Source organism: Camarhynchus parvulus, chromosome 9 (genome assembly GCF_901933205.1).
Source record: "Camarhynchus parvulus chromosome 9, STF_HiC, whole genome shotgun sequence".
Lineage (NCBI taxonomy): Eukaryota > Metazoa > Chordata > Aves > Passeriformes > Thraupidae > Camarhynchus > Camarhynchus parvulus.
Window position 1 is genome coordinate 12850024 of NC_044579.1, and position 144179 is coordinate 12994202.

The 144179-nt window shown below is 44.9% G+C and overlaps 2 protein-coding genes and 1 long non-coding RNA gene across 4 annotated transcripts; 1 reads left to right on the forward strand and 2 right to left on the reverse strand.

The window, feature by feature from the left end:
* Positions 1 to 17381: 17381 nt before the first annotated feature.
* Positions 17382 to 82703, reverse strand: LOC115906982. Its single transcript, XR_004060967.1, has 5 exons — positions 82457 to 82703; positions 26147 to 26290; positions 22604 to 22756; positions 21455 to 21662; positions 17382 to 20960 (listed from the first exon to the last, which is right to left on the reverse strand). It is a non-coding gene; the product is annotated as an uncharacterized LOC115906982 (long non-coding RNA).
* Positions 82704 to 90938: 8235 nt separating this feature from the next.
* LOC115906794 (zinc finger protein ZIC 1) lies at positions 90939 to 95634 on the reverse strand. Its single transcript, XM_030954276.1, has 3 exons — positions 93976 to 95634; positions 92652 to 92815; positions 90939 to 92287 (listed from the first exon to the last, which is right to left on the reverse strand). Exons 1-3 carry the CDS (start codon positions 94949 to 94951, stop codon positions 92090 to 92092), a joined length of 1338 nt encoding a protein of 445 aa, XP_030810136.1. The 5' UTR covers positions 94952 to 95634; the 3' UTR covers positions 90939 to 92089.
* A 10029-nt stretch (positions 95635 to 105663) lies between these two features.
* On the forward strand, positions 105664 to 116212 carry ZIC4 (Zic family member 4). 2 transcript variants are annotated; one of them, XM_030954274.1, is made up of 3 exons: positions 105664 to 106909; positions 111290 to 111614; positions 113487 to 116212. In XM_030954274.1, coding segments are annotated over exons 1-3 (1536 nt in total). In that variant the 5' UTR covers positions 105664 to 105699; the 3' UTR covers positions 113488 to 116212. The 2 variants fall into 2 exon arrangements, with proteins under 2 accessions (XP_030810134.1, XP_030810135.1); XM_030954275.1 differs by lacking the exon at positions 111290 to 111614.
* The last annotated feature ends 27967 nt before the right edge of the window (positions 116213 to 144179 follow it).

Here is a 144179-nt window from a genome sequence, read left to right on the forward strand (position 1 = left end):
TTCAGCATCTATCACTCCTCAGACTTGCTGCACATTTAGCCACAGAGCCAAGAAACAATAATTTTCAATTAAGAAACCTGGAGAAGACTTGGGGACTTGATTTATGGTGCATGACTAATTATCAAATAGCTAGCCTAATGAAAATTAAGCTGCTGGTTACTACAAAGATTTAACTTCATTTTCTTGAGAAGAAGCTGATATGACCCAGAATATAATTTATTGAAGTTTTATTATATATTTTAAAACAGGCAAAACAGCAGAAATTATCTAATTAAATTTTTTAATATGATTTAAAATTTTCTCATTTTTTACATTGTACACTGTAATGAAGATAGCTCATATAAACTTATGTCTAAATTAAAAGCTTTTTATTGCCTGAAGTTAAAGTGTTTCCTTTTGCATGGTGATGAAAGAGATAGGAATATGAAGGGCGATATGACAGAAATTGCTTTTAGGCTCACTGTGTTTACAAGCAAAGGATTCTATTCAGTACAGGGTTGGTGCACAAAAATTAGTTTCAATACCCAGAGAATTTTATATGTAAAATCCTGGTTAGATATTCAGTTTTAGAATTAGTTCTGGCAATCTTTAGAAAATAAGTAGGATAATACTCTATGATTCTTATTTATTTTTAACTCTTTGTGGGCAGGATTCACGGCTTAAAGAAATCAGTGGACTTCTCTCAAGTCTTTTCTTCCTGCTTATGACAGTGTGTTTAGAGCTGCAAAGGTCCAGCCCTGTGGCTGTGAGTAGCATACACTCATCTGAGCAGTCCCACTAGAAACCTCCATGGGGGAAGAGGAAGGTTTACAATTAGGCACTAGGAGTGAAGGTAGAGGCCTCTTAATTACTATTTCTGAAGTGAACTGTTGGATAGAAATTCACAACACTATACTTTTAGGGTCTCCAATCATGTAAATATTACATTATTAAGCAGGAGGAATTAGCAACCTTCTAAGTACCCAATGCAAACAACTCTGTATAAGTCAATAGTCACTACTATTTTTACCCCACACATTCACACTGAATTTCTCTGGTGTCCCTGGATCCATATAGAAAAGGGGAAAGGAAATAATAAATTCTTCAAATAACACTCTTTTGCAGAAGTTAAAAACCAACAGTATTTTTTCCAAGGGAAAAACAAATCCATTCCTATGGAAGAAGCCAGCCTTAGTTTGATGTGTGTCACTGCAAACAATTCTCCCTCTGCTCTGAGCCCTGCATGCAGCACTCATAGGCTTTGTTTTGTGCACTTAGGCAAAACAATGGGGAAAGAAATATCAAGGTGAAATGACATAACCCCCTAGATTAGAGCAGCTGGTAACAAGACTGCTCAGGATCGTCACTAGAGATACTCTTCACTGAAAGGGAGAAAAAAGGGTAGGAGGAAAGGATAACTTGATTTATTCAGGAAATTGCTTGTTTCTTCAGAAGGCCTTTATGGGGACCATCACTTTATGTTAGAAGACAGCTGGTAACCAGAAAGGGAGTGGGAATTAAATTAATTTCCTATCTAACTCTTTAAAGACCTGGGTTCTGTTCAAGTAGATGTACAGATACGTACAGAGAGCAACTGATGCTTTTCCTTCAGATTCCCAGCCTAAACAGCCTAAACCAAGAGTGCATATTTTTAGTATGTTCCATACTGAGGCAGCAGTAAATCCTGATTAGCTCCAGTCTGGCTGGGAAAACTCTACCTACACAAATGTCCTTGATGCCTTCAAGACCCTACGTGCTCACATGTGTGTTTACAGACTTTATAGCTCTGATGGGGAACTTTCTCACAACAGGTTTGGTGCAAGATGAGAGACACAACCCCAGATACTAAAGTCAAGTAACAATGCCTAGCACTAGTCCGCAAGGGAGAAATCCCTCCCTTTCTCTCCCAAGGTGTTCTCCACTGTCCCTCTGAATTATTTGGACTGGCGCTGGGAGAGCATGTTGTCTCTGCTCTCCTAAACCCATTGTGTTGAACTGCTGTGTGCTGTTAAACAGCTGCCACAATTCATCCCTGGCCTGGCCATACTTCAATAGTGGGTGAAGTGATTCATGCATCTATGGACTGTAAAGTTTGTAAAGCACTTCAGGATCTTTTGACAAAAAGCTGCTACATCACTGTAATTTATTAGCTGAACGCGTTAAGTCTTAATGACAATACCCTCCGAGGTAATGCAACTCAGACTATTAGGCTGAAATGGTCTTGAAAAGTTTACACACAAAACTAAATGTATACGGTAAAAGCTTCCTCTGTTTGCAGTCTGGGGCCACTGTCTGTCCACAAAAAGACTTCCTTGTCACGGTTGTTTCTGTAGGTTGCACGGCATTTAAGAGCTGGAAATAAACATATATCCAGATCCTTCCTTACACGGTTTTGCAGTGCAATGGAAGTGGTTGCTGCACCCACTATAAGAATATTATCTGATTTAAAATGAGGAGAAGGTCTGTGCACTCATGCATAGTTCAAACAATAACAAAAATGCTAAGCACCTTTGTTCAAAACTTCCTTTTGCGTCCTTATTTATCACTGTCATCAAATTTTCAAATAAGGCCACCATATAAAAAAATACTCTGCTTCAAGTAAACCACTTCCTGTGGGGGAGTAAAAATACAGGAAAACAGGGAATAAGAAAAAACTATTGTAGTCTATTTCAGGTCTAGGATGCAACATTCATGTCTCTATGTTGCCATTGTGGAGCTTCATGTAATCTTACCCACCCGATCAATGGTAGATAAAATAAAACTGTACCCAGAGAGACAATCCTTACACATATACAGTATGAGTTTTCTGTTTCTGTAAGATGTTGGAAACTTATTGGAAGAAGAGAAGGAAGTTGATCTGTACGTTAAAAAATACATGGTCCTTCATCATAGAGACCTCTCAACTAAAATTTGGAAAAAGTTTTTTTTCCTTTCCCACAAAAATTTCACAGTTCTGGCCCCTCTCTCTATTCATTGCTGCTAACATGCAATGTCCTCTGATTCCAATAACAGATTCACATTCTAAGTAGAAAGTTAACAGAACCTGAAACAAAGAGAAGAATTGCAGTCATTTAGTTTGACCTACATAGCTCAGGCCATGGCTGAGGTACATGGCACTGAACGTCATGGGGACATGGTTATCTGGGGCTCAGGTCTCTCACTGTCACTGCCTTCCAAGGCACATTTTGCCACCCTGGAAATCTTTGGTCCTAGCTATGAGAACTGGCATCCAGTCACTCTAAAATTCATGCCGTTGAGTTGCCATTTTCTCCAGAACAAGTCAAGGACTGGTATGTACATACATTGCCTGTGTCACCACCTCTGCTCAGACTGGAGGTTTGAATCAAGCGCAGGTTTACATTTCCCAGGTTTACACAGCAGTGTGGTTTTCTCTGCAAACCAGCAGGGTAATTAGTTAGATGCATCATAGAGTATTAGATTTACAAACTACCAGTAGATTTTTAAACTCCTGAAAAAGATCACATGGAGTTTGACTCTTTTGTTATTCTTTTGTCCCATTGACCTTTTCCTATTGGCTGCTGGTGCAGGAATCTAATCCAAGCTCTGTGCCTTTTGGAGTTACTACACCCTAACAAGCAGAGATGCTGGGGCAATGTCTGATGTTTTCTAGGAAATGTCCTGTGTGTTCCTTCCTTAAAGCAGTGGGACCCAACCTCTGCTTCTCACTGGGCACTGAAAGAGCAGCATCTTCCAGTTTTCTCAATTGTTAGTGCAGTGCTTGGTAATAATCAGTGCAGGAATGAGAGGAGATGGAAACAATGGAAGAGAAAATACAAGCAAAACAAGGCTTACTTGAGATTTGAATAAATTAGCTACTGATGGAGGGAGATGGAGCAGATGGTCAGTCAGAGCAACCTAAGCCCAGGCAGTCCTATGAAAAGCAGCACAAAGCCAAGCAGGCAGCTCACAGAGGGCCAGCTCAGGCATCCAGGGCTGGAGAGACTGGCATCATCCAGTGCTGGGATGGGCAGGTATCCCAAAGCCCACCAAAAAGAAAACACTGAGCCTACAGTAAACCCTCAGGCAAACTGCTAAAAAAAACAACTAGAAAGTCAGCTAAGTATCCACAGCTGTTCAGGCAAAACAAGCTCTTAACTAAGCACCCACCACAATATTCACCTCAAAAAAAAAAAACCAAGAAATGGAGCATCTTATTTGTCCTTTAATCCCTGTTGGACTGAGAGGCCAGACAAGTTAAGAATCTTTGCTTTGATATGGCTGTGTAGGTTGGAACAGCCAAAAGAAAACCAGTTCAGTGGTCTCAGATCATTTCCCAAAGGGCCTCTCATGCCACTGCTGGCAAGAGCTGCCTTTCTCCTTGGCAGCCACAGCCAAGACAAGGACAGAGTGGGTCTGGAGGTTGCCCACATTTTGCTGGATAATATTTTGTTAGCTCAGAGGACACTGTGGGGATAATGAAGTGGGATTTGTACTTACTGTTGCCCAGCCTCAGTTAAGGCAGGACTACAACATGCAGGCAATTGCTTTAGCAGCCCCTTTTAAAAGCACAAACCCCAAACAGATTTTGTATTTTATTTTATTTTTAAACAGGACATGGCTGCATGAAGCACTAAATATGTTTTGAGGGGAGTTTTTATGCTTCGCATAAAAAATTCAGTGAATGTCAGCTTTACAGAGTTCATATTCAAAGAAATTTCATGAGAAGTGTGAAGGCAGATGCTTTTTTTTAAGGTCACTTACTAAATTTTAGATCAAAATGCAGCAGATAATAAGTATTTCCCACTAAATAAAACAGGTCATGGGATAAGGAAAACAAGTTTAAGTGTGGTTGGGAAAACATAGTGTTTATAGAGAAACTGGTTTAACTTTCTAAAATGCTTACATTTTTAAAAGAAATGTGATTACTCTCAATTTTCTCTAGATACTAGACTATGGACCTGGAGGTATTCCTGATTCCAGGTAATTCAAACTTAATAGCTGCTGCTTCTTGATATGAGCAGCATGTTTTCCCACTCCTCAGACTACTGTACTATACAGAGTTTATGCTTTAGACAGAAAGGCCATAATAAGCTGACCTAGGATAAAATCCAAATGCAACTCCTAACATGGATCAATGGAGAATTCTCAGCAGATTCTGATAGACAAGGTCTTATCAGGGTGTTCCTATAGTGGAGTATCCAACAAAGGAAACCAGCAATTTCAGGACTTTTTCTCCTTGCTTGTTGCTGTTTCCTGTTAGGAGATATATCAGATCTTAGATAAAAGTGTTAGTAAGCCTAAATAACCTTTACAGGAAATGTAAAGTCATCTGGGCCTCCAGCTCTGGACCACATAAGGCAGAAGGGATTTATCTGCTAAACAGCCATTTATACCTACATCCTTGTATATGTGGCTTTTATTCCATATTTGATTTAAAGCACAAGTTAATTCTGGAGAGCCTGTATTTTCTCTGCAGTTAAAGCAAAACTTGCTGAAAACAAAACAATGCAAACAAAGTAGAAAAATATCATAATAGTATAGCTATGGAGAGCTGAATCATCAATAGTGTCCTCATATTTTATTGTGATTTTTCAAAGTGCTAAGTTTGTCTATTAGAAAGACATGGAGATCTAGTTTTACAGCATATTTGAAACACAGAGAAAAATGTTACATGCTGGGCAATGAAATTGAATTTTTTTTATTCTTGAAAGAGACCTATCCATTTCGTTCAGTTCTGCCATATTTTTAAGTAAAAAAACAATAGGAATCTACAAAAATATTTTGGTAAAATTTGTGAATGTCTGCAGGGGTTCTGGAACTAAAAGTGATATTTCTTCCAACCTTCACATGAATAACTCATCTCCTAGCCCCATTCTATTTAGCACAAATGAAATAATAAGGCAGACACACAGAAAACTGTTTCTCTGCTCACAATACTTCTTACTTGTTATAGGTCCATTAATACAAACCAGGCACTTTTGGTGTTAAAGATTGAACTGATGGAGCAGCTATGTGTGCTTGTGGCTAAACATTTTCAAAAGACAGTCTCTGATGAGATTTTACTGTGGCATTAGAAGAAGCTGCACGCTGAAGAGTACATTTGGGCAAGGCAGGTGAGCCTTAGGGAGGTAAAGGCGGGGCTGAGCAAACCAGAGCAGGACAGAGGCTTTGACCCTGGGATGGCTCCCAGGAATGCAGCCAGGTGCCAGGACTACAGCTGGCAAGGTAATTCTCCCAAACCCACAAAGCTCAACAAACAACACTGCTCACCTACTGCAGCTGGGTATTTTCTTAATGAAAAAATGAAGGGCAGTGCTGCTTTTTCACAAGGCAGATATTAAACAGCCTGTATAGAAGCTCCACTAATGATTTCAAGAGAAATGTGGCAGCAAATCAGAGAAGCCCTTAGGCCACCTTTTGCAAACAGTGTGGTTCAGGTCTTGAGAAGATAGAAATTGTGGGTTTTTCTCTTGCATCTTGATTATTCAAAATAAAAGCTGACTTTATCAACATTTCAGTTTAAAACAGGTATCATCCTAACAAAACCCAAAGTCATTCCAAATACATTTGTTAAAGCAATCTTGAATATGTTACATAATTTTAATTTTGAGTATTTGTTTCCCCTTTTCTTCAAATTTCTCCAAATTAGCCTTCTGCCTTATTCTGTCTCCTTCACACAACCCAGGCAAACATCTCTTGAAGAAACCACATGATTGGCATGACATACAATGGATGGGATGAAGCTTTACAGCTATTAAGAAGATAAATTTGGGTAACGACACTAAGAAAATATCACTACACCTAAAGTAGATTAGGAAATAGAAAGCCAAAGGTCAAATATCCTTCAGTATGGTTACAGTAATGATATTATGCTTTTTTCAGTATGTTTTAGGTTGGATTAATGGATGAAAAAATAAAGAGAAATTTACTGTCCCCACCTCAGCTCCATGTACAATGTAGTGCAAATTAAACAATGTAGTATAAATTTTAAAAAATACATTTTTTTCTCTGGTTTCTCAAGCTTCCAGTTTCTAGCAAAAACTAATATTAACATAGCATCATCCATAAAGACTGCACCATGCTGTGCTAGGTTTGTTTTTGTCACATCCCACCTTAAATTGTAAAACCACCTTTGAGGGCAGCCTTGCTAATTCATTTTCAACAGGTCATTTTAGGGCCAAAGCGGGATTTGGCTTTTGCTTCTGAAAATTACATGTGAACATAACGCCATACAAATAATGAAAAATGTAAATATTCACCATTTGCTGGAATATCCTCAGGTCAACCAAACTCTTGCTGCTTTGTGATTAGTGGTCTATTAATGTGCACTGTGGCTATATCATCTTGCTTTCCCATGGTGACATTATAAGCCTATTAAATGACTAAGGATATATATAAACATTGGGGGTGGAGGAGGAAAGCATTAAAACATAAAGAGTAATAAACTTCTTTGCTTTTTTGGTTTTTGCTGCTGTTCTTAGTAAAGATGCTTTTTTAGTTCTCAGTGTAGCTCATGTCCCTCACTCTTCCGCAACTTCTCAGGGCAGTGAGAACAAACATCCATTGCAACAGACCTTGTCTGATGGTCTGACTATACTCTTTGGCCAGAGGACCAAGTTCTGTCATGAACTGGGGAAACAGAGGTCTGCTCTATGCCTCAGAGTGCCCAAGTCTTCTTTCCTTCCCATGTATCATCACACAGATCTCCTGGGCTAGTGGAAAATGTTGGATTCTGGTCAGCGCTTGAGCATTTACCAAGCCTGGTCAGTCTGCAATGCACTACCACCATGATGACACGTCACTGACTCCCTTCTCCCCTGACCCTCCAGCTCTCACCCAGTGTGTTGCCCATTCCACAGAGGATATCCTCTCATCTGACACATTGCTCCTCATCAAGGCAACCCCTGGCCCACTGCTCCTCCTGGAGAGTTTTTATGCAATCATCACATCACTCCACCTGCAAAACCTCCCCTCATGCCACAGCTATTCCAGCAACAGTGAGGTTCTGTGATCTGGTTCCTCCTGTTTGACCAATGCACTCTGGGCACTCAATTTCTTCCTAAAAACACTCTTCAGGGGTCCACTTATGATTTTTCCATAGGGTTTCACTGTAACTCACTCATTAAGGCCTTGGGACTTTCTGCTGCACAGTGCAGCAGGGGGAGATATCATTGAGACTGTTCTTCTTAGTGCTCCTCCAGGACAAGCCAAGTCCAAAGCTCCCATTCCAAGAAAGAACCCTGGCAGGGTGGCAATATCAAAGTATCTGTGCATGTCTTTGCCATTTTGGCTGGTATCTGAGCAGCAGTTTTCCCTGTGTCCCTGGGAGGCATCAAAAACTAAGCGTGCAAATGGAAACCAGAATATGATCACTGCTAATTTATGAAATCTGAGTTATTATAAACAATGCACATTTCCCATTAATCTCATAGAAAATATGTTTTGTGTTAGAAAAGCAGAGTAATTCACAGTTTCCGGGGCAGCAAATTTATGAAATTGAAATATAATTTGAATTCCTGTAGGGTTAACTGATATAATTTTCACAATTCATTTAGCTAAAGTCACATTTTCTTATTTTTACTCTTATTGGATGACTAAATTAACATGTATATTAAGTTAACCTTTAATCACTAAAAGCTGTGTTTGGACACTTTGCTACTCTGCAAATGTTAGCCAGGAGCAAGAGCTTTGTTCTTGTTAGGTGCGTCCTTCCTGTAGGAAGAAGCTTCTTCCATAAAGTATCTTGCCATGCATTTTAGGCAAGCAAGGGTTTGCCCTTATACAGCCTTGGAAATACCTAAATACAGCACTGTGCTATGAATCTGCTTGAAAAGGAAACCTCAAACTCCCAACTTGGAAATCCTGGCTCCCATCTGTCATAGCCTAGTAAAGGCGAGCATCTTTTCAGGCCCTCCCTCCTATAATGTGGAAGGTATTTATTAGATTTTTGCAAATTAATCCAGCCCAGAGCTGGTTTAATAGTGTCATATTCTGCTAATTACACAGTCTTAACATTCAATGTTGCTGGCTGTGAAATGTACCCAGCCTCAACATCTCCATTTGATGGACTTACTTGATGTTTTGGCTGCTGCTGTTCAGACCCATCTGCTTGAATGGCATTATGCCCACTCATCAATTGGTTGGACCTTTTCATTACAATATAGATGCCTATCATTTATGACTTTATGCTGGTTTTCCAGCTAGCATTAGACTGAACAGTGTGTGCTTCATGGAAAGCAAAAGGCACGCATAGACACAAAACCCTGAAATCCGGTTTCATTAACAATGAAGATAATACAGTTGAGGTAGGTGTATATTTACATCATTCATTGGGAACAATTTATCTGCTGCATTTATCCCTTATTCTTTCTGTTTTGAAAGAAAATTTATGCACAGGCAATTTTTGCCCCAGTCTATTCTTCTCTGAGTCAGCGGTAAATCTGTAAACAAGTGCAGAGCTCTCAAAGTTCAACCGCTGGGTATTTGTATCTGTTTCATCAGGGGCTTTTTAAATTCACATTCAGCTGTTTGCACAGACAGACTGCAAGAGGGGAACTTGTAAAAATGAATAAATAATTAATGCCTAATAATGAGTAATTTGTTACGAGGAATGATCTTCAGGCCAGTATGTGAGAATTTGGGCCTTTGGCTAAAGAATATTTGTTCCTGATGTTATACTACCTTCAGGAAAATCCCTCCTGAATAAGAATTCACAGGCAAAAAGAGAGATGACTGTAGACAAACTACATAGCCACTTGGGACTTTAATTCAAGATTATGAACTTCATTAAAAACAATTTACAACATCTGTGGATATTTTCAGTGTTTTTGCAGAATTCATTTTACTTTATTTAAAATTAGACACCATTCTTCTAAATGAAGGATCAAAATTTTCTATCAACATCATGTGTTATGTTAAGTGTTAAAGAAATATAAATCTGAAGATAAAATGGTGATATGGAATAAACTAATAAAAGAAAAGCAACCAGACAGATGTTATTACCAAGATTATTTTAGATACTCTTGCACTATTTTCAGTGGTGATATCATTCAAGAGCCTTCAAACAGCTATCTTCTCCCCTTTCTGTTACCTGACAAAATAGCCACACCAGGAAAGGAATTTCAGACAAGCAGTGTCTGCTTTGTATCACTAACTTAACAAAATCATTTCAAGCACTTTTTAAGATAGACAGTCCCACTAATTTTTTTTTTTATGAAATGTCACTATGTAGATAAGGGAAGACTAAAAGAAAAATCAAAATATGGGGCAGGAAAAATGACTTCTGAATAGTGATCCAGTTCCTTGCAGGTTTGTCAGCCTGGAAGGAATGTATGCTAGCATTTTGTTCCCTCCGTTTTTAGAGCCTGTTAGCACTGACGTTCAGGAGAAATCCAGCTTTAACAGCGTTCATGTCACCAGATAGGTCTGCTCAGTAACCAAGCCTCTACTCTTATCCTCTTCTTGCTCTTTTTTTTTCTCCACGCAGACACATGTAACATATTTTAAGCACTGAGCACTTCCTTGGCAGTATTTTTTGTGAAAGGCCCAGTGTCCATGGTGCCAGGGCAGCTCACTGCCAGGGGTGACACCAGGTGCACCCAGCTCGGGACACACACGGAGCTGTGGTGCCCGTCCTCCCGTGGCAAAGTCACCCAGGAGCCAATCGATGTGCTGGGGGGTACTTGTGACTGCAGATGTCAGATACTGTCAGCTGTTATCTCATGATGCCTGGGGAGGAGGAATGCACACGTTCCCTTTGCTCTCTCTGCCCCTGGCGCAGGCATGGGCAGGACAGGGGTTATTGTTTGCTGCTGCTCCCCAGGAGCTGGGGCAGTGTGCCCTGAAACCATTTCATAGGCATTTATAGACTGATATTCAGGCTGGGGGATTCTTCACCAAGGCTAGGTTTTGTGGGCTGCAGCCAGGGAGTTATCCTTACCCCAGTCTGAAAGCCAGTCTTGAGCTGTCGCAGAATTCCAGAAGTGCTGGTTTTGGGGAAGAGTCTGTCTAAAAGTGATGACACTGTCTCCTCTGGAAAGGCCTCTTTGCGCTGAGATACTACTGAAGAAGGAACACTGATTTCTTGCTTACACTTAATCAGACTTGTTGACATTTAGATGGAGAAAAAAAGTGGCTCCCCTGAATACATTAATGGTGTAGAAAAGAAAGATATAGATTACACAGGCCCTCTATAGAAGCAAATCTTGCATGAAATTCTTGTCATTTGATTAATATCTCAAATCAAAAGTCTTACCACATTGCAATCTGGGAATCAAGCCAGCTAAGAAACTAAAACATATATTTTCAGTATAACTGTGTTCATAATGACAGGACCACATGGTCACAGCTTCAAATTAAACAAAATCTGTCTATTGCTGTCCTTTTCCTAGGACACCAGGCAGTACATTTAAAAACAAGGCAAACCACATCTGCTTGCAGAAAGAAAGATACTCTTTTAGAGAGCTGGTGATAGAGACCAGTGCAGCGCTGGAAGTTGGAGTACAGTGGGGTCCCTTTGGGATTTCCACCTGGTTGGCCAGGGAAAGAATGGCTTACAATAATTTTTCTCTTCTTAAAACTTTGAATCACCTTTTTTTAACAACTGATTTTTAAATGAGTGTGTGCTAGACTGTATTACTGGCAAAACCAGGTCTCATCAACTTATCACATACCTGTGCAACTCTGCAATAAACCTGTACAACACCTTCCTAATGAACACCCCACCTCTAAGTATTCAGCTGCTGCTAGGCCTGCAGTCACTATAGCCTTCTTTTGCTGTTGCCCAGAGCGCTCCTATTTTAGTAAACATTTCTTTCTATATCAAGCCTCATGTAGTTTGGCACCACTAATGATGATGTTATTTAAGCACTGCCCCAGGAAAAAAAGAAAGAGAGAAGATGCAAACCTCTGCTCCCTCTCCCTCTGCACTCTCAGTCCAGCAACAGCCCCTGCCCAGCAGCAGCAATTCTGGGCAGCCCAAGATCACATCTTGAGGTTTGTGCTGAGGCTGGGCAAACACAGAGGGATGCTCCTTTCTGCAAAGCAGTCATCCTGCTTATAATCACAGCAAACTTGGAATTTCTTTCATGTTCCCCTAGTGGTGTTTTATTCTAGCAGGAATTAGTTCAGTAACTCAGAGAGCTGCATGGAGAACAACAAGGGGTGCATTTGAGATACCAAAACCTTAGAATTTAAATTATTGTGCAAATCTAGGCCTCCATAGAGAAAAAACACTGCTTTAAGTAAACATTGCAAAAGGAGACAAACCTGGACATTATAGGATTTTTTTGCTTATTTAACTTTCTATAAAGTATGAAAATTAATGTGACATGTGGATAACTTGTTCCCTCCAGAAGGTGCTTTACAAGTCATAGATTCTATATGATGTTGCTGTTGCTATAGTAACTCTTTTTTACAGCATAGCAAATACTCCTACAAAACCTTTTGACTTTTAGCAAGAAAATTTGCATTCTCAAAATGTTTTCAAGTAAACTTTATGACCTAAAAATAATAGATTCATTGTCTTTCCCTTCTCCCATCTCTCTCAGCTAGATATAAGCAATTAAAATTATGCTTCTTGGTCAAAGATTTACTCTGTGATCTAAAAAGTGATTTCATCTCACAGCTGTATTTTATGCAATCCGGTAACTTTGAGTAAATTCTAGTGAGGCTTCATATGTTAACTACTGTAGTAGATTTCCCTCTTTTTTCCCTTTCCCTTTTTTTTTGTTTTTTTGCTTTGTTTAAAGGTGATTAATTACCCAAATGCAGTGTGAACCATTCACTTAATACACAGTGTGTAAGCTCAGTCCTTTTTATCTGCCCTGTTTTGAACACCCAACCGGCCAGTTTTACCCCACTGAACTAATGCAAGACGGGGGAAAAAAAAACCCTCAATGGCACACACTTTGGATAAATACCTCTACACTGTACATTTGCCAAGAGAGCTTCTAAGATCAGCTCTGTAAATGTCATGATCCTTAATGCTATTGTGGTATAACTGAAGAGCGTTCCTTGAGCCCATTTGGCTGGGCTGACTAGCGCACTTTGTTTTCCCAGGAGAAGAAAGCAGAGTAGTAAACCATTTTTGCAGAATGTCATTCTCCCACAACAGTTTATGAAAGAAACATCTGTGACAAGAATCTTTAATGCTTTTCTCAAAGCCAAGCTGACAGTAAAAGAGCATTGCTAAAAGTGGCAAATCAATCCCATTCCACTCCTTCTAGAGCAGGACACCTAATTTGCTATGTATCACATGTATTTCCTTCGCATGTGCTGAGAGGCTGTGACATTGATGTGGTGGCTGTCGTCCAAGCTTCTGTTGAATAAACACTTTGGCCATATAGCAGGCACACTGGTGTGTTTAGCAATGTCTGCTGTCCAGTGCGAGCTTACTTCATCTCAGGGAAAAGTTTGTTTAACTTTTAGATTGCAATTTGGGGATAAAAATGGTATCTTTGAAGGCTGATTGGAAAACCTTGGGGGATTTTTAAACTTGGCTTGCTTAGTGAGGGGTTTTGCACTACCTGGGAACACAAACATATGAGACAGAAGTAACAACAAGTACAGTTCAGCAGCTAAAAATTATTTCATTACTGGGCTTGTGTTGATTGTGGTATAAAATAAGATGGTCCAGCCAAAGCCAGCCTCAAAAAAGGTATCTAGATCTGAAAGAAGAATTTTTATATTTAGTTAGTTAAAACATCTGAAAGCTTTTACTGACATTGGACAATGAATCAAAGATCTGGTGAGTGTGCACTGAGGAAACTGAGAGTTCAGCTGTGAATCAGAAGGATCTCTCTTAAGTTACTGTTGTTTTTTTAAAAGATGTAATGCCACTGAAAATTTTTATTATTCCCAAATTAAAATAAATCCTTAAATAAACTTCTGATGTCTGTTACATTTAAATTATTCTATTTTGAAGTTTTCTGCAAAAGAAAGTAAGGTAGAAAGGGGACCATGACTTTCAGGATGGCTCATATACACTACAGAATTCCTCTTTCATGTGCGGATGTTGAATGTAATGCCTCTCTTGTCACCCTTTCAGCATGAACACGTGGGCCAAGCCATGCAGTTATTCAGCACTATCAGATCTCCCCCTGAATCCCGTGGGAGTTCTGGCTGAGGCTGGAGTTCCCAATGTAATGAGATGGATCTAGATAGTGAATGACAGCTCCAAGAACCTTTCCTGCCAAGAACCTTCCCTGTGGTATCCCCACATCTGAAAGCTGAGTGAGGTTAAAGGCTGGAGTGACAGGGCTGGAGTGAGAACACCCACAGTACATAACAATGGCTGATGGTTTGTCCCCCCCCCCCCAATCATTGCCAGGTGAACAGTGGTAAAACTGCTGGTACACAAACTTAAAACCCAAATTTTGCCTTTAAAATAAGAGAGCCCTACAGAGGGCAGCCATAAAAATATCTTATGGTCGGGGAGTTTTCTGAATTCAGGCTCTGGCATTGGAGCTGTTGTATGTTATGAAGCTGAGAAAGCTCCAAGTTCCAAAATAAAGTCTATTTATTCCATCAGTTGCCATGGATAACACTTGTTTGTATACATCTTTAAAGCCAAACGAGTGGAATTGCATAAATAGAGGGAGTGGAATTTAGAATACATTCCAAAGAGATATAATTGGCATCTCCATAGTTGTTGAATTAGTGGCACTTGATCAGATAACCAAGGCAATCTAAGTTCTCCTGAATGTCCCTGTGAAAGTCAGCTCAGTGACTGGTGGGCAGAGCAAAAAGGTGTGGAAGAAATTCGAACATTAATGATATTTAGAATGATAATTCACAGCATCACAGAGAAACAGAAGACAGACTCACCCTGAGGCCATGTGAATGGAAAGCAAGGGTAGTTTCCAAAGCAAAAGGCAGACCTGAAAGATTTAATCCCAGTGAGAACAAGCCACCTGTTCTGCTAAATGCATTTCCTCCCCATTCTTCATACCACCTGCCTTATGCAGGGGAGAAGGATTTCATGGCTTCAGGAGGCACAGTTCTGCTCTCTTTTTTTTCAGCAAAAAGTGCCTCCACAGTGAGAAATGTCCCTTGCAATTTTCAAGCTCATTTGAACTTGAAAATACTCTCATCTGACTTCAATGGGACAAATCTTCAGTAGGGCACGCTTGGCTGGGCTGGATGCTTGTTGAGAAAACCAGTCTGCAACCACCTGTCGGCTGCTGGGTCCTTTTGTGAGCATTCAGCTCTTTGAGAATAGGACCCTATTTCTGCATCTGTACAGCTCCCAGCACATTCTGTCCTTGTGGAAGTGAGGAGCTTCAGACACTATCCAAAAGAGATGATTTTTTTAAACATTGCAATAGATGCAGTAATACACAGGCAAGTGAACAAATCCCAGCCAGATTAACCCTGAGCCCTGAATTTGCCCAGAGTACAATATAAGCAGGTAGTTTGAACACTACTGGGATTTTTAAAACAAATGCAAATGGCGCAGTAGATAACAAACTGCTTTTTTTTTAACTTGCTCCTCATTTCCTTTTGTGTGTTCTCCTCCCATATAGTCGATATCCAAAACATCAAAACACAATTCCGTTTTATTTTTCAGAGTTCATTTACTTACGCTCAAAGGCTTTTGTTACAAAGAACAAAGCACATGTGTCTAACAGTTTGACCCTTCCTCCATCCTTCCCTAGGGGCTGCAATTAAACTTTCATTTAAGTAGTTATTTGGTGTGTGGGATACTGTGCTAAAATACTTTGAATCAGTGGTTTTTGTAAGGCCCCCAGCTGCTCTGTCTACAGCACCCAGTAACTCTTCTGATCACATTGGAAAGACTTTGCTAATGTTGGGTATGCTTGGGAGGAGTGATTATTTAGATAGAAGAAATGAAAATAGAGAAAGGATTCTTTTTAGGGAAAGGCACTGACTGCAAAGGACAACTGGAGTGTGTATTATGTGTCTGTCCATTTCTTGCCCATCATTTTGTTTCTGCCATGGGAATACATCAAAATATTGGCTTCCTGTGAATAAGGCACTTATTCATGACTTAGGACCTTGTAAATTCCTTATGTGATTGTGTTAAAATGTCCTTAATTTCCCATGCTCATACTAGAGTTTTATGTGTGCTGGCACATTCTCCCTGCCCCTCCTCCAGTGCCACTTTAGATGCACAAAAATGGGAAATTTGTTTTCCTAAAAAAATTGCATTCTGAAAAAAAATGGTTGGTTGATTTACAGCAAAAGAAGGAAGAAGTCTCTTTTTTCCACCTATACTACTTCTTGTCTTTGTCATTATTTTCCACATTTTGTAAGAAACAATAGTCGTATTTATTGCTGATTATTTTGGAGCTGTTCCCCTTCCCTCACTGTACCCTGCCCCAGTTTGGTTTTCTTTTTCTTTTTCATCTTATTAATTTCCTTGAAAGCATTCACACCAGAGCAGCTTCATCCACTAGTCTGTGGTTCCAAACCAGATTCCTTTGGAGTAAACTAAGCCTAAAGCCATATGCCAGCACCAAAGTGGTACTGGAGTCACAACCAGGAGGGCTGCACCACCAGCCAGTCTTCCAGTGCACGGCTAATACATTCCTTACAGAAAATTTTATGTCACATGTGCAGTGGAGGCATTCAAGTCAGAGGTCCAAACTCTATTTAATTAAAAATAAGTCCTGTGAGCCACATGAAATGGAGTTGTAAGGAGCCTAAGCACGTATCAATCCAGTTTACAAGATCTGTTTCTATTGCAGTAAATTGCAGGCTAATTTAATGTCTATAGTACACGCAATGTCTGCCAAGTCTGCAGCCTCCCTTTCAGTGGGATCACTAAGAATCTCTGCGCCCTTTAAGATTATTTTCACAAAGATTGGGACTTCATCTCTACAGGTTCGCAGTTTCTGGAGGATGAAATACCAATATTTTCATACAAGCTGCATTCCTTCAGAAATCTAGCTAGAACTCGTGCCACTCATGTTGAGATATAAAATCCCTGTCTGCACAGCAATACCAATAACAGTTCTTCCCAGTTATGCCAAAATGTTTTTGCATTGACATTGTAGTTGTCAGCTCATATGTTTCCACCAAATGTGCACTCTAGGACTAAACTGAAACTGAATTTAGAATATTCTAAACTTTTGGGGGCGGGGCAGCCATTTGAATCTTGTATGTGCATTTCATGAAGGGCTTAATCAAAACTCAATGAATTCCCACCTCACCAAGTTTAGAAAGGGATTAAAATCCAGTACCAGATTTGGATCTGAATTTTGTGCCTGGAGGCTCATTTCTGTTATCAATTAGCTGTTGCTCTTGTGATGTATCAAAAGGCAGTAGCATATAGGCTGTTGTTTAGAGATGTACATAATGTAGCTTTAAATTTCATTGGGAAACTAAACAAAACCTCTGGCCTTAGGGCTGCATGTTCAAATGCTACAGTCCCATAGTGCATTACACCAGTCAACACTTCTTTTCAAATACCACCCGCATAACAATTAACCTCACTTCAACCTTGAGGTCTCTGATTAGTGATGGCCTATTGTTTAAGTTCCATTAACATAGCCCCTGTGTTGCCCTATTCTCACTCAAATGGACTAATCAAATCAGTCACCAAGGACTTAAGCTCAGGGTCCAACTTCTTTAGTAAGCAGCAATTTTCAATTTAAGTAGAATGGTGGATGTCATCAACACAGTCACAATTAGTATAGCTCTGACATGGAAAACATTCTTAATGATCCCAAATTTGTGAAATATCAAGGCCCCCAGCAACTTGCAATATGAGAATTTCTATGTATAATAGAAAAATTACAATATCAATAGGGTAGTCAATGCATTACCTTGTACCAGACAAGGCTCAGAAAGGACAAAACTCAATCAGATTCCATTTAATTTCAAGAAGCAAATGCTGTTTTGAACCAGTAGAAATAAAAACACGTTACAGCATTCATAAAATGTTATTTTTTGCTACCCACACCATATTTATTATGCAAAGAAAGGAAAGAATTGTTTGTTTTTCCAAATCCAGTTACAAAGTTGTTATTCTTGACGTTCTTCTTACTTGGAATACACAACTATGTTTTCATTCACATTAGCTGATACTTGCTCTTTCAATCATTTGGAATTAAAAGTGGTCTCATATTATTTCTTTGGATTATTTTTAACACTTTCTTCTATTTCTGTCAAGGTATTGGATGATTGGAGCACAAACCTCTAAGAAGATACAGTGGAAAAGTCATGGAAAATACTTCACCAGTAGAATTCAGGGCCAAGTCTTCAAATATGCATGTAATGAGAGTTACTGCCTCCTTATCAGCACAGATACCCATGGTGCATAGGCAAGGAATTCTTTTCTTTTCATGCACATGCAGTTACTGCATGAGCAGCACATATATTTTCCAACCATTCAGACCTTGCCTTTCTTTGAATAAGCAGCAAGAAGGCAAAGTGGGAAGCCTCTGGCCATTGAGCAGGACACTGAGGACATCAAGGACTTTCAAAATGGAGCCTTTGTGGCAGATACGGTTTTGCTGTGATTATAACTGGTAATTCCTACCTAATCGAAAAGAATCTATTTTTTTTCTTTTTCTCTTGCCATCTTGTTTTCCTGCCAAATTGTTTCCACTTTCTCAGTCTAATACTTTTTCAGGCCATGGTAGAATCATACTCTCTCATCTCCTCAGAATATGATGAAGTTGCCAGATAATGTTCACATGTAGCTTTTCTTTTATGATCAGCTAAAACCCTGTGCACAGAATAAACATTGCCAGACACATTAAGTGTTTTATTTTTCTGCTTCAGAGAACGAAATTTGGCAGAAATATTCCCTAATTTAAATCCAGCTTTTGTCTGCCTCATTGCTTTACACACCATGTAGTGAAAGAACTGGCTTCACACTGCTCCCACACCACCAGTCCATCTGACTGACAATGGATCCAATCTGCATTACATGGGAGGCCATGTGAGTGGTCTATTCTGCTCCTCCATCTCCACCGACAGCTGGAACTGGACTTGGAGCAAATACCAGGAGAATTTGCATGATAGTCCATTTGCAGCACATATGCTATAAATTCACCATTGCTGCAAAATGGCAATCCATAGGCCTCGTCCACACAGAAGTTACATGAATTGAAATTAAAACCAATTTAGTCTAAACCAGTATGAACTTCTGCATGAACACTCATAACAGTTTAAAATCATCTCGTTTCAGTTTATCCAGCGCCGCTGGCTTTCCCCAACAGGCAATTAACCAAGTGCAAGAGAAGCACAGACACTGCCGAGCAGTCTCTATCTTTAATTGAAGTCACTTTAAACCCCACCTTTAGCCCCATTGCTGGTAGGGGCTCTGCCTTATTGGCTGGGGCTGTTCAATCACACTGTCATTCAGAACTGGGGGATTCCCTCACAATTCTTCAATTCCTGCTTGCGTTACCCACAGTCAGTCATTGCCTCCTCTTTGGAGGACTCCAGAAGTGGCACCACACTTGCCCAGCATCGGATCAGGTTTGATCCTTGCAGTCCCTCAGCGAAGGCACTGGGGCAGCAGCTTCTGGAGTGGCAAAAGCTACACACATTCTCCAGCCATTGTTTTGGTCACGTTACCCCTGGGCACTGACCCCCTGCCTGCACTGCCTCCTGTTGCTCTTTTGTTCAAGAGAAAACTTGTCATTTAGAGGCTGATTATTAGTTTTCTTTTCTCTTCCCTACCCGGAGTCCCCCTTTAACTGGATCATCACCAGTTTTAGAAGAGTTGCCCCTTTCTAAAGAAAACAAAACAGAATAAACAACCCCTTTCCAGTCCCTGCCAGAGCTCTCTTCTTTTCACCAACATCCATTTTCTCCCAAGCAGAATGAAAGGACAGGGAGAAAAAAGACAGCTTCTTCCCTCCCTCCACAATGAAACAACAAAGAGCACAAACAAAATTAAAATTAGGCATTTAAGCTGATTTTCGCCACTTAACTTTTGACATGTTTTTGCAAATTTCATTCAAGTCCCTTCTGAAGATTCAGCCAGTGAAACCCACTGTATCAAGTGGTGTTTCCAAGCCTTTTTTCATAACTTCCATGAGACAGCCCACGTGTTGTTTGGACTGGCAAGGGCACCTTTCTGCTAACATGAAAATCGGAGTCTATGACACGACAAAGTATCTGTCCCTTTGGGGAAAAACAAAGGTTTAAATGCCTAATTTTTCAGCTTTATATACCTCTGAAAATATTTGGGGTCTGATACATCCAAGCTCACTCTGCAAAAGTATCTCCAGGTGGGTGATTTATTAGAAGCTAAAGCCATTGCCCAAAAGTTCTGTTCTATTTTATGCCCACGTAGCGTCGGTTCAGCTTCATTGTCTTGCTTTGAGAAGTAATTGTTTTTCTCTTCAGAAATATATTTTTCTTCCAGTAAGCCTGCATCATATTCATCATCTGGAATGTATTGGGAGCGCTGCACTGGGCTCAGCTTGCAGCTGCTCCCAATCATCTCCGATGCGCTCAGAGCCGACCTGCGAGAGCCTCAGCAGGCGAGGGTGGGACCGCCGGCCCTGCCACCGCTCCTCCTTCCCATCCCTGCACCCGTGCTCCGGGGACTTGGCTGCTCCCTGCTTCATTTCCAGGTGTAATTCAAAATGCCTTCTTTGATCCACAGAGCCATTCACGCTTTGAGAGCTTGTGTTTCTTTGAGACGGTTTCTCTGTTTCAACATCGCGTTTCACCTGGCAGGCAAGATTGGCTGCAGTCGCATGAGATGAATAGCAATGTTGACTCTGTAAAATACATGAGAGTTTGCAGAATGACAGGCCATTCTCAGTGGATGTACAGCACAGGAGCAATAGAAACATGGGGAGTGTCTTGTTTCACAGAGGAGAAAAGAAAGGATTTATTTCCATTGGAAAAAAATTAATATTCTTCATATTTTTGTAAGAATGTCATGAAGTGCAACCACTCCCCTGAAAATATTCTGCAGTAGAATTGCTAAGAACTGTGCTCATATTTGGATTGTGGGTTACACCAGCAGTAGTATCTTTTCCTCAGAAGATGTTAGGTTTTTTATTGATCTCACTTGGATCTGAAAAATCCTGAAGGAAAAAAAATCACATATACATGAAACTCATGAGATGTTACCATCATAGGAAGTCATGCAAATAGAATATTGACTACTGGAAACAGAAAATTAGAATTTAATTTACTAAAGGAATTAATTTAATGCAACAGGAAAAAAAAATACAATCTGTGCTGGTAAGGGGCTGCCCATTTCTTCACTAAGACCTGTTCCCTAGGTCCAGAAGAACCTTTCTGCACTGGTCCATGCAGACGCCATAAGGACATTCCTCCATGGCTTTGCAATCATCCAGCTTTTCTTGGGATTTATCTCTGGTTCACAGCCTACCTGACTGAGGCAAGGCACAGATGTTGCTGTGGTACACCCAAGAGATTCCTCCTTCTGCACAGCCCCAGTGCCTTCTACCTCCATCCCCTTTGCCTTTCCAAGGAGCACCCAGGTCTCTCCGCATGCCTGTGTCCCCTTCTCCCCCATTCCCACCTTCCCACTGCTCACCTTGAGGTCTCTCACCTTTTTTGTTGATGTGGCAGCCAGCTAAGGATCCTACTTAACTAAGAGAAATGTACTTTTCTCTGGCTTAAGCAAACTAAATGTGTTGAGATTAAATTTACCAGCTAAGTTACGTAATATTGTCAATGGTTGTGATTTTACAGCAGGTCAAGAAATTTTCTGTTGTTTCCCTATAGATGGAAGATCTTCATTATTCTGTCTTCTTGACCTAGAAGAAAAACTCATGGCTAGAAGTAAAAGATTGAAGGACTTAAGAGCATTTCAGAAACAGAGGACAAATGGAAAACTATAAGCTTTCTCTAATTCTTTTTTTTTTTTTTAACAAAACCCTTTTAAAATAAAATGTTATACTTTTTATGATGGCAACAAGCTGTCACATCCACTTGGAGTCATGTTTGGAACTGACCGAGTTGCTCATAGCCCTGTGTAGGATACTGTTCAGGCCCCTGAGTTGTATAATAAGCTGTGCTCATTGCAACAGTTCCAGCAGCATTGTCAGCTCAGTAAAGATAACTGAACACAGCAAAACACCATTTTTTCCTCACTTAGACAAGACTTGAGTGTATAGGGATAGTGATCCCTTAGCACTACATACAGCAAGTGGATAGGAAACCATCTGCTCCACTGCTGCTGGCTTTCCTGAGCCTGGGGATCTGAGAGATGCCCCAGGCTCCTCAGCAGCAGTTGCTAAGGAAACATTTTAGGGAACCTTTTTCATAAATTCATAGTAATCTCCATTTCTCAAATGTCAAGGCTAATGACTCACCCTTTGATTGCAAATGGGATTTACTACCATAGAATTGCTGGCAGCCTTCAAAGCTAAATTGTATTTGTCAGCATTTGAAGACTTTTAGTACATTGGTTACCACTGCTCCCCTTGAGTGAGTAGAAAATGTAGATACATGAATATCTGGCAGAATTCCCTCAGATATATTTCAAACCTTTCCTAAGTTTCCACATAGGAAAGAAGACAGATATTGGTGTCTGAAGGGCTCCCACAGCAGGGAATCCCCACAGCAAAGCCTGTGCCTTTGGGCTTTTTCTTGCCTGAGGTGCAACCAGCCTTCTCCTGGGAAGCACAGACCCCAACAGAGAGGAGCTGGGACCACCTTAAAGCTGTCTCTAGGGATGACCAGTAGAGACACGCACCCTGCCTTTCCCCCCAGGGGTTACTTCTGCTTGAAGGCAGCTGGGTACATCCATGGATTTTCTGCAAGTCACACATGAATCTGTGTCCTTGGCTTCCACTGATTAATCGCTCTGGCAGTCTGGGTTTTAGACCTCGTGCATTTTGGATATCACCTGAAAGAGACCAAGAACATGACACTGCAATATTTTGTGCCTTCACGATTCCTCTTCTGCCAAGTGCCAAGTTTGCAAATGCACCCCAAGACTTCTTTCTTCAAAGTATTTGAGAAGTTATCAATAAACCAAACTAAGGATGATATCTATTGTTTTGAAGACAATACATATTTAGAACAAGATTTTCCTCAATTGATATAGATTTCACTCCAGATGGATCCACTTCCAAGTTAGTCTTATAGCCCAGAATTCAATTTCAAAAGTGGAAATTTTAACTCCTAGTACTTTAAAGACACATAAAAGAACCTCAAATAAATGCAGACCCAAGCTTAAAGTTTCTGTTAATTAATTTTTGGGAACAATTCACATTTATATAAATGCATATTATAAATCCACTTGAACAATTGGTTCATACTGCATTTAACACATTTCCACTTAACATAAAAACTACAGAAATAATGTACTTTGAATGGATTCATATTATAAACCACTGCTACTCAAGGAAATTCCTTCTCCCTGGAATTGTCAGTGACTGTTGTGTGGAAGATACTGATGAGACCTGTTGTCAGTAGCACCACATTGTTAGGAGACACATTCCTTGATATAAAATCAGTATCCACCCCTTTAGGAACTTAATACACTTAAAACTTACAGAAATTCCTCCAGAGGAACACTTGTATGTTATTTTGAAGTGCTTCCTAGTCACCTTGAACACCACTGTCCAAAACAGGCAGATGGAGTAAACACTCATCCAAATTTGGCTTTCCCTGTCTAGGGAAAAGATATCCCTCAACTGCATTTTGTACCAATCTGCCTAGAGACAGACAAATTTGCTTTCCTGTTGCATCTGGCTACAGGCTTTTACAGTGTAGATTTTCTCATTTTTCAGCTTACTTATTTAGCCAAATTGCCAGAATACACATCCTATCCCAGGCCAGGTGCTGGGAGAAGGCTCCACTCTAGAACTCTTTATGCCTAGAATACAAAAAGGGGAATTCCTGCCTCTGAGATGCTGACACTGGTGTTTCTAAGGCCATTTTTTCCCTCCATTGATTGGCTTTTAATTCTATACTCTGATAGAATTTTGCTTTTACTCATACAATAAAATTAACTACTGTGAGTATAGAGATGGTCTTAGGCAGGTCCCCTCAGTTTCCAGCTGGCTCTGTCTAAAATAATAATCTAAAGAATACAGTTAGAAGAAAACAGATAACTCAGAAAATGTCTCCAAATCTTGACTGAAAACATGTGGCCCCAAAATGTAGATGAAAAATGAACAAACATCTGCATTATCATACTGTTTACCAAATGCTGAAATCAAAGTGCAGTCTATGCACTGTTTCCTTTTTCTGTAGCCAAAAAGTCTGCTTAGTTATTACACAATATAGCAAGAACCTGACAGCATATTATTTTAGTAACACTGAGTGTTCTCAGTCAGCTAACCATTATTTACATCATTTCTGACCAGAAAAACAATCCTAAGCTGACTAGGAGGATACGTCTTTTAGTTTCAGATTCATCAATATCTGCAACTTCTGCACTTGTGTGCCTCTTTTTCATGTGAAGTAAAAACTGCCATGATGCTGCACCATGTACCACAGAGGCTCTGAAACACTCTGCCTGATCCTTTACTTGTAAACGCCAAGATAGTACCTGCACACTTAGAAACAATCACATAGTTGCATGGAGCCACAATATATGTGATTGTGGTTTAACCTTTTAAAATAATTGTTTTCTTGGTTCTATTAAAAAACAAAGATAGAGACTCTGTGAGGTTATGACCAATTTTATTCTCACACAGTAAATGTGAAATCCTGAGGACTCTGAAGCATTCTGTTATTCAAACAAAGTTTTATTATCTCCTGAAATGCAGCAACCATCAGAACATCATCTAGGTAGATTAACATGTTGTTGTCCTGCTTCTTAGAGCACTAACAGCCTGATCTACCAGCACAATACACATTCCTAATGCTCCCTGTTCAGCTGAAGTAGGGAATTTCCTCTAATTTTGGCAAATGATATGCTGAGAGAAATGTTACTTAACTCACCACACAGCCATAAATCTCCTTTGTAAATCTTACTTTTTGGAAGGCTTACTGCTAAAACTTTTGCTTCAGAAGCACATTTAAGGGGTTTAGATTTAATAAGGTTAAAAACCATCTGAGCATTTTGAGACTACAAAGAAATAATATATCTGTAGTGTCCCCTGCGATAGATTAGAGGCAGGACTTGGTTGCAGTAATGAATATAAATGGAAATCTTTATTAAGGCCACTGGACAGAAGCAGGACTGTAGCTCTGCTCTCCAGCTCCCTGGCTAACTGCACACAACCTATGCTTTCTAATAGCTCCATGCAAGTCAAGCCTAAATCCTGGCCTAGATTCAGCACTTTTGGAAGGGATTGCCAAACCCTATGAAATCTAGCTCCTTAAATTGTTCAGCAGTGGATGCAACTTCCAGAGCATGCCCTGCCGAGGCTTGCATAATCCCTACATTTGCATGCACGTGAATTAAACAATGAAAAGGCTGGAGATTCTGCAAATGAGAATAGAAATCTCCTCCATTCAATTTTTTTTCCCTGCACGTTTAAGTATAAAAATGGGTCTGTGATTTGAAAGCCTAGATATTTCATTTCTTTCATGCCATTTTAATTACAAAAACTAACTTGAACAATAAATGTATATGTACAGTGGAGAGACAGCAACCTCTCTGTATGCCATAGCCAACATTATAGGCTCACTCCAGGTGCTGGGAATCTTTTCATGGAGGCTGGACAGGGAAGTTAATGAACGTTTATGGTCTTTGTACTGAATCCAGAGCATGCTCAAGGCACAGACAAAGTAGGTAATGGTTACAATCTGCTCTGCTTTGGGCAGAGGACAGTGGAACTGGATCCTTGACCCTGACAAGCCCATCCTGTGGATGCAGCCCTGTGCTCTTCCTGTTCCTGCCAGGCCAAGGGAAGCTTGCAGCCACTGACTGGCAGACAGAGCAGAAATGTCCCCTCCATCCCACAGCCTGGCTGCCCTCATCCTCCCAGCCCAATGTGCACAGAGCACGTGCAGTGCTGCAGTGCGCAGCTGGGACAGCCCCACAATGGAGGGAATGGAGGGAGGGAGGCTGTAAGGTCTCTTCTCCCTCCTCAAGCCTCACTGGCTCCTCTGATCTCCCTGTTCCCACTCTGCAGTCCCAAATCTGCCTTCACTCTGCCCTTTGCCCCTGCTGCCCTCCTGCCCCAGCCCAGGGCCACCCTCATGCTCTCGCAGTGGGTGACAGACACAGCCCAGGACCCCTTCCCTGCAGGGGCTGGGCTGCTGTGGGTACATCAAACCCACACGTGTGAATCTCCTTTGAAGCAGGTCCATCATGCTATTTTCAGACCACACTCACCATTAGGGATGCTTTTATCCTAGGAGCAGCAAATACAGTGTCTTTTCCCAATATTTTGAGGAGTGAAGGAGAGTGTTTTCTCTGTGCTCAGACAAGCTGTCTGGATTCCAGCCTGAGGAATATCTGCCAGAAACTCCAAGATCCCTGCATGGAAAATAGACTGCTAGAGTCAAACACTAGCACACAAACACATCATTCAGTTCAGCTTCAGAAACTTCTTCAAAAAAGGCTATGGCAGACATTCAGGTTGTGGCAAAACTTCTGTCAAAGGGGTTGTGGCCTCCCCTGTGCCTGCACAGCCACACACCTTCCTGGGACAAACCTCCAGAGCCTTCCCTAAGCGTGGGTGGAGAGGCTGTAGGAATGCTTGAGGGGTTTAATATCACAAAATAGGGACATGACTTTTTATTTAACTGACAAGGAGAGAAAGGCAATGGGCTTTGGAGGAAGGTACATGGTGGAAGACATTCAAAGGCCTTTTACTTGTTGGTAGTAGGGTTATCCTACAAAAAGAAAAAACTAAAACAAAAACAAAACTCAAGACTCCAAAATTAGAGAATACACATAAAAGTGTTGCTGTGGGGCTTCTAATATATTTCCATCACCCCCAGCCTCTTTCTCCTTTCCAGTACCAGTGCTCTAGTGCTACACTGAGCAGGGGATCAGAATAGGCAGGAGTAGTGTAGGTGTGGGATCTCAGGATATCCAGAGGTGAAAGGGTGACACTACCTTCTGATTTGAAGAGCTAACTTGAAGAAAGCCTATGATCACATCAGTGGGCCACATGTACCAAGTGAGTGCTGCACATGTCAGTATATTAAACATATGTGGTTCTTATTTCCTATGTTAAAGGAATACAGTTTGCAAGCACTGGGGGGGGGGAGGTGTTATTTCAAATAAAAGGTAAATGTGGATTAAAGGTATTTCAAGATTCCCATGGTCTGATGACAATGAATACCTGCAAAATCCAACTTTGATTTTAAAGTTTTCCCAACATTTAAGATGTCCGCCTCACAAATTGGTGTGGGACCTGGTTTCATTTTAAAGGCTCATGGAAACAACCAGAGCAGCAGGAACAATAACAGCACCCTTTTAGAAAAATACAGGAAATCTTTTCAGCCAGATGCACTGCAGCACTGGGGCCACCATGAAAGTCTTGCAGTTAAAGAAACCTCACAACATCTTCTAGGCAAAAAGGGGATCATCACGTCTCCTAACACTTCATCTTGCATTAGAAATAATTCTTGCTCGAGGAAGCAAAAAAGAGCCAATAAAATGTTCCAACTTCATTTTTTTATTGACTTTTTGTTGCCTTATGTTATTAATAAGAATTTACAACCTAATTTGCAGTGTAAGGTTTTAGCATGGACTATGCTTGTAGGTAATTTGAATTCTTAAAAACTTTGGGGCATCACAAATTTGACAAAATCTTTTAGGAATTAATAGAGTTTTGTCTGGGGCCAGATTTTGTAAAAAGGTCTCTAAACTCAACCTTTATATTTCTGTGTGAGAGGAAGTAGGATCTCCTGGGCATCTTATGACTGGGGGTTTGGGATATGAAAATGAGGGATTTGCATGTTGCAAACATGGCTCATGGCAGGGTGCAGGTAAAGAGCAAGGGGCCAGCCACTTTGAAACAGAATTTCTGATTTGCAGGCCCCATGAATGTACTTTTAAATGCCAATTTGATAGGTGGGAAGGCTGTAGGGACGCTTGGGGGGATGAATATCAGAGAACAGTAACATTATCACTTTTTTACTTATTTGACGGGAAAATGGAGACAATGATCTTTGAAGCAGTGAATGTGGTGTGAGACATTCAGAAGCCTTTTTTACTTGTACACTGTTGACTATTGGTAGGGTTATTCTGGGGGGAAAAAAATCAAAAAAATCCAACCCAGCAGCCAAAACCTGAGGCTCCTAAATTAGAGAATGCACATTAAAATGTTGGCCAGAGGCTTCTGATTTGTATATTCCTATCTCCCTCTCCCTCACTCTTTCCTCTCCAGTACTAGTGCTGTATTGAGTTGGAAACATATAAATGTTACATGTAAGATGCAGCCTTACTGTTGCATCTTTATTCAACATCAACTTCCAGATGGGAACTATTTTTCATGGTTCATAAAGCCAAATCCAGCTGCTACATTTGGACCTACATAAGGAATCCACATTTTATTGCCTTAGCAGTGCATATAAAACAATTGCTGTTGTTTCTTTAGTACTGGTGCACCTCACATTTCTCAACACATTTTAAATATTTAAATTTTTAAAACTGTATTTTGTAGTTCCTCACTTAGCTGTGCACCGTAACAAGATCCCGCTTTTACGACATTTTCTGGATATCTAAGATAACTGACAGAAAAAAGGACCGTGGACAAACGGCATTCAATATAGCAGCCATATATTCAGTTACTTACTAAGAGTGTTCAGACAATTTCCTATGTAAACCACAATGATATTAAATACTTCTGGAATCTCAGCTTTATTAAGAGACAGGAAGTGCAAACTCAGGAGTCTTTCCCCTCCCCCTCGGCTAATCTGACTCTTTGATAGTCATGTGTTAGGAATAACCATCGAGTTGCTCCTAACGAAAAATATTCCCACAGCTAGGAGAGAATTAACCCTTGAGAAACCTCAAAAGAGAGAGCGGAGTCCATGTGTTCACACAGAGAAAGAAAATAATCCCCATCAGGAGGAAGTTTATGCCAGCAGCAGGTCTGCACAGCCCTCGCCGCCAGCTCTTCCACGCAGGCATAATTCATTTGCATTTTAGATGGTATTGTCAGAGCAACTAGAGCACATGCATTGCGGAGGAGAACCATGCAGCCTGGCAAAATTAGCCATCTTTGTGCCTCCCTCCTTCCCTCCCTCCTTCCCTCTTCCCCGCCCGTGCGCGGGCAGAGCGCTCCGAGCCCGAGCGCCGCTGCCTCCCCGGGCAAACGAACCCCACAGAAAGCGCCGAGGTGGGACAGAGAGAGTTAATGCACGGCTATGACAGAGAAGCAAGTTTGCTGTGAATTGGGAAGCACAAACTATAGTAATCCCCACCCTGCTGAGTGGCTTCCCCAGAGGTCTGATACAGTGCCAAAGCCTCTTACGCATACTGAGACAAAGCTTATTTCAAGCCGAATTCAGCTCCTGAAGCCACCATACTGCTTCCTGACAGCCTCCAATTGCACTGCCTCTGTATTTGTGTTTCCTGCTGTTTATATTTACTTGTTCCCAGAGCCACAACAGCTACAAAAACAAATAGTTGCTGTTTGCAGGGCTCTGTATCAACACAGGTAAAGTGCTTCGCTTCCCTTTTAGTTTTACAAAGATTGTGCAAATAGGCTTTTAATACCTCAGAGAGATTAATTTGGTAATTATAAACCAGTTTAGGAACACATGCCAAACAATTGGTCATATAATCAGCATCCTTGTTTCACAGTATTAGCGCGGCTGAGGCAAAAGGTTTTTAAACCATAAGGGCTACACAAACACTCCCTTGATTATATTGCTATTATTTCCCCATTCCACTGAGACACAAGCTTGAAATATCACTTTTTTGTTTGTCAAGTCCCTGTGGATGCTCTCTGGATCTGCGCTCCTGTCCCTTTGGCCCCTGTACAGCTATTGTGACGGAGTCTGATTTGGGTAATGGAGATCTTGTTTGATATATTTATTTAAAGAATCAGCTTAAGGAAGCCTGAGAGCCATCAATTCTCTTAATTAACTGCAGAGAAATGATTAATGCTATAAATATGGAATTGATCAGGAAAAAAATTATAGTACATAGGATTTAATACGAGTTGTTCCACCAATATTTAAGACATTAAATATGATAAATCTGGTTCTGGGTAAAGTGTTCATAACTACCCAAGTTATTTATGCACCTCAGAAAATTCCCACCACAAACCACCAGCGCTGTTAGGCTTCGAACTGGAAGGGGGCAATGCTTTTCAGGTAGAAAAAGCTGCTTTTTCAAAATAAAAAACTCCTGGAAGAATAGGTCCATTTCAGACCTACTGCACTCCCTAAACCAAACCAAGCAGAAAGGTTTCAAAGCATTTTATTCTGACTTTATCTAAAAACAACATTTTAATTTCAAAACAGTTCAATTTAAAATTATTTTTTTTCATGCACATTGATGTCACCTTTAGTAATGCAGAAGTTTCATTTATCCAGAAATTTTTAAAAATACCAACTATTTTGTTGGAGGTCAGAAGATGGGCCTCCAAGCCTTTCCTTTCAGAAGCACCCACACCAAATGTTTCTCCTGGTGAATAAGAAGCAAATAAATGCAAATAAAAATATCAAGCAGGGGGGCAGTTCAATCTGTTGCCATCCCACCATTGTTCCTCTCTTGAAAACTGAACTGCAGTCCAGAAAAGCCCCTGAACCTTAGGTCTGCTGCCACTACTTCCTTTGCACCTCCGAAAATATGTTTGCTTTTTGTTTCTTCTGTCAATCAAAACCCAGCAGAGGGGTGAGCAGAGAGAATCCATCCTGCACATGCAGCTTCTGTGCTTCCCTCCTGTCACCCGGAGCTGCATCTGAGAGCTCTGTGGTGTGGCAGCCCTCCCTGGCCCTGCAGCCACCCTGGCACTGTGCAAGCCCCTTTGCAGTGCCCGTGCTGGCTGGCGGGGCACAGGGGCTGACAGGGAGGGAGGGGTGAGCCAGGCCTGAGGACTGCTGGTGGCAGTTGTTGGAGTTGTCCCCCCTCCCTTCAGTGTCTTTCTCACCACGAAAAGAATTAAAAGCTGAGCCAACAAATTCAGTGACTTTTATAGAGATTAAAAGACAGTACATTTAGAGCTCAAGCATGCAGCATCAGAGAAAATCTTTTGGGTTTGTTTTTTTTTTTTTTTTTTATAATAGCTACTCTCACAATTCTTCCTGTCCCCACTTCCCCCAGTCCCTGGAGAATGACAGTTATGGAAATAACAACTCCTGAGACCATTTCCCAAGAACTCTGTGCCTTGGTGCACAAGAAATGCAATGCCAGATCCACCCACATCCGACAAGCAAGACATCCTGGAGCAGTTTTAGGAGGAGACATTAGAGAGATAGAAATGTCACTGTATTCATGTACAGAGCATGGATCCACACATGGAAGGCTAAGCTCCCTCCCCAGGGAAGCTGTGTGAACTCTGCCCAGTCTTTTCCCTGCCCTTGCTTTCCCCACAGGATTAGTCACCACCCAACACAGGGTGGAAGGGTCTGTCAGAGGTCATTCTCCCTCTGGACAGCAGTGGGGAGTTCTGTGGCTCTCAGAGCCTGGCCATGACCCACTCACCCACCCAAACTCAGCAGGGACAGAGAGGCCACCAGGAAAGACTTGGCTGCCTCAGGGATGGATGCACAAAAGGCTGAGTCTCTGACCAGGGCTGCTACCCACCTACAGCACAGGTAGAAGGGATCAGTGGTGACCAAAAGTTTCAGGGACACTGGCAGCCCCCTTAAATGGCATGAAGAAAAGAAAATCTGAGAAATTTTTCAGACTCATATAGATCTCATGACAGATCCCCTGAGAGCCTGGGGAGGCAAATGTGTTGTCTGGTGGTGTGAGAGACACAGGTGGGGTGGAAGGAGAAGACTCAAAAAGGGAAATGACTGAGCACACAAGGGAAACCAGCAGCTCACCTGAGCTCCCAGCTGGGGCCCTGGATGATGGTGAATGCATGGTGACTTACAGTGTGCCACAAGCTGAGTATTGTGGAGAGGACAGTTGTACAGTTAAACTCAAAATCATCTAAACTGCACATTTAAATAGTCTGAATACAGGCACTTAAGAGAGAAAGCCTGTCTTCAGAAAAATGCAGAGCTAAGGCTCCCAGGGCTCCCTGACATCTCAGCAGCTAACCCACCCCAAGCAGAAAGCCATCTGTTAGGGACTGCTCTCCATCCCTGCTTCCCTGCCTCTGTGACCCACACTGTGGGCGAGGGGACATCAGAGAGGACAAGCAACAGCAGTGGGGTGCCACAGAAACAGTGGCACAACTCCTTCCAGTGGCCCCTGAAATCGAAGTGCTCAAGATTTCATTCTTCCATTGGATCCTCAGGCTTTTTATAATTTCAGAGATGAGACCAATTTAATTTTTATAGAGATGTGTAATCCGCCATTTCAACACGCTAATTGAAATAGGCTGACATGCAGCTATGTGCCCTAGGAGCCTTCCAAAGCACATATCTTGGCACTTCCCACCAGAGGCTGAATGACATGGCTAGAAACCATACCAGATCCTCTGTGTTTACAGGCCTCTGCTTCTACATTATTATTTTGATTGCTGGCTTTACCAACAAACATCCAAGAGGCAGAATCCACTTGGAGAAAATAATAGAAAGCGGAGCAGAAACAGATTTTAAGAGGTCAAAAATCAACTGTACCTATGCTCTTTTTGACAGCTGTTTATTTAACCACTTTGTAAAGTCCTTCAGCAGTGGAAATGCACATATTTTCCCAATGCCATCTGACCTGTTCTTTAATTATGACTTTTATAACACCTAGCCTAAATTGTTCTTTGAGTAATCTAAGTTTATATTTTCATATCAGTTCAGGGGGGAAAAAAACATCCTCTCTTCAGCACCTTTTTTCGGTTTTGGTTTTTTTGGTGTTTTTTTTTTTTTTTTTTTTTTTTTTTTTTTGAAGGTTTTTGGGGGTTTTTTGTTTTGTTTTTTTTTTTTTAAGGTTTTTAAGCTCCCTTCTGTATGCTGTAAACAGCCCCTCTTTTTTCCTTCATGTCCTTTTAGGAAAGTAAAGCCCAAAGCTTGCCTGTGCTGAGGAAGGCAGAAGGACCTATACACCTGTTACAGGTGTATGAAGGAATGTAACATTTTTTTAAAATGAATGTCGCCTTCCAGGTTACATTCATTTAAAAAAAATTCTCAGTAGTACATTTTTCTTTTTCACAACATTGTATCATTGAAGACTTAAATGCAGGTTGAACCCCTCATAACTTCTGTATTGTTTTCTTTAGAATCAACTATTTTACCCTCCATTCTGCAGCGAACTTTTCCTCTGTATATACAGTAAGTACCTTTTATTTTCTCTCCACGATGAATAACATTTTTCTAATCACTTCTCCAATCTGATTTCCAGTTCCACTATCCAACATACCTGCAGTTTTCCCAGGCTGCTGTTCCTTGTGGTTGTAGTGATTACAATTGGTTCTTGCACCCAGGGCACTATTGACACCAATCAGTGAGCACAGATCACAGCACAGGATCCTGCTTGGTACAGATTTCCATTTGAACAGTGTCTCGTTGATAACTGATCTCCAAATATATTTTTCCAACTGGGAAAATACACATCTTTGGGAAGGTTTCATCAAAACTGTGTTTTCTTAGATTTTTTTATGAATTTGTTAAGAGTTGTCAAGAGAGGGAGGGGTTAAACAGGGTTTGAGGTATTTGCAATTTTTCCTATGAGACATTTAATAATTCTTGATGAGGCCTGTGTGCATAGTGGAACAGTTTCAAAAGTCTTGCTTAAAGCCAAGTTCCCCCATCATGTCACTGGACCAATAGAGCTGGTAAGGATGTCCCCATGACTCCAAGTGGCATGAAAGTGTCATTAACTCATGAAAACTGACTTGTACTCTGAACTTGCATGGTTCCATCCCATCTTTTGTCTCACTATTACTCTTCAAACTCAAACTTTACTCTTAGAGATATGATCTTGTTAAGAACTTTCAATATGTTTTACAGACACTTGATTAGAGCTTCACAACACAACTGCTAAAAGCATGGATAGAGTCATAATCTTTCCCTAAGAAGGAGATGTATATTTTTAAAAAGGAAACTACCAGCCCATCTATGTGGTTAACTATAAGAAAATAGGGATAGGAAAATGTCCTATTTTTCCACTAGGAAAATTATAAATTATCGTTCTAAGAAAGCCAATTCTAGAAAACTGATTGAGCCTACATTTAAAGAGTAGGCTCACAGAGATATAAACTAAAATGTACACGTTGGAAAATAAATTAGAGTTCAGTATTTAATGTGAATTGTAAAATCTCGTGTTACTCAATGACAACAATTGCCATTATTCACATTTAAAGCACCAGCAATCTAACAGGCCTCTAAAACATCTATTTTGGTTTCTAGTTTAATTATCTTTCAGCTATATAGTCATTTATTTTACAAATCAAAAAAGAAGAGTTTACATACCGGGCGAAAGTGCATGGTAGGAGAATTTCTTGGGGGGAACTTCAGGCAACCAATTTTAGTTCATTGCTGAAGCTGCCAACTTCACAAAATTTAGATATGGGAGCCCAGTTTCACCTTCGGTGAAACTGAGGAGCCAGCCATGAACTTCTGATCCACATGTTAACTTAATTGCTGTAGGATCACTCAGGACTGCCACTGAGGCTGAAAGCCATACTAGGAGAACTGCTTAAAGTCACAGGCTGAAAATGAAGACAAGAATTCGCCTCAACTGTTTGCTGAGGACATCAACTATATACTTCCTGGTGCTTTTTCTTGGCATTTCAAGAGAAGAAAATATTCTAGCTCTCCAGAAAGAATCAATGACAGACTTTTCCCTGTTTTCCAGTCTTTTGTCTTTCCCCTCTGTTTTGATCCACCCTGCCAGAATGACCTCATGTGCCTTTCTGGTCAGAGGCACCACCACACCTTGTCTCAAATTCTGCCATATTTTCAGAATGATGAACATTTGTCCCAAAACTTATCGTATAGTAAGTGATATATTATTGGTTATTGATATGTGCTAGTGTGTGAAAAAGGGGCTCTGAATTCACAGAAAATGAGAGCAAACAAAACTATCTACATAGAAGCTCCATGAATGGAAATAAATACATTTTTTTAGCATAATTGTCCTTTAAGCCTGCTTTCATCTATTTTAATTTCACTTCAGTTCTTCAGTATATCTTGCATTCCTACACATCTCTCACATGGTCAAGAGAGCCTTCTTTGCAAAGAGAAGTGCATGCCTGATGTGTTCTTTCCCCCACTGGGGATCCAAATATGAACTACCTTAAATTAAGAGGAAGGACTCAATAGTAGTGTATACAGGGATGTGTCTGCAGCAGCCCAGAGTGCAGATGGACTTGATCCCTGAGATGCAATTTCTCTATACATGCAAGGTGGGCCAGGGGAGCACCCAGGCTGCTGAAAACACGAGGCACAGTGTGTGTGTGTCTGTAGGAGCCACTTTCATGGAGGGGTACACATTGCTGGAACCAGGATTCACCAGCTGCCTCCTTTGCCTCCCATTGCAGAGAGCAGGACAGTGCAGGAAGGGGGAAAAGAGACAAAAGATGTTCAAACCATCTGAAATTAGAGGAATTAATAAATACATGTCTACTAGCCATAGACAGTGTGTGATTTACTGAAATCAACATTACTTGTTTTCCTGAAAAAACTCAGAGCCCAATGAATGTGAAATATCAGTAAAATAAAAGCCTCTAGGAACTTGAAAGGGTCACAATAGAGACCCGTGATGGGAGCATGGAAGACATGATAGGGTCAAAGGCAGAGTGACTAATACCAAAAGTGTATTTTATTTGCAGCAGTTTGTATTTTCAGATCTCATGTCTCCTCGTGGAGTGTTTTGGTCGAGAGGGGCTGTGCACGAGCCGTGCAGGGAGGGTGGAAGCACCTGCCTGCTCAGGAGGGCCTGCACCATTGCTGCAGACATCCAGGGGAAACATTGCCCTGCTCCAGCCTGATTGTCCTGGGGCTGGGGCATTAACAGCATCAACAAATGGCTACAATAGCCCTCGCCCTTCTGCTCTGAAAGAAATAAGAAAAGACCTTTCTGAAGCTTCTAGGGAGAGAGACAAGGAGGGCAGAGCAGCTTCCCTCTCGCTCCTCTGACTGATGTCACCATTCCTGTGGCCAAAACATGTTTGTTGCTAAGCAACTATGTATATATTACACTCTTCTGCCTCCATTTGGGATTTAACATATGCATTTTCACTTTCATCTCTGATGCATACTTACATTTGTTTGCAGTGGGTGCCAGAGTGAATGGAAGCTGTCCAGTATGGGATATGCATAAGAACTGAAAGGCACACACAGTGATTTACCAATGTGCATCATTGTTTCGCAGCACAGTTCAATGGGAAACCCACTGAGTGCCATTCACCAGCAGTTGGGGCAATTTTTTCATTCAGGATTGATGCTGGTTGCTGTATAGCAGCTATTGGTTCAAGAAGTGCAGCAGTTTTCAGATGTCATGAGGAAACAGGGTGGGGATAGTCTGGCTGTTAATTATTGAAGATGGATTCTTTCTACGATGATAAAAAAGATCCATTCTTTCACCTGAAGTTTTCTGGTTTATGCATAAATCCACTTATTACTACACCTCTCCCAATTACTTGACAGGCAATTAAAAAATAAAATCACCTTTTTCTTTTGAATTGCATGCAGATGACCCAAATCAGTAGCACCCAGTACTCACATTTTTCTATGAATCAAATCTAAAAAGAAATGAAAAGAGAGTAAAGAGAAAAAGAAGACAAGATGTGAGAGTTCATTTATATTACAAACATTCTGTAACAGAAGAAAAAAAATCAGTTTTTAAAAACCACATCTATTACTCTGTAATGAAATTGTAAGAGAATGCTATTAGTCATGTCTGTACATTTATCCACATTGTGAGTTCAATAATTAAATTAGAAGATATGACATGGAGTTTGCTAGGCAAAAATCCATGCTATAACAAAAAGGGTTTGGTATTGTCTCTATTAATAAGCATTAAAGAACAAAACACTGGAGGAATTCTTGCAGTCTAGATCATTTGGGTTTTGTTATGCTTTTCAGTTTAGCTTAATTTCCCACTGGAAGTTTCTCTCTAAGTGTAGTCCTAGGATTATCATCACATAAGAAAAAAAAATACTAGACTCAGTTTGCTACTGATTTTTCCTACTTTCTCCTCCCTGGAAGCCAGGACAGGAGAGGGAGCACAGAAAGAATTCGAGGCAACCTTTACACCAGCCACAGCTGTTACAGCCTCTTCTCTGAGGGAAAACTGAAGGTTTTTTTTTCTTTCCCCTGAAGTTCATGAAAAATGAACTTATGAAAAGGAATATTATATGAAAGCAACTTGCTTTCCTGCTCGTATGCATTGATTCAGGGCTGTGTCAGTTGGAAGAAAAACTTTGCTCTGGGCGTGCACCAGCACAATGGGTTAGGGTATGGCAGCTCCCTCCCATGACCTGCCCTTCCACAGACGAGGGGTAATAACTCAGTGTTATTTTATGTGCTGGCCCCTTGTGCTCTGTGAATTTTCTGCACCCCAGGTCTGTGCAGAGCCTTCAGCTGGAGCACCAATGGCAAATCCATGCCTGTTACGCTGCTGGGTTGGACAAAACAGGCTGCACTGCAAGAATTGGACTCCGCAGTTAAAAAACAAATTATTTTTTTTAATAAAAGAGGTGATTTAAAAACAGCCAACTGCACTACACCCTTAAACTGTTTCGAGTTCAGAATCAGCTGCTGTTTGAAAGTTGCCTTCATGCAGGACAGTCTGCATTTAGCACTTCCCCACTGGCCTCAGGGGCACACAGCAGCTCTGCAGGTGACAGAGCTGGTGACACACACGGATCACCCCAAGCTGATGCTTGCACGAGTTAAACTGCTCTGGAGAGCCACAGAAATGTCCCTGCTTCCCTTCCACTGTATATGTACACTCTCCAAAATTTGAGATTCACAGCACAGCTGAAGGACTGGCAGCAGCTTCTGCATTTAACTTTTGATCTCTGGACATTTTGCCATTCTTTAGAAAAGAACTGCTTTCCTAATTCACATTCCTGGTGCATTCCAGTCTTCCCTATATTAAAAGAGAGTGTAGCTTAGAGGATGGTTTATAATACTGTGTACATCTATATTTCTGCCACAGTATCCAAGAGGATAACCAAGACTCCTTTTATATTCTTCAATTTACTTTAAAATGTGAAAAACAAGAAGTAGCTTTTATCCATGTTATTTTTTAGCCAACTGAGAAGCATCTTAGCAATTTAAGTTGGTAGCCACAGTGACATGACCAAGTCAGAAAAGCAGCACCTTTGGGCACAGCTGAAGCTGGGGTTATTCCAGAGGCACATCCAAAAGCACCCTCCATGCATAGTGAACATATCCCTCTTTTCTCCAAATTAGCACATCACCTACCAATAAAATAACAGCAATATTTAGAGCACCAGTAAAAGCACTATTTCTTCCATTTCAGAAGTCATCCTGAAATGCTCAGTTGCAGAGGTGATTTTTCATTGTTTTCCCCCAGAGTCTACATTTGGGGAATATTATGAAAAGCTGCAGCTAGCACAGATGCAGACATTCCAGGGATTCATGTGAACTCCTGCCACTGCGCGTCCAACCGAGGCGATGAACCTTTGTGGACCTTCCAGGAAGCTTGTGAATTCTGTTGCCAAGTTCAAACAGCTCTAAAATACATAAGGAAATGAGATCCCATGGTATTTTTACAAATTCCCATGTCAGACATAAACGGCTACCTTTGTCTACTGTTCAACAAAAAAACAAACTCTCATGAATCTTTCCCAAATGTAGAAGCAGTTTTACCGTTCTAGTGCTAAATCTGGCAAAAAGTGCATGAAGTGTGTGTGCAGAGACTGCTTTGGAGGTTTTGGAAGGGTAAAGGTGGTGTTGTGCTACAGCATTTTTAAATGCATTATATCTGCTGTTGCCTTCCTTTTAATGTATATTTGTATATTATTTATACAAATATTTACCTAAGAGACAGTCGCACAATAATCACATAGCACTCTAGTACTTGTAACTCAGCAGATACACAGAACAGAATGCTTTTTTTGCTTCTTACATTTAACTTTTTTTTGAAAAAATATCTAACAATTCATCCTGCCTTTAGGAAAATACTCATGAAACAAAACTGGCAATAGAAAAATAATTATTTGAAAAACATTATATGAGGTGAGTTGTTGCTTCCCTACTGGATGCCACTTTAAATTGAGCTAATTTGTTTTACCAGTAGCTTAAGAAAACCCCAGCACAGCAGCATGACAATTATATCCAGGTGCAAGGACTTAATTCAACAAATTCTAGGTGGATCCTTCCAGTCAGCTCAGTGGGCCCCATCCTCAGCTGTGGCTAAGAACAGATGCCCTTGGAAAAAAAAAAAAACAAAACCAAAAAACCCTCTGTAATCACAATCCATTGAATCTTTGAACAGTGAAAATGAAATGTGTCCAAAAATAAAAAAGAATACAAATTATATTTCTATGTCCAGAGTATCAATTGAAGCATGATTGAGAAACAAGAGCATCTGAAGACATAAATCTGAGAAAACAGATGCTTTTTGCGCTATTGTTACGTTACAAATGTAAAAAACAATAGCTCATCTACAAAATACAAGAGTGTGGTCCACCAGTTCTTTAGGATTTAGAAGAGACACCTGAAAAATCAAAGTCAAATCTAGCATTACTGATTTGGGGAACACTTTAATAAAACAATCAAACTGCAGGGCTGGCTGTTTTAATTTAAATTTTATTACGTCTTGACATAATAAAAATTAAAACATCTTCAAAGGCAAGAATTCAGGGAAGAATTCCACATAAACAAGCCCCACATAGGTATAGATCATAATACAAAAAATTAGATTTGTAGGGGGTCTTGATCCTTTAGGAGCCAATAACTGCACAAGTATAATAATTTTCAAGCTTCATTTTTGACAACCTACAGTAACACAGTAATGGTCTGTTCCTGGCTCAGGCAAAACATAGATTGAATTCAAACAGAAAGATACTTTTATAGCACTTTGTTTACATATCATTTATTGCAATGGGTTAAGACCAGGAAACAATTTACATCTAAACCCACAGTGTCACATGCTTATTTAATTGCTGAAATACTCCCAGATGTGTACATGTTTTACTGTTTTGTGCACAATATACAGTTACAGTCAATTATTGTATTAGCAGGAACAAAAACTGAAGTTCATAAATGCATTTGTATCAAAAATACTGTATATGTGTATGCATGCCTAAATGGATAAAGATGGTATTTTCTGGGAACTTAGCCTTATTTTGTTACCATTTTTTATTGTCGTCATTATTCATGTATTCCAATTTTTGAATAATACTGCAAAAGATATTTTCTCTCCTACAGTTTTTACACTTAGTTTACAAAATACATCCCAAGAATGCTGCATTTTGTGTTATTAAGAATTTCAACTTTAACTAATGCTAATTAGAGGTATACCAGATGACTCTGATTAAACTAGTGGGTAGTGCTTATTCAGATTTAATGTGAGCAATCTGGACATTTTGAAAAACAGCCAAGCTGGGCTCAAATAAAAACCTGCCAAAAATCCAAACTCTGAATTCAGTCAGGCATGTAAGACTGGTTCCCATGAACATTAAAAATAAAATTAAAATCAGTTGGAAGTCTCGGTTTCCTTCAAACGAGAGAACAACCTCCCATACCCTCAAGAAATATTTCTGCCCTGTACATGCTGCCCTCTCAGAGCCACCTCTCAGCACCCAGAACAAACCAGGGAAGAAGCAGCAGAGAGAGGTTACTGGTTTTGTGGAGTGTATCAGCTCTGACATTGCTGAATGCTGGTTTCTAGGTGAGGGAGGAGGCAAATAGGAAGAGGGCAGCTGCCAGTTGAAACACATTTTCCAAGACTGTCATCCAGAAATCGAGAGACATGCTTTTCACTAGCTTTTAATTTAAAACACACTGTACAGAGACATATCTTATTCATCTGAACCTTTGAACATCTGATGTAAGGTGAGATTTAGGAATCAAACGTAGGCTGAGTTTTCTGCTGGTGTAAGATGACATAACCACTTCAGATAATGGACTTGTGGCTGCTCGTATGCACATTTGGATTTTATAGAGTCCCCCTCTCCCATATTGTTCACTTGCAGTGCATGTTTTCTATTTATGCTGGCATTAACTTAGAAAGAAAAATCAGAATCTAACCCACTGTGAGATAGTGTACCTTAACTAGGGCTCAAATGCAGCTAAAATCCATTGATTTGGGTAAATTTAACATAAAGGTCTCGGGTCAAAATTCAATGGGTATTCACCTCTTCTTTCACACATACTTCCAAAATTCATGGTTGCGAAGATGAGAACACTGAAGATTTAAGAAAAGAGCCATTTTTACACTGCCTGTTACTGTATGGTACAAAGTACAGAACTCTGCCAGGTGAGCTTATTTTCTAAAGCTGTATTTCTTTAACCCAAGATGCCTAAAGACAGGTAAGGACACTACAGATGTTAATCCAAACCACCCTGAGCACATTAAAGTTTGCTAATGTGAAAATGTGCTTTGCAAGGCCAAAGGGTCAAATATGTAAGATGTTTAAGATGTCTATTTCCTACTGGTGAACAACCAAATTATTGGATTTCAACAAGGCTTCTAAATTACGCTGTTTGAGAAAGAATCATGCTCCCAATCAGTGAAGTTTTTAAAGAATTGCTACTGGATTTTTAAAAACTCTATTTTATAAATAAATTACTGCTTTGAACAAAAGGCAAGAGCTTGCTTTATTAAATTTTAATTTTTAAGAAATTTCGGGCGTATGTTTTATGCTTTCTTTGAATGGCAGTCTTTCTTTGGAGACTCTCCACCTTTAAACCTTTAAATTCTGTATGCAAATATCAGTTCAAAATTGAACAGGCACAGACAGGAGATTTTTTCATCTGCAGTATTTTTCAACAAGTGAAATTGCTGAAAAAGAAGTTAGGGGTTGAGATTTTCAAACTCATGCTTATCTGACATTTAAGTTCTAATTCGGGTTTGAAAATTCATCCATCAAATAAGAACATTTAACAATAAACTCATATCTCTAAAATAGGCTTCACCAAAAATACATAGCTGGTGTGAGATTAGCTTTTTACTTATTACTGTATCAGTCTGTTGAGGAAATGTTTTAGAAATAAAAACTAAAAATATAGTAAAATAAACATATTATTAGAAAATAAGTTACTCTAAAGTTTTCTGATCAATTGCTAAAATAATTTTAGCAGTGCTTAACAGGGCAGTTTACTTTTGCTTACAACACTGTTCCTAGTATCTATTTTAACCTGTATTCCACAATGCATGATTACATCTATAATCATTATTGGTCACTGGTCATTAATTTATTTCAGAGTACATACCTCTGTGGGCAGTAATTACTGCACAGCCTTCAAAGAGATATCATTAACAAAATCAGAAGACAGAAATATGTTAATTACTGTAAATGTTCTACTGGTTTCTCCCTGGAAAAAACACGCCTGGAGATTGAGATCCTGTGTAACTTTTTCCTAGACAATATCATGTAATTTATAAGAATGAAAAATAAAGACTGTTACAGGGCCAGGAAAGAGGACAACTTCCAGCAATTTCAAGTGTCATTTTAAAATCTTGCAATTACTTTTATGAAAAATGAAAACAAGTATTTCATTTACTTTCAGGTAAAAATCCTTTTATGTAAGAATTTTTCAGACACTGTATTTATGCAGTCCACCACCATTGAATCCACCTGTGTGTAACACTGTCTCTAACTGGTGGTAGTGGGTTGGATGGTTAATAAACCTTGCATGCCTTTGCAAATGGTTTGCTGTAGGGAGAGGTCCTTTTAGGCTCCATAAACCAACGGCTTTCACTGGTGAAAATACTGCTTGCCCAAACTCAGAAAAAATATTTTCCAGACCAAACTTTCAACAAGCACTAAGATTTGATGAAAACACCATTTGAATCTGCTATGCTCAGAGCTGGCAGTTTTCAAAAGGCTCAGTCAGAGCAGGTTGGGTGAAGGAAGAAAACCAACCAATCATGCAAAAAACCCCAAACCTACACTCATTACATTGCTTGACTCATTCATTCTTAAACGCAAGACCTTTTAGACAATTTTTACAAAAAGACAGGGAGCATATTTTTCTTGTTTCCCTTGAAGATATCATGATGGTTGTGCTTCAGTTTCTCCTGGAACATTGTATGAATAGCACGTCAGGAAAATGGATTTAAATCTGAACTTTTTCCACATAAAACACATTCCCAAACAATCATCTAAACAGGCTTTTCCTGCTCAAGTAATGCCACCAATGTCCTACACATGATCTTATTTCCTAACCTGGTGCACAGACTTGCATATTCATGATCTATGAGGCAAAAAACCCAAAAATCTGCCAGTTGAAAGTGTGTGATTTGCATGGTGAGAAAGGGCTGAGAGAAAACAACATTACCAGAGGATCACCTCACTCTGATCATTGCCTTGACCACAAGCTCTTCAGGGTTCCCCAGGGAGATTTTAATTTTTAATTTGTGTGGAGAATTGGACAGGGAGGTGATCTTTCACACATGATCAAGAGCACATCAGCAGAGACAGGAAGGCAGAGGGTGACTTTGCATCTACAAGAATGCTCCAGCAAAAACTACAGAGTCATTCTAAATTTATATTTCTTGGACTACACAGAAACTGAATGTGTGAATGCCTGTGGAAAAGAAAGCAAACAGAAAGCCTCATGATTGCTTACATGGGTGTGCAGGATTCATCTGAACCAACATTTGCCAATGTGGTTTTTGAAGTATTTACCCAGCACTGTATGAGACACCAGAGTGAATAAACTGAACTAAAACAATCATTTCCCATACAGCAAAAGTAAACACTCCATGGATATCTGACTAGAAAATGCACTATGGCATGGCACAGTGTTTTGTAGGCCATTGTGACTCCCTTAACGTCCTTAACAAATCCATAAATTGGCTATTTTACAGTAACCAAGATAGATCAAAAACTTAACTTCATGCTCAGAGTCCGACTTCCCTCCCAAACTGAGCAGATTAAGCAGCATCCTCTGGTGTCCTCTCTGACAGCTCCACACTTGAGTGGATCACATTGACTAAACATCACAGCTAGACAAATTCAGAGCTTTTGAAATAACTTGAGCTCAGTTTTTAAGCTCTCCGACACAGCAGTCAAAACTCCACTAACATGATTTACAGTTAAATTAAACATAAAAAACATCATCATTAAAATAACTGTGATAAGGTTAAGACCTAATGCCTCATATGCTTTCTAAAGGCAGCCAGATATATAAACACTTTGGTCTGAGATGCCAGTCAGTACAGAAACAACCACATACACAGTTATGCACCATGCATGAGTTGCAGGCTTTCAATATTTTATGAAATATTCTCAACCCTCAGCTTGATTCCCTTTTTGCCACACTCACAATTATTCATGCACTTTATCTGTTGATGTTTTATTTTAAATGTAAAGCTCTAGTAATTTCTCTGTTCCATCCCTAGAAGTAAGATTACAGATCAGAATAAAGTGTTTTGATTTTTAGAGTACTGAATAGCCAATAAAATAAATCTATTTCAGATATGAGAGCTCTAACACAACACTGTCTGTAAAAAAAAATGCTTTTGTACTTTTCAAAAAAGATTAAAACAATTCCCTAATAAAAATTTTTTCTTCCAAAATTTAATCAAAATGTGAATAGAAAACATTATATTCCTAGAGATTCCTGCCTCACCACCTGGTATAACATTTAGGCCTTGGGCAGTATGAACATGATAATTCAAATACAGTCTTAATAATCTGAAATCCTTTTAAAATAGTTAGGTGGCCCTAAAGGTATTTTATTCTCCTCTCAGGGAGGAAAAAAAAAAAAAAGCACCTTAAATGCACACTTAGTATCCCAAATTATCTCTTGACAAATACCTCAACAATATGTTTATGTTCCATGCATCTGGTGAAAACATGTCTTTTCTCCAGTTATACTTTGTCAAAAAGTCCAGTCCTTTGTGTATCATTATTAAGGAAGAATGACCAGATCTAGTAATAAATTGCATCTTCCTTCCTTATACCCCAGATCTCCCCCCATTTTAAATAGGTGAAGTGAAACATACTGAAATGCTCATGGATATTATCAGCTGGAAAAAGTTGTCAAAATAATAAAATACTCACTTCTTGCAAGCATTTTTCATCAAAGCATTTTACAGGTGGTTTCATCATTCCCACTTCCTCTAATAGAGGAGCCAAGGAGCGGATATGATAAAGATGACAAGCTTACAGGTCTACATCAATGTACACTAGCTGAGAATCTCAAATACTCTTTAAATTTCCTAACTAAAAGCATAAGTAGGAATCATCAAATGAGGATGAGTGTTAAGACAATGTCCACGTATACAGGATTCGAGCCAAGCATCACAAAGGAGATGATTGAAGTCAGGGAAGCCTGTCCTGGGGAATGCAAAGACCGGAAGAGAGAGCATCTTCCATGGGGCTCTTTTTGTGAGTGATGAAGATGAGTCCTGGTTCTGATCTACCCTCAGCATCAGGAGTACAGATGACAGCTCGCTGCTACTCCCTCAAAAACAGTCAGATGTTTTCTGCCCTCTCCAATAGTGGCCAGCTAATTGGAATGACATTCTAAAATCGCTGTGTTTTCTAGCAGATGACGTTTTGCAGGTCTCATCAGATTTCCACAGCCAAAGCCAAAAGCATCAAACCTTTCAGCAGCAGTTATTGTCACAGGAGCTCTTAAGGGCCCCACACAATGAGGCACTACTTTCCTGTGCTGCACTTTTATACTCTTGTCTGTGCTTTGGAGCACTAGGAAAATACCTGAAAAATTATCCTGACTCTGTTTCCTTCCTGGTGAAATCAAGAGGTATTACATCATCTTTCCCCATTTCTTAGCATACAAATTCCCTTTCAAGTTCCTTCAATGGCTTCCCCTTCACCTTTTGTATCATATTCTAGTATTTCATCTTTACATCAAGGCACCACACTCTACCAGTCCTTCCTGTGTGTCAGCTCTCCTTCCCTATAGTAAACCTCCTGCTGGCTGTGCTCTTCTCACACCTCTCTTCCTAATGCTTCTTCATAACCTTCTCTCATGATTTTTCTTAAATGCTGCCACTTTTACACAGAAAATCTGTTCCAGTTCCTGAGCACCAACTAGTCTTTTCCACTGAATTATTTCTATACAATACTTCTTTTCAAAACTTTTATAAAAGAGGTTTAAATGCATACTCCCTAAAGATATTTGGGGGTTTTGGCTATTTGTGAAAACTGGGTTTGATATACAGTTTAAGACAATCATGGAAACTACAGAACTCACAAAATATACTGAAAATGAAAGTCAGAGAATGAATATCAAGATAATACTTTAGGAAAAAGAATCCAATTACTGAGGGTGCTGCATTACTAATATGCAGATGAAGGTAAAATAGTATTTGTTGGGGAAAACAGTGCTTGTTCTATGTCTAAAAAAGCATTGGTTTTGAGGTAGTCAACACCACTCAGAGAGGAAGTGTTGGGGTTATGATAGCACCATGAAAATATCACTCAGGTACTTGGTAACACTAAGGTCATTCACACATACGGAACAGAAAACAAAAATAAAGTAATCTATTCTTTCATCATACAAATCCATGCTTCTACTACATTTTGTAAACTGGACTTAATTATCAGACCTCCACCTGGAAAAATGTCTTAGAACTGGAAAATATGCAGAGAAGAGCAGTAAAGGTGAATGGGTTCTATACAAGGGATGACTCAGTTAGCTAAGACTTTTCGTCCTGGAAAAGAGATGGCTTAGGGGAAAAATTATGAAGGTCCACAACAGCCATGAGATAGAGATGAATTGCTCTTTCCTTTTTTCAGTACAGGACATGGTGCCCAAAGGAAGCCAGTTGATCCCAATTCAAAACAAACAAGCAGTTCTTCATTCATATGTAGCAAAATTATGTAAATCCTTGCCAAATGATGTGGCAGAAACAAAACTTTCCTGGGTTCAAGGGCAGGCTTAATAAGTACTTGAAAAGAGAGCTGGAGAGGGTTAGTAAACAGACAAGCCACAGTGGTCTAAAAGTCCCTGAGCCAGAATAGTTAGAAGCCAGAAAAATGCTCAGCGGACAGATTTTACACATTTGCCTTAAGCATGCTGTATAATCTTCCCTTGACAACGAATTTTGGCCACTGTTACAAAAACAGTAATGTTAGACAAGCCCTCGTCTGAACTACTGCAGTTGTGCTTATGAAATTATTTCTGAACATTATGAAAAAAATACTCAGGACACACTTCATGTTTCTGAGCAATGCTATGTCTTGAAAAAGCATTAGCACAAAGGGAGAGGGGAAAGGGGCTGATGTTTCATTGGGCTCTGCTATGATCCAAGGGTGATTGAGATTTTAATAGCAGGAGGCAAACTGAATATAAGTCGTTTTAAAGATAATCTCACATGTACAAGACTGCTTATCTAAACCATTCCTGTATGTTAGATCCAATTTGGGTTTTACGCAGTTTAAGGCTGACTGGTGCTCACTCAATTTTATAATAAGTTATTCCTGGGATCATTCAGAAACACACTGAATGTAGGTGAACAATCCCTTGGCTTTGAGGGAAAACTGAAGAGCTGTGAGGGAGGTTCTGAGTCTCTGCTTACCCTGTGTCCTCAAACATTCCTGGGAGGCTGCAGTGCAATAAGGCACTGTCAGTGACCTTTTGAAAATCTTGCTCAATAAAAAAACATAGTCTGCCATCAACAGCCACATGACTTCTCAGTGTTCTGTTTGCAGCTTAAGTGAACAAGTACCATCTCCTTTCTTGCTGCATACAGCAGCAGAGCACCCTATCAGGGATTAATAAAGAATAATCCAGCAATAAATTATAGCCAGAGGATCTGGAGCAGATTTCATGGGCTGATGAGGCTTTGGCTAACATACAGCACTCACAACACTTGGAACATCTCCTGTGTCAATGATTAACACTTCACTGAGCTTTCTGAATACATGAGGTATTTCATAGGCAGTAGCTGACCTTAATGAGGGCAAAAGATAGTGAGCTTTTCAAATCTTAGGGGGAAAATGGTCTGAGAACACTTCAACCATGACAATATCCTGAGTCAACACATTGTGTCTATAGAAGCAGGACTCTACAAAAATCCCTTGTGAAAGGTTTCAAAATACCAATGAAAGCCAACTTTAATACACCAATACTTAGAAAAGTCTTGGAGTGTGTGTGTTACACAGGGAAGATGCACACACACCCAGGCCTTCACTCCAGAAAGATTTGGGAGCACGCCTGCCGTGTTAAAGGATGTGCTAACTGGAAGCCATGGAAGTGCGGCACATTGCACCCATATGCCTTACATGAGGCTCATGCCTCTTTTCTAGACTGGTGCAAAGCATCCCAGAGACCCTTGTTATCTATATAAGCAGTGTATAATTGCTAGAATGAGGCGCTAGACATAAATGTTAATTTTTACTCTTCAGATACAACATGCTATTTAGATAGACATTGCTGAATAAAGCCTGTGGTGTCTTCTCTCTGGATTCACATTTCAATTACAGCAGAGTTACTGCACGAGGAGGAGCAAATGGATGTAAATAGTGCTTGAAATATATAAACTCTTTCTAAAGTAGGTTAGACATAGAATATGTTACAACTAAACATACTGTAATATTCAAAATAGGTTGCTGCTAGGTATTAATGTCTACATTTATGTAGAATTTCTTACTCTGAATAAAGCCTATTTCTGCAGATAAATTATCATGCTTAAATCTGGGAAACCTCAAGGCAGGTGGAGGTGAGGAAAGAAACTTCCTCTGTCACTTATAGGTGAGGAAGAAAAAGAATGTGCTGAGGATCAAATCAAAATAGAGCCAAAGCTGCTTCTTGCAGAAGGTACAGTACCACTTGCAGAAGGCACAATACCCCTGCTGTCCCTGTAGAAAAAGTTGCAGATTTCTGACAATACTCTGATTCAGAGAGAGAGAAAAAGGAGGGAAACCCACCCAGGAGATAAGCCAGGCCTTGCTAAACCCTGTTGTTAAATGCAGTCAAGTATCCAGGGAAAGTAAGCAGTCCTAGTATTGCACTCAGCTGAACAGAAAACAGGTACAGTGCAGATCTGAAAGCCAAGACTGCTTAAGATCCTACCCTCCTGTATATATAGCCAAGGAGATTTCCTCCAGCATCCCACACACTGTGGGATTATTCCTCACTCCTGCCCGCACCCACCCGCTCATCCTCATCTGCTGCAGTTGGCTGAGGCACATCTTCCATCCGCTGATGTCCTTACAGTTCAGGCTTTCTTGCTACCCAACTTTAGATCCTACCAAGAGTATTACAGAGCTCCATTAAAAGTTAAAAGAATAGAAAGCACTCTTTTTCTCAAGCACATGTAAAGAAATAAAAACCAACCAAACAAAAAAAATCCTCATTTCTTCCCTAAACATTCCAAAGAAAATAACTGTGTTTACCCATCTAGTCATTCCTGCTTAGGTCTTCTCACAGCTACAATACCCACCCTAAATTACCTCCTCCTCCCTTAATCACAGCAGGATTTAGAGTCACCCTGTGGTACCCCCCTTTACAGGCTGGTGGGTGAATCAATTAAATCCCCACAGCTGGCTACCCTGAAAATCCCTGCACTCAGTTCAGGCAGCTGTGGACCTCCTCTAGCAAAAGGGAAATAATTAACTCCTTCCCAACCACATCCTGGACATTGGATTTATAACTTATTTCATACACCATAATCACCAATCAAGAACTCAAAGCCCTCTAAGCTTGAATAACATGAAAGCTGAAAAATACCCAAAACACTGTGTTACGTCTGATTATTTTTTTTTTACTGCAGAGACCTAGTCTATTAATTTCCATTAAGAACCTAAACTTGATAAATAGATAACATTATAAAAAGAAAATGTAATTAGCGTGTAGCCTTGGTAGATGTAAACTTACTGGTACCCAGGAGTAATAGCAGCTTATGTGAAAACTAGAATGTTACCATAATTATGAAAATGAATGTATAATTTATGCACATAATATGGAAAATATGCAAGGTGTGTAGAGGATATGATTATATTGCATTTTCTTGTTTCTATTGATAGATGATAAATCTTTAGAATATGTTCAATCTATGCATTATTCTGCACGATTTTGGGATGCCCATGATTTCTGATAAAGTTTTTTTTCTTTTGTTTTTAATTAAACTCCATTTTACAACAGCAGCCCTTCGCCTGCTTTATTATGCCAAAGAAGCATATGGAAATATAAACTCTGAGATGTTACTGATTTATTTTGATGTTGGAGCATTTTGCTCTTGTGTAAACATTTCTTGTGACATGAATATGGATAGTTTCAAATCTTGGAAGAGTTCATTACTAAAGGTAGCATATGTTTTTGACTCCTGAACCATGAGGGAAATGAGAACACCCAGCTTGCCAAACAGTAAATTGTAAACAGTTGGTACACCCCTAAGCAAAAGACTGAAATAATTACTGTATCTGTGTTTTAGAGTAGCCAGCTCATTTTTATGTCTCATTTTTGTTTGGTTTTTATTTTTTCATTTTGCTGATTTAATGTTTTTCTGCAAGGTTTGTAGATGCAGTCTAAATATATACTTAGGGCCTGCAGCATCATGATTCTCAGTGTGCAGATGTCAGCGTGGATTCATGGATTCCCAGATACCCTACGACCACGTATAAAAGCCTGGCTGAAAGAGGCACTCAGCTGTTTTGCTTCCAGATCTATCATAAATTAACATATTGGTTTTTTTAACCTGGACTCCATCTTGCACAGTACCAGGCTTCTCCAGGCCGTCAAGCAGTTCTGAATATTTTCACCCCTTTGATCATGAGAAGCAGAGGCCCCTCACAATTCTGTCACATTGCTCAGGACACAGCCAGAGCTGAAGGGCATGAATGCTTATTTTGTGCATCTTTCTTACCGTGGTTTTCCAAGAAGCCTGGCGTCCTCGTGGCCCTGCCTCTCCTGAAGCTTCCCATACAAATGGTACAAGTGTTGCCTGCTGTTGTGGCAGCAAGGTTCAAGGTCGTGCTCTGCTGTGTGCAGGGTCACCTCCACACATGCAAATAATGCCTGGAGATTGTCCTCTGCCTTTGTGAGACAAAAAAATTCCTAGGACACACAGGTGCTTCTTCAGAGACGCAATAGACATCACAGCTTTTAACTGTGTGCTGCCTTTCTTCTCATACTGACACTTTTTATTGCTCCTGCTGGAGCACCAGCTGAGGCTAAAGGAAGGGGTTTGGGTATGTTCACTCTGACCTGATGCCTCCTTGGACTCTAGGCAAAAAAACTCATCCATTACTCAATTACCATGCTTGATTTTCCTTCTACCTTGCACTTCCCAAAAAAATAAAAAGGTATTTCACAGAGTTTCTGGTAGTTTACTGCTTCAGACACTTTTTGGGATTGGTGGCCAAATCATCCCTAGCATACCTGGCTTGGATTAGAGACTTGAACTTGCATTTTCACCACCCCAGGCTGGTTTTCTAACTACCAAATGAGCCAGGTAATTCCCACTCCTCTGCCTCCATGTTCCTAAATCTCTGTCTTACACACACTCTGAACACAGGCACACTTTCAAACTCCAGGTTCTCATGGTAGTGGGGCACCTAATTTAAAACTCTCACTGCGGAGGTTACAGGCCACCAGCCATAGTTGGGTTTTTTCCATGGTTTTCCATATGCACAGTAGAATGTTTGTACTCCTCACAAAATGCATTATTTCAGCATTTGGATGGAGCTGAAATAGTGAATGTAGATGAAGAACAGACAGAGCTTTAAAAGTAGGAGAGAAAGCTGCCCAGTCACCCAGTTGCAGCCCCATTGTAGGAGTGCTTACAAGTTGCATCCAGCACTCCAGATAAATCTGTCCTGGGCGTCACTATTTAAAGATCTTAGGTGCTTATCTGTCTTTGGGAATCTGGGTCAAGTGATTTGCCCAGGTCCATGCAGCAGGTTGGCAGCACAGCCAGGATTAGGAATCCTGGGTCCTGAGTCATGGGTTATTGCTCTCTCCAGGGCATGGCATTACCTCCTCAGAACACAAATCAAACACACCAGTCACTGCAAAGCTTGGTTACAGACACATGAATTTAGGGAGACACTACACTGTACATCATATCATAGGGGTCTGTGGGTGCATATAGTTGAAAAAATCAGAAACTTTTCCAAAAGTTTCCTCTGTGTGCTCCAGCCCTGGGGAAGAGGAGAGAAGGAACAGCCTGCTAGAGATGTGACTGACATTGTTTAACACATCAATGGATTGTCTTGGCAGACACTATGGTAAAGAGCATAATATCAGAACAGGCACAGAAGCCACACAGCCCTGCCTGGTGTCCATCTCCCCACCAGCACCACCACTTCCCCCAGCCCTGGGGAACCTGGAGTTAGGCAGCTTGGTATGAGTTCTCCTCTTGCTGTGTGGATTTGCCCAACTTTGTGTTACATTGCAAATACTGAATGGAGCACTTGCCAGGAGCAAGCATGCATTATACAACTTCACCACAAGCACAATCAAATCACTTTTTCTTTAAAAAAGAAAAGTGATGGTTTAACATTTGGACCTGGCTTCAGATTAAGTACTTTTGAAGAAAGACAAATGGTCTTTAACATTCAGATTTGTAGAAATACACTAAATCAGGCATGTATAATAAACCTTTCACATAGCTCTAGAAAGAAGTCTTTTTGTCCCTAGAAGAGTTATATATTTGTTAAATTCATCTCTTGTGTAACGTTATTGTTTTCCAGTGTAGTTACATGAAGGACAAATTAAACCCGTTACCAAATGATTTTTTACAAACAAATAATTGAGGCTTGCTGAATGAGAAATAAATAGACTCTGCTATTTTAAAGCCAAAGTGAGACAAAAACTGCTTCCCATATTAACTCCTTTAAATCTCTGGGGGAGAAAAAGTGTCAAAGGTCAGGAAATATAACACAACCCTGCACTGCAAAGTTGCATGCTCTCTCAGCAAAAAGAGGAACTCAAGTACTAGTGAAGGACAAGGAACTGATCAAGCAGCAACAAGTTCATTCTTCCAACATATAAAGAGTAGAGCACAGCTTCTTTGTTCCACATTTGTTCCATGCAGTTATCAACCAGAATTTACTTAGGCTTTCATTCAAGTGTCATTGTGCAGACTTATTCAAAGAGTGTGGATGGAGCAGTGGCACAGAGATAACTGCCCCATTTCTCCGCCCATCTCCACATTTGATGGACTCCACTATTAAATGTGGTCCCCTTCAAGTTTATAGGTAGAGTAAGATGTAAAGTAGAAGATAAAAGAATCATTTTAAGAGAAGTAAGGTGTGTGTAAAAGTTCACAAAGTACAGAGTAGCTAGTTTGGAAAGTGCCCAGAAAGATCCACCATGCTTGTGAATTGTGTTATTGAGTACCACAGGCTTTGTGGTACTATGTAGCTTTTGGACAACAAACTAAAATTTATTCCAAATGGGTACAGCAGAAGTATAGCTTAATAACTGGCTTTAAGAGAGTCTTCACTTCTGTGAATGCTTGGTGAGGTTTATTTCTTAAGTCAAACAGCCCTGCTAAATTTAGCTCTTCTGCTCTAGCTGCTCTGCTTGGAAGTTTCAGTATCTCCTCAGCACATTCTAATATCTTGTGGCAGAAAGGCATTTCCTTTGGTTCCTCTTACTAAATGTATGGCACAGGTTGCATCACTATTAAGTACAGCACAAACATAAATCACATGTCAATAGAGCCAAGGCAGGCACTGGCAGGTGGGGCAGGAAAGCCTTCCTGAGCAATCCAGAGGGGAGGGGGAGAAAGTAACCTCTGGGGGAAATTGCAAAAGAGCAAATCATTGCTCCACATTTGCTCCTCATCATTTGCTCCTCATGACAGGAGGAACAAAACCTCTGCCTGTCTCAGATGGGTCCCTTCCCATCTTCACCCTCCTGGGTTCAGCCAGCACTGGCCAGCCTGCAGGGCACCTCATTCTCAAAGTTTCTCTGTGGGAGGATTTCATTTCTTTTTGGAATACATATTGTGGAGAAAGATGGTAAAAGCTGGCATAACACAAGGTTATATTTGGCTCAGTGTTTCTGCTATGCTTTTCCTCCAGTTACAACAAAAGTTATCTATCCAGCTCCCTTGGAGAAGGTTTTCATCTTCATTAAAATCAATTGTTCCCTATTCTCCCCCTAGGCCTTCTTATTCTTAATTCTATCTTTTTTTATCACTATATCTACTCTGAATATCACAGCTCTGCTTGTTCTCCCCTCTGTTTTATGTTGGCTTAGTCACAGCTCCTTCCTACTCCTTGTAATTTGCTACAAAATAATTTGCATATTAACTATAAAGAACACTTGAACATTTGTATCTCACCAGGGAAGATCAACAGGCCATATCTTACTTTTATGCCACTTCTCCATAGCCCCTTCAAGGCTTTTCTCTCAGAAGTCTCTTGAGGCTCTCATGCCTCACCACCTAACCTGTTTTCCATTTTATAGGTAGGAAAGTCCAGAGAGAAAAAAGGCACTCGGACAGCAGTATCCAGGTTTTCCAAATCCTTGCTTGGTTGACTCTAAGCTAAGCCACTCTTCCCTTTTGTGATTTCCTACACTGCGTGGATGTTCTTCCCCTTCTTTGCGCTGCTGCCTTATCTCCCTCTCCCGGAAATGTCTTTGTTCTTAAATCTCATCTGAAAACTTTCCAATTTCCTTTCCTTTTTTTGTTGTTACACAACTCGCTTCCTTTCCATTCTTTTCCCTTCCCTTTTTCCTTCTTTTGTGGCTCCTAAACTTGATCTAGGTTTCAAAAATAATTCTGCTGCTATTTCTTCTTTATTTCTGATTTTCTTATGTTCATGGTAGTCTATCCTCAGAGATTGTTTTTTGTCTCATTGAGAGTCACTGTGGCAATCTGTGTAAAACATTCCTTCTTTTCTTTATCTCTCTCTGCAAAGCATTTTGCACTACTTTTTATGGAGGATGCTTTTATATAATTAAACTTGATTTTGATTGTATGAGAAATGAAAAGACTATAGTAAACAAGCTCTGAGGATACTGGAAGCATTATAAGTAACAACATTTGTTCTTTAACCGTCATTATTTTAAAAATAAGTAACACGCACATAGCACATTTGAAAGTTTTGGTACACAAAATATCATTTGTGTCCTCACAGTAATGTAAATTAAATTTTGTGCTAGTAGCCTATTTTGGAAAGTGATTCAAAGCAAGTCCTTAAACAAAGGAGGTCCCAGAAAGAGAGAAAGGAGAGGCTTATCTGTATTTAAAGTCCATGTCTGCCCTTTCAGAGAATGCAGTAGTTTTCCTCTTCCTAATACTTATTTTTACTTCCACGTCATGCCTCATTATAGCCTGTCTTTAACATATAATCTTTCAGTTATAGGTACTTTTTTGCTTCAGTGTCACCAAGGGGAAAAGAAAATACTACTGAAATCTGTAACAGCTGCACACGCTTCCCCCAAACCGAATGCACTGTAGATGTGTGAGCCTTCACTATTAAATATTTTCAGCTGCTTATGTGATGTACACATGTGGCAAGTTAGCAAAGTGTTAGCTTGCAATGCTTCCAGCCAGTCATATATCTTTTTTCTCCATGTGTTGTTGTCTTCTGTCTTATGTACATCAATATAATCTTTACTACCTATCCCCACTTTTTATAATGCACCTAATATAAATCTACCTGAATGCTTGCATAATAGGAGAAAAGATGTCTTAATATGGAGAGTTAAACAATTAAATGGAGAGCTAAACTTTACAAAATTTCACCAGTATCCAATGTGAAAAAGTATATGAGCTTGATTTGGTTTTGCAAGAAATGGAGGATTTTAGTTTATCATCATGAATTCAGAAATAAGACAGTCCCATCAGCTCTCTCACACAAAAAATACTCACATTAGTGTCCTTGGTACTCTAAAAGATATTCACCCTGCCTGAAACACCTCAGAGGAGGGAGGATGATGGGCTGCTGGGAGCACAGGGCTTCTCCAACATTTGGACAAACCTTGGCTTGTGCCTCTGTGATGCACGGGCCAGGTCTGCTACTCATGTATCTACTTGGAGCCATCATCATGCCTGCTTTGCATCCTTTTAAATCCCTGTGCATCTCTGTACGCCTCAGAGAAGGCAGAGCTTGTTCTGGGCAGAGACTGATATCCCTGACTCCAGAAATGCAAATGAGCTGTGTGTGCCCCTCTCCCTGCCACCCGCACGGCTGTGACCCACCCTGTCTGCTCCACAGTGCCCACAGCAGCACTCTGGGTTTGCATGGGGGCAAAAGAATATTAACAAGAAAGAATAGGGGCAAAAATTACCTTTCTGTCATCCCAGCACAGCAGCCGATTGAGGCAGTCCAGCCCCAGGCACACAAGGCTTCTGCAGTTGTTACAGAAGGACTGAACCATCCACATTTTTCCTGACTCTTGTTCAGTCTCATAGAGCAATAATACATCCTTCTATAAACCTGGTCTCAAGAATTTATTTTTTCAACATATAAACAACTTCATTTTCCATTATCCCCCCACAGAAAGATCCCTCAGCAATGATGACAGTGGTCTGGGAGCTGTGCAGGCAGTGAGTGGCCAGGCACTTTCAGCAGGGGCCAGCCTTGTCCCAGAGCTGGTGGCACGGATGCACGGGCCTGCCCCACTCCCTGTGCCTGTTGGCACTCACAGAGCTCACTGTGCTTCCTGTCACAGCTCAGCTATTAGCAAGTCCTGCTCTTCATACGTGGACCACAGTGAATTTGAATCAACTCCAGCAAAACAAAAAGAGAGAAGCTTTGGATTCCCATATGCAGCAAGATATGGTTTGACCTGTGTGGCCCATGGCTCCTGAGCCTTAACCATGAAAATCCCTTGTGAAGTCAATGTGCAAAATTGTAGGTAGACTCATTAAGATTTTGCTGCTGTGGTTTACCATTAGACAAATCAGCCTTTGACTAATTGAAGCACAGGGTGTACTGTAGATCACCACTTGTACTACTTCATGTATGATTTGAGTCAGGAAAAAAGTTATAGCTCCCTGTCTGTAAACCCCAGCTCGGTCAGAGCATTTAGATCACCTTTTTTACACTCATTGTTTCCAATGATCTCTCCAAATAAAACAAAATTTTAAAGTAAAAGCCATATTATCACAGCATAAATTATAATACTTAACATTTCAAACAGACAAACATGCAAATAAAACAAACATCATGATGGTTATCTAAAGCATTAAACTATCCAAATTTAGGCTTCTAAGTAAAATTGCTTGATTATTCACAGGCAGTGCCCAACTGGAAGCTCTGACTTCAGCAGAGAATTATGAGTACAGGGTCCACAACCATGCATAATTAGGAAACTTAATATCAGTTTAGGACTAAATTTTAATCCTAGGTATTTGAACATTTTAGCCAATGTATGTGAATACACTAGCTGTATGTGTAAGATTTTGCTTCAATATGCCCAGATACACATCTTTAACAACTCTACAAAAATGTAAATTTAGCCAAGTTTCCCCAGTGGCTTACCATGTTTCTCTTGTTAATAGTGAACAGTTTTAAGAGTTACCCATATGTTTTTTGTCAGTCTCCAGCTTTCTAGGATTACCTGTGCGCTGTGTCTTGAATGACACAAATCATAATCTCATAATTTTTACATTGTTGAGTCATTATGTATTGTGCCCATGTGAATGAAGCACCTTAAAAACTGATATTTATGTATTAAATCAAAGCAGATCTAGCTTGTGCCTTTCTCCAGCTGCAGGGGTCTGAAGGGTGATGGCAGTATTAGTACAGCTGTATGTCAAAACAGCAAGGCTGCTGGGCAGAGAAAGTCACAATTGTACCTCCTAGACAGAGCTACTGCCTGGTCACTCTGAGAACATTGGCTCTCTAATCATTCAGAATGGACTTTCCATGCCTGTTTTCTTAGGAACTGCTGGTTCTTAAGCTTAAATTTATGGATTCAGTAAAACCATAAAAGCAGCAGAGATAGTTTTGTGATAAGAATTATTTTTTCCTGTTAATTCAGTTGACCATTTCTTGTTGACTTCCAAATTAATAATATGTAGTCATAAATGTGAAATTAATGTGACTTTCAGGACTCATGTAAGCTCACTGCTCCATATTTAAAAGTCACAGGGGTGCTGTCTCTTTCACCCATTATGGCTCTGAATAAAATATCTCCATAGTTTCCAAAAGGACATCAGTTCTCTGATGTACATTGATGGGGAATGTCCAGTGTCAAAGAATAGTGGCATTGTCCGGGGTATAAAGGTGCTGTAAATGTCACTATTGCCAACACAATATTTCTGCAGAGGTATCTGAATTCCTACAATGAGCTGTATGTATGTCCCATTCTGTCAGTATCTGTGATAAGCTTGGGCCACAGTTTTCAAAAATGACTAATGCTTATGAGTGGTTTTGTACCAACAGAGAGGGCTCAAAAGGTGCCTGTTCCTAAATTCATTCGATTGATATTAACTTGGTCACCTCAAACCTTCAAGATCCCAAAACTAACCCTTTGCGAGAAGGGTTTTGGGAGAAGTGGCATGGTTGCAAGCCATCTCTGTCTTTTTGAAACATTCCCTCATGGCACCATAAGCAGCAGTGACAGGAGGTGGGGCATGAGGGATGTAGAGCCCACACAGAGGGTTTGCAGTGGTCACCTGCACCATCAGCTTTCTGTGAGGAGAGATCTAATTCCAACAGCAGCATGTCTACCCCACAACTGACTGGCTAAAACCCTTCTGAAGGAGAGGAGATCAGTTGATCTCCACTATGATCAGTTATCATAGTGAGTAATTACACTAAAATTTTCATATGTATTTTCAAACACCACCAAAACCAGTTTTGAAACTTTTGGATTTGACATAAGTCTTACAGACATTTACTGAACCTGTAAATATCAAGACAGATTTATTAAAAGAACTCCCAAATTTTATTAGGCCAGTCCAGCATTTTTGGTGATCAAATTCAGCTTTGTTTTTAAAATCTTTAGACTCTATATCATTAAAAATAATTCTTACTCTTCTAAATTGCAGTTGGGATCAAGGTTTTATTGTGCTAAGTGCTAAATATTCAGAAGAGACAGTCCCTGCTCCAAGGAGGCTGCTAGTTTAAGAGACAAAAAAACAGAATCCAGATGGGGAAATGTGATATAGCATACAAGCACAGTGGTTAAGGTGATGATAGCTTCACATCTTAGCCAAGAGCCTGCAAACTGCACAGAACTGGTTGATATCCACACCCATACAGTAACCCATTGATTCCAGTGGGGCTCTGACAGGCAGCCAGAGCTTCCTTGAAAGTGCTAATGCCGAAACAGAGGTGTATTAATTCCTTCTCTAGGGCTTTTCCCCCTTCTATTTTATTAATTCTATTTGTTTAGTTTTTTGGGTTTGTTTTTTTTTTTTACTTTTTGCTACTTTCAGTTTTATCCTCTATGCAGACTTTTAAATCAGCCTAGCCTGTGTCTGTTTTCATATGTAATTAAAAGTGTCTAATGTAACATTCACTTTTTTAATTTTAAAAAACAGTATCACTGTTTTCAATTTTAATTTTCAAACCTTTCTTTTATTTTTCACTTAATTACATTACAGCTAGCTATACCTTGTGAAGTCTTCTTCTTTTACTGTTTAGTGCCATCCTCCTCAAATCTTGGAGATACTTAAAACTTCAAGTTCTTGTTCCCTCCCCCTTGTCAAATTCTCAGAGAATCAAATTACTTCTACAGTCAGCACAATGTCCTGATTATCATTACATTGTCTAATTTAATCTTTACTAACCCATTCAGCGATATGAATTCCAAAATAATATACTATATGAAAAATAGTGTGAAAATAAACTATCTAGTAATGATTAGAACTCCTGCTGATTGCCTGGCTTTATGCGAAGTGATGGCAATCACATGTTCAAAGCATGCCAACTGAAGTGTGGCTACCATACTTAGCAGTTTAGTTTCTCATGTGACAGAAGTATGAAATACAGCACAGAGCCTTTCTGTGGCTGCACAGTCGACTGTGGTGCTTAATGAGAAAGCTGTGTCAGAGCTTACAGAGAGGATGGATCTTTCATGTAGTGACAGGTAAGCAAAGAAACGTGAGAGGACAAGGTTTTCTGGAGGAAAGAGAGCAAGCTGTTTGCTTCTATGAGAAAGTTTGTTGTTGAACTAAGCTGATCCAGGGTTGCCGCATATCACCCCAGCCTAGAAGGGTCAGACACCTTTTCATGGATGTATTAACACAATATAAGTTGGAGAAATAAAATTACTTCGTGCTTAAGTGTGCACACATCTGTATCAGTTTCACCACAGATGCCTCAAAGAGAAAAGTTATTAATTTTCTGGGTGTCTGTGGCATTATCTTAGGTCCTCTGCACAAATCTTGCTGCAACCCATCTTGCACCATTCATGGAGCTTTGCATGGTGCAGACTGGAAGATGATTCATGGCAGCTCCATGAATTTCCTTCACAAGGAAGGAGCTCTCTACAGGGTGGGCTTTGGGGTTGCAGGCTTTCGCTTTTCTCTGGGTCTAAAATGGCAAATACGCAGTGTCAAATGCAAATGCCAACAAAGACTGCACAAGAGATGTGCTTCGTTCTTGGGAGGGAAGATAAGTTTTGATGTTTCTTACTTCCAGTAGAAGCTCAAAGTTGACCTTTTAGTTGCTGCATCTCTGTCAGACAGGAGTTGCAATTTTGGTGAGATTACAAGGTCGAACATTCCTTTTGTCAATTAATATCCTTTCATCAGCATAGTTTTCCTACTTGGGGAACCAGCAGAAGATGTGCTGACAAAATACACTTTTGCCAATACAAAACAAATATACTTGAAGAAGGTCTGCTAACAAAACACTGTACAGGTAGACAATTTCCTTGAGCTAACTCTTGAGAAATTTCTGTCTTTGCAAAGCGGAATTTCTTCTGCTTGTAGATGCTCCTGTTGCTCTCAGGAGCTGCTGTAGGTACGACTTCTCTCCCAGAGATTAAAGTGAGTATAAGTGAGCTCTGCAGTTGGACTGGTGACCTAATATCTTCTGAGAGAATGTATTTCAACTTTTCTATAAAATAGTCAAGACTCAAGAAGCAGAAAAGTCTCATATACAAAGGTGATTGGAAAGTGTTTCCATATTGATACTAAAGTACCATATACCTGGGTTAGTACAAAGCACAGGCTATTCCACACGTCTGATAAGCCTCAGAAGGTGCCATTTTTGTACAGAGAAAGGCCCACTGAAGTTCTTCAGGAACAATTTTTCCAGCAATTGACCATGCAATGAACTGCAGAACCACAGCCCACAAATACCAAGAGAAATCTGTATTCATAAAAAGTGTTTTATAGCTATGACTGGGTAATTCATTTTACCTGTTTGTGAAACAGGTATAAATATCGTGGTGCAGGCAGGAAAATAAGAGGCAAGTGTTGTATTATACATTTGATATACATCATGTTGCAAAATTATTCAAACCTCCTACAAATTGAATTTATCTTATTGGTATAGTTATGCATTCTTGACCACTGGCTCTACACTGTACTTTAAAATCAATTTTATAGCTTTCATATTAGAGTGCTACATCTTGCTTATGGCCTGGGAAAGACACAGTATTTATCTAACCAACTCTAATTTGCAACATTCTGAGCAACTCTCTAGAATAATTCTTGGTTCTGCACAAAGATCTTCAAGAGCAGACAAGGCTTTAGCCATGCAACTCTCATTAAAAGCAGCTGGGACAATAAGTCCTCATGCGACTAAAATTCAGGGATAGGAGTTTGCTAGCAATGTGCCTCTGAGTCTTTGTGATTAATCAGTCTCATCTGGGACAGCACAATACAGGTAACTCTGGGGGACACTTTTTCATTAAGGTGTAAATCAGTCGCCTTTTTGGAAAGTGACACCGTCACATTGGCATAAAATGGTGCAATTTTAGATGCTTCCAAGCAGCCATACTGTTGTGCTCAGTGTGTGTGGAAGTGACTCTCTCTCCTCACAGATAACCCTGACCATGCCAAGGCTCTTCCTACACTCAGAGAATTATTGTAATTATTGGCAATTACAAAAAAAAGGCAATTATTGTAAGATATTATTCAAGCCAAAATTCCCTAAAACTTTCACAAGAACTTACGTCTTTGCATTACTAAGTGAGGTTTAGCCTGCAATTATATGAGTCCTTCTGTAAATAGTGCAAATGGCCCTATTTTAAAATTATTTAGATTATTTGATTTAATAAGTGAGTTAGGAATCGAAGTATTCTTTAAAATCCTCCCTAAATTCTAGTACATCACCATGTGTGGGTTCATTCATTAATTTGAAATGTGCTCGCAGCCTGCATTTCTACAGGGCAGGATTTGGAATTCACTACAACAGGGATTACATGTTTGAATGTTCTGAAAGTGGCATCCTGGTTTTCATGTCATAAGTTTTGTTAAGATTACTGTACCTCTATATTTTCTCAAAAGTAATATTCCTACCATTGGACAGTCATATCATTTTCTGCGTCCTCTGTTGGCCCTTTTTCCCAGGGTGTACATTTATAACCCAAGATTATAAAAAATTAGTACAGTCTGATTTTCAATACTAAGGAAAGGGATGTGCTTGATTTGTCTCTAAAGTAGGTTACAACAAAATGAACATGTGAGCTTTGACTGAACAGAAGGTTGAGATAACCTGTGATATTTTCCAAATGTCAAAAAGAATTGTTGGCTAGTAAGTGTTGTATAGTGGAGCTATTAATTTCAATGGGATTATGCCACAATAGAATCCCCTCAGTAATTTTGAATATGTTTTCACAAAATGATCCTGGCAGCAAAAAGGATGAATCCAATTTTGTCCCTACAAAACCTTTGTCCAAAATTAAATTCTGTGCATAATTTATTGAACTTATCAAAATTCTGAATTCAATTTACCTATAAATATTCAAACATATACTTCCATTTTCAATTTCTACTGTATTACTGGAAAATGACATAAAGTCAAGTATCCAGAACTATAACTGATATAATTGGGGAAGTTCTGTCAAGATCAATAGTTATGCTGATTAACCCCAGCTGAGGATCTGGCCCAATAAATAGCTAACTACATAATGCACAAAGTAATTCACTCTGCTATTAATTAGAACAAGAGCTAACGAACACTTACTCCAAATGCTGGGTTTGCAGAGGGTGTTCCAAAGCACGTACACAGTTGTGGGCAATTTGGGAGAGGATCAATGTGTCAAGTTGTGGAGTTCCCACATTTCTCTGTTCTCGGCTGTAAACCCTTTGCATATTTGGGGAGTAAAGGAGGAGTCTACATTTTTTGCAGATGCTGGAAACATGCCAGATCCTCCTATTACAAATATTTCTACATACTGCCAAATGCTCCCATTGGGAATACTCCTTGTATCCCCATAACTACTGGTTTTGCTCAGTCCATTACTCAATAAAACTAGCCACTGCTCCAGCTGGAATAGTCTGGTCTGAGAAAAAGGGCACCAGAAATTCAAACTCATCTAGCTGGAGAAACTGGGCTGTTAATAGATCCAGCAAGCTGAGATTTGTTACACAATATTTTCATTAAAAGGAGATATAAAGCACTGCCTCACAGGTGCAAATACATTTTACTAGTATAAAAAAAAATCCTTTACTGAGGATCATGTCATTACATAACTTGAAATTATAATAGTATTTAAAAGTATGATGTGAGAGAAATGGTCTAGTGATAATAGTTATAAATTTCTTTTAGATCTTTATTTTCATCTATCACTGAATTCAGTGGGGCCAAGAGTTCAGCTCTGATATCCTAATGATTTGGGAGAAATTGGAAGTATCTCAGCTTTAAAAATTTTTATTTTCTACCTTTAGGCAGTACTTGAGATCAAGTATGTTTTCCCTGGTGAGTCTGAAAGAAAGGGAATGTATTTGCTACCTTCCACTTTCTACATGCAATTTTTCTATTTTCTTATCATTCTGTAACAATGAAAGATGCCACATTAGTGCATAGAGCCTTAATCTTAACCTGTCAGATGCATTCATTCCTTTCACTATAAAAATTGCATTTCACATTTTCTTTCCTTAGACCCCAAATTTGCAAACACTTAAGCATGTGCTTAATATTAAGTCTCATTTGGTACAGAACAGGAAAGCAATGAACTGCACTTAAGAGACACCAGTGCTCTACAAAAATATTTTATAGCTGTTTTTCTAGACTATATTTGATTATTTTAATAGCAAATTGAACTGTTTCATCTCATCTCCAATATACCAGAGAAATCTTGAAGCTGCTCTTTAGACTTCTTTTGATCTGATTAATATTTTCTGGTTTTGAGAATTTCTTCGAACAATCCAATGATTTAATGGCAGCTCTTTTTCCTCTAGCCTAGCATCTAAGCCTGTGCCATCCCACATTAAAGGCAATGAAAATAGACTAGACTGATTTACAACAAAAATATTTATATTCAATATTAGTGTTTCTGTAGTAGGTCACTAAAGGAATAATAAAAATGGTAGGCTGTTGTTACTGCCTTAAAAACGGGATTTTTATTTAAGCAAATCATGTCAGTGTCTGAAGCCTACTGGATTATCTTCTAACATATGGTAAGTATTGGTTATGTGGTGTGCTGGCTTGCATTTCATTGTTGGAAAAGCATAGAAAACTGATTTTAGTATGCCTTTGCTCTTAGCAGCAGGGTATAATCATTTTTAAAAGAAATTATGGAATCAAGCATTAGCATACTGTGTAAATTTAGGATTTATGGAAAGATGTCATATATCACACACATATATTGCTTTGGGATGCTTAGGAAATCTTCACTACCACATGTCACTGTTTTGTAGTTGTTTAAAATGGTAACTAAGCACATGCAAAAAAGATAGCAATGCTAGGATAGTCCTCAAAAAAATACATTGTTAAGTATTTAATAAACATACTGAAACATTAATATATTATCCCTTTTTACAACCGCTGAACTTTAAAGAATTTCTTCCTGTGAATGCGTCAGTTATCATTATCCCTGAGGATATTAGCTAAGCCCCACGTTTTCAGCCCCTTGCAACCTTGCCATTCTTACAGGATTTGCTTCAGGTGCCTGGTGGTGGGAGGATGTGTGGGTGGAAGTCAGGGCTTTATGAACCCGCAGGAGAGAAAACCAGCACTTCTCATCCCGCTATGTCCCCTGTGTCCCTCCACCATGGGTTGTCCCTCCACTTTCCTCCATGTGAGTGGAGCGAGAGCTGCGCCAGCAGGCGATGCCATGCCCACACACCTCTGATGGTGCAGGATGAACCCATGGGCTTTTACCTGCAAAGCACTGGGAGATGTGCCCTGCTCTGGCACCAGGACCTGTCTGCTGGGTCTCCTGAAAGAACAGCCTGCACATTGTCACTCTAAATGGGAAGCCCAAATTGCAATTGAAAGGTGAGAGAAAAGTACCCATTACATACTTGCCAGCCCATGCTTACTGCTGAGGGTAGGCTCGACTGTACCCTTCACTTTAGATTTCAGCAGCTTAATTAATCTACTAACATCAAAAGGAAAATAATCTGTTCCAAGCAGTCCTTCTAAAGGCTTGGTGCTTTGAACCTTCATTTCGAAATCGATCTCCCCTCTATCAAAATGAATGTAAAACCCAGAGACGAGAAGATCCCTTTCCTGTGACCCCCCACTACTGTGACTTTTGTTCCACCAGACCTCTGCCAGGTGCCCATTTGATCACTGCTATTTATTCTGTATTTTTGTCCAAATAAGGCTCTAAGTATGTTACTCACCCGTACAGAGAGAGACAAGCCACAAAGCACCAAAGTTGAGGGGTTGAAGGGTTTGGGCTGTCACAGGCTGTTCTGTCAGATTATGGCTGTACAGGGGATGGTCACTGTGGTGGCAGGAGGGGGCAGCAAACTATGAAGAGAGGGCAGGAAATCAGGGTAGCCCCTTTTTATATTTCCCTGTGGTCCATGCTGTGCCAATGACACCAGGCTGCCTATGTAGGACACTGAGCAGTGACCTGGCCAAAGTCCTCAGGGCTCACAGGACTCTTGGTGGCTTCTCCATTTAGAGACCAGTGGAGCTGCTGTTGATGCAAATGATGGTGAACAGCCATTTAGGAGAGACCATGTGTTCATGTAACAACTGTGCAAAGGTGATTGCCTAGGAATAAGACATCTTGACATTTCACTAGAAGCCATCCCTGGCCTCCTGCCCTCAGCTAGATACTTGCTTGATGGAAGGCAGAAAAGTAAAGCAAGAAACAAAATGGTGGTACACTGGAGCCCTTAAAATTTAAACTGCTAACTGCTCATGAAAGGAAAAGCAGAGCCAGAACCAGTATCAATTATTTTAAATTATACCATACAATACCAGAGTCAGCAATCACATCAGCCACTCACACAAGCTGCTTCAAAGTGCAGCTTGAAGCACAAGACTCTCATCCCACATGACTAGCTCAGTGCATTGACAAGGACTATAACTCATATTGGCAAATATTCAGCAAACCTAACATAGCCTGTGATCTGTTGCTTAGAAGTGTTCCTGCAAAAACCTATTAATATGTAATAACCTAGAGAAATCCCAACTTCTGTGTTGCTCTATGGCCCAGATTCTCCAAGGTCTGCCATGCATAAGATGTTTTGTTTCTTCTTGTTCCCCTGATCTGGCCCCTGGTTCCCCACTGGCGTTCTGCAAAGCCTGGGGACCTTGAAGGGGGAGCTGACTGCCTCCGCCCAGGTGTCCAGTAGGGCAGTGCCAGGGAATGGCTCTCTGACCCATTAAATCATTTTGAAAATGCAGTTATATCTAGTTAGTGTTTAGCATTGGCTGTCTTCAGTGTTTGCATTGGTTTGTTTCCATGAGGTGAGATTTCTGGGTTATTTATTACTGCTAATATGTTCCACCATGCTTTGACAGTCACCTTACGTTCTGCTGGTTTGGGGTTTTTTGTCAATTACCCTGATTTCATGTATGCCTCTGACCTTTATCTACAAATATTTCTCACTTCATCCTCTCCAGACAGGAGCTTGTCCTTGTTTTCCAGATGGATTGTAAGGGCTGGACTGTAGAATTACTGCACAAGAAATAAGGGATTTGTTTACAAACAGCTTGACAGGGTTAGTTTACCCAAACACACAAGCTATCCAAATTCCAAGTAAAAGAGATCTCTTGTACTGAAGGAGAGTAAAGAAAAGCTGTGGCTCATGATCAGGTTTATATTTGCATTTTCCATCAAGGGGTTATTTGATCCCCTCTGCAGGGAGCATTTACTTGAAAGATGGGTCTCAGCCACAAAGTGTAAATTCCATTTCACTCTCCCTAAAAGTCTGGTGTTATTTAGAACATCCAAGTTTTGGTCCTCCTCTGTGCCAAACTTAGTGGAACAAGAGCTACCTTGCTCCACACTTCAGCTGTCTCTTTAACACACACTCTGCTCTTTCACTGTTCATCATGTCTCAGCCCCTTTCTCACATGTGACAATGTCAGCTCAAGCATGCACAGTGAACTCATAATTCAAAATTACTTGGCTCTGCAATACAAGATAATCTTAAGAAAACTGCAAATAAATACTGTAATACAATATTCACATATGTGTTATCTGATAATGTACACTGGTTTAAATTCTACTACTGTCAAATTCCTTGAGTCATTAAACAAGTGATACTCATTGGGCATTTTAGTCATTCTAGACATGTTTTGACATTTTGGATCAAAACATTTTTTTAGTATGATTAGCTAACTTCTTTCTTAGCAATTGTTTTCTTGTGTGTAGCTTAAAACAAGAACACTTTATCAGCTATGGCTGAATTATCCTTTCTAACTCAGAATTACAGAAGTATGTAAAATTTGCATATTCAACAATTCTGTAGAATTTCTCTGAAAATAACAACATTTATGATTCATTAAGAACTTAAAGGTATTGTGCCTTGACATTATGAAGGGCTGGGATATTATGAACACAGACTTCCATCAAAAAAAAAATTACATTAGAATTAAGCTTTAAAACATTTAGATTTGACTGAAGCCACCAAGGTTGCCAGCAAGGCAGTGCTATGAGTGAATTGTGCAGCCGGATTACATCAATTAGTCCCAAAACTGAACATTAATTAAGCTTTTGCTAATATTAGTTCATAAAATCGCATTCTGTTATAAAAGCAATATTTTAAGGATGAACAGCAACACATTTTCAATTTCCTTGTAGACATAAAGACAGTCAGAACCCAGAGTGCAATGCATTTAGTAGTGTAATCAGTTCATTGTTCTTATGTTCCTGAAGCTCTAGTAACAGTTTACCTTTACTTTTTTATATCCTTATCTAATAATGTTTTTTCAACTGCTGTTATATCATCTACAGTGAACAATTCAAAGAGATGAGGGGAGAAGAAAAGGAGTGCATAGAAAAAAGCAGTTCTATCACAGTCATGTAGGTAACAATTCTTATCAAATATTATTTATTTTATCCTTTTTCATTGGAGCTTGCAAAAGGTTCAAACATGCACTCAGCCATAAGTGAAGTGTTTATAAGCACCTCCCAACAAAGCTGGTTTTGTATGAACATAAACTTTTGGGGTCAGCCAGGACCTGAGTCCCAAACCCCATTCTTGCCCACTGTGGAATGGGGCCTAGCTCAGTGAGCTGTGCTGTGCTTTCCCTGGAGATAAATGAGAGCTACCACAGACACTGCAGGAGCAGCACTGGCTTCTCTGGGAGAGCCCAGGAAGGACCTGGGGGTGCTGCTTGGGGGGAGCTGATGTCTGCACTGTGGGGAGGGGCAGGGACATGGTGCTTCAGAGAGACAGACCCTGATTTCAGCCTTATCCTCCAAAAAGTTTTTCATCTGAGCCAACCTCCTTCTGTACAGGGACATATTTTTCTACATTACAATACTGAAGCTTTTAATCTTAAATATTCTTTTACGGAAAAAAAAAAAGTCAACACTGATGATGTTTTCCAGGATCTCATTTTCCCATATATATTAATATCGTGCCTCACATTTCAGTGACTTTTATTCAAACTTACTACAGTTGAGTCACAAAATGTAGTCTTTGTCCTTAAGACCATGACAGAGAACTTTATCTGCATTCAGATGCCTACTGGTTTGTGGTATTTCAATAATAAAACAGCAGGATTGAAGGCTCATGATGAGAAATCTGACTAATTACCTGTTAGATGATAGATGGTTGTAACTCGGCAGTGCCAGTCACTGAAAACAAAACACTTCTAGATATCAATCAGCCTCCTGACAAATTCAATTTCCATCACATTCAGTGGACAATAAATGTGAATTTTACCTCAGCAGCTACATAGCTTTGACTTTTAACTTTCCAATATGCATAATGATGTTTTAATAAAGTAGAGGTTTCTTTTAAGTAAATTAGTATTTAAATACCTGACATATTTGTATTTCAGGCTCAGAGCTGGTGGAAATAATTATTGTTGCAAATTTGTTTTGTGTTCTACTGCAGACAGCAAAAGTGTATTTAATAGCAGTATTTTTGTTTTCTCCATATATTCTTGTTTAAGACCAATTATTTACACTGCTTTTAATGGAGGTATCTACCCTTTTTTCCAGCACCTTATCCATCTGTGTATCAGTGAGTTGGGTGCAGATTCTCCATATGACTCAAAAAACAAAATATCCAACTATCACCATTAGATACCAGCATGTGGGCCAAGTTAAAACAAGGAGGGATTGGAGAGTGGAAATTGAATATTGGCTTGAAGAAACACCTCTCTTTCTTTCCACATAAGGACTAATTGCATTGTCAACATCTCTAAGTTGTGGATAAGATTGTCCACTTCAGAATGAATCTGAGTCCACTTACTCTGTTATAAATCAGAAGAGGTCAATTACAGTGTGTTTAATATCCATGCCAAAAGTATGGTATGAAAATTAGGCTCTAGAGGTCATCAATCCCTTGGGCACAGTAAACTGAAAGCAAAGAGAAAACATTAGCATTGTCCCAAAGTTATGGGGGATGTGCATCCTGGTATCACTGCAGCTAATTGCCCTGCCCTGTGCGTGGTACATGCACACAGAAGACAAGAGCAGGCTCTGTCTCAAACTCCTGAAATCTTCATGTCTAATGGGATACAAATTCTGACCAAATGATTTACCTCTGCCTTTTGGCAAGTGGCATCCACACAACAAAACGAAGGGCAGCAAAATTACATTTATACTTGCTTTAGAGCGCTGTGCTTCTCCTATTTTATTTCACCTAATAAAGAATGGAAAAAATAAAAATAAGATCAAGCCTTAATGCAATTGTCCTTCTTGGAGGAGCCCTCTCAATGTCAGCTCCGTCAGCTGTCGGGGCAAGCGAAGCTCGGAGGACCCACCACAGGTGTCCACCCGGCCCTCGGTGCAGGAGCTGCAGGGAGCTTTGTCCTTGGGAAATGGGAACATTATTAAGCAGGTAACATCTGGGACCTGCTTCTCTGAGGCAAGATCAGGGAGAGATAACTCTGTTAGTGTAAGTGATGGTCGAGGGTTCCGGGGCTGGCCGCTGCTCTGAGCTCGCTTTGATTGATTGGCAGCTGCTGGGACGAGCTTTGTCTGCTCCTTTCTCCCCACCAGGAGCAGCCTCTGCCTTCATCCAGAGCTCCCCACTGCAGCCCTGCCCAGCCGGGTCTCTGGGCTTCTGCAGGAGCAGGGGTGGGCAGGAGACGCCGAGGTGACCCTGGGGACCAGCCTGCCCCAGGGCTGGGCAGGGACACAGGGAGGGCTCGCTGTGAGCCGGGTGTGGGGAGCTCTGTGCCAGAGCTCTGCGCCAGAGATGAGAGCTGTGAAAAAAACGCAAGAGTGAAAAGGCTGAGAATTTTTCACTGGAGTCAGTTTGCTCAGGAAACACTCTAAAGCACCATTTATTCTCAACCTGAGTTTCTCTCCCAGGGCCTGCCTCAGCCCCTCAGCCGAGCTGCCCGAGCACTGGCCATGGTGTGCAGGTTTCCCCAGGCAGTGCAGGTCACACGCATGTGGCTCAGATCTGCCTTTCTGGCAATACTTTGGGCTTAGACGCTTTTATATCGGAAGCTGCAGCAAATTTGCCCTCCAAACCACATCCCTCTCTGCAGCCTGGCATTTTGCAAGTAACTGCTATTTTCCAATTTGCAGAAATACACATTGTTTTTTCTGAATTTGAAGGACCTATTTCTACTTTGTTTTAAGAAATATTCTTGATAGTACTGGCAGAGTTTGTCTCTGATTTTGTGCAGTCAGGCTATTGCTGTAAAAGGTGCCAATATATCTGTGAATAAGAGGTTTAGTGCATCAGTGAAAAATTACATTCTTAAACACAGGTTATTAAAGATTATGTCACCAATCTGCATGCATGCACATACATATCCGTATATTAAAAAAATATACCAGTAATCAATTTAGAATAGCTTATTTTATTATTTCTTGTGGAAACAATAATGGTTGTATCAACAAATTCTTCTGTTTCTGATTCTGATAATGAATTACCAGGCTCGCATTTATATACTACTTTTCATTAGAGATGCACTGAAGACACTGTAATGATTTTTTTCTTAATCAAACCACTGTACAGAAGAGATCTACTTAGGCTTTTCTTAAAGCAGCCTGACATCAAAAGATTTCAAAAGGACAAAGGCTGCTTTTAAAAGCTAACATACTATTTATGATTTCAAATGGCAGAGGTATGATTTAGCCAGCTTTATTACAGATGTTATAAATGATGTTTCACATAAGAATATTATTCTCTTATTGCTTTCCAGGTAGAGTTTCCACTGGCTTCATTAAAGGCCTGAATGTAAAACAGCTGCAGAACCATGAATTGGGTCCTGGTAAGTGAAATTGTCCCTTTTTTTTTTTTAATCATTTGACGTGGCAACATGGCAGCTATTTAATTACACTCATGCAAGAACAGTAAATAAAAGTCCTATGACCTTTTGTTTCAATAAAATAAAATCTACTTATTCTTTTTAACTAAAATGTCATTTCCCATTTATTTTCCCCCAATGTGGTTGCCAGTGTCCAATTTTTAGGCTCAGTGCACAACAGTGATAAGGTCAAAACCTGAGACAGGGTGATGTGATTAGCCCTGTCCTGGGCTACCTCATAAAAATGTCTGCCACACAGCACATGCTCTGTCATGCAAGGAAAATTGTTTACAAAAGGGTTCAACCAAACAGAGTTGTATGAACATGCAAAGGACTTTTTACAGTCTTCTCTCAACTGATTTTTACAAGTGAGATCAGGGAGAGGGGGAGGGGAATTTAAAAATGGGTAAATAGAAGATAAAAGTGGACAATGAGGAAAATCAAAAACTGAGGTGGGTGGTCTGGCAGCTCAAATAACTGTTGCAGATGACCTTGTGAAGCCAAGGTGTGATTCATCAATCCCAGAAGATTTGCAATATGTGATATTTTCCCTGCTTCAGAATAGGCAGTAACCCAAACAAAACCTGACCTGATGAGGTTTGGTTCACAGAGGTCTCATCTCTCCATGAGAATAAGTGGAATTACAAGCATAAGTACCAAACACTAATATGGCACCATAGCCAGGGACTTTATTTATCATGCAGAGAGTGAAAACAAAGCTTTCTACAAGATTTATTGGTAAAAGGGAACAGAAGAATCTGGTATGGACAAACTGCATGTTCCCCACATCTCAACTGCCAGGACTTCCTGCCCTCAGGCATAGATATATTTATCTGGTTATAATTCAGTGAAGTTGTGTGATTTCAAGCCATTCCAAACAAACAAAATATCTAGGATATCATTCAAGGATGTCCTGACAATGCAATATTTCCCCTTTCAAATTAAAATAAAAAATAGAGATGCTAATTAAATGCTCTCACAGAGAGTTCTTCTTCTCAGAAATTGTTTTTATTAATTTTATTTTTTAAACAGTTTAAGGACAGTAAAAATTAAAATGATGACAGTTTTATCTGGATGAAATTATTATAACATGTACATCACTGGGGGACAGAGAAAAGCATATGGAATATATATATATATATTCAGAGCTTGATTGTGCTGTTTCTTTGTATTCAAAGGCCTCTTTGACTTCACTGGAAATTTTACATATGTGACAGTCACAGAAATGAGTCCTCAAATTGTACAGAAATCAAATTTCCATGTTAAAGAGGCCCTGTTTCTAATTTCACTTGGAAAAATCACAGTTTTTCATATGAACCCCATCTCGTTATTTTTCCAGCCTTTCTAAACATTGGTGCTGTTTATAAGTGAGGGTCACTGGGGAGAAAAAAAAAGAGATAGAAAGAAAAAGAAGACTTTATGTGTACCAGGGGATAAATATGTTACTGGAACAAGTGTTTGGTGCTGAGTGTACTGTCAGGAGTAAAGAGAAACATGGATAATACCATTAGCGCCCCAGTGCTCAAAATAAAATATTAATGGCAGCACTTCCTGAGAAATTAAATTACTAGAAAAAAAAAGTCTTAAAAATATGCATTCCACTGCCTTGTTGAAAGCCCTCACACAAATTATGGTCAAGTTAATATCCTTTTGTCTTTAGCACACATAGTTTATGACCTTGAGAGATGTTCTCATGTAAATGTCTGAGGTTTTCTTATTCAGAGATGGTCATATTTCACACACACTCACTGGCCAAGGGAAAGAGCATAACCATGAGCTGCATTGGAATGGGTGAAATTCGGGTGTCTGTTTGCAGGAGTCATAAGATCATCTAGGGGCTGTTTAGCCTCTACTTAAACCTCCAAAATTGTTCAACTTTAGTCATTCTTGACTTGAGGGCATTGATGCTGACCAGTCTGGTTTGTCCCAGCTACACTGATGGACAGTCAGACTCAGCACATGGAAAGAGTGCTCTTTTTGTTCCAATGCTTTACAATTTCTTTAAGGTTCTTATTCAACCATTAGCAGTGACTCACTGGTTGTTAGATAACTGCAGTTCTCACAAAACTGAAAATAAAAAAATCGAGATCCATTCTCACAGAGGTCCTCCATATGTGATAAATACTGGCTGCTATGCTTCTAAGAAGACTATAATTAGCTAAAATATAATTCATTATGTCAAGTCTCCAATGCACACTATATTATCAACAGGAGTAAAAAAAAAAAAATTCTAGATCGTGACTATTTCAAAAAGGTTATTCCTTGAAGTAAAGAAGGGAAATATTATGACTCATGCCTATCAATTTTCTATTGCCTATATTCATTTTTTACCTGAAAAAAAAAGAAAAAAGAAAAAATTCAATGTCCTGCCAATAAGTTGAAATTTTTAGCATGTTTTATACACATTAAAATCATGCGTCAAGTAGGTTAATAATACCCCACCTCCTCAGAAGCAGTGGAGAACACAACCTTCCTTTGCCCTGACTGTGATACAGGAAAAGGCTTGCTCCTGCTGAGACTATGAGGGGGCTGAAACTTTCCTTTCTCTAATAAGGTCACCAAGAAACACAGATATTTGGGGCATAAAGCTACATTCAGTTGAATACTGTCAAATGAGAAAAATCTGTGTACTTCACACAGTGCCTGTCCAACACTGCTGTACTGACTTCAGGTCAGGCCAAGCGCATGTCTCCTACCCCAGTCTTTGCAAGAAGACTCTCCCTAACACTGTTCTTACTAAAATTATATAATTAAGTATTTTCCACAGTCATAAATAATTTTTGCAGCAAGGTTTTTCACACTTCTCCCCCATTTTCTGATATAATCCACTCCGCTGAATTTTTGCAGCATTGAGGGAAACATGGTTAAACCTAAGATCCCACAGCAGTATAATAAATATTCATCAGTACTACATTTGTCTTTATGTACTTCCCAAGCTTCAAAATAGCTAAATGACACAAATTTGTTACAGTGGTAACAGCAGCACAATTATGGTTAGTGGCCTGTCGCTGCTACCATCCAAACTTCAGCTTACAATAATACAAAACTCTTGACAGGCCATTCATGGATCAAACTTACAATATAAGGAAAAAAGAGAAACTGTTTTAACAACAGAGTTTATGGAACTGCCAGATGACAAGCTAGTGTATGGAAGAGAAAATTAAATGTACAGAGGAAAAAAAACAAAACCAGCCACACATGTTGCAGATAGGTTTTATACATGCACAAAATATTTACTGTGACAGTTCTAAAAATCAGTACTTTTCTTAAAGGAATGGCAAGAAATTAAGACCCTGAGGGGATGTTTTTCTCCATGCCAGAGGCCCAGACTAGCTCAGGAGAAACAGAAGTTCATCCTGCAGATATGAAAGGAGTGGTTTCTGCCCAGGCAGGCAGCAGGCAGCTGCTGGTGCTGGAGGTGAACATCTCGAGGGGGAGCCCAGGAATAAATCCTCCTTGGAGGCTACAGGCACCTAATAGAGAAGTTTCCATTCCCTGATCCATCACTACATATTACACCATAAACAAGGGGTGATACATACAGTTTGGTGTTCTTCATGTCTGGGCCTGATGTGTGGAGCAGGAAAGGAAGAGGAAGGAGTGGAATAAAGGAGCAGAAGAGAGAGGTTTCTTCCAGTGGGTGGCCAAGGACACTCAAGTCAGGCTTCTGCTCTACCCTGGCCAACGTGAGTTTCTCTCTCTTCCTCAGCTCTTTGAAAGCCAGAAGAGAGCAGCAACAAGCCCAGCTGCAGCGACCTTCCCAAGGTGACAGCCAGCCCTCCCCAGCATCTCCACCAGGATGGATGAGGCTGGCCCTGAGAACCCAGGGCCTTCTTAGGGATTTTCCCTGAAACAACGTTCCCCACTCAAGGAAGAGGTGCTCACCCATCTTCTCAAAAAATATTGTATATCAGAGTGCTACAACAGGGGCTTTGGATATTCAAATACAATTTTTAGAGGAAACACATTCTATAGCTCCATGTTCCAGCATCCAGTGAATTGCTAACGCAAATAATTAAAACTAATATATGGTTGTAAAAATAAATGAATAAAGTATATTTCATTATGCAGTATCCTTGATTTTTATGGTGTTTGATTACTCACTAATTTGCAAAATGTGGTAATCTGCAGTATGCATCCAAGTCATTAGTGAAATCACACTGTACTTTAGTCAACAGGCTGATGATCTGACATGTCCCAACTGCACCCCTTTACAGAAGGGTAAAATGAATTAAAGGCTCTGATTCTTGTTCTTATAAAAGCCAGTTTACAACACCCAGGCAATGAAAAGTGACCACCGAATTTCTACAGAGAGGCTTAAGGTGGTATAAATGAACATTAAAATAAGTAATATTGTGGCCAAAGGCACTTATGCCTTTTGGGGTTTCTTTTCACATATTTTTATCTTTTAGTGTCTCTGATTAAATTTGGTGAGAATATGTAGGTGACACCTAGAAGACAAATATAACTTGGTATGGATCAACAGTGTTAATTCCAACACCCAATTTTGAGAAACACATGTTCTCTTGAACAGATATATGGGTGTTATCATTGGCACGGCTATAAATAAATATTAAATCCTCATCAGTCAAAATAAGAGTACTCTGAGGTTTCACTTTCATCACATAACAATAACACCTCTAGAAAAACATTAAGTCTAAATGATAGCATATTTATTATTTGACAAAAACTATCTCACAAAATATTTTGGTTTAATTCCCAGATGATTTACATAATAGATTATAGCAGCTGCTATAACAATTCCAAAGTTGTTTTTTTTCTGACTAGTCTTTGAATCCTCTAACACTACAAGTGTTTTTCCAGATCTTATTTTTTAAATTAGCATGCCTTGAGAAAATACCTACATGTATTTTCCTAGAACGACGCTAGCTATTGATCTCAGCTTGACAGAAGTGGAAGAATTCATAGGTCATTTCAAAGTCACCTGTTGAAGCAAAAGAGAAGAAATATTTCTCCTTCACTAGCCTGGAATCTTTAGAGACCAGTGGATGGTGCGGAGGGCTCTCAGGGGCACATACGGTGGTGGTGCACAGCAGAGCAGAGCGTCCTGGCAGATTATCACAGCATCGCAGCTTTTCCATTTGAGCCCTGAAACAACTGGGTCTGCCCTGGGCTCCTTCTCAGGAAAAACTCCTGAAGCAGGGGCAGGCCTTTTGTTTAATTGTAGCCACGTGCAAATTTATTTTGGGATGAGCATATAATTAATCTATTAAAAGGTTCCATCGGACATTCCAAAAGTTGCCATGAAAAATTATTGTCAGTGCACAGCTGAGATGCTGCTTTATAGAATTAGCTCATAAAGTGGTATCGTGTGTAATTGCATTTGTGTTGTCACTGTCTCTTTGTAAATCTCCAGAGATTTACAGCATCACACACTGGAGCAAGACCATCTAATATTTATAATGTTTCATTATTTTCATCTACTTGGAACAAAACTTGTAGACTTATAGAAAATCTGACAAGATGTATCAGAAATAGCAGGGTCCACTTGCAGTATCCATAGCAGTACACAGAACACAGGCAGACACGACACCACAGGAATTGCAAGGGACCAAACAGCTGCATAACATTTACTCAAAATACTTTCTGCATTTAACACACTTATTGAGCAGAACTTGAAAATAGGGTCATTGTTTATTTGGGCATGGCAGAGGGGAAACTTCGGGTTTTTTCTCGACCTACAGAGTATAAACAGATCTGGATTGTAAAGCCTCTTCCTTTTACTTTTACAGGTAGAAATAATATTTTAACTAATGACAGCTTTGACTGGGCAAAAGTTAAAAGGCTGCAGAAGGTATCCTATATTTTAACTCAAAGTCCTTCTTGGAAGAGGATGGACAGATTGTTCCTGCACAGATTCATATCAGAAGTGAGTTGTTTACAGCTTTTCGAAACATTTAGGATTTCATTTTAACACTTCCTCGTTTATGACAAAAAAAAACTAGGAGCATGCAGTTTTCTGATTGCTACCATCAGCCAGCAGGAAAATGCTTAAGCAAGAGTAAAACAATTTTCTTTATTACTGGTGGGGTCTTGAAATATATACCCAAGCTTCATAAAGAACATAGCACCAATTGGAAATTTTGCCAGAATAAGAAAACAAGAACTTGGCCCTTTCTCTGCAACTACTGACAACACTCCACAATTTCATGCTGTTAGGATTTTTTAATTAAATGAGCTATTCTTCAGTACACAATAGAACTAAAAAGGAGAGAGTATCTAAGTATGAGGGTAAGTTTGTAAAGGGGTCTCTAAGTCCTTTGCAAATGTGTGCAGAAAATTAGAAATTCCTTGATACCACGATTACCGATATTTTCTAGGTAAGATAGTCCATATATATTTTTTTAAGGGGCAGGGTTTTTTAAATAGCTGTGCTTTTTGCTACAGTCAATAAGTATCATGAGAAGGAGAAATATGATATTAAGCAGGATCTGATCCTAAACTTATGGCTCCAGTGGGAACCGACTAAACACCATTTATAGCATATCCCAACAGAAACACTCCATTTGCTGTAGCAGTGTTTACTGCATTCAATTCTCCTAGCAGAAAACAGCTTTTTCACAGTCAAGTTCCAATATTAGCGGTGAATTAATTATTATGTTTTATTTGCAGGACCATGCTAAGGCTGAGAGAGCAGCGGGAGAGAGGAGGGGTCCCTCGTTGCTTTCAGTCCTTGGCAAAGAAGAATATAGCTATGGTAATCTGGGCAATTTTTAACTTTCAGTCATGTGGCTGGAAAAAACAATTACTAGAAAGGACCTGACCAAATCTTTTATATAGTTGCTAAAAGAACAATATGTCATTTGTCTAAAAGAACAATATTAAAGAAATATCCTGAAAACAACCTTTGCTTGGATAAGGCGATTTGCATGTCATTTCCATCAGCTCTGCAATACCAGTCCAGGTTTCTTATCTGCACTTGCATCCAAACACTGACCTTTTTATGCCAGACATAAATCAATAAATTTTAATCCAGAATGTTACCTGTAAATAATTTTAACCTAGAATGTTACCTGTAAACAACATACTATAAACCAAACCAGAGCTGGAAAGAGACGAGAAGTGCCGTACCTGTACAGTGATTTACACTGAGCCTGTTCCAACTCAATGGAGTCTCCCATTGATTTCAGTGTGGTTTGGTTCAGTCCCTTATCTCAACCCTCATGTGTTTTGCCAATTTAATGTAGTCAGCCTTCCTGGTAGCCTTTGTCCACTGCTCCTTATGGGAACATTCAACAATTTGCTGTATGATTAAAAATGTCTGTGGAAGTATGAACCACATTTTATATCGACCAAACATACCTGGAGGCTAGACAACTCCGACAAATATCACAACAGAAAAGTAGTAGAGCATTAAAAGTATTTTCATTTTAGTTTTAAAAAAATATCCTGAGTATTTCAAACAAACTAACAAGATGATTATAAATGCTCATATTAGGAATATTCATCTCAGTGAAAGTCCTGCAGCAAGCAGAAATGGTAAATAAAAATAAATAACAAAATCTAAAAGGATCAAAAAATGTGAAAATGTGACTGACACAAAAATTGCTGTAAGCATGTATAACCTGCTTCACTCACCTATGTGAAAGATAATGATTTTGATTCAAACATAGATACTCACATTAGATTTGTAGCTGCCTGGATTATAACCCCACTTCCTAAACCTAACATACCAATAAAGCAGGAAGATACAACGAGGAAAATCTGAACCTGAATAACTAAACACTTACTTTTTATAAGTAGGAAAAACATACCTCAAGTACTGTACGCTGGCATTGTATTTACAAATGCTTGACTTTTCAATCATACATATTAACAAAGTTTCTTGGTTTGTATCACAGAGCTAGTGGAAATATATTTCCATTCAGTACTCTGTGTTATCCAGCAGATGAACATTTTCAGGGTGTTTCCTAGATTATAACTCTTTTAGATGTCAGGCACAAACTACACTTGCTCTGTTGGGATTTTTTTTTTATGTGCAATACCTTAAAACCTAAAATTCCACTGCAAACCACCGTCTGTTACAGCGCTTCATGATGACCTGGGTGTAAACTTTCACCATTCAAGAAAGTCAAAGGAGGGTGAAATTTTAAGTGCAAAAATTATCTATTTGCATGGGGGGCAGGGGGGGAAGAAAGGAGGGGAAGAAGGGGGAAGCAGGATTTTTTTTCAGAAATATTACACCTAGTCCAACTTAATGTCTAACGTGGGTTGTCTGAGTTTGCTTGGCCTGCAGCCTGCAAAGGCATCCTCTCAGGTTGGCTGTCCATTTTCTTTTCATATGAATTGTTAGTAAAATCTACTTGAAATAAAACAGAGCAAAAGATATACCATAACATCTGCATGAGTTTTTTATCAACTTCTGAGGGGACCATTTTACATTCGGACTGTAAAATACGCCCAGAAAATAGGCCTGAGAAAGAATTCTGAACCTCACAGCATTTGGTTTATATTTTTTTGACTACAAGTGAAGTGTCTGGCACATCATTCATTTCTTCCTGGAAGGTGCAGATTTGAGGACATGTTCAACCCTGCTCTGAGTTTGGACAGTTTCAGAATAAAAGGGAACTATTCCCAAAGTCCCTGCCCTCTAGGTCTGCCTTTTAGATAATGAAGTTTCTGAAGGCGTTGCTCAACACAAACCAACTAAAGAGGAAAGGAAAAAAAAAAAAGGAGGGGGGGGAGGAGTAATATGACAGAAAAGTACATGTTTTTGCATTTCTTCCAAGTTTATTCCGAATCATATCCATCTGTGTGAAACAGCTAGCTCCCTAGCAAATTAATGGTCTGATGATTCAGGGAAATGTAGAGCTAGGTTCTTAGTAGTAAAATGCATGTAGATGAAGAAGGGGATGCACAGAGGTGAATCCAGTTTGGTAGGATAGACGTTTTCATAGATCAAGGATTAATTTGGAAACAATAGTCTCCTAATAAAATGTCAACGTTATAACAGTTTTATTAAAACATGTCTTGGAATTATAGGATAAAATTGTCTCGGACTCAGCTGCAACCCGCTGAGGAACCTGAGTAGAGTCACCATTTATTAGCAGAGGCGACTCATTAGAGAGGAGGGAAGAACTGGGTCCCGCTTGAGCTGGAAGTTTTGCCCGAGGAGCTCAGGATCGGCCCCTTGCCGTGCCCCTGCCCCTGCCGCCCGCTGCAGCGCGGGAGCGGCGCTCACCTCTTCCCGCGGGGAAAGGACATCAGTCTGCGCCACGAGAACGCTCCGCTGCCTCTAAAACAGCGATCTCCCGGCCAGCCAGCCTGAGCAGAGCAGCAGTACTGGCAGATGCTCAACAAATGATCGCCTAAAATACGAAACCCTCATTCCTTCTCTTCTTTCAGCCTTTTTTTTTTTTTCTTTTTGTGACAGCAACTTCTGGAGATTAATCCCTCTCCAGAGTTTGCCCGTGCCTTGTCACGTCAGTACCGTCCTGCACAACTTAACGAGATAAACGCTGACAAGCTAATCAGCCCGGGCGGGGGCTGGCACCGCGGCCGCCTGCGCGCCTGGCCCCCGCGGATCGCTGCCCGCGCCGGCGGAGCGGCCGCTGCGCGCCCCGGGCCTCGCCCGCCGCACCGGGCCGGCCCCGAGGGCAGCGGCGGCGCCGGGCGGAGCCCGTGGGCGCGGACGGCCCGGCCGCGACCCCGCCACTGTGCGCACCCGCGGCCTCTGCGCGGCTGCGGATGGCGGACCGCGGGAGGAGCCATTAGCGGGCGGCACCGGGCTCCTTTCCCGGCGGCGCGCAGGGGACGAGCCCTGAACCTGGCGGTGCCCGCGGCTCCCCGCGCCTCTCCGCCGGGACCGGGCTCCTGCCGCCGGCCCGAGGCTCCCGAGCCCGGGGCAGCCCTAGCCCGGCTCCTTGCGCCCCGAGCCGGGCTCAGGGTATCGTTTTTCCCGGAGAATTAAAGCGTCTAATTTATCCAGGCCTCATTTGCGACCGGTCTCCTGCTACATTATGTCAGCAAAAGGTCAGCTGGACTCAGCGGTTCTCTTCATTTTCTTAATTTTTAAAACAAATAAACAAAAAAAAAAAAAAAAGGAGAGAAAAAAAGAGGAGGGGGGTGTGTGATGGGGGAGGGCGGGGGAGACAAACCAGCAAGTTATTCAAATTCAACCTCATCTGAATAATCGTGAATTTGATCCAGTCAGAGCTGCAGACTGTACATTAAAAATAAACGTCCAGGAGGCATTTACTGAAGTTGATTTATTTAAAATAAAAAAAAAAAAAAAAAAAAAGAGAGGTTTTAAAAATGCAACGTCTGTCTAGCCCTTCTCCCAAAGATGGAGTGAGTTTTCAGGTACTGCACGAACTTTGCAGAGTGGTATCAGTGTGCCTGCAATACTTAAGTTGAATGCTTGAACCCCCCAATCATAATTGTATGTTCACAAAGCACATATGGCAGCTGCATTCTTTGTATAGTTTGTTATGATCTGGTGTGTAATGTAAATATATAAGTTCCAACCGAAAACACAGGCTCGTTTCCCCCATAACAATCAAAAAAAAAAAGAAAAGAAAAAGAAAAGTTGCTTTTCAAACTTAAAAAGAATTACATTAGTGCCGTGCTACTGTCGGAGCCAGCAGTGATTATTTGGTCTGTTTGCTCCCATTCAGAGTTAATACACGACAATAGTTTTACTCTGTGCTGCTTGACGTGAAACCACTGGGGTTGGGCAATTCTGCTCCAAACAAATACAACTTCTACACCCATCCCTGGGACAGCTAGCCGAGAGCTGAACGAGTTTTGCAATGGAGAAAAGCATCACTTACCACGACGGGGATCTAGATCTCGGCAAATGCTGCCAGTAGGTCTGAGAAGTGAAAAAACTGGAAGGGAAGCGCAAAAAGCAGAAAGTTGGAAAAGGGGATTTGTGTGTGTGTGTGTGTGCGTGTGTAAAAGCCAGAGGGAAATGCGAGCACAGCGCTCCCTGCTCTCCCTGGTCGCCACCAAAACAAAGATCCAGGAGTTAAGGGAGCAAAGCTGTGCCAGATCTACACACACGGCTCCTCAGGGCCAAACCTCAGCTTCTCACTCACTCCAGCTAGCGACAAGGGTTAAAGCTCCGGAGGGACAGGCTAGCCGGCCCCTGACACCATTGGCTAGGAAAAAAAAAGCAGGTTTAAGGTAAATTTACAGGCTCTTTGCAAGTTGCAAAAGGACAGTTTTTAAATTAATATAATAGTAACAACAACAATAACAATACTATTACTAACAGAAAAAGCAACAACAACAATAATAATAGAGCCCATTCTTGTCCAGTTGGCTGAGAAGCGAGGGCGCGTCCCCCTCCTGTGCCCCCGCAGCGAGCGCTGCGCGGTCCCGTCCTGGCGCAGCCGCCCGCGCCCCGCGCCTGCCCCAGCCCACCGGGGGGACCTGGATATCCCTGGAAGCACAACAGAGGGACGAAGCCGGGGGGAAAGGGCTGGGGGGAGGGAGGAAACGAAGCAGCCATGAGCACTAAATGCAAAGGTTCAGGCTCACACTTAGAGATCAACAGTTTTCCTGGGAGCTAACTGATGGGAGCGAATTCCCACGCGAAGGCGTGGGCATGTGGTTCAGGTGTATGCCCGGGTGCCACTGTCCCCCTGAACGCCGCCCTGCCCCCGCAATTACCGGGGAGCTTCCCCTTCGGCTGAGGGGGAAAATGGAAGAAAGAAAAAGCCTGGATGGAAAATAGGGGGGAAATGTGTATGAATACGCATCTACTTAAATGTTGGAACAAATGGTGACAACAGTGAGTGCCCAAGACAAGCTTCCACTTGGGGAACCGAGGTCAGGATCTGCCCTTTCTGAAATGAAAAGACGACGTGATGGACATGGGCTTTATTGTTGCCCCTTGTAGTCGGCTGGGGCGTGCAGGGAAGCTCAGCCTTGCGGGGAGGGGGACACAGACGCTCCAGGTGTCGGCCGGAGAGGGTTCCACAACCCAGCCCAGGAGCACACACCTATGGGCGCGTTCGTCTGCAGCGCCGGGCAGGGAGGGGAGAGGGGACGATGGAGAGAGGTGGGCTATGGCGGAGGGGGAAGAGGGAGAGAGAGGCTATGGAGTGGGAATTGCCGCTGGGCGATTTCCAGCCCGCCTGACTCCACCCGGAAGGGCCTTTCTGGGATCTTCGTGTGTGCCGGGCCGGGCCGTGTGGACGCGGCCGTGCTCGGGCTGGGTCAAGCGCCCGGGTGTGCCCGGGAGCCCGCGCGGGTTCCGAGGGCTCCTGCCTCCATCCTGCCCGCTCCCACCGGGCTCGGGGGAAAGAAAAATCCATGTCATTACCAAGATACAGAAGCACATTTCTGATGCTATGGGATGTTATTTTGCCACCCTACAAAAGGCTTTAAAATCACTTTGTGCCGCTGAACAATGAGTATTGGGAATTGCTACTATTTGTTTAAAAAAAATCTACAAATTAAAAACCTACAACCTACAAAGGAATAAATGCCTAGAGCCTGCGTTTCTTCCTCGGATCTATCATGCAATGTCGATATATCAGCAATAAAATATGATGGGCCATACAGTATGATGAGGTTTTCTTAAGAGGAGCGAGACAGAAAGGCATCCATTACAAGAACCTTTCTCCCTTCCCCAGAGACGGTTCTCTTCTGGTGACTGTACCCGTCGCGTTTTGACACATCAGCCCACGAAATGCCACTCGGCCGGCGACCCCCGGCGCTGAGAACGGCTGTGGGGAGGGGGCCGCGGGTGGCTGAAGAGCCCGGTACAGGAGGGAGGTCGCGTTTGCCCAGCGTGCAGGGGAGGCTGAGAGCGCCCGGGCTGCGGGACAGGGGTTCGGCGCGGCGGGGGCAGCCGGGCCGGGCCGGGCCGGGCGGTGCGGGGCGGGTGCGGGCGCGGGGCGGTGCGGGGCGGGCGGGCAGCACGTGCGGCGGCGGCGCTGCCGTGCGCGGGCGCGGGGCGGGCGCGGGGCGGGCGCGGGGCGGGCGCGGGCACCTTCCGCGGGCGGTGGGGCCGCGTCATAAATATTCAACAGCACGTGCAGCCGCGCCGCGGGCGCGCATGCGCCGCCGGGGCTGCCGCCGGGGCGCTCGGCGGGCCCTCACACACACACGCACGCAGACAGACAGACATACACACAGACAGACAGACAGACAGACACAGCCAGACACTCGCATCGCACACACGGGACTCGTACGGAGCGCTCACACTCTCACACAGCACTCACACACGCATCACACGCGTGCAGATGCACACATGCATCCACATCATTCACGCACAGCTCACACACGCACAGAGTGCTCGCACAAACACACGCACACCCCGCTCACACTCACAGAGCGCTCACACACAGAGCACTCTCACCCAAACACACACACACTCCACTAACGCACACACCCCACTGACGCACACGGAGTACTCACACTCACAGAGCGCTCACACACAGAGCACTCACCCAAACACACACACACCCCACTGACACGCACAGAGCACTCACATTCACTGGCAGAGCGCTCACACACACGGCACTCACACACAGAGCGCTCACACAAACACACACACCCCCCAGTGACACACACACCCCAGTGACCCACACACCCCAGTGACATGCACAGAGCACGAGCACTCACAGAGCACTCACACTTACAGAGTGCTCACACTCAACAGAGCATTCACACTGACTCGCAGGGCGCTCACACACATGGCACTCGCACACAGAGCGCTCACACAAGCACACACACACCCCACTCACACACAACCCCACTGACATGCACGCCCCACTGACACGCACAGAGCACTCACACACACGGCACTCACACACAGAGCACTCACACACACGGTACTCACACACAGAGCACTCACACAAACACACACACACCCCAGTGACACGCACAGAGCACTCTCACACACAGGACTCACACACAGAGCGCTCACACAAACACACACACCCCAGTGACACGCACAGAGCGCTCACACAAACACACACACACCCCAGTGACACGCACCGCCCCCACGCACAGCCGCGGTTTCCAGGAACCGTCCTCAGGTGGTCAGTCCTGAACGTCCCGGCTGCCCCCCGGCCCCCAAAGAGGCAACATCAAGCACAAAACACATGGCCTGGCGGGGGGAAGCTTGCTGATGTGGGAGTATTTTCCCGGGCTTACTTTTTCTTCACTCTTTGGTCATATTTCCTCACGGGATTTTTGGAAGTGAAAAGGGTACTAAAGGATCTTACAGTTCTGCCCCGTGCCAGAACACAACTTTCAGTTTTTTGCTAAGCAAAACCGTGCCCAGGTCTAGACAAGCAGAGTGTGAGGACTCGGACTTGAGCGTGCCACATTGATCCTGCACCCTCGCTGCAGCTACCCCAGACAGCTAATTCTGTGTTTGGGTCCCCAGATGTAAACACATGCACAATCACAGATGCACACACCGAGCATTTTTTAATAGCAGTTTCATAGAGAGGTAGTATGATCGTATATATCTAAAAGGTAATTAATTTGATTTATTATACTTGAAAAATCCTGTCTGCAGTACGGGCGTCATCTGGAAACTTCATGCTATTTTATACTATCGTTCTAAAGCCGAAATAAATGTTACGAATTGATGACAGCTTCCAGCTGCATGATAAAAATAGCCCCTTCTTTTCACAGGATCGTGTTTCATGTTATCGAAGATGAACCAAATCTGACCCATAGACGTCCGCAGCAGGGGAAAAAAATTGATACAAAATAAAAACCTCGGCCATTTTTAATAAACAATGCTCCCTAAAACGCAGTACCTTTGCGAGGAAATGGAATCCACCTTCATACGTTCAGCAGGTTCAGGAAATCAGACCTGCCCCCCATTCAAAACAGAAATCTCAATTATTAATCTTTCCGGGTGAATTTGGAAATTACACCCATTCTGTTACAAATGCCACCCACTGCACAGAACATTTGAATTGAGATTCTGCGAGCCTTCAAAAATGTACTTCCGTGTAAACACATGAACGTATGTCCTTCTAGAAACACCGTTCTTCCTTTACGTACAAATGTAGATAGAGAGAGAGATAATGTACAGATACGGACATATTTGTAATACAATCAGCAACGCGAACGGTGATTTCGGTGAGCTTGTGTGCATCTGCGGCAGTGACCGCGTGTCCCGTGGGCTGTAGCCACAGCACAGGCGATGTCCGTGCCCGCCACGGGACCCCCCGCGCCCGCGGAGCCGCTCCGCAGGCCGGGCTGCGCGGCCGCGCTGGGCCCCGGCCGGGCCTCTCCGCCTTCCCCGGCCTCTCCCCGGCAGCAAAGCCCCGCTCCGCAGGAAATCGCCGGGCACCTCTTGAGGGGAATGTGCTGATTCCCGCGGGAACGCCGCACTGACCGCGGGATCGAGCCCTCCTCTCGAGGTGCCCGGCGCGCCCGTGTGCATGGGGCGGCCCCGGGCGGGCGCAGCCAGAGTGGGCACAGCCACGGGCGGGCACAACCACGGGCGGGCACAGCCACGGGGGGGCACAGCCACGGGCGGGCACAGCCACAGGCGGGCACAGCCAGAGTGGGCACAGCCACGGGCGGGCACAGGGCACAGCCACGGGCGGGCACAGCCACGGGGGGCACAGCCAGAGTGGGCACAGCCACGGGCGGGAACAGGGCACAGCCACGGGGGGCACGCACGGGGCACGCCACGGGCGGGCACAGCCAGAGTGGGCACAGCCACGGGCGGGCACAGGGCACAGCCACGGGCGGGCACAGCCACGGCGGGCACAGCCACGGCGGGCACAGCCACGGGCGGGCACAGCCACGGGCGGGAACAGCAAGGGCAGCTTGGCGGGCGTGCTGCGGGTGCGAACGAGGTGCGTGCGTGTGCAACGCAGATGGGAACTTTGTGATGGTGATGCACGGTGTGCCTGGTACCTGCGCGGCCTCCTTCGTGGGCGTACCGCTCACGAATTCCTCTCCCTCTGAGCTCCAGGGGCAAAACGCAAGCGGGTTCTTTTAGCGACAGGTCACTCGACATACTCTGCCCTTTCCAGAGTGGATCTCCATGCCCATCCTGCCTGCTGGAAGCGGGCTTGCAGCGGGGCTCTGGCTCCGCGCCGGCCGCGCCGGGGCTCCTGCGGCCCCGGGAGTGCAGCGGGGCTCCTGCGCGCCCCGGCCCGGCCCGCGGCCCGGCTCGCTGCTCGCTCCCTTTGAAAGTTGCTGCGAGAGGAGAGAGGGTTCTGGACACAGGAAAACCCATAAAGTCAGAACCGTTTACTAGCGTGGCCAGAAAAGCAGTAAATAAAAACGTCGATGCTCCGTGCATCAGTGCGGGGACTGCTGCTTCCTCACGGCTAAAAGAAGGGCGATAACCAGACGAGGCCAGCGCGGAGCGGGTGTCCCCATTTCAAACAGTGTCTGGACTATAGAAGCTAACTTTGCCTTATGAATGCCGGACTTGCCTCTTAATAAATTCAAGCGATCACTCACAAACCATTAAAGCGACCTGAAAGGCGAGTCTTTGGCGGGGGAAGTGGAAGCGCCTGATTATTGTTTTGCATTTAACTTTCTGCGTGCAAACGGCACAAGCACGGCCGGGGGTTGCCACCCGAGAGGGGCCAGCACACACAGCCCTCCACACACCCAGCCGAACAGCCTCCTGCACTCTCCCCACCGGCACTACCGTCCTGCTTTGGGTATCTTCAAACACTCCCCCGCGGCGGCGGGAGCCTCCGCGGGCGCGGGAGACTGCGGACGGCAGACATCGGACCTAAGCGTTTGGTCTAGCCCGGAGCAGGCAGCGCGGAGCGGCGCGGGGCTGTCGGCACGGCCTGCCGTGGGCTGCGAAATCTACTTTTCCCACGCAGGAAAAGTACCGCGACACCGTCTCCAGAGCCAGACATCGGAAAGAAAGTGTTGGCCCCCGTTGAGGCTGGAGAGCTGGGGTGGGTGCTTCTCCTCGCAAGCCTTCGTGAATAAATCCGCAAAGGGAGCCTTGCTAGAGGAAAGTTCACTTTAGGGACTAAAACAGCACAGAAACCCCCGGGAGAAACCTCACAACCTCTCTGCCTGAAAAACATCTCTGCCGGGGATTTCAAAGCACTGCTCCCCTCTCCAGAGCCAAGCGAACAGCACAAGCACCAGCATGGCGTGGACTTGAATTCAGCATTAACAATTCCAGCCCCAGTGATCGTCGCTAATTCAAAACATACACGGGATGGAGATCAACCAGTATCGCACAGTTCCCCCTCAGCCCCGATAAAAAACCTACAGCAGCAGCAGCAACAACATTAGAATCATCCTTTCTGCTGTAGGACGCTCAAACAAACCTCAGACTGAAAGTTTAAAAGAATACTCATTAGCCAAGTGTTCCAACACACACAAGTAACAGATCTGTGTTAAGCGACCACTAGGGACTTTACACAAGTTCAAAGAAAGTTGCAATACGCATCTTTAAAATATCTCACCCTCACCACGTTTCTCCGGGTTTACGTTACAGATGGGTGGCTCAGACGAGCTCAACGATTCCTTTTTTCTTAGATACGCCCAGGTTACATTTTTTATAAACGATGCCCGGTAAAATCGCCTGTTACCCTGAAAGATTCGCAACAAAGCAACATTTTCGGCGCATGAAACACTTTTCCTCCTGGCTCTTTTGCCCGGTGGGCTACATTTCCTCAAGTCCCAACACTTTCTGCCCCGGTCCCACCGGGCTCCAACTTTTCCTATCTCGCCAAACCCTGCAAGGTGGCGCTCTTTTCATTGAAAACTGGTATTAGCCTTACAATAATAACATTTTGTAGAAAGTAAAGTTAAAGCGAAGCCTTCCCACGGGTGCTGCAGGGAGCAGGCGGCGATGCCGAACTGGCAGGAGTAGGGATTGGGATGAGCAAGACAAACTCTCTCTTTTTTTTTTCTTTTTCTTTTTTTTTTTTTTTTAAGGGGTGGGGGGTGAGGCGTATGCTCTCGGGCAGTGGAAAGTCTCTCCGAGGGAGATCCCCAAATGTTGCGGACAAAGGAATATCCTTGCGGAGGGCTGCTGAGAGGCAGGGCTGTGCTCTGGGCGGGTTAGCGCCGGGGCTGCGGAGTGCCCGCACTGATGGAGGGGAGAGCGGCTTCCCCCGCACCCCCGCCCCCCGAGCGGTTAATATGGCTATTGACTCGCTGTACACATAATATTTCTCTAAAGAAGCTGTTAAAGTGTCATCTTGGTCTACTGGAAGGTCAGTTTGTGCAATTCACTCTATGACATATCACAAGCCCTCGCAGCTTTAGCCAACCTCATGATTTGTGTTGTCTGTTGATATGTTGTCTGCTTAATGGGGCGATCATGCAAGCTACAACCAGGAACAAAGCCCAACAGTTCCAACAACCGTAGCTAAGTTAGTGGAAGCAGTACAGCTTGCAAATCTATCAAACTAAACTGCAAGAAAGACAATCTGATTTAGAGAAAAGGCGTTCTGCTACAGTCATTAAGCACAAGTAATTTAGATTTTTTATATTGTCTTCTCATTTACAAATTTACTGTATCAACGCCAGCCAATGGAACGAATTTCTTAAGTAAATGAGAAATAAATAAAAGAGATAGAAAGATAATCAAATTACATAAAATAATTCTTATGCCCTACATTTATTTTTTTTAGAAAGCTATTAACACTAGCAAAATTATAGTAATAATAATAACATAGCATAAGAAGTAATTGATTTAAATTAACATCACGTTTTAAGGAATATCAGCAAAGAAAAAAAAAAGAAGAAAAAATCAAATAGAAATACACACAACAACAACAACAACGGCCTTCGTGAAACAGTGCTGTACTTCCTGGAGTAAAAGGCCCAAGGAAACTCATGAATCCACTGCCTAAGAATTAGTTATGGTCATAAATGCCTTAAATTAAAATAGCAACCGAAATCTCCTCTGTTTTAAACCTCCTAATATATGTTATCCGAATTAATTTAATTTAGGGACCCAGTCTATGCAGATTCATGGACAGTGTTGGACTGGAATGCAGCACTTCTCGTGTAACAATTCCCCACATTAATATTTATGTAGCATATGCAATCTATTTCTGTTATTTTTATGGTTGTTATTCTATGTCTGCAAAGGTCATTTAAATTATACTGCGGCCGAAAATTTGTTTCATAAATTTTGATATAAATACTAATTACACACTATAGTAATGCCAGCAGGGATCCTTTCATTTATCACATTTATATCACCTTCGCTGCTTTAGTGATGACATAATGGAAAGCAGTGAAAAACTGGGACAGTTTTATTCTAATATCCTAAAGCTAGAAGGAGTTGCAGCAGGTTGACTTAGTGAATAAGAATTCCTACCACAATTCTTGGGATTTAAGAATCTTTAATAAGGTACGAAATGTTACCAAACAGTTCTGTAAACTAAATTTTACATACCAATTCTTCTAGCCATAAATATTGAATATCTTGTAACAGGTATAACCGGACCTTTACATGCGGATAAATATGGAAATTAGGATTTATATACATTATGTTCTTGTATTTGCCAAAAGCAACGGACAGATATAGTTTATATCTTTTTTTTTTTAATATCACTTTACATAAACAAATGTAACAGTTTGACACGCAGATCCAGGCTTTCACTATACGAATTTCTTGACAGGACGTGTAACAACATTTTACTGCACTACTTAGACTGGACTTTGGGACGAAATGTTGCACTTTATACAAAAAAGCACATTAATACCAATAATATTCTGTTAGATCGACGTTTAGACTGTAATAATACAAAGTAATTCACATTTTGATACACATTTACTAGAACATTCTTGCCATTCAGTACAAATAGTTGAATTTCTACCTCTTCCCTCTGCCCCCCACCACCTCCGCCCCCCCGCCGCCGCTCCGCCCGCCCGCCCGCCCCTCCCCCCACATATATGCAAAGACCACAAATCCACAGATCCCCTTATTCAACTTGCGATATAACTATTTACAAAATCAAACAGTACACTTTTTTTGTCGTTTTGTTTTTGATGCTAATAATTCTGTATTTACAAGAGGGGATGGGGGGAAGGCCGCTGCCCGAGCAGACATGCAGTTGGCGATCTCTAATCAGTGGTTTCCAGTGAAGCCCTACACAGTTGGCATTTGCCCTGGTAACCTTGTCTTCTTATGCATTCTACTAACCCCTTCGCCTACCAAGCCTTGGAACAGAGCAGAAGAGTCAGGAAAAAAAAATAAAAGAAAAAAAAAAGGAAAAATTAAAAAAAAAAAGAGAGAGAGAGAGAGAAATAATGGAGGACAAAAAAAAAGAAAAATATTTTTAAAAATTAAGTCTTCATTTTACTCAGTCCTGGGTCTACTGGCAGCATTTTATTTTTGTTTGCTCATTTCAATTTTGATTTCAGAGTGTCCATTATTTTGGAGTCTTTAAATAGGATATTTGTTTGCTCGCTTGGGGCTTTTTTTTGTTTCGGTTTGTGTTTTGTTGTTGTTGTTGTTTTGTTTTAGCGTTTTAGACGTACCATTCGTTAAAATTTGATGTAAGCGTGCTGTGGCTGGACGTGTGATGGACTGCGGAGGAGGAAGGGGATAAGGAGCTGGCAGTCTGGTTTTCTGTGGATGGAGACACGATGGTTGGAGGGGTGGAGGACTCGTAGCCTGAGCTGGCGGCGGGAGAAGGCTGGGACCCCTGCGAGGATGATTCATGGACCTGCAAGAGAAAACCCGGGCAGAGATAGAAGCGGCGGCGGACGGAGGCCTCGGCCTGGGGATGCGCCAGCCCCGGGGACCCAGCAGCGGGCCCCGGGCTCGGGCTCTCCTGCGGGGCTCCCCGGCTCCAGCCCCGGCCCCTGCCCGCCGGGCGAGGCCCCCCGGCCGCCTCCCTGCCCCTCCCGGCCCAGCCGCACCGACCGAAGGCCCCGCGGCGGGGGGCCGGGCCCGGGGCTGAGCGCGGCCCGGCGGGCCCGGAGCCGGGGCCCCGCTGCCGGCCGGCCCCGGGCCGCGCTCCGCCCGCAGGCACGGCCGCGCCGGCCCCGCCGCCCTCCGCCCGGGCAGGCCAGGCGCCCTCCATTTACCTTCATGTGCTTTCGGAGGGAGCTGGGGTGCGTGTAGGACTTGTCGCACATTTTGCAGAGATAGGGCTTGTCGGAAGTGTGCACATGCATGTGCTTTTTGCGGTCGCTGCTGTTTGCAAAGCGCCTGTCACAGCCCTCGAACTCACACTTAAATGGTTTTTCACCTATTGCAGAGGGAAGGGGAGGGGGGGGAAAGGGATCTGATTAAGCAGGGCCGGCTGGATCGCTCATTGTCACCGCACCGCCGGACGGAGCCCAGGGCTCCATTTCAAACACTTGCAACTTTCTAACTTCAGCGCGGCTCGAATCCCAAAACCTTGCTTCTAGTCTCTATCCTTTCCGGACCTCAGACTCCGCAGAGGGCCCGTTTCGGAGAGCAGGGGAGCTAAATAACTTTTTTTTTTCGCCCCTTTCCTTTGGAGGGGCGAGTTTCCTTTCAACCCCAGTTCCGGGCACCTCTCCCTCTTCACAACGCTCCGAGCGAGAGAGCAGGCGTGGTGGGATATTAAACACGATCCTCAGCGTCTGGTTTCCGATTTTATAGCTCGTTCTCGTAATATTTTACTCTCTCACCCCCCCAGCCCCCTCCCCCATATTTTCTTGCAATATTGAAAATTATCCTGTCCGGGAAATCAGCGAGAGGGCAGCTCCACAAACCCTCGGCAAAAGCGCTAGGGAAAGCGGCTCTGGCTTTCAGCGTTCGGGGGTGGGAGCAAGGGGAGATCGCTCTCTCGGCCAGAGGCTGCTGCATTCCCACCTCCCACGAAGGAAAAAGTTCTCAGGAATACCGGCGCCTCCCCTCCGCACAACAATAACACAGTAACGCGCCGGGCTCGGTTTGTTTAATATCGCTCAACGGAATTAAATATTTACCAAGCCCTGAATTGCAGAGAGGAGACGAATGAGCTGCCTACAACATTTAGCACTATTTCTCATCGTGCCACAGCCAAAACTGCCGAACAACAATTAATTAAAACCTATAAATTTAAACAGGACAGGTTGCTGCGATCCCCCACCCCACCCCCTCCGCCCTAACAATCCCAGCAGCAAACCCTGCCGTCCTCCCCTTCTGCCTCGGCAGGGATCATTTTCTTTTTGTTGCTGCTGCTGGCGTGGCTGTGACCGAGCCCGTTTTGCAGCGGAGCTCCGAGCCGGCCTCTCCCGGAAAAAAAGCAGCGGTCCCTGGACCAAACCCCCTCCTCCCCGTGCGAGCCTCGGCCGAGCCGGCCCCCAACCCCTCCGGCACGGCCCCGCGTCCCGCTCCGGCCCCGGCGCTCGGCGCTTCCACTCGCACAGAGAAAAGCGACAGAGAAGGTTACCGTACCTGTATGAGTTCTTTTGTGTATTTTGAGATTCTCTGATCTGGCAAACACTTTGCCACAGCCTGGGAAAGGGCAGGGGAAAGGTTTTTCACCTGTGTGGACTCTGATGTGATTTACAAGTTTATATTTGGCCTTGAAAGGTTTCCCTTCTCTCGGACACTCTTCCCAGAAACATATGTGATTGGACTGCTCGGGTCCTCCAACGTGCTCCACCGTGACATGAGTCACCAGCTCGTGCATTGTGCTGAAAGTTTTGTTGCAGGACTTTTTGGGGTTTGACAATTGCTCGGGCTCAATCCACTTACAGATGAGTTCCTGTTTGATGGGCTGCCTCATGTAACGAAAGAAGGCCCCTGCCCCGTGGTGGGCTGCCATGTTCATGTTCATGTGGCCGTAGCCGTGCAGCTGGGTCGAGGCGTAGTGCTCGGAGCGGGGGCTGGTGACCTGGCCGTACTGGTCGGGTCGGCCGTACATGTCTCCGGAGAAGCCCAGGCGCATCTGCCCGTTCACCACGTTAGGCGAAGCGTGGCTGGTGGCTTGTTCGTGCAGCCCCGGGAAAAGTATATGTCCCGCGGCATCTGTGTGTCCGTGGGGTCCGGCGAAGCTGCCGGCAGCGGAGGCGAAGAGGCTGTGCTGGGCGCTGGCGGCCGCCGCCTCCCCGAAGCCGCGGTTGCGGAACAGAAAGTCCCGGGTGGAGTTGAAGGCGGCGCTGGAATAGGAGCTGACATGGGTCGGGTGGTGGTGGTGCCCCAGGGCCGCCGCCGCGTAGCCGGGCGCCTGCGAGGTGAAGGCGGTCTGGCCGGCCGAGGCCAGCTCGTGGGTGCTGGGGTTGATTTTGAAGGCGCCCATGCCGTCGGCGAAGGGGTTGATCCCCAGCCCCACTTCTCTGTCCGTGACATCGGCCGTGGAGTGGTGGCGAGAGGATCCGAAGGTAGTGACTCCTATGGCGGGATACTGCGGTCCAGCATCCAGAAGCATCTTCCCAGCGTCGATGCAGCAACCAAAAAAAAAGCACGCGCGCACACACACAACGCGGAGAGAAGCAGCAGCAGCAGCAGCGGCGGCGAAAACACCCTCTTTGGAAAGTCAGCGACGATCACCACCAAAGCAACCACATCAAAAACACCCCCTTCGGCATCAGCGCAGGGGGAAGGAAAAAAAAAAAGAGAAAGAAAAAAAAAAGGCTGGTGCGGAAGGGGGGAAGAGATCTTCGCAGTTGCAAATAATAATAATAATAAAAACGTGCCCCAAAAATATTCACTGTCTCTCTGCTTTGACTTTTCAGGGAGGTTTAAGTGGGGAGGGGGGGGTTGGGTGAGCTCAAAAATAAACTGGCTGCAAATAACAATAACGGCGAGAGTTCAACACAGGCAGCAAAAAAAAAAAAAAAATTTTAAAAAACCAAAACAAAAAAGAAACTTCCTTCAGTGATTTTTTTGGCTATAGGAATGTTGCAAAGTGGCCGAGAGATTGTTTCTCTCTCCTCTTCGAGCTTCCCCACACTCACCCGATTTTTTTTCTCGGGGGGCCTTTTTTTTTTTCGCTCCGCAAAAAAAAGGCGCAAATCATGCACAATATTGTCTTTTGCGGTTTATCTTCCTGGGGAGAAACTTTCACCTCCTCAGCCGGGCGGTGAACGCGAGACTGATAGCGGCAATCATTCCTGCAGATAAATGAATTGAAAAGACGACACCGTCCCCCCCCTTGATGAATGGGAGCCGGGGGCGGAGCGCCGTGCGGGCGGACGTGGGCGCGCATTGGCCGGCGCCGGCTCCCCCTTCCCCGCGTCGCTGCCCCCGGCCCCGCCGGCTGCGGCCGCTGATTGGCCGCGCCGCCTCATCCATCGCAGGTATTGTGGCGCCCTGACACCGCTCTGACAAACGGGGCTGCGGCAGCCCCAACTTTTTTTTTTTTTTTTTTTTAATATATATATAAAGCTCTTTTTTTTTTTTTTTTTTGCTTTTTTTTTTTTTTTTTTTTTGCCCCCACGAAAATATTTCCAGCGCATCTTTTTGTGTGTATGTGTACGCTAAGGAAAAAAAAAAAAAATCTATTATTAGGGTTATTTTGTCCCCCGCTCTCCCTCTCTCTGTCCCTCTGTCTCCAGCACTCTGATAATGAAGGTTATGATTATTTCGTGGTGATCCTGAATTTTTAAGATCGCTGAGCAACTTTTTAGGCTTTGGAAAGAGAAGTCCTATAGGGATTCGCGTCTTTTGAAGGGGCTTTCTTCTTTTTTAAAACTGAAGCTCTCCGAGAGTAGGTGCTGGGTGCTCTTGATCTAATTTTTAAACACCAGGCGTGATTTCTCTGTATAGCTGACTCTATCCCTCCATCAGGTTTCTGAAATAAATCTTGTTTTCTGCACCCATCAAAACGCAGGTGGGTGAGCACTCTTAACTTTCTAATTTTGTTGTTGTTGTTTAGCCTCCTTTTTTTGTTATTTTCTTTCTCTTTTCTCTCTCGCTCACATTTTCTCTTGCTGTCGCTTGCTCTCTCTTTTACGGAGTCTCTCTCATTCAGGTAAAACTGTAAATTTTCCAAACCTACATTATTTCTCCTCCTACTGCATGTAACTCACGATTACTTTTCTCTCTCTCTCTTTCTTTTCTTTTTTTTTTTTTGGCGGGGGGGGGAAGGAAATTTATTTTAAGTCCTCGATAGGAGCAATGTAAATTTTCTGACATTCAAACCTTTTCTAGTTCACAAATCAGTCACCCTTGTCACAGTTATTGAAATTCCTCAACTTGCCACACCAGGACGGTGGAAAAAGCAGGCGGTGTCTTTGTTGCTGACCAGGCTTTTGATCGCCAGAGAAAATTTACTTACCTTCAGATGAGTGAGCAGAAAAAGAAATAACACTCCCTTTGATTTAGTTAGAAAAATGCAGACATTTGGATTCAGTGCAAACATACAACACTTGGTTGTTTTCTAGATGCAACCCTCGATTAACCTGTCTTTGCCCAGCTCAAAGTCAATTGAAAAACTGTGGATAGTTCTTTTTTGTTCCCGCTACAAAGAGCCATTGACTATATATTAAAATGATTGTTGAAATGTATAAGTATGGTATTTAAAAGCAGAAAACCTTAGTGGCTTAATCAATTAAGCTAAACAACATTTGTACAATATTTTAAACGATGCTTTGGCTCTTAAAAAAAATATATCTCAAGAAACTTTAAAATATAGACGTCTTTGTGTGTGTATGTATAGATACACTTACGTATGTGCCCATGTGCGTACAAATATAAAACTGGCAAATTATTTATTTACTCGCTCGCCTGCATATTCATTAGCTCTAATTATTTTCTAGTAACGAAAACACCAAAAGCTCGCTAAGAGTCAGACTCCATACATTTCGCCTTTGTTCAGCCCTTCACTTGCCTCCTTCGCAGCTCAATCCGAGCCCCTCCAATTCCTAGTTCCAAACAAAGAAACTTTAAACTCATCCTCTCTAATTATAGCCGCTGGTAAGCAATCCGCAGCGCAGGTACTGAGGAGTCGGACAGGCAGCGCTGCTGCGAGAACCCTTCTCGGGCGAGAACTGCCTCATTTTGAGAGATATAAAATGGCCATTGCGGCTAGAAAACAAACAAACAAACATCAACGACAATAAATAAACTTTGATACGCCTTGACGGAATGTTTCGCTGCAGTTTATCTGCAGACGCAGTGTGCCTGTGCTCGGTGCAGGAGATAGCTTTCAAAGCAGATCTGCTATGTAATTTTCCTTGCATCTCGGGAGGCTTTACAGGGTTTGGTGGGTTTGGGGTTTTTATTTTAGAATAATAGTGAGCTGAATCTACACGTTTGCGTTTATTCTACGGAATCTATTTGATGGAATTGCAATAGCTCAGAGCAACAGGTATACCCGCTCTAGGGAGCGCCTGGGTGTGGACACAGTCTTAAGGCGGGTGTTGCTCTACTTTCTGTATTTGGTGCTAAAATTAAGCGAAGGACAGAGTTATCAGCCTTATTGTGAAGTGTGCTGGGCGATGGCATTCGGAGAGCTACAAAGTTGGGTAGTTCAGTGCTAGCCTGCCTCCCAGTGCAAGGGGAAACCAGTGATCATTCCAGGTCGGTGCAAAATGTACGAGAAGGCAGACGAGAAGGTATTTTTAGGAAGCGTATCTAAATATACAGTGTAAGAGTGAATGTAAAAAAAAATGTTGTGGGTTGTAGAAGTTATCAAGTGGGATTTGCGGTGCGCTCTCTGCAGGAAACGAAAGCTGCTCCAGTTCAAAGCCACATGCACCAACGTGACATATAAGCCATTAAAATATCATCCTGACGGCTCATTTCTGCTTCATCATACATTCCCTAACTGCTTCCAGAAAGCAAGAAAAGAAGAAATGAAGGATGACCGCCTCGATGCAAGCGCCAAAGAGGTGGTGGGTTCTTAGGGGGGGGTTATTGTTTTCTTCTTTCATTCTTTCTTTCTTTTCCCTTCCCCTCCACCCCCACTTTTATTTTCGCCAGTTCAGAAATGAGGGGAAACCTTCAACAGGTCGCAGGGGTAAGTGCCTGGGTGTAGGGGGTGCCTGTGCAGCCCGGGCTGGTGGCTAGCCCCCACCGCCTGTCCCAGGGGCTGGACGAGAGCTCCCTGTCGTCGGGGGGGGTCGTCGGGAGCAGGCTTGGCCACCCCGGGAGGAAGGGCTGGAACCTTGCGGTGCGGGATGGGCAGCGCCTCGGCTGCCCCTCGCCCACGTGGGGCAGGGTCCCGGCGGCAGCGCGGCGGGAGGGGGCGGGCGGAGGGCCGAGAGCCCGGGAAGCGCCGAAGCGGGGGTCCGACACCTTCTGTCGGACGCCGGGAACCGCGCCCGCACCCCTAAAAGCAAAGGGAGGCTCGGCCTGGAGGTCCGCGCAGCGCATAGCGGCGGAGCCCTGCGGAACAGGGCAGCGGGGTGCGCAAAGCGGGGCTGGGGCGCTCCCCACCCCGACTGAGGCCGGGCTCGCTTCGGATGGGCAAGCACCGGGATCGGGAGGGTCCTGCGGCCGCCAGGCAGGGCCGAGGAGCCGGGGCGGCGTGCAGAGGGGGACGAGCGCTGACAATGGCGAGCCCCGTGGGGAGGCGTCCCGGGGGACGCGCTCCCCGCCCAGAACCTCGCCCACCGCCGCGCCCGGTGCCGCGGGGGCCCTCCGGGGGAGCCGGCGCCCCGGCACCTCAAGCCCGGCTTTATAGGCGGGTGCGGGAGGGACGGAGCCCGGAGCTCGGCCGGCCCCCTCCGGCCTCTCCCCGCCCCCCCGCAGGCAGGGCCGGGGGGGCTGCCCGGGGAGCTGGGTGCTGCCGCCTGCCTAGCGCACAGCCCGGGGAAGGGCTGCGACCCTGCTCCCGGCCCCGAGGGGCCGAACCGCGTCTGAAACCGGCTGGGGAAGGGGGAAAGCTCCCAGATCCCTGCCCAGGGCCATACACCCGAAGGTGACCTCTGACCCGAGCCCAACTCAGTGTGCCAGCCCCGGGCACCGGCACAGCGCCGACCGATGGGGACTGGCGTGGGCTTCTCGCCGACCCCTTCCGTGCCGCTCCTTTGTCACGCACGATCCCTCAGCCCCGGGGAGTTCAGCTCGTTGGCCGGGCTTCTCTCGGGGCTCTCTCCACTCGGAGACGAGAAACTTTATTTCTGCACCGAGCCCTTCCCGGGAACGCTTCCCCCGCTCTGCGCGGCCGCGGGAAGCACAGGTTGCGTGACAAGAGGCTGGCGGCGGGGCACACGCCGTGGCGGCTGCCGCCCACTCGCTCTGGCTCGCAACCCCGCCCGGGGCCCGCGCGGCGGCGGCTCCGGCTCCGCTCGGCCGCACCTCCGGCCCGGGGCGGGAGCCAGCGCTCGGGGAAGGGGGCGGGGAGGGTCCCATCGCAGCCCCAGCGACACCGGGGGGGAACTGTACCCCACACTAGCGCCCGACATCCCAACACTTCGGGCAAGGGGACATCCTCACCTTCCTGCTCCGCCGACGGCGCAGTGCAGACGAGAAAAGCGCGCGAGGTCGAGCCAGAGTTTTAGCCAATATTTACACTGAAACGCAGAACTGTTTTGCCTTCCTTTTTGTCATCTGGTAACCATTTGAAATATTAAATGCAGCGATTTTTTTTTTTGTCCAGTTTCAACAAGTTTTGGCGAACACTTGGGAACTGAGCACTCCTCCAGCCTCCCACCCTAACCATAAAGCACAACTCCTGCAAACCTCTCACTACTGGGGCAATGTTGGCCGCTCTGACTTGGGAAAAGTGCGAGAATGAATGGAAGTTGACTAGGAATTTAAATTCCTAAGGGATTACTGAAGTTCTGGCAGTAATTTTCATCACAGCAGTGAAAATATGGAGGACATCAAATTATTTATGAAAGATTATGACTGTGATACGATGATGAAGTTTCGTAATTAATAACATCAAGTGTTTGTCTTAGTAAAGATTGTTTACTAGCTCTGGAGTGCCTATAATAATAGTAGCGAGAATAACAATAATAATATAGCGAGTGTAATAATAATAATAATAATAATAATAATAATAATAATAATAACAACGTCATTTTAAGTAACTGATTCCAGATTCTAGTGTGCTGCTCTGTATTAAAACCCAAACAAACAAAATCCTGAGCATTTCGAAGGTATCTGCAAAAATTCAGACTCAGACACTGCATCCAGCTCCAGATCTGCTCTCAAAGCTATTGCTGCCGCTCAAAGCAAGCTGTGCAAAGTTCTGCCTGTAGCAGTGGCAGTGTTCTGCCTTGCAGAGAGCAAAGAGCAAGCTGAAAATTATAGGCAGGGAGAAGTGCCAGGGTGGTACTATACTAATCCTTGCTGAGACAACAACTTGTGTTGGAGGCTCGCAGAGAGTCCGGAATTTAATTTCGGGACGGAAGGATCTGTAAACAATATAGCCGAGTGGGTAAAAACTTGCCTCACAATAGCCTGCCAGAAGGTGAATGTCAGATCAAAGGAGAACTGAAAAGATGTCCTTTCATATTTTTTTTTCCCCTAAATCAGCCATGGAAACTTCATGACTCCATAAAACATGCGCTGCCTTGCTGGGGAGACAGCCTCCAGTTTCCCCTCGGAGAAAGCTTCTCTTCCCCTCTCATTGCTTAACTTGTGTTTTGGTCTGGTTTTATGGGTTGGTTTTTTGGGTTTTTTGGGGTTTTTTTCCTTTCTTTTTGAATCCATGATGCTCAACATATAGGGTGCCTTACTCATTCCACATCACACACAAATGGTTTTGCTCTTAACTCTCTACCTCTCTCCCCAAACAGGAACAAAGTCAGGAAATGAGGCACAAGACTCCCCTTGTAATGAGGAAAAGAAAACGACTTTACAGAAACATCCTGGAAAAGTCAAGTAAGTTAAAATATGTCCTTTTTACAGTTCAAAGGAGACTGTATTTTTTTCAGCTTAGTGTTTAACGTACTTGCATAAACACAAATCAGCGACAGAACACCCCACCAGCAGCTGCCTAATCCTGCTCAATGCCTATTCATTTGGAGGTTCTAGAATTAATATTTGACGACTCTCTCATTGAAACAACAACCCCTGACCCCATGTGATTGCACTGTCACATTATTCTATGACATATTCATCTTGAATTCATTTACGGACGATTTGATTGGAATGAGGTTTGACATGTATTGGATCCTATTAAAGAAGAAGACTTTGATCTTGTTGATGGGGTTTACATGATATGTATCATCTTTACCAGGGATACCAGGCTTCTACAATGTGGTGTCTAAGTAGTCAGTGACTGACAGCTTCTCTGACAGGAATACCTTAATCTTGAGGTCCTGAATGAAATATTCTATTAAAAATAAGCATATGATTTGCTTGTCCTAGGGTAGCTCTAGGTCACAAAATGTGAGAGGCAAACCTAGGCACAAACCATTGCTTGTCTGGCGGCTGACCTCCTATTGTTCAGGAGTCCTGAAATAAAGAACTCCCCATAAGTGGATATGGGGCAAGGGAATAAAAACAAAGGCAGAGTGTGCTCTCGAGCTACTCGGTACCCTCTTCTCCCCGAGGTGAAACTGGGATTGCTGAAAAGCTTTCTTGAACCACCTCTTCCTAACCAGCAGTGCCTTCTGCCGGGGCAGGCAGGGACTCGGGCTCAGGTCCCGAGTCTGCTTCCTGCATCCCTCTCTGCCAAAGCTAGTTTAGGGATAAGGAGTCGCGCAGGGTGACTTTCTTGGTCCTCTCTGTTTCTACTCCTCGCGTTTTTTCTCTTTCTCACAGCAAAGATAAGGAGTTTTCAGACTGATCTGTTCCCCTCCTCTCGTTTGGGATTTGAAGCCCAAACGCAACTCCCGAAGCCTGTCTGAAGTGCTCAGAGCATCCCGGCCCGGCCCAGGCCTCGGGCACCGGCCGGATGTTTTGTAGCTGGCTGGTCGGGGTGTTTCCACAGAGGTGGAAGTGGTAGAACACGGAGTGGATGAAGGTCAAATTTGGCTTTTGTCAGTGTTTCCCGAGGGCAGGAGCTGGGCCTTGAGCTGAGGTTATAAAGGGGGCTGCCTCTTCGAAGCAATGTTAGAGATAGCGACAAGCATCTTGATGTTTAGGTAGATTACTACCGAAAAAACAAGGCTAAGGTAAAGCCGATGAGCAGCTGGGGCCGTTCCCACCCCGCAAAGGGATGTGCAGCCGGTTCCATGCCGCAGGCCTCGGCGGCCCGGCGGGGCGGGGGTGCGGGCAGGGCCGGAGGGTCGGGGCTGCCCCGCGGGCCGCCCGCCCCGAGCCGTGGTAGGCGGAGGGAGAAAGCAGGGGGGACAGCTCAGCCCTCACCCAGGGCACAGCCCCGACGTTCGGCCACGAGAGCCGGGTCGGGGGCCAGAGAAGTGCTGGTGACTCGCCTTTACAACGTGTCACCTCTTTAGAACAACCCTCCAGCTCGGCCAGCTTTGGGGCCAGGGGCTGTGGACGGGGTGGCGGACACACAGCAGCCATAGGAAAATTCGTACTCAGGATCAAGCAGCCAGTTTGCTGGCCCTGCAGAAGCTGGTGTTGACACATTTGAGAGTTTGCCGAGAGCCCGGCGTGTCTGGTCAATCGGGGCTCAGGCCGCTGCCAAGAAGCAGGAGACCTCGGTCAGCTCTCGAGTGGCAGCAGTTTGAGCTCGAGCTGCCAAAGGGCTGCACAGAGAGACGTTCAAGTTTTCAAAACATTGTGGGAGATGAGCGGAGCCCGTCCGGGTCTGGGCCCGCTTCCCTCCTCTTCCCCGTTTCTCCGCCTCCCCGCAGTCATGTGGCGGCCCCAGCCCGCCCTCCCCGCGCACACAACCGGGGCTCACATCAGCCTCACCTAACAGTGAGGGACACCGAGGGCCAGGTTCTCCTACGCTGCCTGGAAAAGGGTGTGAGAGACAGCCCTGAGTGGGGGGCAACTGAGAGCCATGAGTGTCTGGCGAGAAATCATCACAACATTTGAAATGAACTTAGGGCAAAATGGTTATGACTTCTTTTTTAATTGGCAAACTCTTCCAGATGTTTTCTCCCTTGACTGAGAAGTGTCAGAATTGATGGATAACAAGTATGTAGAGATGCAGTGTTTTAAGGAGGTATGAGGAAAGCAGCTTTATTTGGGATTCACAGTCTCAGTACATTTGTAAGTAACAGATTCATACTTCCTAACGTTTGTCTCTTCTGTGCGCTCCTATTGAGATGGTCATGAATAGGACTGTCAAATCCATTTCGTAGAGCAAGTAGACTTGAAAGTTGAGATATTGTGAGGATGGTGTGTGGTTTAAAATGCCTGCGTAAACATGTTATGTAAGGTTGGGGAGCTAATTGCATCATTTGTCACTTTTCATCATCTCCACTCAGAAAGATGTGTGTCAGGATGTATCTATAGCTAGCTACCTGAATATCAGCCTAGTTTTACAGTGCAAGTATGGTAAATGCAAGCAGAGACAAAACGTAATTGCAGCCAACCCAGAATGTGTGAAGCTGTGTCAAAGATGTTTCCTATGTGGTTATGTATGTCCTAAACTTTAATCTTATGGTTTCCAGTCTTTGCCTTGCAGCTCCAGTTATGAAAGTAGCTGGGTTGACATTGCCAAGTAGTTTCTTGTTTTACTACTTCACATAAAGCCTATTGATAGCCAACACCTAAATTCTCACGGAAATGCAAAATTCTGTGCTGGGAGCTTTACCTGACGTGTATCTGGTAAAGAACCCACTAGCAAGTTAACAGCGATTAAAAGGATGAGAGTTTGAAGGGATGGGTAGAGAATTAATCATTGCAATATTTCATAAGACTGTGAAGTCATTGGTGGAGCCGTTTTTGTGTCAGGATCCAAGTACTGTGGTAATACAGTGGGTAGATATTTAAAGATGTGTTTTTCTTTCTTGGAGCAGAAGAATCTTTTTCCATGTTTCATTAACTTTTTTTAAGTTCACAATCCCCTTCTTAAAAACTTAAGCAGATGCTTCCTCCTGTGCTGAAGCCCTAAGCTTTTCTAAACCTGTAAGGCCTCAGTGTGTCCAGCTAAAACCCAAACCTACACTTCCATTACTAGCACGCAAACCCTGCAGACCATGTTATTTCCTTCAGGTGACAATCATCAGAACCGAGTCCGCTATGAATATTTGGCAGTGCTTTTCCTTCAAGCCAAGGACGGGGATTTTACGTGGAACTGCCCTGTAAGTGTGGGTGAGAGAAAGTGAGAGAGGGAAAGGGAGAGACTCCCTCTTCTGGGTTAAACATTCAGATTCAGCCTGAACATCACGATTTCTCCCATTGCTCCGGCGGCCAGTAATCAGATAACTGCTAAAACTTGTCAGAGGAGGGGGAAGGGGATGGGATCTCTCAGGGATCCTTTGTCCGGGCTCAGGCACCAGGCCGATAGCCCGAGTCCCGGGCCGAGCACGCCTGGCCAGCGAGCGGCCGGTGCGGCTCGGCCGCAGCTTCTCCCGGGCAAGGGCGCTCTCCCCGCGCTGGCAACAAGTGCCGAGGACCCGCCGGCGGGACGGGCCCCGGGACGGGCCCCGGGACGGCTCCGGCTGCCGCTGCTCTGGCCGGGGACCGTCGGGGCTGCCCGTGCTCTCCCGGGGGCGAACCCCGCGGCTGCCCCTTGTCTCAGGGCAGGGCAGCGGGAACGGACAGAGGCGAGGGGGAGGCCGGGGCGATGCCCTCCACTCCCGCCGCGGCTTTTTTCCCCGGCCACAGACGGAAGCACGGCAGTGCCCGTGCCCAAGCCCGGGCAGAGACCTCGGGGAAGAGCCCCCGGGCCGAGCCGGGCCGGGCCGAGCCGGGCCGGGCCGTGGATGGGGGCGCCGGGGGAAGGGCTGGCGCGGCGGCGCATGCGCAGCCCATCCCCGCGCGCGCCCCCCGCGGCACCGGCGAGCTCCCTCTCAGGCGGCGGGACCTGTCACGGTGACGTCACCTCGCGGCAGCCAATGGGCGGGCGCGGCGATTGTGTGGCCGGCGGGGCAGCGGCGCGGCCGGAGCGCGGCCCGGCCGGTCCCGCCGCGCCGTGAGGGCCGCCCCGGCCCCGGGCAGGACGGGCCGCGCCGCGGACCTCCCCGGCCGCCGCCAAAGCCTCCCGCTGGCCCCCCGAGCCCACCCGCTGGCACAGCCGCCCGTGCGTCCCGCGCCGGGGCGGCAGGACCGGGAAACTTTTTTATTTTGGGAGAAAGGAGAAAGAAAAAAAACAAAACCTAGAAAGTTGTTTCCCCCGCTCCCCCCCTTCCCCCCCGCTGCCCTGTGTATCTCTCCTCCCGCTGTCAGGTGACTTTTTAGCGTTAGAAGCTAATGAGCGTGGATGCTCTGGGGATCCCGGTGATGGACCCTGCTGCTCTCTCCAGGCGGAACACGGCGCTGAGATTAGTAGACTTGGCGGGGGCTCCTCACCGCCACCAGCACCCCCCTCAGAGCATGACAGGCTTCCCGGGCGTCGCCGGGCACCCCCGCACCACGGCGCCCACGCCGCCGGGGGAACACGCCGCCGAGTCCCGCCTCGGGCCGCAGCAGCTCCGGCCAGAACACATGGGGCACCGTCACCATCCTCCTCCTCATCCTCCTCCTCAGCATCACCCCGCGGCCCTTAAGATCAGCCCTGCCCCTCATCCCCACCACCAGCTCCTCCACCACCACCACCACCACCATCATCATCATCATCATCATCATATGGCAGGCCAAGCCGAGGTGGTCTCTAGTCACACGGCAGCGTTTGGCCCGGCGCAGTCACCAGCAGCCCCTTACCCCGTGTCTCACCCAGCCCAGGCTCTGGCAGCAGGTAGGGACTTCTTCATCCACAGAGACCTGCCGGCCCCACTCATGCCAGGGCTGACCGAGCAGCACCCCGCTGCAAGTTCTCACCACGGACTGTTTGTCTCAACAACAGGTAGCTACCCCGGACACCATGGTCACCAGCACCACCACTCAGAAGCTGGGAATCCCTCTCTGTTCACTGGACTCCATGAGCAGCCTCCCCATGCAGCTCCAGGTGGCCATCTAAACGGACAGCTCAGACTGGGGTTACCTGGAGAAATGTACGCCAGGTCTGAACATTTCACTCAAGTACCAGCCTCCAGGACAGACCATTTTGCTGCTTCTTCGCTTCATAACTACGGTGGTATGAATCTGAACGTGAACCTGGCTCCACACCACGGCCCGGGTGCCTTCTTTCGTTACATGAGGCAGCCCATCAAACAGGAACTCATCTGTAAGTGGATTGAGTTGGACCAGACTCCCAAAAAATTATGCTCGAAAACTTTCAGCACGATGCACGAGCTGGTGACTCATGTCACGGTGGAGCACGTTGGAGGACCCGAGCAGTCCAATCACATATGTTTCTGGGAAGAGTGTCCGAGAGAAGGGAAACCTTTCAAGGCCAAATATAAACTTGTAAATCACATCAGAGTCCACACAGGTGAAAAACCTTTCCCCTGCCCTTTCCCAGGCTGTGGCAAAGTGTTTGCCAGATCAGAGAATCTCAAAATACACAAAAGAACTCATACAGGTCAGTATGTAAAGCTCTCTTTACTCTCTTTCTCTCTGTTATTCCGTGTACTGATTTGCTTTTTCTTTCTCTTTTTTTTTTTTTTAATGTATCCTTTGAGTTGTTATTGAATGCACGCCAAGTACTTCTGGAAAATAAATTCTCAGATTTGTTTGCTTCTTTACCGTTTGGAGAAGGGGGAGGAAAGGGGGGGGGAAGGGGACAGCGAAAGCAAATCTCAGAATTCTCGTCCATATTTTTTTCTGGTTGTGCAGAGAGGTTGCTGTAATGTTTATATGGGTAGATCTGTGTAAATATCGAACGATATAGTTACTATTTCTGCTAATTCACGCAGGCCAGGATTTTTTTTTTCGATTTAAGTAGTCGGGGGGAAAAAATGAAATCATTGTGCAAGCTCACAAATTAAAAGTGAACAATGGAAGTTACAACTTGTCTAGTCAGTTTTGACTGATGTCGCTGAGATGCTGCTGCTCGAACATTGTGAGAATAACACAGCTGCGACCTTTTCGTTCAACAGTTCTGTTTTGGGCAGAGGGAGTTTCAAATGTTTGATCTGAATAACACTGACATTTTTAATGAGCATTGCCTTCCAACGACTTTCTGCATTCGCAAATATGGGGAGCTGCGATTTCTGATCCTCGTGAGGGAAAAAAAAAAGAAAAAGAAAAGAAAGAAAAGAAACCCTTGTGTTGTTTCGGCCTGTACATTCTGAAATGTCATTTGCAGATCTGTTAAGTGAAATTGGGACATGTGTCAGAAACATCTGTTAGTTCTAGTTAACAGAAAATAAAGTAACACGATGGACGATCTTGCAGAACTACGTTTGAACTCTTCCGGCCAGGAAAGCATTTATAATTAATGAAATTGCACGTAGAAAGTTTTCACACTTCCAGGAGCAGCTTGTGAAGTTGTATTAATTAGTTTAGCAGCCGGTGTTTGTAGTCCATAGCGCTGGCTTGTCTTTTTTTTTTTTCCTTCTCTAAAGAAGAAGATAAGAAATAAGCCCTTTTTGGAAAATTTAATCTGTTCCAGTGTAGGGTTTTCCACCTCCCACCCCCTTCTGTACAGCCTTATGCACTGCGAGGGAAACTACATAATCCTATTGTAAGATCTGCTTACAGCCAAACGATTTTTTTCGCCTTCCAGTTCATAAAACTCCCCTTCCCCCATGCTCGGTGCAGGGCTTGACCTTCCAGGAGTTGCATTTTTTATGATAGAGCGCGACGTGATATAATATGCAGAACATACACTAATTTCGTATCGCTATCATCTAAACATAGCACTGAGATTTTACAGCGACCGTCACTCGTCACCTCATTATTTTTCCATCGCTCTATGAGGAGTAAGTCTGTGTGCGGGGTGGGGGGGGGGGTGGAGGAGGTGGACGACAGCATAGTTGTGTTCCTCGGCTGCCTTCTTGGCCCCCTTTTTCCTCGAAAAAGGGGTATCCCCGGGTCACGGAACTTGTATCCCAGCCAGTTCCTTGTTGGATCAGCACAGGTACAGCCATTAACCGGCAGAGCTCATCTCTTAATGACAGTGTTTTTCTTAAGTAAACAAACTTTTACTGCTCTTTAACGGCCTCACTGTTTGAAGTCTCTGAAGCAGAAAATGGTTAAATTCTTGGGAAAACTGACCTACATCAGAGATGCAGGTTCAGGGCAAACCCGAGAGCGGAGATTTGCGTTTATTAAACACCATTCGGCGCGTCTGTACTTTTGGCTTTAACTTTCTCGGTGATTAATTGCTGTATTGTGCAAACTCCTGCAGGGCCTTTATGGTTCCACCGTTTCTAGTAAACACCCAGAAGTTGTCAAAAACGCAATGTTTCTGAAACTCTAATAGAACTCACTACGAATTATTCATGAAGACAGTTCTAGATTCAACAGGAAAATTATTGCCTCCTTAAATATTAATGACTTCTGATTTCTCCGAGGCTGGGGAGCAGGTAGAGGGATATCTGGCTATGTACGAGTTTTCCAGGTTGGAGGATAAGGCCGTTAAGGCGGCGGCAGCGGGACGAGCAGGTCGGGCTGGGATCACTTCACCGCCTTCCCTGAGGGCCGGGAACAATAGTGCGAGGCGTGGGACGGAGCCCCGCTCCCTCCCTGCGGCACCCGTGCCTCGCCCGCAGCCCGGGAGCCGCCAGCTCCGGCTTCCCCCCACCACCAGTCACCCGGAGAAGTTGGTAAATACCTTAATCCACTCCCGGAGACGGGGGATTATGCCACAAATTCCAGGCTGAGTTTCACTGAACACTTGCCCAGCTACAAGTGTAGGGGTAAAATGGCGGTAGAGTCTCCATCGCCCGCGGAACTTTGTGCGTGGCTGCGGCTCCGTGCCCGGGCTGCGGCAGCCGGGACCTGTGCAGTGTCCTCTCCCCGCCGGGCAGGGATTTCCGCGAAAGAAAACCTGCTCTCGCGAAAGGAATACTTGCAAATGGCTCGGATGGCTCCTCTTTATTGAGGCGTTCAGGGAATGCAACCCGGGCAGCTGAGAAAATGCTGCCCTCTTCCCACTTGAAACCCGGCTGCACGGACGGACCTTTCAGTGGCTCTTTCAGGGGGTTAAGCGAAGTTGAACATTTTTCAACTCGGCAAAGCGCAGTGCGGCGCAGCCCGCTTTTACCTGAATGGAACTCACTTTGCACAAGCAGAGTGCTTATGAGGATGGTTTCCCTGGGGTCTCCTAACTTACTGCTTGCTTGTACTACACTAATATCCTTGATTTGTTGTCTCAACTTAGATGCTGAAGGTCAAATTATTTCCTTACGTGGAACTCTAATTAGATTATAGGCGGGCGTGTGTCTATGCATATGCACCGCTGTATGTTGACGGTATTTGGTTACAGAATCCACATCGTTTTGTGAGAGACCTTATTTTTAACCTCTTCCCTCCCTTCCCTCCAACGCCAGATATTTACCTATCCTCCGTGCAAATGCTAGCGGTGCAGGATGTCAGTGCTCCTCATTGACCATTACAGTGCGGAAAGGGCATACTTGAAACGCGGAGCCATGAGCCTTTCCCACCCACCTTGCATAAAGTGCATTCATGTGAAATATTTGGAATGCCTTCCTTTATTTTCCTCTGCTCACAGCCGAGCCCGATGTAGACTGAGTCTCTCCTAAATTTAATCATGACGAATTGGGAGGGAAAAAATAAAAACGACAACCACAAACGTACAACCCAAGAAATTTTAAAAAACAAACCAAAACAAACACACAAAACCAAATATTGGAAGTCCTTTCGGCTACATACGCCATGATGGTGAGCACAGTTGCTTTGTTTGCACTTCGCGTTAAGGTTAGGCCATGTATTTTTGTAGAGTCCTCTCCGCCCTGATACTTTTTGACTTTTGACGGATGAGGAAGATATTTTCATATTCGGTTGGTACAGGACCTGGGTACCCCCTGGCAAGCAGGGTTTTGCAGTTTGCTATTGTCAGTGACAATAATGCCGCCAGCATTTCATCCTGCATCTGGCTGTGGCGTGTTTCCTTGAAAACCTCCTGTATATCGTCTACCATGCCAGGTCCACACGATTCGAGGTTACACTTTCACACGACTCCAGCAACACGATTGTATTTCTATTGTGCATAACACCACTTATTATATGATCAGACAATTTAATCCCGATTGCAATTCCTTCAGTGGCTGTGTAGGTTGAAATGAAGAGGGAATCCTACCCTCGCGACAGTGCCGTGCGCTGGCCTAGTCATCCTTCTGCCGAATCTTTATCGTTTTTCCCGCACAATCAATGTCTTTCTGAAATATTTCGTACTTTAGCACACGGTATCAGCAAGCGGGGGAGCGGGGAAAGGAAGGGGATGTGGATCTTCCATGGCATTGTAATCAGTGCAAGTATGAAGTGGATGAAATATGATCTAGCCAGGTTATGGAAAATATTTCCACGTGCCTGGGGGACTGTGAGAAATGTATTTAACGTTAAAGCCTTCGAAGGGATAAATCACTGACCGCTCTTTCTGCAGGACTTCGGAGTCTGCGGGGACAGCACAAGTTTGCTCGGAACGAGCAGTTCTCCTCTAAGTTTTCCTTGTTTCGGAGCTTTTCTTTTGCACAAACCCTTACGATGACACACACACAGGCCAGGGGAAAGAGAAGGAGAAGCTGGCTGGGCAGGGCGCTCCGCCTGCGGAGCCGGCCACGCATCCGGGTGGGCACGGAGCGGCGGCTCCGGGGGATGCTCGGCGGGGCCCGCGGGGAAGGGCAGAGCTAGTGAGAGGAGATTCCGCGGGGAGAGGAGCCGTGGCAGGGCCGGAGAGAGGGGTCCGGGGAGGCTGTGGGCTGTGGGGGTGAGGGATGCGCTGCTCCCGGCCCCGCCGCCGCCGCTAATGGCTGTGCTCGCCCATTGCCTCCTGCAGGGGAGAAGCCGTTCAAATGTGAATTCGAGGGCTGTGACAGGCGCTTCGCCAACAGCAGCGACAGGAAGAAGCACTCGCATGTCCACACCAGCGACAAGCCCTACAACTGCAAAGTGAGAGGCTGCGACAAGTCCTACACCCACCCCAGCTCCCTGAGAAAACATATGAAAGTGCACTGCAAATCCCCTCCTCCCAGCTCCGGCTACGAGTCCTCCACGCCCTCCTTGGTGTCCCCCTCCTCGGACTCCGGCCGGGAGCCCCCCGCCTCCTGCTCCCACGCTGAGCCCTCCGCGCCCGCGCAGCCCGCCGCCAACCTGAGCGAATGGTACGTGTGTCAAGGCGCGGGGCCCCGCGGCCCCCTCGGGCCCCCCGGCGCCTCCCCGCCGCCGCGCCTCCCCCGCCGAGCCCCGGCCCCGCTGCTAGGGCGCGCCGGGGGCGGCGGCGGGCGGCCTGGCCCGGTACGGCCCGGCCGGCACGGGGAGAGCCGCGCCGGGCACGGGGAAGGCGAGCGGGAGCGGCTGCGAGAGGCGCTTGGCGGAGGGAGAGAGGCTGCGGAGCGTGCGGGTGGGCCCTGCCCGCGCCCCCGGCACCGCGCACACGGGAGGGCTGCGCTCGCCTCGGCCGCGGCGCCGCCGCCTCCTCCCGCCGTGCCACACACCCCCACTCTGACCGCCTTGCTCCCGTCTGTTTACATGCCAACTGATTTGCATTCCCTTTCCTTATCCCTGTCCTTTTCCCTTTCCTTCCTTTCCCTTTCCCTTCCCCTTCCTCTTCCCGTTTTCCTTTCCCCTTCCCTTCAGTGGTTTCATACAGATTTTCTCTGTACAGATTTTCTCTTGTCAACAGTATTGTGTGCTGCACTGTTCTGTTCGCCCACGATTTTCTGTGAGAGTGTGTTTTTTTAAGAAATATATATATATATAAGCTATTATTTGTTACCAATTTGTACAAAATGGATCCATTAAATTTTTTGATTAATTAACCCGTTCGATGGACGTTTCTGTAAAGAATCTCCTTACTTTTCCCTCTTTCTGTATATAAATACATATATATATATTTCCTCCCCCCACCCAGTAGTCGCTAATAAAGAAAGGCCCAGGGGGGTGCGATGATTGACTGTCCATTTTAGCTCCCACTGGTAATGACTTCTAATACCTAAACATGCCCGTCCCCACCCAGAGCGCGGCTCCTGTTGAACCGTGGGCGCTGAAGCTCCCGGGGGGGCGGTTCTGGGGGGGCTGGGGGGAGCCCGTTCTCCGACGTCACCGCCAGGGCGGGGGCCGGGCAGCCCCCGGCAGCGCGGGGACCGGGGGCCGCTGCTCCGCCGCTCTGCCCTGCCAACAGCCCCGAGGAGAAATGAACCGCTCCCACAACGCGCCTGTAACATCTCCATGCTGCCCCAGAGTCTCAAACCTACAGGGTTCATTGCACCGGTTCAGAGAAAGAAGGGAGGGGGGGGTAAAAAAATAAACAACCCCCAAAATAAATAAACAAACCTCTCCACTGGGGTGGCTTGAAACTACCGAATGGTGCCGTTTTAATTACTTTAATTATGTTTAAGAATACCAGATAGTATAGGCAAATAAATAGCATAGGCTGCTGGAAGGAGTTTCTATGGCTTGCGGAGAGCAGACAGAAGGCTGCTGTAACCGCATCCTCTGGTGTTTGACAGATCACCTCCGCACCCAGGTGACTGGGGTTACTGCGAGTGTACAACTGTACACCACGCACACACACACGCGCATATTGATACCGAGAAATATAAAAACGACAGGAAAATAAATAGCTGGTCAGTGACTAAAAACACTGCAATGCCCGGGGCTTTCGTTACTTACACACCCGTATTTTTCCCCCAAGGCACCAAGTCGGCGTTCCTTTCTTCATTCGCCCAAACTCAACAACTTTTGTGTTTAAACACCACGGATAGTGACAACAGCATGTCGCTAACGGGAATACACTTAGGGAATCAGCTAGGTGAGAGAAATGTGTGAAAGAGGAATCTAAACAGGGGAGAGTTGTGCCCCTCTCCAGTCCCCGAAACTTGTGTCATGGAAATCGAGAAGTGCAGAAGCCAAATGCGGGTAGGGAGGATGTTTCCATCATGTCCCGAGATCTGTTTATTTCTTTATTTCTCTGTTTACAGAAGTATTTGGATGTGCAGGCTAATCACCTTTAATTTTTCATTTGCTTGTTACAGATGTCTACCCCGTTGCTCTCAAGGTAATCTAGACAGAAGCAGCTGAAAGCCTGAATCTTATGCCTTAGACATCAAAGCAAGCTCGCACAAAGAAGTATTTCTTCACAACGGTGAATCTTCATGGTAAGTTAGGATTTCTATGGCAATAGGCAAGTCATACTTAAATAGTGAAAGGCGAAGTCTGGAGCCCGTCCAGTCTTTTCATTAAGGACATAATATTTACGTCTAACAGGCCCTTTTTCTTGTGTATACAAGTATATATTTTTGTTTGACGCGAACTAAATCATTTTCATTTAATTTCCGGTAAACAAAACCCACGCGAACAGGGCACTTGTTCCAGACCATAATAAAAATGGATAAGACTGTCAGGAAGAAAAGGCCCGCTTGAACCGTCGCCTCAGCTCACTTTTGTTTCTGCTTTCTGCCAGGATCAGAGAATGCATTTGGGATTTGAGGGCGAGTTTCTAAAGGCAAGGAAATGGTTTTTAAGGGGGGAAAGAAAAGGAGAAAGGTCTAATCAAGCTCGGGTTGTTCAAAGGACCTGATTTTGGGGTTGAAAGTGTGAGTTTTATGGTGCATCAGCATGCCACGTTAGGATCGCTATGGTAATGAGGAGAGCAATAGCAAGCGGCCTTCAAAGGAGGCACACTCCATTTGAGACAGTCTATTAAGATACATTTGCACTGACCTTTGGTTTCATGCTAGCTTAATACACTCAATCTGCTCCCCGCTAGAGATAGACTTCCTCCACCTAATGCACTTCGGCGGAGCTGGGTTTTGCTGGGCTTCGCCCTCCCCCCGAGGCGAGCTCCGTTCCGACGCTGTAGCCCCGGTCTCCATCTCCCCAAAGTAAGGGACTGCCAGCCCCCCAAGCCCGGCGGGAGCTCCCGCCCGCTGTCCCCAGCCTTTCTGACCAGCTTCTAGCAGCAAAAACTGGCCACAAAACCTGAGGATTGCTTCCCTTCCTCCCCGCCAAACGTGGGAGAGGAAGATAGGATGGGGACTGGAAGATCCCCCCCCTTGGGCTGCCTCTGTCTCAGGGAGTAGGTGTCCCGATGGAAGTCCCCCAGGAGCTGGGAAGTGGGGTGAGCTCCGGGGGGAGACGGCCGTACCCCCTTCTCACTCCGCTCGGCCCCGCTGTCGCTGCGTGGCAGCGCGAGGAGGCTCCGTGGTGCGGGGGAACTTGACACCCGCATGGCCGGGGCCATGGGCGCTGGGCCATGGGCCCGGGAAAGTTAGAAGTCCATGTTCCAGTAATTGTCTTGTTGTTTATTTTATCCAAGTACCCTAGTGAATAGGGGAAAAATAAACACGGGGAAAAAAAATTCAAACAGTTGAGTCGTCTTTAGTGCCAGCCCTTGTGGTTGAATAAAAAGGATGGTCCAATTTCTATTGAGCTGAGAAATCTTTGAAGTGGGAGTTATTATCTGAGAAATTCCTGCTCGTCGTCCTAACAACGCTGATGAAACGTAAAAGGTTCTTTGTCAGCGATTTGTTCTCCTCTCTGTCAAACTCACCCTGCCCGTTAGCTTTAAACCGTTTCTAAAGAGATAAAATCAAACTTTTAAAGATAACTTTAGGGGCCCAGAGGGTGCAGAAAATACCAAACTATCGAATCCTGTGTATAGACATACATCTGGATATATGTGGCTGTGTCTGCGTGAAACTCTGACTGTGTACAGATGTCCATGGATGTCTGTATGACCTTACAGTTCGAAAGTTGAAATTATGTCCATTGTTTTTGCATTTAATCCTCCAAACTTTTCCGTCTAATAAATTATTCCTACACACACACTGCACGGAATGAGATTCTTGGGCGAAGGCAGAAAGGTTGGGTTCCATTAACACCACTTTGTGACCAACAAATGTTTTCTCTCCAGTAGAGTGAGAGCAAGAGCGTAGACATAGAGTAAATTCTTTGATCATTTAACAGTCCAAATACCTATCACGCATGTATATACTGCAATGTATCGAAGTTGTTAACGCATTCAAAGTGATGGCTTCCATATGCTGTCATGTTTTATTGTCTGTACGTGTAAGGATAGTCAAACTGCATCCCTTTTGTATCTTCATTTTATAAACATAATGGTGTTGTACTGAAATGATTCCCTGATCAAGTTTTACTTAGTAGTTTCTCATTGGATATCATGCAGTGCCCTGTTAGGAATATGACTTCCTTGAAGCTGTAACTCATCAGTGTACTTCTGTTTTAGTTGCTAAAGAATTATCTGAGCCCAATCCTGCCATTCTAAGCCAAACCATTAATTTAATGGGACCTTTTCTGAGTAAAGACAGAGTCAAATTAGAGTGGAGTGGATATTACTATTATTCTTGTTATTATTTTTTTTGTCTTGTCATATTTATGAGAAAATCTAGCACATTCTTTGTGAACTGTACAGAGAAGAAGCCTCTGAAAAATGTAGCTTGCAGAAAAACATTTACAATGTTGGTATACTGTATCTCTTTCCAGACTTCTTATATTCCTTATTTTTCTTTATCACACGTTTGATGTTCTGTTGTGTGCTTGAACATACTATTTATTTTTAATACTTGGATTTTTTTTACAATAAATATTTATAAGCATATCATTTCTATGGTTATTTTTACAAATGTGCACTTTTAAATTATGTGTTTGTACTGATGATACCGAGCCATTCCTAAAACACGGTGTAATCAACCTTCTCTTTCTGTTGGTTTTTATATTAGTTGAAAAAAATTTGCCTAAACCTGTGTACTATTAATGTGGTGTACAATCAAGTATTAATGAGTGTTTTTTTGTTGGTCTTTAACCTTTTTTAATGTTAATCGTTTTAGGTTGGCATTTCCATTAAAAGAACAGAACAAAACAAACCCCTTCTTTGGCTTCATTTCTGCGGCAACATTTTTCAGATCGCAGACTTCCAATAAATTGTACTTTAAGCACTGGCCAAGGTGCAGGGTGCGGGAACAGAGCCGGTGTCACCCAGGTGCAGCCCTGTCCCTCTGGGGGTGGGTGCGTGTCCCGGTTACCTCCGCAGCGGCACTCTGGCTCCTCACGGGCGCTGTGCGACTCTGGGGACACTAACACTGGGATGTTGGGCACCAGCGCTCGGGGGATTGGCGTGAGTTTTCAGCAGGGGCCACCCCGAGAGGCTGCTGCTCCCCCCTGCCCGAAGGCTTGTTGTTTAGCAGGATGCAACTGTTCTTTTGAAGAATTTCCACACACCCCCTCCAGAATGGGTCCCAGTCACAGCGAAATAAAACCTTTTTATAAGGTTCCTAGGCGGATTTAGGGCATTTTATTTCTTTTTTAAGAGAGGGAATTCTTTCGCCAGCTGCAGTAATCTGAAAGTAAGCCTTCTTTGCCTTGCGCATTCCCCTGATGGATGTTAACACGTTCCGAGGTTCCGCAGCTCCCGAACCTGCTCGGAGCTCCCTTGGCAGGACAAACGCCAGCTTTGCTGTTTGCGGGGACACAGCAGCCTCGGGCACACCGCGGCCCGAACCGGCCGGCGCCTTGCGCATGCGCTGCCTTGATTGCTTTTAGAAAAGGAAAACTTGAAAGAAGTTGCCTAACACACAGAGATGACAAAAAGTTGGCTTTGGCTGCCAGGAATATTGTCAATAGAGAATACGTTTGACTACATGAAGGGGGAGAGAGAAAGAAAGAAAATAATTTAAGAAATAATAGAATTCAAGAAAAAGAAATTAAGGAAAACATTTTTGCTGGTCTGTAAAAGACAAAAACTGGCCCATAAAGGAAAGGAGGGCTAACAGTACATGCTAATTAAAGAATACAATTCTATGGTCTATAATGATTGAGCGAAGACATGTACTTATTACACTTGACTGTCAACAAGGGAAGGAATGTCCCTCAGACAACATGGTGAGAGACGTGTGGGCATTATTAGTGGCCCTTTTATAGACATTGCCTTTTCTTTCTCAATGCTGACAAACCATTTTGGAGGGAACCATCCCCTGTTGCTTCCTATCATCGATCCCCATGCAAGGCCCTGCATTGTGCAAGTGCATTAATTAAAGACCATTCATTTAACAATAGCACATTGTATGTTCAGGAAAGGAAGATTAGAAATATGAATCAGTAACTGAGACCCGTTTCCGCCACCTTACCGGGAGAAGCGGAGGGGAAGGAGGTGCAGCGTGCGGTTAAACACCCTGCACCACCCGGACCGAGCGGGGCTCAACTCCGGTTAGGCTTTTTGGGAGAGAAATCCTAAAACCGATTACAATTGGAAACAACAACAACAACAGAAAAAGGTTGTCAAGTGTCTCCGTGGGTGCCAGATTGCTCGACCCCGCTCGGCGCCTCGCCAGCCGCCCGCTCCAAGGGGCCGCGCAGCCCAGCACGGCCCGGCTCTGTCCGGCACCCCAGCCGGGCCTGACCGTGTCCGGGGCTGGTGTGCGTGTGCACACACATCCCCACGCACATTTGTTATGTCAACGGGTTTTCTCCCGCTTCATGTAGAGGCACAGGCGCAGGACCTGAGTCCATCCCTCCCCATCCCTGCGCTGCCCAGATATTTTGCAGTCCAAAGGAAAAACCATCTGGTGCCCCAAAGCCGGTCGTGACACAAACGTGACTTATCGTGAGAAGGTAGAAGGAATACGCAGGGAGAAGGAGGTTATGAGCGAGCGGGGGAAGGACAGAAGACGGATTCCCAGTATCACCCACATGACTTACTAAGCGGCTCCAGCTCCTCTAAAACCTCTGGGCCATATGTTAGTTTATTTACACCCTTTGTCTTTTCGTGTGTCGCCTGGTGAAATAATATTCCTGGGATATAAATGAAAGTAAGCTACAATAAACAAACAAGGGCAGCGCCCGCTAAAGCGATATGTAACATTTCTGAGTTTCCAACAGAGTATGTCGTTCCCTTGGCTATAATGGGGCCAGGATAGCAATTGAAGCTTTTGGTTAAAGTCCCTAGATTTTTAATGCTGAATGTCACGTTGACTCCATTTTCTGATAGATTATTTAGTTTTTTGCAGGGTTACGCCATGGGAAGAGAATGAGGGGGAAGGACAAAAGTCACTGCAAAAGCAACTTTTTATCAGTTAAAAAGAAATGGCACAACAGATTAAGGTGCTCTTAATGCTGGTAACATCTCACATAAACCTCTGCAACTTCCCGTGAGGCTGACTTCAGTCTGAACTTCTCCATTTGGATCCATCCCGCTCCGACGCCAGGACCACTCTGGCTCCTTTGGATCAGGCGCCGAGACACTGCGGAGCTGCAGAGGGTGCGGGCAGCAGATCCCGCGTTTCAAAATCCGTGCACCAACTTAGTTTTCTTCGTCATGAGGCAGCCAACCTCATGGCCGGGCTGGAGCTCGCCAGCCTACAAGGAAACCTTTTTCCTAAAATAAATAGGACGTTCTAACAGATCGGCAGATTTTTTCTTGCCCCCCAGCCAATGTTACCCAGGGGATCGGCTCCATACTGCCGCAAAACCCTTCTCCGGGTCATTGCGGGTTGCCTGGGCCGGGGAAGCCACCCCGGGGGTCCGGGCTGAGCCCCCGGCAGCGGGAGCCGGGCTGAGCCCTGCAGGGCTGCGCCGCCCGCCCGGGCTGGGGGCGGCCCCCGGGACGGCGCTGCCCGCCGCCAGCGGCTCCCTCCTGCCTCCCCTGCCTCGCTGCTGGCCCTGAGGGTACCTGCTACAGCACGCCCTGAAAATCAGACAAAAGCGCGGACACCACCACTCCCCTTCATCCCCCCAGCTGTTTCGGGAAGACACACACAAAAAAATTAGTCTTCAACTTTTGACTAGTGTCTGCTGGCTTAAATTATCCTCTGCCCTGGGTGGGGGCATCGGTGAAGCAATGCGAGCTCCCTGCTCCATCCTCTGCTGCCGCGAGCGGCCGGGAATCAGGGTGCGTCTGAACTTGGGCACAAGCGGGCTGCCCTCCCTCTTCCCTCGTCACGGGGAGTCCCGGAGTGGGGAGTCAAAGGAAGGTTTCAAGGGGGGAGGTTTTGTTATCCCTACCTGAGGACAGATTAATCCTCGCGTATACTTGATAAAGATGAAGACCTTGCTGGGAGGAAGAGGGGAAAAAAGGGGTAGGAAAAGAAAGGAATCACTGGATTGTTATTGTCTAGAAAACAGGCCACCTTAAAAAACCTGTTGTAGAAATACAGAGAGTCCTTTAAGTGTGAAATATCATTTCATTGTAAATAGTCAAAAAAGAGTCGGTAATCCAACTTCCGGAAACTGTTCTGAATTATTTCAGCAGACTCTTTTAAAAGAGGATTAGCAGGGCTTTAGGGGCAAAATCCTTCTGTTTTATTCAATCTCTGATTTTATGTTATAATTACCAGATGTAAAGACTCGCGAATTAGTATGCAGGCGTCGTTCAGACATTATGCAGGTGCTATTCTAATCATTCAGCTTTTTAATTAAGGAACGAGGTAAGAAAACAGAATCATAAAAACACTTTTGTGAGAGCTGAGAAAATCGTGAGCGACTGCATGAATAAAGCCTTTATACCTTATCCTGACAGGTCAGACACCAATTGCCTGACTTACGACCTTTTCTTGCTGAAACAATGGTTAACAGCTTTCTCACCTTGTTCCCATTATAGCTTTTATTCTCGCAGAGAATTTATGGAAATAGCCCTAAAATGCTTACACTAAAGAGGGAGATGCAAAAAGGTATTGCAATTTTAATTGGTGCGTGTCCCGTACAAAGATACTTTAATTCGGGTCGTTCGGGAATTGAGGCACTCGGCTTGGCACGAGGATTTGGGTAGATCGAAACGGTTTGAAGCATAAAATTCTCCTTCAGGAGAGGAAGGGACACAAACAAACAAAAAAGCCACCCAAAGTTGCCGGAATGTCCGGACAGCCGCCACGGCTGGGACGGCGCGGGGTCCCCCTTTGTTCAGCGCATCAGAAGGCATCGTGTTCCCTGGTCCCGCGATGCAAACTTACAGCCTTTGTGGGGCTTTGTTATTATTATTTAATTTCTTTCCCTTGCCTTCCTCCTCTCCCCTCCTCTCCACCCTCCCTACGCCTGGCACGACTGCATCACGTGTATTAACATATGAATGAAACAACCAGAGCCAATGCACTTAAGGTAATACCTATGCTCCGATCTCGCCTGATTATCTTTTTATAGAAAGTTACATTAACTAATGACATTTACATAAATATGAATAATTAGTAAGGTAAGTAATTCTGCTCCGACGGGGGAAGGCGGAGTAGGGAAGAGCCTGAGACCTGAGCCCAATTTTCGTCTCCGTAGACCTGGACGCTGCTTCGCCCTGGCACTGGACAGGAGGCATGGAGTCCTCTGCGGGGAGGAGGAGAACTGTCACGTTTATATTGTTCTCTCTCTTTTTTTTTTTTTTTTCCTCCCCCCCTTTTTTTTTCCCTAATGCGAAACTTTTCTCTTGTGCCCCTCTTTTATCTCCTCTCCAGACCTCCAGTTCTGAGCAGAGTTCAGTGGCTGTAAATGATAGGTTCCCAAAAGCATCAATCCGCGCTCCTCTAGTACTTGGCCGAGAACAATGCAAGTATTAGGATATCAGCAGCACTCGAAATGATCACGCGTTAAATTATTTTGCTTTCACGGATGAGGGGGCTTTTTTCCAATGTAAATCAAGCGCTTTAGTTATTAAGTCTGAACACTAATCTCCAACAACCTTTACATAATGTGGCAGAATGTGCCACACCACTTCGCACCTGCACTCTGAATAGAGCCGCCTTTTCAATGTAAGACACGCTTGTTGCCCCTGGGCTCCAAAGGAGTTGTGTGAATAAGTCAAGCTTTTTGAATACCCCTACTCGCTTTCTCTTCCTCCTTTGATCACAGAAAATGTCTTCTAATTTGTCCTTTTTCATTGTAACAACGTTTTCAAGTCTCTTTTTATTTTCCAAACCACATATTTATAAAGAACATAAATCGCCCCAGAAAACAAAAGTTCTCTTCTCGCCAACTGGCCGAGTAGCCTATGACCACTTTGTTATTCACAACGAGAAGGGGAAAACAAAGTTCTCGCAAAGACTGTTGCTTCTCGAGTTTGTCCTAAACAAACGTTTAACTTTGGGACAGGACGCGGGGGGAGAAACATGTTTGTTTCCTTCAAAAACAAGGGCAGGTCCATTTGCCTTGGCGATCTGCTTGCTGCTCGCTCCAGGATGGTGGGTATCTGAGTTTCAACCTTCTACCGGCGATAAATGGCAAGGAGGGGGGCAGAAGGGACCGCTATCTCTCTTTGACCACTGGAGTGACTGAAGCCTCCGCCAACTTCCTGAGCCCACCAGACAGCTCAGGGCGAAGCCAGCTGTAGCGAGCGGGATTGCACGCATTAATTCTTAGCCGAGCTGCCTACTTTGACGGCCTTCGAGGATAATGAACTCTAATTTATAAATCCGAGAAAGATGTCAAAGTTAATAGGGAGCGGAACCGCTGAAAAAAAAACCGCTGGGCTCCTTTCTCCCCCACCCCTCCATCTCCTCGACACTATTTTTCCGCCGAGGAACGAGGCAGCGGCTGCCCCGGCGCCCAGCGCGCCGTGCCCGGCCCGGTGGCTCCAGGCTGCCCTGGCCGCTCCGCAGCCCGGCATCAGCTGCGGGGGCAGCGGCGAGAGCCCAGCAGGGATTCCACCCCCTGCTTTCCACCTCAGCCCTTTCTCAGACATCTCCGAGGTGCTTTGCCCGAGTGTCTGCTAAGGAGCAGTAGGTTAATGGCATTTTAGTGAAGTTGCTCTCTCTGCAGGCTAAGCCCAACCTAGGAGTTTCTCACTCCTCCTTCTCACAGACGGGTTTCCGGACGACTCTTTAACATCCCTATTCATTAGCACGTTAATCAAGGCTGTAATCCCAGCGAAGAGGTGCCTGTGCATTCCTGCTGCAGCTAAAGCCGCCTCTCGAGCGTGCACCTATGCGCAGCGCTGCGCAGCGCCCGCTCCCCCCTCCGACGGGTGCTTCCACCGAGACGCTCTTTCCTTACATTACCGTAGGCTCCGGCTAAGAAAACTAACAAATCCTTCTAATACAGTTTAAAACACTTTGATGTCTTGCCAAGAAACACACTTCCTTCAAGAGACAAGTCAACATTTGTTTTTCACATTAAATGGCATTTAGTTGCCACTGAAAAAATGATGCTGAAGGACCACTTTTTAATTCGATGTATAACAACCGCGGGGGTCTAAGAGAAAATAACGGCGAAAGCTATAGACACAAATAACTAAATTACCAAAACGTTAGTATATCTCCTAGGTTCATTAATATGTAACAGACTCCCCAGTTAATCTCCAAAAGCCAGTGTTCCCCCTCTAAAATAGCACTCTGGGACGAATTGTACAGGAGATCAATCACTGCTAATGCAGTAAGGTTTACTGCAAGGGGGGAAAAAGCTATTTACACCTTCAAATAGAAGCTTTTGAGATTTAAGAGTAAGGGTCATACATCACCAAGAATAAATGATTATGAATTGGTAAACGCGCCCTCCAGCCATTAGCTATGCGACGCGATTTATCATTTCTGGGTGTTTTTCTTTTTAAAATCATCTGGCTGTTTGAAAAGAAAAGCATGACGGAGAAAAAAAACACCGCGGGAAAGTTTGTTTTTGCATATACTATAAGTCATCAAAACATGGCTATTCAGAAATAAACGGGGTCACTTATGAACTGCTTAACGAGAGACAATAAAGCCCTTTCATTGTACGCTTTTATGACTCAGGGATCGGTGGGCTTCTCCCAGCCCAGCCTCCGGCCGTCTCTGCCTTTTTTCCTCCTTTCGTTGTAAGTTACAAGCCCGCGAGTGTTGTAAGAAATCATTTACGCCCTAAAAAAAAAAAAGAAAAGCCAAAACCAAATAAAAAAGGGTTGCCAGTGTCTTTCCCTTGCCTGGCACATATTGAACTTAAACTACACGAGATATTTTGCCACTTTTGAACAATTGCCAGTCTTTATCCAAGATGGTCAGAAAGAGCCGTGTGAGAACTGGACGGGGAGGACCTGCCCTAGACGCGAGATGGTGGGACAGGAGACCTCTTGCTCCTTGTCTCCATCAGAAGAAAAAGAGATGAGGGCTAGTTTGGGTGGAAAACCTTGCAGCCCAGGTCCGTGGAAGACAGCTCAGCACGTCGGGCGATATCTGGATATTCTTGCGCGTGTGTGGTTGACTCTTTATTTTTTTAAACGATTATCATTGAAACTCTTTCGCAATGCCAAGCAAACCTTTTTCCACTTAGACTCTGCTCAGGGCGGTGGGAATGTTGTTCATCAAATGAAACAATTTGTAATAAAACACATACTTCAGAGATGGGAAAGAATGACAGCGTGCTGCCGAAGGGCGGGGAGAGGAGAGCTGGCGGCCCCCCTGCCCTGGCTGCTGCTGGCCCGGGGGAGCGACTCCCAGGGCCGGCCCAGCTTGGGGATCTGCCAGCGGGGGAGACAGCCGGGACATCCGATGGAAAGGGGGAGCCTAACCAACGAGGTTCTGGCGGGGAAGTCACCTGCCATCTCCTCGAAACCTATTTCACTCCATAAACAGCTAAGCACTAGCCCAGGTGCGAGGTGCTGGCTGTGCGCAGGGAGGACGTCGAGGGCCACCTCTCTGGAACACTCTCTGGACGTGGCCCTCGGAAACGTCGGGCAGACCCTGCAGGCCTCTAGCAGAGGTGTGTTAGGACATCCGCTCGGGAGGGCCTCCGGGAAAAACACAGAGTTCCCTAAACTCTTACATCCCGCTGCCCCGATACGTCGGGTTTCAATTGTGACAAGTGCCTGTTTTCTTAGGGTAAGAGATTTAATATGTCTGGTGAAAGGGTCTGTGGCAGTGAGGCTCACAGCAGGTAAGCAGCTCTGCCAGGAGGCCTTTTAGTCTCCCACTTCTAAGACTCCTAACATATTTGCAAGATTTGGGAATAAAGCGACTTGGTTTTAGTCTCGAGGACGAGCTGAGATTTCTGGTTTGTTTTACAAGCTCGTTACAGGCACATTTGGCCAACGGGCACTGTTTTATGTAAAGACAAAGACACAGAGCCCATTCTGGGAAATGCGGGGCTTTTAGAAAACTCTGCTCCGTGGCTTATTGTCTACTGGGTGGTTTTGGAAAAAAAAACTCGCTCAAGCACAAAACCCAAACTCAAGGCACTCGCACGCGATGGGCTGCTGACCCTCCGAGTGCAAATACCTTGGAGGTACATGGAGACATTTATCAGGGGATGCTGTCCTCTCTCGTCTTCTGGGCATCTCCCTGTCCTCACGGTAAGCACCGAAGCGCTCCTGTGCCAGCCGCGGAGAGCCGGGGGCGCGGGTGGCGCAGGACCCCATTCGGGCGGCCACCCTCTGGCCCTCGCCCACCAAAACAGTGGCCACCTCTCCGCGGACTTCAGTGGGGCATGAGCAAGCGTGCGCTGTGCAGAGAAGCGGGAGGACCGTGGAAACCTTCCCCGGGTGCAGCCGGTGGCACGCGGAGGGGGCGGGCAGCGGCCGGCACTGCCCAGGCCTGCCCGCACCCCCGGGCCCGCGCAGCCTCCTCTGCCCACGCCGAACTGCGCCTGCTGCCCTCTCTCTCTCTCGGAGAAGACGAGTGATAATAAACTCGCAATTCGCCTTTGTCACAGGAGAGCAAAGGGAGGCTATTCCCGGCTTCCCCGGGGTCCCCACTGGAACGTCCAATTCTTGGTCAGCCAAAGAGGACTGGGGGGCAACACGTTTTGCTCAGAAATCCTCCTTACTTTTAGAAACCCATCTCACAATGCAGAGGAAGGGAAAAAAATAATAGTCTGAGATGATCTAGTTCTTTGGAATAGATGAAATTGTTTCCTTGAATATCTAATGCTGCAATTCCAGTTCGAAGTACACCCATTTCCTCTTTATTACATCATTCTGCATTTTATTTCTATGATTTTATGTTTTACTGCTGTTCCTGCAGAAGTCTATATTTTCAGCGTTATAGAAAGTCTCTGAAGATCCATAAGATTATTATTTATCTGACTTTCTGTGTCTCCGAGTGCTGTATACATTATATAATTGCCTTAAAATGTTTTCATAAATTACATTCAGAAATGTGTCATAGTAAATTACCTTTGTAATAAAATGTAAAAAATGCAAATGGCTGTTGTCTTTATTACGTTTTAAACCATTGGTTTATCTGCACTATTTCACTTGTCAGTTGCACAATATGTTGTAGAAAGGGAAAGCACAGTTTGATAACAGATAGATGGAACCTCGTGTGTAATCTAGCAGGCACGTACAGTTTGGGTCATTTCCTTATCTCCCGCAGAAAAGACATTATCCCCCTCATATTTACATACTTTTCAATATTTGTCAAACAATCATAAATTATAAATTAATGAAATGTTCGACAGTCTTCAGAGATCAGGCTAATGAAGACATTTACCTTTTTGGTGATTTGGATTCTCATCTTTGTAAGTTTAATGACATTTAGACTCTCACGGTTTATTAGGCTTTATTAGATTTGTCCTTCACTCCTGCTGTCATTCAGATGTCTCTGCATAAACATCACCTGCTTCAGGTACAAGAACAAATCGTCTTCTTCCTCTGGAGCAGCAGCGACACCGCGCATGGGCGCGGAGCGGGGCGCGGAGCAGGGCCCGGGGCCGGCACAGGCCGCTCGCTGCTGTCCGCCCCGGCCCCTCGGGCTGCTCACCACCCGGCCGGGCTGGCAGCCCGCTCTGCGGCCAGCCCCGGGAGCTGCTGGACGCCCTCCCAAGCCAAGGAACCCATCTGCATTTGGTTACGGCGGAGCCCGAGCCCAGCCCGCAGACAGGCGCGCCCAGCCCGGCCCTCGAGGCCACCCAGCCCTGTCGGGCTCCCGAGCGTGCCAGTGCCATGCGGCGGCTCCCAGCACGTTGTTTGTCCTCTCCCTGCGCTCCGAGGGCAGCGCCTGGCGCCGCGGAGCGCTGGGCCGGCCGGGCGGGCAGCCTGGGCTCGGCGTGGCGCAGGGACCTCGCTCTCAAGGGTGATACCTGCCCCACTAACGTGATTAGGCTGCGGAAATTAAATTATGCCCAGAAAGGTCGGCACTCGTCCTCCTCCGCCTTTGCCTGGAGAGGCACACGCTAACTCCCGCCGGCCAGAGCCTGGCGCCATCTTCGCGGGAACAAAGACCCGGGGCTCCCCAGCCTCGCCGCCGCCCTGTAATCGAGTTTCCTAATTTCATTACTCCGCTGGCAAATGTCAGGAGCATGTGTTGGGGCACGCTGCCCCCGCCTCTCGGCACGGCCCCGTCCCCGGGGATCTGCCGAGCGCCTCGACGGCCGGCCCGGCCCCGGCCCCGCGCTTCTCCCGGCGCCGGGAGCGGGCAGCGGGGCTGGGCACTGCCTCACAACCCCTGCACAACCCCTGCGCTCCGTCAGAGGTCGGGTCTGAACCTCGCGCCACGAACCTCGAACATTATTTGTCGAGGCTTCCAAATATTTCCAAACAACGCTTTTTAAAAACACAACGGAGAGTTATTAAAGCGCTTGTTGGTAAAGTGAGCATGTGTTCTGCAATCATCAAAAATTGATATGTACCACCAGTAAAGTAATTATGCACCATCCTGAGGATACGAGAACAGTACATTGTTAATCCACTTGCACACCCGTTGACTTGCAGCATCAGGCTGCAAATAGCTTAATTAAGTCATACACGTGGAATATAACCATATTGTTACATTGCATTATGCACACTATATCTCAATTTATTGGGACAATTAATGCCAGTGATAGACCTCGGGCGAAAAATATTAACCACAAAGCACTAAAGTTGCATTCTGGTGACATTTGCAGTACGGCAAGTAAACATTGAAACAAGGCACAGCCTTCGAGAGCTGCGAGGGCTGCCGGGGACGCCTCTGCCCCAAGCCCGCCCTGAGCAGGCGATGGGCAGCCGGAGGGAACGACCTCCACATTCTCCGTTCCTTGGCTGAGTCCTGGCTTGAGAAAACGTTTGGAGGACCAAAACCGAAAAAACTCTTATTCTTCTTTACTTCAGAGAAGTTTGGGTTGGTTGGGAGCTCCAGGATCGGTCCTCAGAAGGTGTGAAGTCCAGAGCAAGGGGCCTCAGAGCCAGAGCGGGTTTCCTCGCAGAGCAGAGGAGCTGTAACGCAGCGGGGCGGGGATTGAACCACCCGCGTTTCACGGGCAGCCTACAGCCGGGAGGACACACCAGCCCGTCTAATATCCTTCACACCGTAAACATGACCACATGTCCGTATTCCTGCAGGGAAGCGGCGAGGCTGCGTCCCGGGACGCGACCCTGGGCTGGCTGCCGGCCCACCGTGCCCGGAGCGCGGCAGAGGCGACCCGGTGGGCCCGGATCCCGCTGGAGCCGGGTCACAACGTATCGGCAGTGTCCAGTCACTCAGTGGCCAGAGTGGGGAAGCTCAGCTGGTGACCAAGGTGGGCACGGCCAGCCCAGCCGGCAGGGCTCAGGCCCCCGCCCCGGGACAGCCTGTCCCCTCACCCGCTCCAAACTGCGGGGATGCCCCGCGCCGTCCCTCGAGGGAGCCGGGGGGTGAAGGCAGCGCCAGGAGCGCTCACAGCATCACCTGTCCCCGAGGCTTCTCCAAGCGCTCTGCACAGCCTTCACAGCTGGGGGAGGCGATGGGACCTGTCCCACGCAGAGGAAAGCGCTGGGGAGGAAGGGGGCAGATCTGAGGAGCAGAGGTTTTCTTTGTCCAGATCATTTGTGTAACCAGGGGCAGGTACGCTTCTGGCAGCATGCTACTGGGTAGCACCCCTTTATCCTCTGATTTACCCCCTTTTCTGTAAAACCGCTCAGAATCGATATTATTTTATGGGCAACCAAATATTCCTAAATCAAAACCAAAACTTCTTTTGTCGACGGATTTAACTGATTCCTCCAAATTTTCTAAACACCCTTCTATGGTGCGCTGTCATTCCCGGTGGGATGAAGCCTCTTCAAATTTCCCCAGCTTGCGTTCTTTGGGGATGCAAGGGACTATTTCCAACCTCTCGAGGTCTTTGATTTAACGGATTTCTCAAGTGTTTTGGGAAAAAAAGACGTCTAGAAAATCATGAGGATTCCCCCAGACGTCTCGCTTGCCCACGTCGAGGTGACCCGTTAGGCTGAGTCGCAGGTGGAGGCAGGAACATCAGTCAGACCCACGGACAGGGCAGCGGCGGGGGCTTGCTGAGCGGGACACGGGTGTCCGCCCACACCGCGGTGCCCAGGGCTCCTCCGCTGCCCACACACACGAGTGGGGGAGCTGCTTCTCCCAAAGGTTTTCCTGCCAGCATCTCAGAGCTTCTCGTAAGCCGCTGCGCCAGCGGGGAAACGACTGCAAACTGGTTTCTGCTGCTGACCGCTGTCGTGACTGGTGCCGCCTTCACCCCGACAGCGCCTGTCGGGAGCCATTCCTGCAGGTGGTTGGGAAACTCCGCAGTAAATTCGCTCTTTGAAAGGGGACAGTGTCCAGTGCGCTACTCGCCCACTCAGACACGCTAAACCACGCTCTTTCCTCCACTCGGTAGCTGACTTTTAGCAGAGTAGAGGGCTATTCTCCTCCTATTTAGTTTAATCGTTAGCAAATTGAGCCAAATATCAAGAGTTCAAATCCCCACTGTCCTGGGGAAACAGGCGGCTCTCGGGGATATCCCCCGGCTCCCGGGGCTGCCCGCAGCGTTCCCTGCCCCAGACTGGACCTTGGCTCCCTTGGTGGCTGGCAGCACCTGCCGCAGGCAGAACCTTGGGCTGCCTTGGTGCCTGGCAGCCCCCACGGCCGCCTCCTCGTGTGGGCTCGGTGGCTGCCCCGCGGCGGAGGCAGCAGCCGCCCCCGGGCCCCGCGCTCCGGTGGCCGCGCTACCTGCGCGAGTGGCGGCGTGGCCCCGGGGCACCGGGATGCGGGCACCGGGATGCGGGCACCGGGGATGCGGGCACCGCGATGCGGGCACCGGGATGCGGGCATCGGGGATGCGCCGGCCCGGCCTCTCCGCCCGCCGCCTGCGCGGCCCGGCCGGGTCCCGGTGCCGCTGCCAGGCACAGAGGTGGGACACGGGGACAGCTCGGCGTTGGGCACTCGCGGGCGGCTGCAGCCCCCCTCCCACTAGTTCTGCTGGATGGGAGAATTGTGGAAGAAGGGGCAAGAGGCGAGGGGAGCCCGGGCAGGACGGGCAGGGCTGGCAGGGAGCTTTCAGTCCGCACTGCCCGTCCTGCAGATTATTGTCACCCCTGCACAGCCAGAACTGTCTCCTTCGGTCCAGCGGCACCAGAAACTCTGTGCTGTCCCTGAAGCAGGTGGGCACAGCCTCGGACTCAGGATGAGGCGCCGCATCTCTGCCCTCGCTTACAGCCAGGACAGCTTCTGGAAGCCAGTGGCAGTCTCCGAGTGCTCCTGGGACCACAAGAATTACAAAGCTTCTTACGACAGAGGACATTGGAGTTTACTAGTGGTTTTAGGGCTGTTTATGAGTGTTTCCTAACAATAAACAAAGTCCACACCGAATTCAACCCCCTGCCCCACAGAATCGCTAGCTTGTGGCATTTATTTTTGTTATAATTATTAATAGCAGTTATTATTTAGATCTATTTATTACTCAGAAGATGAACAGGAGCTGATTTCACAGCACAGCCTTCAGCTGCAATCCCTGCAGTCCCTTAGATTTGTTCTTTCTGGCTACAGCCGGGAAGCCCTCCCTGGAGACGAGACATGAGGTGCTGGTAAATTAAAAAGTAACACCTTGCCCAGGGACTATGAATGCCGCGTCTTTTTTTAAACTAATAAAAATTTTAAAAGGTTAAAAAAAGAAAAAAAAAGAAGAGAGAAAAATCCTGAGTTGAGGAAGAAAGAAAAACTGTTCGCGACATATGAATTGCAAAAGTTTAGTTTTGTTTATTTATTTGTTGAGACACTTTTCAGGGGGGCGGGGGAAGTGGGACAAAGCACGATAAACACAATAAGAAGCTAAAAGTCTGGAGGACTGTAACTTCTGTGGATTGGTTTAAAGCGGGCAGACTCTGTCTACCTTTGGCCATCTGGCTGATTTAAGCTTTTGCCCCCATGCTGTATGATTTTAGCTTAAAATCTCTTCCGTTGCAGTACCGCTTTTATTGAATTCATCAAAAGCAAACTTTCCCTGAGTTTTTTTTTTTGGTTTTTTTTTTTTTTTTTTAAGAAGGGCTAAAATAATAAGTCGACCACTGTGACATTCTCTGGGCTTAGGCCATTTTTCATAACGCAGCTGATACGCTTTTGTGCAGCTAAGGCGACCAAACAGATGAATAACGAGAAAAGTCTCTCGAAAACTAAAGCTTCCAGCTTTTCCCATCTTTAAAAAGTTAAGTAAAATGAGAGGTGCATGTAAAAAAAAACCCTTCCAAATCCAAAACCCAAATCCCATCTCGCCAAAGATCAGGGCAATACTTTTATACCTCTGAATGGTAACGATGCCTTTTAAACAAGTTACTGCACACACGCGCACACACACACACACTCACACACACACGCACACACACACTCGCACAAAACTTTAAAGCTTGTGAAACTGCCCAGGTGGCGTTTATAGGACCGTAGCCAGTGAGTTGTAAAGAAATCCGAGACAGTTGAAGATTAAACTATTTAGAATTACATGACAAAACAATTTTTTTTTTTCTCTCAATTTGATTCCTGTTTCACTGTATCCACCGTGTTTAATGCAGGGCTTGAAGGGTCAAGTTGTCTGCAGCACTAAAGAAGAGTCCCACAAATTGTGATGGTTTGGCAGGCGGGGGTAAGTTTATTATTATTTTTGACGTGTTTTCTCATGAGTGTATGCTTGTGTTTAAAGTTTGCGTCGCAAAGAAAATATGCCCTGGTGATTTTAATGCCATTTTAGCCATAAACCAGTTTTGCGCTCAGAATCACGTCTCTAATATTGTTGATGTTCTTCCTGGAGTTTTGTCAAAAAAGAAAAAAATCCTCCTGCTTCTCCCAGCAGCAGAGCAAGGCAGAGCCAGACCCCACGGTTCGGGACTGGGAGGCGAATGCCTCTGTGCCACAAGGCAACAAGTAACAATTTCATGAGCGTTCGCCTGGGTTCAAAATAGTAATTTTTATTTGGCTGTTTGTTAGGGTTTTCTTTTTTGGTTGTTTTCTTTTTCATACCACTGTCATGTTATTTATTTATGTATTTATTTATTTATTTTGCACGTGCATCCCCCAGACCTGAGTGCCTTAAGACCACAACTGTGAACTCCCTGTTTATTATGAAAAGTACTGTACGTACAGCCTGGGTGGAAGCACAGCCATTGGTTCAAATAAAATGACTATTGATTCAAAGTGCGAGCCCTCCAGGCTGAACCGAGAAGGAAGGAATGGGTCATCATTTTTTTTTCTTTTTTTTTTTTCCCTTAAAAGAGAGAGAGAGAGAGACAGAGGCAGAGAGAGACACTTCTAAGCTGTGAGTGTGACAACCACCACCCAGTCCTTTGATTTTTTTTTTTTTTGATAGATAGCAGGAAAAAAAATCCTATGAGAAATAATAATGTTTGCTTGGAAAAATCGGCAGGTAGATCACCCTCAGAAACAAATTCCAGCCTTTCCTATTCAAAACATGGCTTTTTAAAAATTGCGACGGCGTGGGGAGGAATGAGGATAATAAAGTAACTCGGTGCCTCCTCCCCCTCCTCCCCACGCACTTTCAATGAGGAGCCAAACTGCACTTCCCTGCCACTGGTCTCTGCTCGCCCAATTCCTCCGGAGCTGCTCAGTGCCCCGAGCCGGCTGGCGATGGACAGCCCGCCTTCGTTTGTCCGGGGGATGGGGAGGGAGAGGAAGCAAATACCAGGAAAGAAATAAATAGCAAGGAAAAGAGGAAAGAAAAAAAAGGAAGGAAAAAAAAAAAGGGATGAGGTCAGAACAGTACAAAAACCACCAGCTTATTGGAAGGCACTTGTTAGCAACGGGAGGTGATGGTGCAGTAGCTGCACCCCGGGCACCCTCCGAGCTTCCAGCCCTTCCACCCGGGAGCTGTCTGGAAACGATCACAGCCGGCTCGCAGCTAATAATGCCCTTCGCAGAGGTTTGGTCTGCGGTGCTCGCAGAAAATGCAACTTTTGCCCCATTGGTTAGCTAGGTGAATTAGCACACACTGCAACTGAACAGTACTTGACCTTTGCCTTTATGTTTGCTCAAATGTTTGCCTAAAACACAATCACCCTTGACAAGAGAGCATGCTACCGTGTGACACTGCCTATTCAATAGATAGATGTTCCCTGCCACACACAACCCAGTTCAGCATTTTAAATAGCTTAGGTATTTGTAAAAGCCGTATAAATTAATGTCTGATGATTGCTAGTAGCTGGTTAAAGAGCCGACTATTTAACACGTAAAATAGGAGTCGGCTTAAAAAAGCCCAAACCAGACCAAACCAAAGGATCGTCTGTACAGGGATATAAGGTCAGAAAAGCGAACTTGTGACCAGGGCGATCAACAGATTCTTAATCTGCCCAATTCACAGCTTGGCTTTGTCGAGCTGCTCTAGCAGCTGGGGTTTGGGACCGGCTATGGCAAACGCACCATGGCACACATCCCCTCAGCCCAGGCACCGTCCCGACACCGCTGCTGGCACAGATGCGAGGGCAGAGGTGCAACCGCGCACCTGAGAAATTCATAGGTGACACAGGATGGAGGCAGGCAGGTTACCCTGGTGTAAATCTGACCTATCCTTCTTCTCACAAGCCTCTCTGGCTGAAATTTGGCAAACATCACAAAACTTTAGGGGAACAAACAAAAGTTGCCCTTTGGCGGAGGTGTTCGGTGCGTGAATTTGATCGCTGAATGCAAGGCATCGCCCCGAAGCCTGCTGGAAGGCGCGGCGGAGCGGGTGCCGGGCAGGAGCCGGGCGGGCAGGGCGGCGGCCGGGGCTCCGCGCTCCGCCACAGAGGCGGCAGAGAACGGGACGGGACGGGAGGCGGAGAGGGGCACGGAGCAGAAAACAGTCACCTGTCATAAATACAGTCACCTTTCATAAATACAGTCACCCGTCGTATTTATGAGGCAGAGCATCATTCATGAATAGAATGACACCTGATGTGCGGCTTTTGTTTCAAAGGATACTTCATTATTTGGAAACGTGATAAAGCGGTTCTCTGGATGAGAATATTTATACCAAATGCAGTTTCTGATGTAAGCGGATACCTGCACATCTTGATAGTACTTCCAGTCGGTAAAATATTGCGCAGCCCAACAGGAAAAGTAAAAATGATATTGCAAACAGTTGCTCTGCTTTGATTTACCTTTACTGTCTTCATCTGGAGACTTTTTTTTTGATGACCAATTTTTTACTGTCTATTAATTTTGGGAAACAGAAGTTCCCCCCCTTCTTTCTCTCTGTGTTTTATTTTCACGTCACTATTAACTCAGGAGCATTTTTGAAAAATTGATTCATGTTTATACGAACATCTTTCTTCAGATCTAACGTTAACTTTAAAGCCAAGCAGATAGGCTGAAACAAGCAAGCTAGCTTAGCCAAAACAGTTGTTGCAGAAGCGGGATTGAATGGCACCGAGTGAGAAATTTAGCTATTACTCGTTGCCAGTTAGACAGAGAATTTATTTCTATAAATCATTGGAAAATTTTAAGTCGACAATTATATTATCTCGTTTACAACTATGCGGGAAATGACGTTTAGAAAAAATAGCAATCGGACTTCACAAATGAGATATTTGCAATTGAAAGGAATCCAAATCTAGTTTCATTGGAGGCTGGCTGCTCCCCGATGAGCGCGTTTCCCACCCCACGGACACGCGTGGGGGGCGTGCCCAGCCCTGCGCCCCGCGCCCGCCGGAGTCAGACGGACGGCAAAGGTCAGAGCCCGCCGAGCCCCCCCGCCGCTCCGGGGTGCGCAGCCCCCCTCGGCACCCCTCGGATCGCTCCGCTCTGCCTCCTGACAGAGCCGAGCCCGACCTGGTGGAAACAGCCTTCCCCACAGGCAGAAATGATACCTTGGATGGTTTGCCTCTGTGTGGCTGGGTTTTGATGTGGACACATGTTTCCTTAAGCTTGTAAGTCACGAGTGACCTAGAATAACATAGCACGTACCCCTAGAGGCAAAACAACCGAAGTGAACTTTCAGGCCAGATGATATTCAAAGCCAAGTTGCGCGGAGAGCGCCGGGGCTCGTTTGTGCCAGGCAGAGCAGGGATCAGAGCCGCGGGGACGGGCGGTGCGCGGCTTCACCCACGCGCGGCCGCGCACGCCGGGCACCGCCTCGGCTCGCAGCCAGGGAACTCGTTGGGAAACTTCTCCTGAGGGAAACGGGAAGTGGGGAAACACTGCAATGAAATGGCCGTCGACACCGGGAGAGTTTACAGAGTGTTTAGGGGTGTTCTCCTTGATTTTGTTGAGATTTAGAGTCCTTAGGAAGGAGAAACCATCGGTTAAAGGAGAGACAGATTATTCTGAGCAGGCACTGTCAATAATGATTTCAAAACAAAACCACCTTTGAAAAAGGGAACAATCTTTATATATCAGAATTAAATACTTTTATTCATTTCGATATAGAAAAGCAAGCATGTCTAATTTTTTCCTAGTGTCAAGAAAAAATATTTTCGAATGTTATAACCTCCATTTTAAATAAGGTCTTGATGTATTCCCGAAATGATTGTTGTTTTCGGCTAATTTTGGTCGGGCGCTTTTTATATTTATTAGCTTTTTCTGTGGAAAAGGTAATTCTCTGGGCACCTAGAGAAAAGTTTGAGGGCTTTTATTTATTTTATTTTTTTTTTAATTTATTTTTTTTTTTTTTGCCAGCAGTTCAATTCCGTTCAGCAATTCTGCTCCTTTTGCACAGTAATGTGCTCTTCCAGAGCAAAGGGCACAGCTCAGCATCACTGCCTGTTTCAGGAATGCCCACATGGCTTGCTTTGCCTTTATGTCTTTAATTTCTAAAGGATGAGTTTTGCTGGCAGGAAGATCAAGGAAGCGTCTCTCTTCTATATTTGCTATGCTGCGCAGGTATCTGTAATTAGAATAAGACACCCAGCACAATGAGCAGCTATTGTATGAGAGTTTGAAGCGCGACAGTTCTTCTTCTGGTTCAGAATCGCTGCCTACAGTTATTCTCCGATTTCCGATGCCTATTATGTATACAATCGAGCCTATAATTACCTGCTGATTTCTTTGTAATTGTTAAAGAGAGTTTGTAGTGCTCGGGCAATATTGTCCAGTCGTTATGTCTCCAGAAGCTGTCATGAAAGCTTGAATATACTCTGTACAGTCTGCAAGTAATCAATGAAATTTACGATCTCGACCTCCCCCTCCACACACATTTCCTGTCCAAAGAAGAAAAATTGAGATATGAAGGTGTCTGGGTCTCCTTCCCAGCACCCTTACAGGGCGGCTTGGGAAGGAAAATGAGAGGCAGGCTCTGCAGTTTCACACGGTAGCGAGAGCTGCGTGGGAATTTCCCGCGGGACAGACCCCCGGGAGCGGCGGGGCTGGGCAGAGCCCCACGGGCGGCGGGGCCGGGGGCTCCGGGGGCTCCGGGGGGCTCCGGGGGGCTCTCCCCGCGCCCGCGGCCGCGGTGTCCCCGCCGCGCGTGTGCCGGTGGGGGCGGAGGGGCCGGTGCGGGGCCGGCGGGGCTGGGGCTGGCACGGCAGCCCTGCCCCGCTCCCCACCGTGCCCTGCGGCTCTGCCGGCCGCGGGGGGCGATGCCTTCGGCCCCAGCCGAGCGCCCCGCTCCCATCCGCCGCGCCCAAGGCAGCGCGGAGACGCCGCCTCCCCGCGCCCTCGAGTCTCCTCGGGGCCGTGCGCGGCCCTCGGTGGATCCCAACCCCACGGTCCGGCTGCTGCTTCCCCCAAGCCACCTCCCTGTATCCCGCCCTTCCGCGCCTTCCAGGGCCGCTGCAGCCCGGAGGGAGCCGGGGCTTCCCGCGGAGATGGTGTCACCCATCTCGGGGTGGGTTCGCCTTCGCCATCCCCCCGCAAACCGTCCCAAACGTGTCCGTGTGTTTGAGGGGGAGAGGGAGATGCTCCAGGCATCTCGCTGCTTTCCTAAACGCCGACCCGCTACGGCTTAAAAAAAAAAAAATCTGTTATTAAAGCAACATTTAGGGAGTGTGCATAATTGTATGGTTAAAAGGCATGGCTGATGCATCTCAGCTCAGAAGGTCGGATCAGGGCAGCAGCCCCCTGCCCTAAAAGATGGGGGAGGAGAGAAAAGAGGGGGGCCTGAAGTTTGACTAAAGCAGTCATAAAAAAAAAAAAAAAAAAAGAAGATAAAGGAGAAAAGCACTTGCAGGCTGACACAATGGTGAATCTGCCCTGACCCAACAATTAATCTTGAGAAGAGAATGTGACCAGATAGGGTGGGAAGTCGATTCCCCGGGGTGAATGTGTGGGACAGGAGGAGGAGGAGGGAAGGGGAATTGGGGAATTGATCTTGAGTCCCAGGACTGTCGCATCTTCTTCCAGTGGTTATCTTGCAGGGGGGTGAAACCCAGCCCTCTCGCATCCCTTCTCTGTAAGGCCCAGGTACTGCCTGCAAGTGGAGGGTGTGGGTGTATTCCCAATCCCCCCAGGGCCACCCAAACCCACCAGCTCAGGGAGCAGTTTTAGGACAGATTCACTTCTGTGGTTTCTGGGCATGGATTGGAAGGAATGGGGATACTCCAGATGGTAAAGGGACAACACTTCTTGGGCACTGAGGGGAGCACTTTTGTGGCATGGCATGGGATCTGGGTTCAAATGTCCAATGCAGGTTGTAGGCAATGCTGGGAAGCACTGGTAAAAGTTAGGTGATGCCAGCGAGATGCAGCAGTGGAGATTTGGCTCTCCATGTATTGGATGGTGCACCCAGAACATTCCAGCTGTGATCTACTGCCAGACTTGAAGCTGCCACAGCACGTTGCTGGGACATACAATGCTCTAACACCCATGTGCCCACCCATGACCCTGCCCTGCTGGAAAAAGGCTGTGTCACCCTGTTTCATGTCTGTCTGACAAAAATGCTGAAGTGAGTGCCCTGAGCCCCAGGAAGCCATCCAAGTCCCAGTCCCTGCTTACAACCCTCCAGAGGGGTGTATCTGCCTCCATTTGCAGTCCACAGCAAATGCTTCCCAGCAGCATAAACCCAGACAAGGGGCCTGATGCCCTTGTCTAAAATAATTGACTTCAACTAGGCATTTGGAAGGTGGGGATTTACTTTCAAAAATAGCTAAGGAAAGGTAGCTAGAGAGAGAGCAAGCTCTCACTAAGGATGTCTGAGTTTCATAATAAACCTTCCTCTAAGTCCCTCTCTCTTCCCAATCTCCCAATATCCTCTTGCCCAGAAACTGACTCATTCAGAGTGGGAATCCAGCCTGTGGTGGAGTTAATCAGTGAATCGTGCAGGAACACATTTTAGCCAGGGCACCAAAGCCAGTGAAACCGATACAGCACAGACCAGTCGCTTCTGTTATTTCCTCTGCTGGCATTTTAATGAAAAGGAAGTAGCTGTAATGCAATCCTTTTGGAGAAATCAACACTTCCTGCTGTTTCAAGCAAAGCAAGGAGTTCAAATCATGAGGGTTAATTCCAGGAGGGTACCATGCGTGGAGTCACATGTGAACTGAGACACTTGTTCTCCTGGAAAGAGCCAAAACTAGACCCAGTTTTTCATCTAGGATTATTTATAGCCTGTCCTACACATGTGACAATGACTGCTGTTGCTTACAAAGAAGTCAAATGCAGACTGGTGTATTTGCATGGACACTCCTGCTCTTTTTCCAACATTTCAACATCTCATGGCCTCACACAGGCCAGAATTGTCTGATTTTTTAGAAAAGGGTGTTAGTTGCACATTCATGCCTCTAACACAAAACCATTACTTGGGAAACAGCATCATTTTGCATCATTGGTTGAGCTACAGTGTGATGGGCATGCTTTTCACTGTACACATCTGTTATTAACATCAGCATTAATTAGTAGACTTGGGTGATCTTCTCTGGGCCCTTAGCAAAGGTCATTGTCACCCCAGCGGTGTCCTGGGCCCAGCAGGTGGGAAGGCCCAGCCTGCAGGAGAGTCTCAGGCCCGAGGCTGAGGAGTGGGGGCACTCAGGTTGGGCAGCGCCCGTGCTTGTTCCTGGCTGCTTTGGCGAGGAGGAGGAGGGGACAGGGAGGGGGGCCCTTGGCACACGCCATGCCCAGGGGCGTCAGGACTGGAGAGAGCCCAACACACCAATGAACTACCCTCCTTCCCTGCCCCTGAAATTCTCAGGCACAAAAGTAGCCCCAAATTATAAAAGCCTGTTCTGTGCATCAGCAACAACAACAACAACAAAAAAAAGCCCCCTATTCTCCCCTGACTTTGTTCTTTTGATTTTTTATAGATCAAAGGCAGGATAGAGAAAAAAAATTGGCAGGCGAAGATAGACATTGTTCTAGTGACAAGATGAGGGTCCCGAAAGGAGAATGCTTGCTCCATCGGAAGTGGCTGCGTGGCAAAGGGAGAAACCTCACTTTTCAAGCCCCTTTGCGAGGCATTGTCTTTGGGGCTGGCGCTGCTGCCATACAGTAGGGTCCCCATGGCAACGCAACCTGCTGCTGCTGCTGCTGCTGCCCCTCTTCCAGAGTTGAAGGCACTGAAAGGCAGCTGAAGTGACTGGGCTTAAAGAGCAACAGAATAAACAATATTTTGATTCATTGGGAGAAGAGAGAGAGGCTCCCGCCCCCCCCCCCCCGCCCCCCGACCCATGAATGCTGGCATTGTCCATGCTTTTCTGAATCTGATTTACCATATCATAACCCCTAGGAAGAAGAAAACATCAATATCCCGAAGGAATGGAGATGTTTCTATGGAAAACCTAGGAATTTTAGTCCATAACAGATCTGGTGTAAAAATCAAAGAGATCAAAGGCGGCGCTCCCAGGAGTATAGATGCGTCTCTGAATTAAAGATGGACGATGCAGACTACAAAGTACTTTTTTTCCACCCTTCTTTATTCAGGCCTCTGTTTCCATTTCAAGGGAGGCGCTGTCCCAACATCATATCTGAGCCCAGACAGTCACGGCGAACAATGCTCGCGAAGGGGGAGAAAGGCTAAAGAAAGCAAATCATAACAACCATCCGTCCTGGCAGGATTGTTTCCATTACAAACCCGAGTGCAACAATTAATTACGAAATTGAGGGGAAAAAAAAGAAAAAAAAAAAAAAAAGGGGCGAGGCTCAAGCGAAGTGATTAATATAGATGGCAAAGGCTGCGGGGAGAGGGCAGCAGGGACGGGGCTCTGTGGTTTGGGGGGCAGGTTGGCCGCCCTCCTCCACTCCCTGCATCCCGGTATATCCCAGGCCGATGGATCCCGGCTCTGACGCCTCCCCACCCGCTGTCCTGGCCGCGGGGCTGCGGTGCGGGCTGGGGGAGCGGGGCGGCCCCGAGCCCTGGGCTCTACCTGCGCGGGTGCGGGCCGTGCCCGCGGAGCGAGTGCGCGCCCGTGCGCGCCCGTGATCCATGGGCAGCTCCCAGGGTGGCTCCGGGTCTCCTCAGGTTGGCACCAGTCCACCGAGTGCCACAAAGAAAGCAAAAACACATTGACAACGTGACGAGGACAGTCAGCATCTACCAGCAGACACTTCATCACGCGCGGCCCGGCTCCTCTGTGCCAGCCGGAGCCCGGCTGTCCCCTTGGGGCGCGGGTCCTCATCTCCCTGCACAGCCATGCCCTCTGGAAGGTGAAGTTTTTCCAGGCAGACACCCCTGGCCCTTTTTCCCGGAGGCTGGGAAGCGTGGTGGGAGAAACGCGTTGTTTAGAGCCCGAGAAGATGAATATTAGAGAAGTCAATTAAGTTGTTTGGAAACACACGCAGGAAAAAAAAAGCGCTGGGACTACTGTTATGAAGAAAGCCAATTAAAATGGTTTGATAAGCATATGTATTAGCAACAAGTGTAGCACAGAGGTCAGAAACAACACTAAGTAAACAGAGTTGACAGAAGAGTGAATCTTTTGTGGCGGGTGCGCAGCTGTCCGGCCTCCCTTTGTCCGGGAGGAGGCTGGGTGCACGCTCCCTGCTGCCCTCTCCCCAACTCAATGCACAAAAACAGATTGGGATGTTCTGCATGCATAGGCAACATTGCAGCTCCAGTCCTCCCTTTTCTGTTCCTTCTTTAGGAGACAGGGCTCTCCAGACATTTTTTCCTGACAGTAACAAAGCGGGGCTGTAAAACAGTTCAGAATAGAAGGGGAGAAAGAAGAGAAAGGAGTCCCCGAGGGGGAAAAAAGCGCCATGTCACGGGACAAAAGAATAGGAAGTTGAAAATAGAAATAAAACTGAAAGCAAGAATTATCTTGTTAAACAGAGGTGCTTTTTTTTTTTTTTTTTCTGTCCAGAGTTGTCTTTGTGAAAGTTTTTAAAGTATCACGACGTGGAACAAGTGTGTAAGTCCTCACACATACTTCAGTCAAAGATTCATGAGCTTCCGAGAGCTTTGATGGCTTATTTATGTGTCAGCAAATTCTGCAGCTTAAATACTTTTGAAAAAACAGATCTGGGGTTAGTTGGAGTCCCGCAGACATGGTTTTAAATGTGCGGGGCGGGCAGGGGATTCCACCGGGGCCAGAGAAAGGAAATGAAAAGATCAAGAAGCAACGAGCAGGTTTCTTTTTATTCCAAGTGTGGAGAATAAACACAGGCCAGGTCGTTTTCTGCCGAGCCCTGTTCACACAGGGACTGAGGTGACCGCGTCGGGGTGGTGCTGGGAACACCCCGCTCGGGGACAGAGGGCACTTCCCCCGGCAGGGCAGCTGAGGTGCCAGGGCTGAGCTGTCCCCGCCGTGGGAGCCGGGCTGTGTCCCGGGGCTGTCATCCCGGTGATTTTCTCCCTTGGGTGATCAGATATTTTCGTGTGAGAACACATCACTTTCTTCTGCCGCTGCTTCCCCAGGAAAGGAAGCACTTTTAGAAAATGATGTTTCACTTAGCTAAAGCCTCGGCATCACCAGTTTGTACTCATCTTTAGTTCTGCATTTGCCTTTCTTGATTTAATGTCACCGGAGGGGGGGAATAGTTTAAAAGGATCCGGGGTTTAGGGGGGAAAAGATGCTAAGCCGGGATCATCAACAAAGTCGCAAGTACACACACACCTCCCTGACTCTGCTCTTCCTCCATGTCCAACATGGAGCCTTGCTCGCCTTTCCCGAGAAACTTTCTCGGAGACAATTTTTGTTAAACCAGAGCTGACAGGGAAACCTCAGGAGAAGCAGCGCAACTTGGTTCTCAGGGACAACACGTGTTGCCCAATGTCTCCCAAATTGTCCTCAAAACAGCCAGAGTATCTGCGGAGAGCGTCTTTTGCAGTCCCCTGAGAAAGTGATAGCTCTTGTGCGCTTTTGATCCTGGACTCTGGTTTAGTCAAGTTTTGGTTTGAAAAAGACAAATGCGAAAGTCTAAATTTTATGACTTTGGGATTTGAATATGAATCTTCGGTCTGGGCACAAGAACACACCAGTCCACTGCAAATCAGAGAGGCAAAATCATTATAGCCTGTCATTTGGGTTGTTGTTCTGTCTTTGAAGCGGAATCCAAGAGTAAACTTTTCTGATGAATCGAAGTCGTTAAATTTTAGTGCAGATGAATTATGGTTTAGCTTCTAAAATAGTGCAAATGTTTAATAAAAATCATCTCATCTGTGGCCTTTTAGAATCGCCTTGTTTCACCAGCGAAAATTCAATTTGAGGCAACTCACCCTTTTCTAAATGTCATCTTCCCAGAAAACTCCACTTATTAACATTATCAGTTTTCTCTTTCAAGTCTGTCAGTCCCATGATTTAAGGAGGCTCTTTGTCTTAAACATTTCACAATCGGAAAAAGCCGACTCGGCTCACACCGCTGCGTGATTTCGGAAGCACGGACAAACCGCCCCGCCGGCGTGTGTTCCACGTTGAAATCCCTTTGAAGGGACACTCGGGGCCCGCACCCACCGGGCCGCCGGCTGCGGGACGGGACGGGACGGGCGTGGGAGCGGGGGCGAGCTGGGGGCGGCTGCTCCGCGGGCTCTGCGCGGCCGCGGCGTCGGGCGGCTCTCGGTGGGTGCGGGTGCGCAGCTCCCACCCGTGCCCAGCGGGCTCCGCTCCCACCCACTCCCACCCATGCCCAACTCCCACCGTGCCCAACCACCTGTGCCCAGCGGGCTCCGCTCCCACCCATGCCCAACTCCCACCCGTGCCCAGTTCCCACCCGTGCCCAGCGGGCTCCGCTCCCACCCATGCCCAACTCCCACCCGTGCCCAGCGGGCTCCGCTCCCACCCGTGCCCAGCTCCCACCCGTGCCCAGCGGGCTCCGCTCCCACCCATGCCCAACTCCCACCCGTGCCCAGTTCCCACCCGTGCCCAGCGGGCTCCGCTCCCACCCGTGCCCAGCCCGGGCCGGGGTTCCTTCCCCGCTCCTCTGCCCTCCCGCGGTGGTCGCAGCTCCGGAGTGGGCAGTGCCCGCACCAACATGAACCTCAGCGAAACCAGATGCCAGGGTCTCAATAATTACTAGTGTTTTGCAGATTCTATAACCATTAAAGCATCGAATTAATGAAGTTCTGCGGCTTTCTTTAGGTCGAATGCTTTCGCTTTATTCCCACCGATGGGAGGCGGGTCAGCGCGCTCGGGCACAATGATCAGATACTTTCCAGAAGTTTGTCTGTACATCAGAACACGTTCTGAACCGATTCCAGAACACTTCGCTTCTCATCCGTGAAGCCTGCAAGCTTTGGAGAGCACAGTATAAATAGCCGGACCAGACTGTATTTGCAGCAGAGCAGACCCCGGCCCTCCCGAAGTGGCCATTTGAAGGAGGGTGTGGATTTTTTTTTTAGAGGCATTTTCCCGTAACCCCGCCCCATCACAGCTAGGTAAAGTCAATAGGCAGGGTCTAAATTACAAGTGTTTTAACGGGAGAGGGATTGACTGGATACCTCTCTCATTCATCCCCCTGCAAATAAAAATTAAAAAGTTTCCTAGACCACAGGAAAACTCGAAAACCCCGGTGACCTTACAGTTCACCCCGCACATTAAAACAGTGGCTGCACGGCTGCCTGCCTGAGAAGAAAAAGCAATAGACTTCAGCGGAAATTGAAACAAGGACATTTCTGCTAAGAACGGACTTGGTCTGGTACACCTTTTGGATCAGATCAAGACAACTGGGTTTGATTTTGCTTGGCTTTACAAGGAACACGGGAAAGAGAAAACCGCACCAAAGTGGGGCCCAGGGTTTCGGAAGGGAGCAGCTGATCAGCTCTTCACTGCGGAGCGGTGCTAGGCAGAGCAGGCAGGTACAGCTGAGCCTGCTCCGCGCTCTTGCTGCACATGGCAGCGCCCGACGAGGAGGAGGAAGAGAGGTCTCTGAACGGGCTAAAAGAGGCGCTCTCAGCACCCCCGGCTCCCTGGAGCCACGAGCGGAGCCCGTGTCCCGACCCCTCTCCCGCGCAGCTCCCGGGGTTCTCCTCCTGCGCGGTTTCCGCCATCTCCGGCCACTTGCTCACCCTGAAACAGCAATCCCGTCTGGCGCAGGGGATCTGGCCGAGACATTTCCTCCTCCTCCTCGAGGAGCTGCGCCCTGCACAGCGGCACAACCAGAGGAGAACAAGGCAGGGAACTGCCAGAGCCCTTTAGGGGACACACGGGCAGGTCAATAGACAGGCGGGAGGCACGGCCGGGGTTTCTCTGCTACTGGGGGTCACAAGGAGTGGGGGCCATTCTCAGCAGGCTCTCAGGGAAACCACCGCGGCTGGGAGAAACTTGCTGTGAAGGATTCTCCAGTACAGAGTAGCTGCGT

Excerpts from the sequence above, each read along its gene's own strand:
- LOC115906794 (XM_030954276.1), bottom strand. The coding sequence starts at position 94,951 with ATGCTTCTGGATGCTGGACCGCAGTATCCCGCCATAGGAGTCACTACC. Across the intron at positions 92,816-93,975 it reads ACACAAAAGAACTCATACAG|GTGAAAAACCATTTAAGTGT; the intron begins GTACGGTAACCT and ends CCTCTGCAATAG. Across the intron at positions 92,288-92,651 it reads CCCTCCGAAAGCACATGAAG|GTCCATGAATCATCCTCGCA; the intron begins GTAAATGGAGGG and ends TTTCTCTTGCAG.
- ZIC4 (XM_030954274.1), top strand. The coding sequence starts at position 105,700 with ATGAGCGTGGATGCTCTGGGGATCCCGGTGATGGACCCTGCTGCTCTC. Across the intron at positions 106,910-111,289 it reads ACACAAAAGAACTCATACAG|GGGAGAAGCCGTTCAAATGT; the intron begins GTCAGTATGTAA and ends TGCCTCCTGCAG.